Source organism: Metopolophium dirhodum, chromosome 2 (genome assembly GCF_019925205.1).
Source record: "Metopolophium dirhodum isolate CAU chromosome 2, ASM1992520v1, whole genome shotgun sequence".
NCBI lineage: Eukaryota > Metazoa > Arthropoda > Insecta > Hemiptera > Aphididae > Metopolophium > Metopolophium dirhodum.
The window spans coordinates 6486748-6630926 of NC_083561.1; the positions used below are offsets into that span (position 1 = coordinate 6486748).

The 144179-nt window shown below is 28.8% G+C and overlaps 6 protein-coding genes across 15 annotated transcripts; 3 read left to right on the plus strand and 3 right to left on the minus strand.

The window, feature by feature from the left end:
* Positions 1 to 33951: 33951 nt before the first annotated feature.
* Positions 33952 to 35940, plus strand: LOC132939578 (uncharacterized). The gene has a single exon (XM_061006827.1). It carries the CDS (start codon positions 34253 to 34255, stop codon positions 35090 to 35092), a length of 840 nt encoding a protein of 279 aa, XP_060862810.1. The 5' UTR covers positions 33952 to 34252; the 3' UTR covers positions 35093 to 35940.
* A 1119-nt stretch (positions 35941 to 37059) lies between these two features.
* LOC132939516 (uncharacterized) lies at positions 37060 to 48712 on the minus strand. 5 transcript variants are annotated; one of them, XM_061006722.1, is made up of 9 exons: positions 48334 to 48712; positions 42127 to 42216; positions 41841 to 42070; positions 41527 to 41732; positions 41341 to 41461; positions 40976 to 41284; positions 40768 to 40910; positions 39576 to 39790; positions 37760 to 37942 (listed from the first exon to the last, which is right to left on the minus strand). In XM_061006722.1, exons 2-9 carry the CDS (start codon positions 42209 to 42211, stop codon positions 37902 to 37904), a joined length of 1350 nt encoding a protein of 449 aa, XP_060862705.1. In that variant the 5' UTR covers positions 42212 to 42216; positions 48334 to 48712; the 3' UTR covers positions 37760 to 37901. The 5 variants fall into 5 exon arrangements, with proteins under 5 accessions (XP_060862704.1, XP_060862701.1, XP_060862700.1 ...); XM_061006721.1 differs by lacking the exon at positions 39576 to 39790 and having other exon boundaries at positions 37060 to 37942; positions 41841 to 42064; positions 42163 to 42216; positions 48334 to 48705; XM_061006718.1 differs by lacking the exon at positions 39576 to 39790 and having other exon boundaries at positions 37060 to 37942; positions 41841 to 42064; positions 48334 to 48705.
* Positions 45231 to 47178, plus strand: LOC132939226 (succinate-semialdehyde dehydrogenase, mitochondrial). 3 transcript variants are annotated; one of them, XM_061006295.1, is made up of 2 exons: positions 45231 to 45398; positions 45512 to 47178. In XM_061006295.1, exon 2 carries the CDS (start codon positions 45543 to 45545, stop codon positions 47013 to 47015), a length of 1473 nt encoding a protein of 490 aa, XP_060862278.1. In that variant the 5' UTR covers positions 45231 to 45398; positions 45512 to 45542; the 3' UTR covers positions 47016 to 47178. The 3 variants fall into 3 exon arrangements, with proteins under 3 accessions (XP_060862278.1, XP_060862279.1, XP_060862277.1); XM_061006296.1 differs by having other exon boundaries at positions 45231 to 45389; XM_061006294.1 differs by having other exon boundaries at positions 45231 to 47178.
* Positions 48713 to 49617: 905 nt separating the features above from the next.
* Positions 49618 to 64397, plus strand: LOC132938074 (peroxisomal membrane protein PEX14-like). Its single transcript, XM_061004742.1, has 8 exons — positions 49618 to 49813; positions 62708 to 62860; positions 62960 to 63034; positions 63102 to 63152; positions 63221 to 63388; positions 63468 to 63608; positions 63676 to 63887; positions 63946 to 64397. The coding sequence occupies exons 2-8, from the start codon at positions 62777 to 62779 to the stop codon at positions 64295 to 64297; spliced, it is 1083 nt and encodes a 360-aa protein (XP_060860725.1). The 5' UTR covers positions 49618 to 49813; positions 62708 to 62776; the 3' UTR covers positions 64298 to 64397.
* Positions 56005 to 61269, minus strand: LOC132938075 (testis-specific serine/threonine-protein kinase 6-like). Its single transcript, XM_061004744.1, has 3 exons — positions 60250 to 61269; positions 59374 to 59581; positions 56005 to 56719 (listed from the first exon to the last, which is right to left on the minus strand). The coding sequence occupies exons 1-3, from the start codon at positions 60864 to 60866 to the stop codon at positions 56534 to 56536; spliced, it is 1011 nt and encodes a 336-aa protein (XP_060860727.1). The 5' UTR covers positions 60867 to 61269; the 3' UTR covers positions 56005 to 56533.
* A 1344-nt stretch (positions 64398 to 65741) lies between the features above and the next one.
* Positions 65742 to 86229, minus strand: LOC132938072 (RING finger protein nhl-1). 4 transcript variants are annotated; one of them, XM_061004741.1, is made up of 14 exons: positions 86074 to 86229; positions 74081 to 74255; positions 73700 to 73978; positions 72391 to 73629; positions 72150 to 72315; positions 71843 to 72076; positions 69855 to 70119; positions 69714 to 69784; positions 68774 to 69025; positions 68459 to 68631; positions 68239 to 68379; positions 68038 to 68178; positions 66973 to 67190; positions 65742 to 66155 (listed from the first exon to the last, which is right to left on the minus strand). In XM_061004741.1, the coding sequence occupies exons 2-14, from the start codon at positions 74213 to 74215 to the stop codon at positions 65942 to 65944; spliced, it is 3528 nt and encodes a 1175-aa protein (XP_060860724.1). In that variant the 5' UTR covers positions 74216 to 74255; positions 86074 to 86229; the 3' UTR covers positions 65742 to 65941. The 4 variants fall into 4 exon arrangements, with proteins under 4 accessions (XP_060860724.1, XP_060860723.1, XP_060860721.1 ...); XM_061004740.1 differs by having other exon boundaries at positions 68774 to 69022; positions 69396 to 69784; XM_061004738.1 differs by having other exon boundaries at positions 69396 to 69784.
* Between the last annotated feature and the right edge of the window lie 57950 nt (positions 86230 to 144179).

Sequence of the window (144179 nt, forward strand, 5' to 3'; positions counted from 1 at the left end):
TAATATAATCAAAAAATTATTTTATACGGGCTTTAGGTCAGTTAGTGGCTTACTCACCTATACCTAAACTATCACTATATATCGCAGTCACGTATCGAAGCCAAGGTACAATTCATAGGGGTGATGGTGGTCTAACATTTCACACTTAAATGCATATTTCTACAGCCAATGCCTTTCGCGAACAACTCAAGGAATAAATCGTTAAAATGTTTTAAAATAAGTTTGTGGAAAAAGAAAGACGGGAAACTTGCTGACGCAAATCTTTAATTAAGAGAGTTGTTTCGTTTACAGGTTAAGCATATTATGCAACACTGCTGTAGCTATAGTAATAGCAATAAGAAGAGTAAGTTGAGTTTGAACTCAAATAAATAGCACAGGAAACCGCATTTCACAATTCGCAGAAACGCAGAATCCCAGTTAGCAGAAATGCAGAATCCCTATATTCACTATCATATCCCAGGAAACCGTACGATTGCCAAAAGTATCAAAATTGAGTTATATATCATTTCTGATAGTAAAAACCACGCGGAATCGAATTTCGTGGTCAGATTTGGCCAAAACGTACTATTTTCAGTGTATATTTGATCATAAAGTTTCATGATTTCTGCATAACGCACCATTTCCATTGCTAAAATCGTGTCAAAAAGACCTATTTCCAAATTACATCAAAACGTACTATTTCCCATGCTATTTAGTGTAAACTTAATAATTATTGAATCAAAACGTACTATTTCCTAAATTATGTGCAGAACGTACTCTTTCCAGATTGAAGAAAATCGTTATATTTTCCATGTTAAAATGTAGGTATACTAAATCAATTATTTGCAAAACGTACTATTTCCAAGTGTAAAAGATGTTGTTGACATTTCAATTTTAATATTGGTTTTGCTTTAATTATTTAATGGTGATATAATACGGGACTCCGTTATTTTATTTTATTTACTAGTTGGTGCAACTGATAAAATGCAGTATTCGTTTTGGCGCTGAATGTTTAATCACAAACTTTTCACTCCAAAAGTGTGTATGACATTATGATCACTATGATTACTATGATTACTATGATTACCATGATTACTATGATTACTATGATTACTATCATGGTATTATGATAATATACTTCACCTACTATGCGAGACGCGAGTAGGTATACATATATGTATATATATAGTAAAGTTCATTCTTTTAATTACCAATACTATTATGTACAATATTAATGTTTTATTTGCAACAACTTAATTAAAATGTTCAACTCGAGAACCATTAAAATGGCCGCATGTGGTCAAACTAAAAACACAGAAGAAATGGATTATAATGAATCTATTCAAAAAGTGTCAAGGTTAGAGGTATGAAAAATTGAATTTATTGGTTTACAACTTTACTTATAGAAGACTTTTAATTATATTGTTAAATCATTAAATAGTAGATAAATACTATATTATGCCTTTTTATTACTATGATACCTAATAATTTTTAGGAATACCTATTTCAAGAAATAAAATAAAATAATTTTATAATATTTTAATTATTTTTTTAAATTAATTTCATAGTAAATACCTACATAGATAGATATTATGTAAAATAAATGGAAAAATAGATAAATTCATATTAAATGTATGTTGGGTATTACTCCAAATACTTTAATTTGAATAATAAAATTTGTATAATTATGGGACTTCACTTTTAATGAATATAAAATAAGGTTTTATTATTTATAAAGATAATACAAAACATTGTAGCAATTTATCAGTAAAAAAAAAGTATAGAGTATTTATTTTTTCACGAAATGGTTGATTATGGAAAAAAAAATTCTAGTTCGTTTTGTTAAACAAATAATACAGAATAATAATATATCAACCTACCTTTATTCGTTAAATTATGTCAAAATGTACTATTTAATGGAAATAGTACGTTATGATGAAATATGGCTAAAACGTACTATTTCCATTGAATTTTGACAAAACGAACTAAGTGGTGGAAATAGTACATTTTGCCACGATTCACTTTAAAAAATGATGTTTAAATTTACTAAAACTTAAATTGTATAAACAAATATCGTAAGTAAGTTCAGTTGTTTTTTATGCATTTTTTGAATATTTTAGATTTTTACAAATAACAGCATATCTAAATTCATTATTCTCAAATCAGGATAAACGTCGATTTTTATGGAAAAAAATGTGAGGAATTCGATTTTGCAGTCAGAATTAAATCGTACCGATTACTTTTGTGAATAAAATCGATTTTAAAACTGATGTTCAATACATAACGTTATATTGCCACATTTAATGTCAAACCAAAACGTGGTATTATCATGTTCAAGTCAAAACGTATTATTGCCCATGTTATTTGTATTGGGGCATACTTGATATCATTGCAAAACGTGGTATTACTAATATTACATTTTTCTTCAAAACGTGGTTTTGCAGCCGGAAACAATGCGTTTTGCATCAACAGAAATAGGAACTACTTTAAAACGTGCTATTGCCATTATACCTTTTCAAAACCTGCAATACCACGTTCTGGTCCGACACGAAATTTTTAAAGCATTAAAAACAATGTTTACAATTTAGGTAGATTTATTTTGATACTGTCAATCGTTTACTTTTTATTTTTTACATATAAATAAACTTATTTGGAGTGTTTATAATCGTCAGAAAATGTGTTACAGTTTTCCTTGATTTGTGAACATTTTGGTTTTTGGTAATACACTAATACCACCTTTTGGATTTCCACATTTAAATTGTGCTCTTAATAGAAAGTTATACCTATCGAATATTGATGAGTTATGAACTGAACCAGACCACCTAATAATGTTTGCATATAATATCAATATAATATGAATTTATAATAATTAATAGGTGCCAAGTATTTTGTTTCAAATTACCGCTATAACCAAGCCACAATATTCGTAAACTGCAAATTTCTGTTGCATACAGATCATTGATTGAAAAATAACCTTTTCTATTGTGGAATCTTTCTCCAATAATTTTATAGGGGGATTCTATTCTTATGGGTAATTGGAAAAAAAGTCCCGGATAAAAAGTTTAGTGAACCATTTACCGAAATACTTAGGTATTCTTGTACAGTTCTGCAGTTGTACTCTGTTGTACATAATATATTTTTGTAATCTACTATAGGTACCAAATAACTATTGTAACCCGCGTATCTCTTGATTCTATCCTTATTTGATCATAACGGAAGAAGGAAGTGTGATTAAAATATTATACTGTTGATTACATTATTATAATAATTACACATAGGTATACTATTGTATTTATTATTTTAGACATTTTTAATTAATTGACTTTTTCCTAGTTTGCAGGGACCTTTTTTATCGGGACTTTTTTGGCTAGCGTAGGACTTTTTTTCTGGGACATTTTTATTCTTCGATTCGTTCTGATGTGAGTACAATCTATTGCTCCGATGACCATTTTTACATCAAAGAAATGTAGGAGGCTGGAGGGCATTAAATTAATATATGTGAAAATAATCAAATCAAATATTTTATAAACAGGTACATGAATCTCTGTTTAAAATCTGTAGGTGTCAACCAGTGGCGGAATGGGAGAAAAAAACAGACCGGGAAAATCATAATTTTAGAGGCCCTCTGTATACTATCGGCCCTTTTTATAATATAAATATATTTTTTTTGTAAACACAATTAAGCTTTAAATTTTTAAATATTTAAATTAATTGATATAAAACAAAATAAAATAACTATTGTAAATTTGTTAGTTAGAGTATATCTCAAGTAATTGTTATGTATATAATTTAAACTACAATCAATTTGATTTTAATAAGAAAGTTTATCATTTAATAAATCACTTTTAGTTTTTAACATATTAAAAATATCATTTATAATGATGTGTGTTTATTTTTTTTTTGTGTCTGTCATTACTTTTTAGGACAGTAAAAATGGTTGAATTTTCTTCAACAGTAACTTTTCTGATAGGAAAGTGAATCTAGTTGGTACTTTGGAGGGTCAAATTTCCCAGTAGTTTTCAAAAGCGACGTAAAAAACAAAAGAAAAATTAAGGAAAAACGGGAATTTTTACGCAAAATCTGTTTTCGAGAAAATCGATTTTGGTTTTTGGTGCAACTCTAAAACAAAAAACCGTAGGTACATGACATTTTTACTGAATGTTTATAATTGCATTTCCTATACACCATAACATTTTCCAAATATTTTGACTTATTTTGAGCTGTTTACGGACATTCTCAGTTTACATTTTTTTTAGTTTTTTTTTCTATAAATATCAATAAAATTTTATTTGTTTGTTAAAAAAGCTTGAACATTTAATAGAAGGCTCTTAGGTTATTGTTTCAAAGGCAGATGAAAAAAATTAAAAATCCATAGTCACAATTTTTTTTTATAAGCATTTAAAGTTCACATATTTACAAAATACGTAAAAATGACGAAAATTTGCAAATTATTATGAGTTAGAAATTCATAAAAAATTTTCTTTTTAAATCTAAGATTTGAAAATGTAATATAAGATTATCCATAAGTTTGTCTACTTTTATCAAAAAGAAAATGTCTACAAGAAAATCAAATTAAATTTTTATGAGCGTTTGAAATTCATATTTTTACAACATTTGATATTTACTCGATTTCTCATGTAACGATATTCTTATTTTGTAGTAATTAAAAAACGTGTGACTGTAGATACTTGAAAATTTCACTGAATGTTTATATTAGCATTTTCTATATACGATAAAATTTTCAAAATAATTTGACACTTTTTGAGCTGTTTGCGGACATTGTCAGTTTTCAATTTTTAGATTCTGAGCGAAGCGATGAATGTATTGATTCTACAATGATGTGTGTTTTTTTTTAATTTTTTAATTTTTTTTTTTATTTTTGTGTCTGTCATCACCTTTTAGGACAGTAAAAGTGCTTGGATTTTCTTCAATAGTAACTTTTCTGATAGGAAAGTGAATCTAGTTGGTACTTTGGGGGGTCAGTGAAAATTTCCCAGTAGTTTTCACAAGCGACGTGAAAAACAAAAGAAAAATTAAGGAAAAACGGGAATTTTTACGCAAAATCTGTTTTCGAGAAAATCGATTTTGGTTTTTGGTGTAACTCTAAAACAAATGACCGTAGGGACATGAAATTTTGACTGAATGTTTATATTAGCATTTTCTATACACAATAAAATTTTGAAAATATTTTGACTCTTTTTGAGCTGTTTACGCCCATTGTCAGTTTTCAATTTTTTTAGTTTTTTTTTCTATAATTATCAATAAAATTTTATCTGTTGAGTAAAAAAGCTTGAAAATTTAATAGAAGGCTCCTAGGTTATTGTTTCAAAGGCAGATGAAAAAAATTAAAAATCCTTAGTCACAGTTTTTAATTATAAGCATTTAAAGTTCAAATTTTGACAAAATACGGAATAATCACGAAAAATAGCAAATTATTTTGATGAGAATTCATAAAAATTTTTCTTTTTAAATCTAAGATTTGAAAATGTAATATAAGATTACTCATAAGTTTGTCTACCTTTATCAAAAAAAAAAAATGTCTAGAAGAAACTTAATTTAAATTTTTATGAGCGTCTGAAATTTATATTTTTACAACATTTGATATTTACTCGATTTCTCATGTACCTAACAATTTTCTTATTTTATTGCAGTTAAAAAACAAATGACTGTAGATACTTGAAAATTTCACTGAATGTTTATATTTGCATTTTCTATACACCATAAAATGTTGAAAATATTTTGACTCTTTTTGAGCTGTTTACGGGTTTAAGGATCCTGATATATCGTTCTAATAGCAGTTGAAAAATATTAAAAATACATATGCACAATTTTTTTTTATAAGCATTTAAAGTTCAAATTTTGACAACATTTATCAAATTTATAATTTATTAATTATTTTGTGGTTAAAAATTTATAAATTTTATTTTTAACTTTTATGGCTAAGGATTGAAAATTTAAAACAAGGCTCCACGTAAATAGGTTATATATAAATTACTTTATTCACAATAATATCATCAAATATACTTGGTAAAATCATAGGCTGACTGACCGTTTTCGCTCAGAATCGTTTTTCTTATACAATGATATTATATCATTGAATTCAAATTTAACACCATCCATTACAGGGACTTACTTGTCACCTACTGTACAGCAGAGTGACATCCACTTACCTACCTTTTTATGTTTAATATTACATACTTATTACTTTTTAAATTTAGATAATATTCAAATTTATAATTTCATAATAATAATATTAATAAATATATATTTTATACGAGCAGCGGCCCACCAGGAAATTTCCCGGTATCGCGGTCGTCCAGTCCGCCACTGGTATCATTCTGTAAATGGATTTGATTTATTGCGAAAAAAACGTAGTCTCGGTATGACCTGAAGCACTTCAATGATAAAATTATCATCACTTGTTGAATCAGAATCAGATGATGCCATATTTTATGGGTGTGATGGTACATATAAAGTGACATATTCTTTAAATGTGTATTTATATTTTACATTTTAATCGTTAGTTTTAATAATACAAAATGGGTGTCTGATAAGAAATTATATTTCTCATCACTATAATATTATAATATATTTACGGATCTGTAAAAGTTACCGAACCAAAATCGAACCTGTACTTTACAGGTTCAGTAGCCGATAAGGTTCATATAACAGACCTGTTAACGCTACTGAACGATCAAGAAACGCCCAATTCTTTTAATTAGTTCGTTAACGGTTCTATAAATCACTAATGAACGTTTATGCAATCCACCTTAAATATTGGGGGATTGGCAAATTAAATTTTAGCGACCCGGGATGATACCATTTTTTTTTTAAATATACATTGTACCTATAATGTTGTAAAAAAAAAAAAAACCTGGAATTAATTCACTTATATAAAAATATATAATACGTATAGGTAATAATAATAGGATATTAGGAGGTACCTAGGTATATAAAAATAATTGGAAATATTGAAGTATGCAAATAAATAACCTATTAAGGTTACATACAAATATCTGCAGATATAACAAAATACATTTCTATCCTGCTCTACAACTTTTACTATTAAAGGAAAAAAATATGCGAATGCATAAACATCTACCCTTTAATAAAATAACATTTTGTTGTATTTTTTCATAAAAATTGACGGATTAAACATTTAGTTATATTTTTGTGTTTATTCGTGATTCTAATTTAATTTCACTTTTCAACCGTCAAGTTTATAATGTAATATTTTAATATTGCACCTGACTACAACGTTGATTTGGAAACTAAAGAACACAATAATATTTATTGTTATTTAACTATTTCATAATTATTATGATGTAGTTGTAGTATCAAATTATGGGTTAAGGAAATGAACAATTTGGGAAACGACTTATATTCTACGTATAAATTTCAACATGAAGATTACTCCTGTTGATTATTTGTATTCACTTATTATAAATTATTGATATTCAATTTGTGATTTATAAAACAAATATTGTAAGGGGGTTATGACTAAATAATTAGTCCTCTATTTCCAACCACTGAAATGACTAATTAAGTCCCGAACATTTCTTCGCCACATGACCCCAGCTTCAGTTTGGAATAACGCACCTAGTTCAGTAATATCTCATTATTTATGTGCAAAAATGTATTACAGTTGTGAATCAATTATATTCATAATTATCTAAACATATTTTATATTTTAATTATATTTATATTTATATTTATTTATTAACGGACTGAGTAAAATGTAACATGTGTTGTAACATGTACAACAGTTTAATAAGTTGTAATATGTAATTTAAATAATTAATACAAATAACAAAAATAAAATATTTATATAAGATGTTCCAGTAATAATAAGTATATAATAATAACAGTATATAATATATATATATATATATATATATATATAGAGTAACACCTATAATTATAATTGTATCAGTTTTGATAAATGGTGCTCTCATAGGCCAGCCGCATCATGCGATCTAACGGATTATTTCTGCCATAATTGGTAGTGTGCGCTGCAGGAACTACGAGAGGAACATGGTATCTAGTAGTGCGAGAAGGAACTTTGAAATTAACTATTGAAAAATTATGTAGATGTATAGGTATTTACTATTTAGACTTTTGAGTATAAACTGTATAACTACATAATAATGAATATAATAATAGGTGTGTAGTTTTGACATAGGTAAATATCTTTTTTTTATTCGGCTATGATACAATATGATAGTGAATTTGAAGTTTAAACCTAAATGAGCTTTTACCTCTACATATAAAAAATAATAAAATACATTTGTGCATAATGCCATTATGAATTAAATACTTTTTTTTCTCATGATAAAATTGGCATCTATAACAGGAAAAATATTTCGTAATTAATTTTTATTACGTATAATTCTTTCAACGTCGAAATTGCGTTTGTATAATATAATATAACATGTTACTAATATAAAATGTAGATCTACGTATATACAATAATATTGTGGTCTTTGAGAATTAAAATAGAATTATAAATGATTATAATGATTAGCTAGGTATGCATAAAAACACGGCGGCACACGTACCAAATATGAACGAATAATGATTTGAAGATAGCTATTTACCATATATTATTGTATTATAGGTGTAGGTACTTTAGATAATATATTATGGAAATCGGTTTACCTTCTGGCTTCTTTAGTTGTTCGTTTTATTACAACTATTTCAAGGTCAAAATTGTGGTACTAATAACATACAAACCGTTTTTTTTTTTTTTTTAAATGTATTTACTAGTATATTACTATGAAACTTTAATTTTATTGTGTTACAGCTAATAATACGCAATTGTGATTATCTGTTTACTGCTGATTATTACTGTATTATAATTATACCTACAATAATATGTTAAAAAAACACGGCCCTACGCATTGACCGATAACGAACGAACACAATGTTGGTCATTTCGTGTTATGTCCCTGTAATTATAGTAATCTATGTTTATTGTTGGATATCTCGGAATTCGGACGATAATACATTTTGAACGCGACGAAAATATGCAACTAACCGATCTGCGAACAGCGACTGTGGGGTCGCCGGCACGTTCACTCGGGCTGTTATGCGGGTCAGCGACTGGCTTCACAGTGGCATGTGATGGATGGCCAAAGAATGTGTTGTGTTTTGGTTTTGGGGCCCGCATATAGCCACATAATAATAATATAATGTGTTATTTCTATAAAAAGAAATAGAGGTATATAATAATATTATTGTACAAACACGACGTGGGTAAGCCAACAGCTGTGGAGAGCTGTCCGTCACTGTTACGATTTATTTACGCTATAATATAATAATATTATAATATATTATAGTACCTATATATTATTAGTTCGCATATAATAGGTATAGCTGTCATGCAATTTAATGACGACATTACGCTGATTATTTAGCTGTAACGTACTCTGCCCTTTTACCATACAATAATTATAGCTATTACTGTATAATATAGTTAAATCTCCAGTCAAATATAAAATAGTGAACTCCAGAATACCGATAAAATAAATTAATCATACGATTACGACAGATTTGTAAGGCCACAATAACGCAACATCGTAAATCGTAATACATAGCATAATTTTTTGTATAATTCGAAAATTCATCGTTACGATCAAACGTGTTGGCTCACAATTCACATCAATCTGTTTGGATAAATATTCAAATTTATGGATGACGTTTTTATTTATTACAATTTATTTTAGTATAGGTATCTAGTATCTACACATTATATTATGTTCAAAAAGTGGAATTAAATGTACAATATTTTTTTCACGATTTCCAGTTTCTGCAAAAAATGTTAAATGCCTATTTCCGTCATCGATTGTTTCCACCAATACTAAAAAAGGGTTGATTCCTATTTCCACCAATTTACTGTTGTTATCAAAATATTGTGAAACAACTAAAAATCAAACACAATTTATTTTTTCATATATTTATTTATTTAACACAACTCACAAGTTGTATACAATTTTTACAGATTGTATAGATAGGTAGTTATAAACCTAATACAATTATCTATAAATATACTATACATAAATTTAATTTTTTGATATAACTTATTAGTATTTTTTTAGATTCTGAGTGGAGTGATAAACGTATTGATTTTACAATGATGTGTGTTTTTTTATTTTTATTTTTATTTTTGTGTCTGTCATCACCTTTTAGGACAATATAAATGCTTAGATTTTCTTTAACAGTATCTTTTCTGATAGGAAAGTGAATCTATTTGGTACTTTGGAGGGGGTCAAAAGTAAAAATTTCTCAGTAGTATTCAAAAGATATGGAATAATAAAATTAAAATAGTATAAAAAAATCTTAACTGAAATAAAAAGTCTAGTTGAATAAATAATCTATTATAAATAAATATTATATTATAAATATAATTAATAAAAAGTTGAACATTTTATTAATTGTTTTCTTTTTATAATTTTTATTAATTTTAATTATTAATCATTAGCAACGAAAAAATATTTTCTTATAATGATTAATAAGAATAATAAAAAATAATTCCTGTCTCCGTGCTAAATGCGTGTTAAAAGACGGGTAAGTTAAATTTTAGAAATTTGAAAAATTGTATATTGTAAAATTGTATATTAAATTATTATGAACCTACTGCCCTACTATTTCTAGACGTTTACATGTCAATAGTAAAATTGTATTAAACCTATTAGGTACCTAAACGACATTTATTAATATGAAAAATACTTAAAATTTCAAAGGGGACCATCGTTTCTTCACTTTGTTTTTTGGATAGCGCTGGGAGTTTTTGTGCACAAACGTCGGGACTGGGTGCACATTTCTGCACAAACGATGCACAAATGTTTGGCGTGGTCAAAAGTTCAAATTTTGAAAGTGGGGAACTATTGAAATGAACCTTCATGCTATTACAAGTTTAAACAATTATACAATTTTACAAAATACAATGTTGTGTTAGTTGTTCTGACTCGTAGTTGGTTAGGTATAGATAGTTTTAAATAATATAACGAGAAAAGGAAAAGAGATAAGATATATTAATAGATGATAGCTGTACATAATAGTGTGTACATTTTAATTAGAATTATCTGGTCGATAAGACTGATGAGATAAGGGGACTAATTAGAGAGTGTAAATTTGATATACAATTTGAGAGAATGTCGGTGATTTTGTACCTCTAGAACCCGCCCTTTAGACTTATATTAATCTATAGGACCTGTAGACATCTCAACTGACCTTATCTTCTGCCTCAAGGAAACCGGACTGAACAAGCAAAATGTATAAATAATATTTTTCTTATGTACGCATAGTTTATAGGTAAATATATTTTTAAAAAAATATAATCTAATGAATAATGATAATATGGGCATATCATATAATAAACTTTGTATAAACGTCCATTTATCCTAGACTACGGTCTCTGATAGCAACAACTCAAAAATGTTATCAAAAAAAAAACTTCAATAATCACGGTAACGAACGGTGATTAACTATACTAATACGTTATACACGTTATAGGATTTTAAAGCATATTAAATAACAAAAAAAAGCACAAAATTTTTTTAAAAAAGCAAAAGTGAAGCATATTTATTTTAAAAAAAAACAAAAAAAAAAGTATGACCAAAAATTAACATAAATTAGTTATAAAACTGAATAAAAATTGAAAAATTAATTTAAATTAAAAAAAAGAATTCACTACCATGTATCTGACAAGATTTTCGTGTCTTTTAACAGCTTGCACATGTTATATATTATTTTCATATGACACTTTTATTTCACAAAGTTTGAAATATAAAATCCATCTGTTTTAAAAAAATTCTCATCAACTTCTAACACTATTTTTTTTAAAAATGAATTTGTTTTAACTTTAGGTATTTTTATAAATTACAACACTATAAAACTTAAATTTTGAACTGGTCGATAACGATGTTATTTATATACTAAGCGTAGGTTGTACAGGCTATATGCAATAGCCGATAAGCTATCGACCTGTCTGTAAATCGATTATCTACAATAAAATCTATATTTCTATTATACATAGATATAAAGTCAAGCCTATAACAAAAACTATAATAATTCAATACAACCATTTAGTCCGCGCGTATTCCGGGTTTTCACATTTCTTATTAATTAAAAAAACATTTTTTGAAGTGAAAACTCTCATTTCGAATTCCACAGTTAGAATAACTGAAAAAAGCAATAAAAAAGCAAAAAAAGCATTTACACAAAATAAGCCAAAAAAAGCAAAAATAAAATCGTTTATTTGGAATCAGAAATACATGAAACAAATGTATGTATAAAAATTAGATTTCTATTTTATGTATATAAAAAGAAGCATTTGCTTTAAAATCTGAGCCCTAGTAATAACCAATCTTAATAACTATTTGTTGCACGGTTCTAAGTTATGGATGAATGATAAATGATAATATTAATGTCATATGACAAAGAATAACAATACAGAAATACAGGATACGGAATGCTTAATGTTTAAAAATGTTAAGGTATTCCAGTACATATTTTTACTATTTTTACAGGGTATACGCTAATTAACCAATAATCAGTGGTGTACTCACGGTGGGGAAGGGGGCTCATGGGGTTTTTTTTCACTATTTCATATGTGCATTACAATATCATATTTTTTTTTATCAACAATATCACGATTATTGATTAAGTAATTAAATTAATATAATAAATAAAAATAAATAAATGCATTGATTTTACAATTATGTGTTTTTTTTTATAAATTTATTTTTGTATGTATACACGATAAGTAGTCGAAATAATGCTTCGATTTTCAACTCAGTATTTATTGTTCGATGCAAAGTGAATTTAGTTGATGCATTGGGGAGGTCAAAATCCCATACTCCCATTAGTATTTAAAAGCGCCGAGAAAAACAAAAATAAAAATAAGGAAAACCTGAAATTTTTACGCTAAATCGGTTTTCGACAAAATCGATTTTGGTTTTTGGTGTAACTCTAAAACAAATGACCGTAGTCCGTAGATACTTGAAATGTTCATTGGTTATTTATATTATTATCATTTTCTATACACTATAAAATGTATTATTAATATTATTTGGATTTATTTTGAACTATTCACGGACCTTTTCGGTTTCCAATTTTGTTTGTTTTTTAGATTCTGAGCGAAACGATGAATGTATTGATTTTACAATGATGTGTGTTTTTTTTTTTATTTTTTTTTTTATTTTTTTTTTATTTTTGTGTCTGTGTACACGATAAGTAGTCGAAATAATGCTTCGATTTTCGACTTCAGTATCTTGTTCGATGGGAAAGTGAATATCGTTGGTGCATTGGGGAGGTCAAAATTTTAATTTCCCAGTAGTTTTCAAAAGCGATGTGAAAAACAAAAGAAAAATTAAGGAAAAACGGGAATTTTTACGCAAAATCGATTTTTAACAAAATCGATTTTGGTTATTGGTGTAACTCTAAAACAAATGACCGTAGATGCATGAAATTTTCACTGGTTGTTTATATTTGCATTTTCTATACACAATACAATTTTGAAAATATTTTGACTCTTTTTGAGCTGTTTACGGCCATTGTCAGTTTTCAATTTTTTTAGTTTTTTTTTCTATAAATATCAATAAAATTTTATCTGTTGAGTAAAAAAGCTTGAAAATTTAATAGAAGGCTCCTAGGTTATTGTTTCAAAGGCAGATGAAAAAAATTAAAAATCCTTAGTCACAGTTTTTAATTATAAGCATTTAAAGTTCAAATTTTGACAAAATACGGAAAAATCACGAAAAATAGCAAATTATTTTGAGTTGAAATTCATAAAAATTTTTCTTTTTAAATCTAAGATTTGAAAATGTAATATAAGATTACTCATAAGTTTGTCTACCTTTATCAAAAAAAAAATGTCTAGAAGAAAGTCAAATTAAATTTTTATGAGCGTTTTAAATTCATATTTTTACAACATTAGATATTTACTCGATTTCTCATGTACCGATTTCCTTATTTTCTTGTAATTCAAAAACGAATAACTGTAGATACATGAAAATTTCACTGAATGTTTATATTAGCATTTCCTATACACCATACAATTTTGAAAATATTTTGACACTTTTTGAGCTGTTTACGGGCATTTTTAGTTTTCAATTTTTTTAGTTTTTTTTTCTATAAATATCAATAAAGTTTTATCTGTTGGGCCAAAAAGTGTAAAAATTTAATACAAGACTCCTGATATATTTTTACAATAGCAGTTGAAAAATATTGAAAATACATAGGCACAGTTTTTTTTTATAAGCATTTAAAGATCAAATTTGGACAGAATTTATCAAATTTATAATTTAATAATTATTTTGTAGTTAAAAATTTATAAAATGTTCAACTTTTATAGCTAAGGATTGAAAATTGAAAACAAGGCTCCACGTAAATAGGTTATTTATAAATTACTTTATTCACAATAATATCATCAAATATACTTGGTAATATCATAGGCTGACTGACCGTTTTCGCTCAGAATCGTTTTTCTTATACAATGATATTACATCATTGAATTCAAATTTAACACCATCCATTACAGTGACCCACTTGTAACCTACTATACAGCAGAGCGACATCCACTTATCCACCTTTTTTTCTATGAATGTCAATAAAATTGTATTTGTTCTGTAAAAAGGCTTGAAAATTTAATACAAGGCTCTTAATATATTGTTACAATGACATTTGAAAAATATTAAAAATCCATAGGCACAATTTATCATATGTTTATTTTATCAATTCCTATATACAGCTATACTTGATAAAATTTTCAAAATATTTTGACTTGTTTAGAGCTGTTTACGGACAATTTCATATTTCAAATTTTTTAGTTTTTTTTTCTATAAAAATCAATAAAATGTTATTTGTACCTAGTCCAAAAAGCAAGGCTGGGTTTAACGAGTTATTAAGTTAAAGTTAGGTTAAAAAGTTAAGTTACTTTTAACTAAGTTAATTAACGAGTTACTTTTTTTTCTTATGTTATTCAGTAACTTACGAGTTAATTAATTTTATTGCCACGTTAAGTTAATTTTTTGCCTACGCCACAAGTTTAAAATAAATTCAATTTTGTAAAAATTAATTAATAAAAAAAAAAATTCGAAATATTAAATATATTAATTAGTAAATAATAATTTATTATAGTAGTTATTATATTGCATATTCACAAAAAATATTATATAACTATGTTATAAACGAAAATGTTATAAGGGTTACTGTTAGAATTACTTTCTTACAATATTGTATCGTACCTATTGTTTGAAATTTTGAATAAAAATATAGATAACTAGTAACTATTAACTTAGCTAATAGTGACACATCTCATTCAAAATGGAGTCATTTAAATATTTTAAAGAAACCGTTTCGCGGGTTGCGAAAACAGGCCGCGGGCCCGTATACAGATAAGTCTATATTATAAGTATAACAAGTAAATACAAATAAAAAAGGGGATTAATGGATGTCGCTCTGCTGTACAGTAGGTTAATGGTATAATGGATTGTATTAAACTTGAATTCAATGATATAATATCATTGTATAAGAAAAACATTTCTGAGCGGAGACGGTTTGCCAGTCTGGATATTTTATATTATTATTATTTATTATATCATGTAAGTTGAATTAATATTATAATATTATTATTTTTATTCGTTTCTATGGTGATAAACAAAGCGTTATAGAAATTAAAATCCCATTTTTAGCGGTTTTTCGTAAGTTTTTGGTGATTTTTCCCGTGGCATCAAATAACTATTGATAAAATCGAAAAATGACATCTCTAAAGTACCATTTTGATCCAATTTGCTAAAAGATAAGGTACTATATGTTGAAATCGAAGCACTCCTACTAGTAAAAATTTTTCTACAGAATATAAAAGAAAAAAAAATAATAAACACCATTGTAAAACCACTAGCTTCCTCGCTCCGCTCAGAATCTAAAATGTACAGGTTAATAAAAAATTAAATTAAAAAAAAAAAGATTTATTCTTGTTGGCAATGCACAATATCCTATAATTTGTCCAGTTACAGAAGTAGTTAGTAGTGTAAAACGGTAAAGAGAATGGATGGAGATCATCGACTGAAACTTGAAAGTAGTGTTTTGAAATGTTTCGTAAATTATTATGGTTTTATAATGATTATTAAAGTATGAATGTTGAAAAGCTTAGTTTTTGGTTGCATTATTTTATTTTCGATATTCATATGATATACCAAATGCAGCTAGGTACTGTCTCCTAAAATGGTAAAATACATAAATACAAAATAACACAAAATTTGTAAATATTATGACTACGGATTGTGGGGGAGAACCCCCCACTACTGAATTCTTGTAAATTTTCAGAACTCACCCAAGAGAAAATTCCTGAGAACGCCACTATCAATAATGGTAAGAGGTACCCTCAAAAACAACCCTGGACTCTTATGTATGGATAATTGTGCTGAGACTGTCACTGTGCGGCAATGTGTCCGTTCTTGCAATGCTCTTGAAATTGTATATAACATAGCAAAATATGGAAATAATAAAATCTTATAATTTTTCTTAGTCTAATTTGGTATCTTAATCTTAACATATTATAAAACAAAGTCCATTTTTCTCTGTGTATGCTTAGATCTTTAAAACTACGCAACGGATTTTGATGCGGTTTTTTTTAATTGATAGAGTAATTCAAGAAGAATGTTTATATGTATATATAACATGCATAATATATTAGAGAAACACTACCCCTTTTTTGTGTGTACGAGCACATCTCGAAAAGAACTCTACTTATTTTAATACGGTTTTAACTATTAAATCTGTCGAGTTACGGGGAAGGTTTTAATGTACAATAATTTTCCTAGGTGAAATTAATCGGGTGGCCAAAAATAATAACAATATATGCCTATATATATAAAAATACATGTTTGTCTATATATGTCGTTGAACTCCTCCTAAACCACTGGACATTTTTTGTGTGTTTTTGAGTGAGTCTCTGAATGGTTTAGATTCACAATTAGACCCAGTTGGTTCAACCCGGAGAGGTGCTCAAACAGGTATTTTGAGATTTACGATAGAAATTTTTGTTAATAAATGGTTGCTATTAGTTATAGGAGAAATAATTAATAAGAATAAGTATTTTAAATGTTTGGCATTAGTTACTCTGGCAGATGAAGTAAAAGCATCCATCAAATCGTCGCACACTTATGGTTTCGAATAAAGAAATTATATCTTAAAACAAATATGAGAGTTGAATGTATATTTCTACAAAGCTATTATATAGGTTCTCAAAAATTACTTGACCGATTTTGTGAAAACTACGAATTGTTCTTGGAGATATCAGGAACGTTTAAAGAGAAGTTTGAACCACGTTCGATTTATACCAAGTGCTATACCCAATCCAACTAAAAAATAAATAAATAATTGTTCACCTTGGTCGATTTAGTTCGCAAAGCTACCCAAATTTATCTGTGAACTGAGGTACCTATAGGTATAGTTACACTAAACCCAAGATACATTTATATAATCTAAATTTTTTTTTTAATTTTTGGGTGGTGGAATCGGGTTATAGGTACAACAAATATTGGATGTTGGTCTATCCGAAGTTAATAGCATCAAAAAATGACTAGACCGTTTCCAATAAAAGTTATTTCTATAGATTATTACTTGAAAATTGGAGGGTGTATACAGCTTGATTTTTCAACTCATATATAAATTTTTGTTTGTCAATCTAAATGGTTGCAATATTTGTTACATATTATATTAATGTAATAATTAGAAGAAATACGGTATAATATACATTTTGTCCAAATATATTTATTAAAAATACAAATCTTTGGCCTGGACAACGCCGGGTGGGACAGCTAGTATAATAATATAATATTATCAAGGACCAATGAAAAGCCGAGGAATACTCTCACTCCTATTTCAGATAATAGAGATATAATGCGTATCCATAGATGTATAGAATAACTAGATAGCCGACTACTATACAACTGTCATGCAATGTGTAGAGGTTGTGTCGCCATTTGTCTAAACGGCAATGTTTATATTTTATCATATTTAAAATATATATATATTGATCATTGTCATCATATAAAGGTGTAAACATTGCCGTTTAGGCATAGAGCGGACGGGATGGGGACGCGGCTTCGATAACAAATTATAGTCGGCTATCTAGTTGTTCTACATGTCTATGTGCGTATCACAAAATTGTGATAATACCTTGTTATTTCGTCATGATCTTAACAAAAACCTAACGGTGAAAAATATCGATTAGTCCCAGATCCACTCCCAAAACAGTCTGCTATCAAATTAGTGATATCTACACATTGCGATCAAGTGAGTTATTTTTAGTCAATAACTCGAATACACAAATCACATCCATGTACAACAATTTATTTTTAAATGTATCACTTGCCTAGTTTCTGATTTTGTCTCTTTGGCATTGTCAACGGCTTAAAATAGATATCAATCACCCACTGGTTATTTTTTTTTGAAACTGGACAAGGGATATGTAATACAGTTAAAAGAGATTTGTTGCCATGCATGTATTTACATGTGTTTTTAGGTTTATTGACTAAGAGCAAACTTAGCCGCAATGTAGATATGACTACTTAAATAGGCAGATTTTTTTGGGAGGTGATCTGAGACTTGGCCTTTTTCACGATTAGGTTTTTGCTGGCTTCAGGATATAGTGGGCGTCGAATTGGGCTCAATCATTATAATATAATATGCAGTATAGCTGACAAGTGACAACCAATTTTTACTACACGTCTTGGTCGTCGATTCAATATCACTTGATGCATTTACTACTACCCTTCCTATACTGGCACTAATTTTGAGAACATTTTAATTTTTCAAATTTCAAAAGCCATTCTTGAAAGGGAGCAGAGATATGAGGGTTAAAAACCCGGCTGAAGCCGTTCGTGTATAGATACACTGGCATTGCTGGAAGTTGGGCGGCGCACTACCGTGAGCTCATATATATATATTTTAAAGATAGGTACAATACAGTGCCGCAATAACCGGGTGTGTTGCGTGTATTGAACACACGGGCCCAGGGCCCCAACCCTTAATGTGGGGACCCAATGATAAAAATTTAAAAATATATAGAAAAAATTAAACCATTTTGTTATAATAATAATTATCAATAAAGATTAGATAAGATTGAACAATAGATCGGTTTTGTTTTGTACACAACATTATCATACATCAACGTTTCTTTTGCGGACTTTGTAACCGAAATCAAAAAAGTTGGTTGCAATTGATTAAAGTGCGTCATACGAAGGAACGCCCATTTTGACCGGTTTAGTGTGAGTATGTTAACGCGTTTCAATTATTGGTGCCTAATTTTGTTATGCGAGAAAAACGTATTGTATATTGCACGTTCAAAAGGCGGGTCTTCTATACGGTCGGTGTTTTGTAGTCGGTCAATAAGCTATCCATTTTGATAACGTATGTGAAAACTTAGTTGCGATATTTATTTGAATAATTAAATTTATAAAATAATAAATAAATGACAGCCATGATTTTTAAAGTGAGTACAGTATTTATTTTTGAGTTTCTAATTGACTGTTAATGTATGGTGTATGTTCAATTTATTTGTTATTTGATAATTATTTATATTTAATATGAATAAAAAAGACTACAAATTATTACATTTATTTATTTGTAAATACATAGGTACCCTATACGCGTTTTAATTATGTTAACCTTATTTTGTATGAGTAAAAACTCAAAATTCAAAAGTATGTTTTCAAATTTGGAAAAATTAATATTTTACAATAGTCGATAGACTAATTTTTCAGTTTTCAAAAGTAAGGGAGGGGGGCCCATTCATTTTATTTACACACAGGCCCAAATTGGCGTAGTTGCGGCACTGGACTACAATACCTACTTATTTATCAAATTAATTATTTATAATATATAGGGAAAACATATTAGTCGCCCGTGTAAAGACATTAAAAGGACGCTGCACCCGCACGCGTTGTCTACGTCTTACACAAATGTACAACATTGTTTTCGAGAGAAACTATGGTCCCTCTGTATTTACAGTAGAATTACAAAAATTCCACAACGATTAGAGAATAACTTTATCTGTGTCGTAGCGTTTTTATTATTCGTATAACATAAATACAATTAAAGTTATCAGTTTGAGAACATTGAGTTTTTTCATTTAGTTATTAAAAATTATTGGTAAGCGCCATAAAAAAAAAACTAAAATGCATATAATTTTATAAAGTTACCTTCTTATAAAGTTCTTGCCTATGCGTTGTGGAATTTTGGTAATTGTACTATGAATACAGAATGAGCAAAGTTGTCCCGCTCAAAATAGTTTTTCCCATGTTGTACATAATATTTTGTAAGACTGAGACAACACAACGAAATTTTTTTTTAAAATTAAATTATAATATTATATTAAATGTCATATCTTGTTATTATAAACCCGTTATCTCGGTCATATAATTTATATAGAATATAATTTATAGAACTCATAGAATATAAAAGTTTATAATCATAATCGCGATTCGCACCTTGAACAAATATGCAGTATAGTTGCTACAAGTTACAACCGGGGTTGATACACTCCTTGAGAGATAACAATTATTATTGATAATAATTCCCGACTATATTTCTGATAATATATTTCACATTTATGTCATTTGGTATCAGTCAACAGAATTTAATATTCTTTCAATATTAATCTTTTTTTGTTTTGTTTAATTGACAATTCTATAGTTCAGACGTTTAGACTCGTGCCGTTGTGACTTGTGTTTCAATTTATTAATTATTTATATAGTATTATAATATTTATTATTTATGTATTATTTTGTTTGAAGTAAAGACAATAAAGTTTGTAATAATTTCTTATTCTGAACGATAACAAACGGAAAAATAGTGGTTCGATTCTAGCATGGCTAGAAAAACTATCCAAGCCAAATAGGTATGAATGATCCGATTCCAATATTGCTGTATATTCTGTAGGGGGACAGAGTGGCCGAGCGGAATATGGCGTCGGTTGCGACGCACACCGGCGCAGGTTCGAACCCGACCGCGGGTGGCATTTTTCTTCGTGCAATTCTCGGTGTCCGGAAAGAAGTGCCACCATCCCCCAACCGGGCAGATACCTACGGGTGCCCACTAAAAAATCTGCCAAACCAAAAACACACGTGTTTACTCACCTACAATTTCCTCCCCTTCAAACAAAAACAAACAGCTAATGGCCATAGTTGCCGGGCTCCATGATTAATAAATAAATAAATGTATACTTTGTAACACGTCCAGATGAACATTTTTCTCAAGATCTTATTTTTTATTAAAAATATATTTAATTACAATCGATACAACATCTGTACAGTAAGTAATTTTGATTTAAGATAATATTTACATAGCGAGACAGATAAGGGAGGGAACTCAGTAGTTTTATTTATAAAAATGAATAACCACTAAATGAACGTTCTATAACTCATTTTTCGACGACTATCGAATTAAGTAATGATATTGGTGATTATTTAAAAAAAGGTAGTCAAACTGACCATGTAAAACCAAGGTTCTTAAAAACACCTAATGTTCCTGATAATAATTTTCTGTACCCTTTTAGTTTGCTTAATAAATAAGGTGCACAAGAAAAAAGAGATCATTTTATTCAGTAAGATTTGCTTGTATATTCACAAAAAAAGGTGGTGTTTTTCTGCAATAATTGTGTTTTTTTTTTTTTGCAAATAAATGAGAAAAAAATAAAAATGTAATTTTAAGAAATCTGGTTACTGTACCTCTAGATAAATATGCCAAAATATTGTGTGAAACTGGTGATTTGAGGAAACACAGTAAAAACTTATACCATATAAATGCAACAAATAAGCGTTCAATGGTTTTTTTGTTTGGTATAAAAATCAAGCAACAGAAATTATTATTAATACTAGATTGAAGCAAGTTATTGAAAATCGAGCCAGAATAAAACCCATTATTGTCGAATCAGTGATTTCAGTAACACAAATATTTCGTAGGGGAGACTAAATTACAAAAGATGAAAAGGAATGGTTATATACTCTGTATCTGAATCCCATGTAAATTAATATTAGTATTAATTTGTCTTTACAAATGGTACCTACCCACCTACTAGTCCAGTGTTGGGAAAGATTACCAAAAAATCATCTGGATAAGATAACTGATAATTCATTCAAAATTTATCTAGATAAGATAAAATGTAACATCATTTTTTTTATCTAGATAAAGATAAAATACACATACATTTATCTAAATAAAAAAATAGATAATTTTTTTAAAATTATATTATAAATAATGTAATATTTATTAGTAATTACTAATTAGATAATATTTATTAATTAATAAATCCTTAATTTCATTTCTCAACAAAAATAATATACAATTTAAATTTTTAATACAACTTGAATAAAAATAAAATAACAAAATAAAACTGACAATATTTCAGTAAACATTTCTTTTTAGATTCTGAGCGGAGCGATGAATGTGTTGATTTTACAATGAAGTGAGTTTTTTCTTTTTCTTTTATTTTTTTTATTTTTGTGTCTGTGTACACGATTAGCAGTCGAAATAATGCTTCGATTTTCAACGTCAGTATCTTGTCTGATGGGAAAGTGAATCTAGTTGGTACTTTTAGTAGGTCAAAATTTAAAATTCCCAATAGTTTTCAAAAGCACCCGGAAAAACAAAATAAAAATTAAAGAAAAACGGGAACTTTTACACAAAATCGAATTTTAGTTTTTGGTGTAACTTTAAAACAAATGAACGTGTATACATGAATTTTTCATTAGTTGTTTATATTATTATTTTCTATATACGATACAATTTTCAAAATATTTTTTATTTGTTTTGAACTGTTAGAGACATTTTTTGGTTTCCAGTTTTATTAGTCTTTTATTCTATGAATGTCAATAAAACTTTATTTGTTGTGTAAAAAAGCGTGAAAATTTAATGCTGGATTCCTGATATATTGTTACAATAGCAGTTGAAAAATATTAAAAATACATAGGCACAATATTTTTTTATAAGCATTTAAAGTTAAAATTTTTCAAATTTAAATTTTAATAATTACCTATTATGTAGTTAAGAATGTATAAAATGATCAACTTTTGTAGCTAAGGATTAAAAATTTAATACAAGGTTCCACGTAAATAGGTTATATATAAATTACTTTATTCACAATAATATCATTAAATATACTTGGTAATATCATAGGCTGACTGACCGTTTTCGCTCAGAATCGTTTTTCTTATACAATGATATAATATCATTGAATTCAAATTTAACACCATCCATTACAGTGACCCATTTGTAACCTACTGTACAGCAGAGCGACATACACTTACCCACATTTTTTAACTATAATAATATTGGAATTAGGAATCACTACTCGGTTCTCGTAAATTAATGGCTATTTCAGTATTTAAAAATATTCTTATTATTATATATTATTTATCTAGATAAATTACCACGGATAACTATTACATTTATCTAGATGAGATAATTAGATGATTTAATTATTTTTATCTAGATAAGATAAATAAAGAAATAATTTTATCTAGATAAAATTATCTAGATGACTCCCAACACTGCCTGCTACCAATATTGGTGTACGCAGGAGAACGCAGATAATTCAGTATGGCAGTCGCCATTCTTGGGTATAGGCACTGGTTTTAACTATAAAAGATATATTTATAGTTCGTAGAATACGCCTATTTATGGCTTTTGGGTATATTTGATTATTAGCAGTGAATATAGAAGTTTTTTTTATAATTTTTATTAATGTTTCAGTTATTTCAGTTATTAAATTATGAATGTGAAATAACACAGTATTAGTACATAAAAACGCAATATCATAGTTAAGAATTATTAGTATATTTAGTACGTATTATAATTTAAAGTGGATGGCCGGACGATTACACTCCAGACTGCGGCGGGGCGATTTAAAATTGTACGCGACCGTTCGGGGCGATTTAAAATTGTACGCGACCGGTCGGGGCGATATCAAACCTGTATCGAATATTCGAGTGATATTATTATTTGTATACTTATAGTATTTTTTTTTGATTATGGAAAAATATTTCATATTTTTATTCAATGGGAGTATGGAACTATTTAACTACAATTGATTTTAAAATAAAGTACCTATTTTTTTCATATTATACCTATTGGTATATCCATATTATTATACTATCTTCAGATGTTATTCATATCATTGCTAATCAATTGAATACTGCTCTCAACAATTATATTTATATACCTACGTAGACGATTCTTTTAATTCGGAGCATACACGAGATTTACAGAATACCTATTTAGTTCCTTTCTTAAATATAATAGGTATATATTGCAATATTTTGTAAACTGTGAGAAAAAAATAATTATATATTAGATTCTGAGTGGAGCGAGGAAGCTAGTGGTTTTACAATGGTGTTTATTTTTTATTTTTTTTTATCTAGTATACAAAATTTCTACCAGAAGGAGTGCTTCGATTACAACATATAGTACCTTATCTTATAGTAAATTGGATAAACATGGTACTTTAGTAAGGTCATTTTTCGATTTTATCAATATACTATATTCAAAATATCAAAATATTAAATAACTATATTGAATATAGTTATTTAATATTTTGATGCCACGGGAAAAATCACCAAAAAATCACCAAAAAATCACGAAGAACCGCTAAAAATGGGATTTTAATTTCTAACGCTTTGTTTATCACCATAGAAACGAATAAATAATAATAATATTATAATATTAATTCAACTTGCATGATATAATAAATAATAACAATATAAAATATCCAGACTGACAAACCGTCTCCGCTCAGAATCGTTTTTCTTGTACAATGATATTATATCATTGAATCCAAGTTTAATACATTGACCTACTTGTAACCTACTGTACAGCAGAGCGACAACTACTTACCTGCTTTTTTAAAATGATTTTATCTCGGACCCTACTTCTAAATTATTTACCTATACTGCCTAATAGCTACCTATATACATTTCCTCTATATTACCCGATTTCGCAATAGAAAAGTTGAATAATTCTAAAATATTATGAGGCTTGGCGTATTCAGGTTTGAGTATTGTAGCTAAGTTCACGAGTATGTATGTGTTGGGTGTAGGTATCCCGGTGAAGATACTTCACAAAACTGCATATACGCATAACACGGAGTTATTAAAAAAGTTATTGCAATATATACACTCTATATCAGCTTTAAAAATATAATGGCTCAAACTCTCAACCAAAGTTAAATCTTAACCTATCTTTGGCCAACACCCGACCACGTACAACAAGAAACCGTGAGACCTCTGTATTAACCTGCAGAATAGGAACCACCTCACATACAAACCAAAAAGTACTTAATAAAAAGAGAATATTCTCCCATATTTATCAGCTTTAGCTCCCCTCATTTTTAAACTCATCTTTACCATCTTTACTGAACGTACAAGGAGCTGAGGAGGAGTGAATTGGAAATTTTCAACTCCATTTTAGAATAAGGATCTAAATCGGGAACCAAGAAACATCCTTAAACACTTGGAGACTCAAGAACTAACTTCATCAGTCAATTAATATAATATAATGCGTATGTACTTTATGTAATTAATTTTTGTTAATCAATTAATATACAAAGAAGTTCAGTGATATACTACATTATATTGTTATTCAGGGTGACACCTATAGAGAATACCAATCTCCTCTGGATTTAACGTTGTAAATACTATTATATAATGTAACCTAATTTTAATCAAGAATGTGACAAATGTAGGTATTAGGTAAGAAATGACAATAAAGAAATCTACGTAAGAAATGTTTCCTTTTTTATACCGCTATTTGATGGTAAATTAATGTTTACCACTAAATACTAATAATACAATTGATTATAAGTTTATAACGAATTAAATAATTTATTTTATTTTTTGTTGTTGTTATGTCATATATAAAACTGACGTTTGACAAAAAAAATAATGTTTTATAATACATTTTTATTACGCATAATTGTTTCATCGTATCTACAAATATGTTGAACGTTTGTAAGTCAAAATCAGGAAAATAAAACATGCTGGTGTATTGGGTCATCTAATTATGAACTCATGAGACATGAGAGTTAAAAATTGAACTCACATTAATAATGGAATAATGCTGAAAATGTTTTTCAAGTTCGAAAAACACAAACAATAATGGTTTTTGAAACAGTAAGAACTTTTTTTGTATAAGTGAAAGTTCTCTTTTTTATGTGGTGAAAATCTCGTTTCTTAGTAATGACTAATGACTGTAGCCTTCTCCGTTCTTTCCCGCGCAAAACAGTTTTTTGCTATGTTGTACATTTGTAAGACTGAGGCAACGCACGTGGGTGTAGCGTCCTCTTAGCGTGTTTATAATGTTCATTAGACTTCAGCCAAATTAACCATTCATGGATTTTACTTTTATTATAGTTAAATAGTCTTTGTTAGGAATCGTAGAATTATTTTTTAATAGCATATTTACTTCTATTTCGAGTTGTTCACTAACACATTGAAAAGTTTTCGATAGACAATATAGGTCCGTTTGCGATGCATCCAAATTAGTGAATTATCAATTGCATTTATAGCTTGTATAGTGTCTTACAGTGCTAAACCGTTCATCAATACTATGAACCATCAAGTCTATCATGGAATAAAAGGCCGATATTCTTAGTTCTGATTCTTTAGTTTCTTGAAAAAAAAATGTTTTTTGTTACCGTCTATGTGAGAAGAGGATTTTCTTTTCTTAATCACGATTTAAGATAGTATGGTTGCCCGACGACCTATGATAAGATCGTTTTAAACAGGTAACCAAATTAAATAACCAGAACAGTTGGAATATTCACTACTAGCGCTTGCAACATGATGTGTGCCGATATAGAAGCAGAATTTACAGGCTTATAGCCAATGCGGTATGAAGCCATTACTACATACAAGCGCTAGTTTTGAATTTTCCAGCTGATTTTCATAGTGATTTCGGTAGACACTTTATCATGATTCGTTGGGCAACCATCATACTATCTTAAATCGTGTTCTTAATTATTGGATAGACAATCTTCTATGGGCCCGTAATATGCTAGCGCAATGTCGCCAATATGACAAAACGACAGTGGTTTATTTACAAAAATCAATTTTCCGATAGTTCTGTGAAAAGCATATTATTGATATTGCAATATTTAAAATGCAACCTCTACATTTTTGCTCAACTTAAATTAAAGCAGCCTTCGGGGCGATTTGGGCATGCAGCTGCATATCCTGCACGCCCTGTGCCTCTGCTTATGGTTCAAACTATACTCCCTAAACTGTCCTGATATCTCTAAGAACAATTTTTGAAATTGTCGACAAAATTGGTCGATTAGTTTTTGAGTTTATAAGCTACGCACATTACCTTTATTTATATTTAAATAACAATTAATTAATTAAATATTATTTTCTTTTATTAAAAATAGATATTTATATATAGGTACCTATATAGCAACACATTGCGGGTTAACTGATCATTAAGATTGGAATTTGTCTTATGTAGATATGTGTAGTACGTTTCCATGAAAAATATGCCCCGACTCCAGAATTAAGAAAGAAAAACATAAAAAATAAACATATTGTACCTAATTGTGTTAGTACATATTTGATTTTAAGATATGTTTTTTAATTGAATATTATTGTAAAAATGTTACATGCCATATTTCTTCTAATTAATAATTATAAATTATAATAGTAACTGTCTAGCGGAATTACAAGGCGTTGCCAGGAAAATAAATTCTGATTGTTCAACTTCTTATTTTGGGTGTAACACGTTGTGGAAGTGTAAATAATATTATATTTGTATAATCTTTAATCTATCTCTGGGCCTAACTAACTATATAAATACACAGACAATAACTATACAGACTAAACTCTGGAACTACGTATCAGATCTTATATATATAAAAGATAATAATACAAATCAACAAATATGCCCAATTAACCGATAGCCACCAATATAATTATACACCAGTGGATTTTCCTAAAATTTTCTTTCATATAAACCTTCTCCGTGAAATACTCTTTCGTTTGAAAAAAAATCAAGAAGATCTGATGAGTAGTTCCAGAGTTTAGCATGTACAGAGATTTTCATTTCACTTTTAGATTCTGAGCGAAGCGATGAATGTATTGATTTTACAATGATGTGTGTTTTTTTTTTTTTATTTTTGTGTCTGTCATCACCTTTTAGGACAGTGAAAGTGCTTGGATTTTCTTCAATAGTAACTTTTCTGATAGGAAAGTGAATCTAGTTGGTACTTTAGGGGGTCAAAAGTAAAAATTTCTCAGTAGTTTTCAAAAGCGACGTGAAAAACAAAAGAAAAATTAAGGAAAAACGGGAATTTTTACGCAAAATCTAGGCTAAAACAAGGCTTCACGTAAATAGGTTATATATAAATTACTTACAGCAGAGCGACATACACTTACCCACCTTTATTATTATTATTATTATTATTATTATTATTATATAGCTTAAAAACCCATCATTGCTCATAGACGCATAATAATAATACTGATTGAATATTATGTATTATGTACAATAACAAATTGTCGATGTATAATATATAATAAATGGTTTGTTTGTTCTCGTGGAACGAATTAAAACGATTCACTATAATTCTGTATTGAAATTTCTATAACGAATCATTTTATACGACGTCACTCATGGCGATCAATTATAAACAAAAATTTCCATCTGAAATCTCAAAATTCCCGTTTTAGCACCTCCCCGGGATCCTCCTCTCTCTTTTAAAATTAGCCTATCTTTTAAGTTCGGCCAAATTACACACATTGTAAAAATTTCATCAAGATCGATCCATAGTCTCGGAGTTTATTCCGGACAAAGACGTGACACGGGATTTTTATATATGAAATAGATTTAATCTGTAGTCAATATAGCAACTACTTAAATAATGAAAACAGTATTCATTTTCGTGAGCCAAAACTAAATTCATTATGTGTGAGCCACGCTTTAGCGACCTATAGGGGTTGAAAAATTAAGCTATAAACAGAGTATCCTAAACTTAAGCGTCCAATTATAGTTCTTGAGTCTATATATAGATGACAAACAATAAAAAACATCCATTTTTATATTTATTATAAAATATAGAAGACGGAAGATTATCACCGAAATAATATTGTACCATCATACATTCATACACCACCTATATCATAGCCACCTATACTGCCTACTACTATATATAGTATATTTATACTATACATTATAGTTGTAGTTACTGTATATACACTACCAAGACCCAACCCGTATAATAAATGATTTTATTGTTCAATGTTCATGCTCTTTAAACTACCTACCGTTGAGGCGGCGATAACGGTTTCTGTAGATAATAGAATTATTTGTTTTAGTTTTTAGTAAGTTATAATAACCACTATTATAATTCATAACGATTACCAATATAGATAGGTACACCGTACACACACTTAATATTATATTTAAGTATATACCTATATTTTAATATTTTTTTTTTACAGCAAAGTGGAAAGAACACCGCAATTTCGTTTGTATTTTGTTCGAAGTGTTTGGCGTTCAAACAGAAAAATGATAGGTATATGGTAATAATTATAGAGCGCATGGAGTTTCATGCATTTGCATATATTTTCTGGTTAACTTTATCGTATGCTTAGTAACAGTAAGCACACAATACATTTCACAACGTTCTTGATACAATACTCAACGTTTGCATATTTTATAATAATTTATCGAAGATCAAGCACTTTGGTAAATATTTTTCATGAATCAAGGACAACGATTATATTAAATTTGAATGAAGAATGAGATCTGTATTTGGCTGTTTTATTGGTTTTTTATACATACATGTATAGGTACATAGAAAATTGAATTAAGTACCTAGAATTATTAAAATTGATTCAAAAAAATGTAATTTTTTAGTGTAATATGGGCGAGTAAGTTTTTTTAGAGCATACTCTACCGCATGTTTGTAATTTTTTGATGTGCACTTAAGTCCTTGCTGTATTATCGTAATAAATAATTACAATATTACAATAATTTATAGCACGCCACAATCACTCATAGGCGGAGCGACTGTAATGATCGTATTATGATCGTAATATAGCCGTCGCATCGTCCTCGGTTCAAGCGGTTACGAACTCTCCCCGCCATGTGCCAAATCGCATGGTGCACTCGTGCCAGTATAGAAACACCAATGCGGTGAATACAACCACGTCGCAGCACAGGACACAAACACGACACGTGTTGCGTTCGAAAATGTGAGATGAACACTTGGCGCTCGCGCACGGCGCTCCGCCCATGTCGGTTACGATTTGCCGCGCTACAACCGTAACGTTAACGTTTTACATTTTTCTCTCGCCGCACGACCGGCCCGTCCCGTCATGACGAAACAACTGCGACTCTTCGGTGGTCCGGTCCGCCTCGTCGGTATAATCGTGTCGCATCATACAAACGGATGGTTAGAGTGACTCTAGGTAATTATAATTACCTTTGGTGTAACTATATCGCCACCAACTGATATGCCCGTTCAATAATACGTCAGTACGTTACGAATCACGACCGTCGGTTAATATATTGCAATTCCGAATTCACAAGTAGTAGGTACGTCCGACCTATCACACGGGCACGGCCCATACCTTGAGCTTCATTGATGGCGCGCTTCATGGTGGGGGAAATAATAAGATGAATGCGCCCTCGAGGCAACCCTGGCATAATCACGATATAATCATCCGGCGGCGGTTCGATTCCAATTATTCCAATATCTCGTCGACGGGAGCGAAAAAATTAATTTTATTTTTATTTTCGTTATTCGACGCAAACTGTCCGCGGCGTCAGCAGCTGCCGTGGTCATCGGACGTAACACTACATTACTCGATTGCTCAATTGATGATGATAACAATTTTTGACATTTTTGAAGTAGATGTATAATATCTAACAAATAATGAAAAACAATAAAATATAGTAGATAGTTATGATAGGCATCGGCGTAATTAGGGGGGGGGGGGCGGCTGAGCCCTCCCGTATTAGTATTTAGCCCCCCTAAAAGGTTTTACTTTTCAGCGCCTCCTTACAGGCTCGTAGTTAAAACCCAAATCCTTACAAATAAAAATAAAAATGTTTAAAATAATTAATAGGTAATGATTATTATACTATTATAATAATATAAAATATAATATAATATACTTGGATGTACCAAGTACGAATTTATCGTAATATTGGTCATAGTTTTCGGGAAAGAAATGTGCGTGTTGTGTATAGCTTATCTGCTTATTGCATATAAACTTCAAGTTTATAATATACCGCCCCTATGGGCTATGGCCCATCATAATATTATATATTATTTTATTATATTTATATAGGTACCCTTATTGGCATACCTACCTATTCTTATAATATAATTGTAATAGTTGCATCGTACTGTGTGATCAATAGTAAAAAGGTAGGTAAGTGGATGTCGCTCTGCTGTACAGTATGTCACAAGTGGGTCACTGTAATGGATGGTGTTAAATTTGAATTCAATAATATAAAAGGTGGATAAGTGGATGTCGCTCTGCTGTACAGTAGGTTACAAGTGGGTCACTGTAATGGATGGTGTTAAATTTGAATTCAATGATATAATATCATTGTACAAGAAAAACGATTCTGAGCGAAAACGGTCAGTCAGCCTATGGTATTACCAAGTATATTTGATGATATTATTGTGAATAAAGTAATTTATATATAACCTATTTACGTGGAGCCTTGTTTTAAATTTTCAATCCTTAGCCATAAAAGTTAAACATTTTATACAGTTTTAACTACAAAATAATTAATAAATTATAAATTTGATAAATGTTGTCAAAATTTGAACTTTAAATGCTTATAAAAAAAAATTGTGCCTATGTATTTTTAATATTTTTCAACTGCTATTAGAACGATATATCAGGAGCCTTATATTAAATTTTCACGCTTTTTTACCCAACAAATAAAAATTTATTGATATTTATAGAAAAAAAAACTAAAAAAATTAAAAACTGACAATGTCCATAAACAGCTCAAAAAGAGTCAAAATATTTTGTATATTTTATGGTGTATAGAAAATGCTAATATAAACATTCAGTGAAATTTTCAAGTATCTACAGTCATTCGTTTTTTAATTACAATAAAATAAGAAAATTGTTACATGAGAAATCGAGTAAATATCAAATGTTGTAAAATATAAATTTCAGACGCTCATAAAAATTTAATTTAAGTTTCTTCTAGACATTTTTTTTTTTTGATAAAGGTAGACAAACTTATGAGTAATCTTATATTACATTTTCAAATCTTAGATTTAAAAAGAAAAATTTTTATGAATTCTCAACTTTAAATAATTTACTAATTTTCGTGATTTTTCCGTATTTTGTCAAAATATGAACTATAAATGCTAATAAATAAAAACTGTGACTAAGGATTTTTAATTTTTTTCATCTGCCTTTGAAACAATAACCTAGGAGCCTTCTATTAAATTTTCAAGCTTTTTTACTCAACAGATAAAATTGTATTGTTATTTATAGAAAAAAAAACTAAAAAAATTGAAAACTGACAATGTCTGTAAACAGATCAAAAAGAGTCAAAATATGTTGTAAATTTTATGGTGTATAGAAAATGCTAATATAAACATTCAGTCAAAATTTCATGTCCCTACGGTCATTTGTTTTAGAATTACACCAAAAACCAAAATCGATTTTCTCGAAAACAGATTTTGCGTAAAAATTCCCGTTTTTCCTTAATTTTTCTTTTGTTTTTCACGTCGCTTGTGAAAACTACTGAGAAATTGTTGCTTTTGACCCCCTAAAATACCAACTAGATTCACTTTCCTATCAGAAAAGTTACTATTGAAGAAAATCCAAGCACTTTCACTGTCCTAAAAGGTGATGACAGACACAAAAAAAAAACACACATCATTGTAAAATCAATACATTCATCGCTTCGCTCAGAATCTAAAAAAAACACACATCATTGTAAAATCAAAACATTTATCGCTTTACTCAGAATCTAAAATTCTCAGAAGTTTTCAAAAGTACCTTTAAAATAAATTAAGGAAAAACGGCAATTTTTACACAAATTCGATAATGGCTGTAGAATGAAGTACATGAAATTTTCACTGAATGTTTATACCTTTAGCATTGTATTAGCAATTTCCTTACACGAGACAATTTTCAAAATGTTTAACTTATTGTTTTGTGCTGTTTACAGATATTTTTTAGTTTTCAATTTTTTCTATAAATATCAATAAAATGTTGTTAGTTAAAAACATAATACAAGGCTCCTATTATATTGTTACAATAGCAGTTGAAAAATATTAAAAATACATAAGTCACAATTTTCTTTTTTTATAAGCATTTAAAGTTCGTATTTTGACACAATACGTAAAAATGACGAAAATGTGAAAATTATTTTAAGTTATAAATTCATAAAAATTGTTCTTTTTAAATCTAAGATTTGAAAATTTAATACAAGATTGGTCATAAGTTTGTATTCCTTTATCAAAAAAAAATGTCTACAAGAAAGTCAAATTAAATTGTTGTGAGTGTTTGAAGTATAGATACTTGATTTTAGCAAAGTTTTTGTGACTATTAAATTTCAGTGACGCTGATTAGGGGGGTGTGGAGGGGGGCTTTGCCACTCTACGGTGTATTTTACACTTAGGTTTTCGAGGACTCATTTATTAGTAACTATTCAATCCTAGTTACGCCCATGATTATAAGTCTTGATATTATATAGCTATAATATATGCAGGAACGGCTGAACGCTTTACGATTTATTGACGAGTTGAGTTTTTGATAGGAACTTTGAAGTGTTATTAGGTTCAGAGTTGAGTATTTCGGCTGGGTCGATGATTAATAAGCTTATCGGATAATAAGAAATACAGAACTAAATTATATTGCTTTCTCGTCAGTCGATTGAGCGATAAGAGCCGTTATCATATTCGGGTAGCGGTCCCTTGCGTTCGCCGCCGCGATGTTAGGGTGTATGGGCTACGCACCCGCACCCACCATGCAACCCTGCTAGACTACCACGGTTTACGACCAATAACCGTCCGCGGCCCACATTGATAGTGCGATCTGATCTTGCGCTCATCAATCGAGTCCTTCTCGCTACTCGGTACGTCCTGCCCCCTTAGCTACGACGCAAAAACCAGGCTCAGACAACAAACGCACAGTGACTCGTCGTGACCCGTGGACCGTCGTTACTGGCCTTTTCCGTTCGGTTTGATAATTCACAAGAGAAGAAACCGCTTCGCCGTTTGGTTCCTAGGATGACTATTCTAACGTTTCCGTCGTTCAGCGGCAAGTCGGACAAAGCGCCGTTGATCGGTGACGAAGTCCACCATGGTCAGACCCAGCCTCCGCCGCCGTATCACCCTAAGTTCTTGGAGACTGGCGACGGTGGTTTGCCGAACACCAAAAACAACAATAATGGCAGTGGCAGCGGCAGCGGCAGCGGAAACGGCAAGTCGGTCGGCACATGCATCCACCAGACGGTCGAGTACAAACGGTTGGTGCACAAGATGGCCAAGATCACAGCGATCATGTTGGTGTTCTTACTGGTCCTCTATTTCGCCATCGACACGCTGTGCAAGGCTTACGTTCAGGACATACAACAGAAGCAACAGGATACCGAGGACGACGCCGCAGTGCCTTGCAAATCTTACTCGTCGTATGCAGATGCTGAGAGCGATATGCTTTTATTGCCAGACTCTCCACCGCCGAGTTCCAAAAACATGGTCATCTCTATGGTCATCAACCCGGTGGAGGGAGTCATTAGAAAGGCGCCACAGATCACCATAAACAAATCGGCCCGCTTCTTGCATGACTTTAGCGTCAACATTACCGGCATCGTTGACTTTGAGAGTCAACGCTGTTACGTTATGCCGCTGCTTCGCAATTCTGTTGAGCCACCCGAGTCCCTGTACGATATGTTGCTTAAAATGTCAACAGGATACTATTCTGTGGACATTAACAAAATTCTCAGTAACTTTCACATGGTCAAACCGGCCATCACCAATCTTTCTGACTACGGCATGTACATTTCTAAAGACTGTGCTGACTATCCCACTTTCAAACTGGAAAAAGACATTATGACCGATTCCCCGTGAGAAGTCTACTGATTTTCACGTTCATCGAGGCACATTAACAACCAAATATAACACTACATTTAATACAATACTACAATTCTTCTTTTTACATTTAAAATATACAGTTGTGCACGTTGACCACTCAGCTGTGGACCATTAATTCTGTTACCAATTTTGACTAAGTTCCTTAGCTGTGTTGTTCCTATTATTTTGTGTTCTCAATCTTCAGTTGTCAAAAGTGCGTACATTTTTTCACAGCTAGTGATTAAGACAAGGTCGATTATAATTTTTTTTTACAACTGGATGTACCTAATTATGTTTTATTTTTTGTACACAATCCTGGCTATCCAGATTGGGCGATTTTAAAACGTTTATCAGCATCCATTTAATGACAAAACTATTATATTGTATTTTACTTTACTATCCTGTCAACATTTATAGTATTTAATAGTGTTTTAACATATTATAGATAATATATTTATGTATAGTTTATACATTAAGATTGTAGATTCATTTTTTCAGTCTTTGTTTGCGTGACTATAAAACCATCATTTTCTTATTGAGTTAACAAATGTTAATTATGCTGCAATTATCAATGATAATAATATTAAAGTAAAAATATAGTTATAGTGATTTTATCTGTACTTGCCGCAACTGATGTGCGATAAATCATAGATTTTTTTGGCTGTATATTAATATTATTGTGTGTTAATCATACATTTTTACAAATATCTTTATTATGTTTAGCACTATATTATTTAAGCTTTAGTAATGGTAACATTAATCTCTATACCATGACACTAAAAAATGTGTAGTATTTGAATACTTAAATAATAAATATCAGATTTTTAATTATAAATATAATTTAAAACATAAGTTTTCAAAAATAAAAATTGAAAAATTAACAATATTGTTTATTTTGTAAAATGTTATTCAACAATTATTTTAGTGGGTATCCAAGAAGTACTAAGTAAAATATTTTACAAAATTTAATTTCCTTGAATTATCAAAAATTTTATCTTAAAAATGGTAAAATTATTGAAAATAAAAAGGTGTGTTTAAAAGTCAATAAATATTAAATAGTACGTTCACAAGAAAGTAGCACATCAATTTAAGCTTTGAAAAATTTGGAAAAAATAAACATTAGAAAAGAATGTGTACGATACCATTTCTTCAGTTATTTAACAGCAAAATATAAGGCAGTATATTATAGTTTGGTGATGTCATATTTTATATATAAAACGTCAGAGATATTTCAAATAATAACATTGTGATATTATGGTCATTGTGAAGAATTGACAGTAGTTGGAACTTGTAGATTATTTTTGAGTCATCTTTGAAAAATCTTCTAATTATTTTCACATTTCCATGAAATCGAATAAAGTAATAAACATGTAAGTTCATGTTTAAAATAAAAAGTAAATTGTGAAGAAAATAATTACAATCATAATATTTCAGTCATCAATTATGTAAAGACAGAAAAACATTTGAAAATACAATAGTCAAAATAGATTGCATGTTGCATGCCATTAAGAGGACGTCGTACCCACATGCATGTCACTGTTTTAATAACGCATAACATACCAACATTTAATTTCATTAATTCCAATTTTCTTTTGTTAGCTAGAGTGTAAAATATGCAAATTCAAAAATTCTATTAACTTGCCTAAAAATTAAAATATTGTATAAAGACCAATGAGACAACATAGATAATGTTTTTACCAGTAGGTTTGATAATAGGTCTATTCTCTCTAATAATAAATCTAAACAAAATTGGAACTGCTGAAAACAAATTTGTTATGCTCTCCATGTGTAAGACAGAGACAACACATGCAGGTGTGACATTGTCTTAATTGTTTCCCAGGATCAAATGTACGGCAAAATATTTTAAATATATCAATAAGTATTTTATTTTGTATTTTTGGTGCTATTTATAATGCATATTTTAAAGTTAACAACTTTTGGGGCTTAGATAAACTAATAACAAATAACTAAAGAACCAATGTAATATTTTATTCAGTACATAGGTATCATTCGTCTTTAAAATTAAAATAATAAAATCAAATGAAAAATAATTCTATAAAAATAATGACTGGAAGAATTTATTAAAAATTAAATCAAAGTTTATACAGACAAGTTTACGAGGTAGAAAAAAAAACTAACAAAAAATTTTCTTATAATAATGTTAACAAAATAATGATAAATGTTAACAGTCCTTATACATTAAGAACACTTATAAGTTCACATATTTAAGAAACAACAATAGCAGTGTTACAGTTAATATTTACAAAATAATGTCCAGTTCATTATATTAAGATAAAAATTTAAATCTAATCTCACTTTTGTTTCATGTAGTCTTTAATGTCGTGCAACAAGTAACATTGCAGAGCGAGTAATATAACTCCAGGAATTGAGTACATCAACATCTTTGGCCAATCTGAAGTATGCTGTATGTTTGAAGTGTTTGACGAATGTGATAAGTTCAAAGGACTATTTTGGTGGTGTGGCAGAGCATAATATGTGTACGGTGAAACTGGCTGGTGACACATTGGTGAATACTGTGGTCTAAAACTGTGTTGAGAGTAAATGCTCTGCGTATCGAAATCATAATCGTCTTTCACAGAATATGACGAATAATACCCAGGAGAAGACTCAGCATACCCTACAAACTTGTCACGTTTACCAGGCATTAAAAACTTTGGTGGTCGAAGTATATTATTTTTAAAACCACGGTTTTCATTGAGTTTCATCCCTTGGAACAGATTATCGACAGTCTTATTCAATATCTTTTGTCGACTTTTAGGTAACTCCCCAATATGATCAATGTCCATCATTTCTGATTCATCACTGTCTTTATTTGATCCATTTGCACTGAATAAACAAATTACAAATTAATTAATTGTTAAGCTACTTATTGTTTTAAATTAATAATAAGGTTTTTAACATGTTTGAAGTGACTATTTTGTATCCAATTAAACTATTGAGTTTATAATAGACATATAATAAGATAGTTATATTAGTAAATAACATTCAATATGGCAGTAAGTCAATAAAATTGAGTTATGAGTAGATGTTTTTCTTATATAATTGTCTATATTGTGTATACATTTGAATATATTTGCGCAGTATATTCATCAAACTTTAAAGAAAAATCTACAAATTAGTTACAACAAATGATAATTTATAATAAAGTTAAAAATTCTCATATATTAATTTATCACTTAATATCATATCTAAATAAAATCTACAATGCCATAATAATTTACATGACGATAAAATGAACATGTTCTTATAGATAATAAATCAAAAGATCTTTTTATGTAAATTTGTTGCTTCTATAGTATTCAAAACATAGGCGTGCACAGACCTCTGAGTCAGGTATGGCTAAATTCAATTTGATCTCCCACCCTCTTGTCATGGTCACATAAGAAAAAAATTATCATTATTTCACACATACAAAATTCATCAATATTGATTTAAAATTTTAACCAAATATAATCTAATAAAACAATTTATTCAAAAACGTTCAAAATATAATATATAATATTAACAATTGTCAATAAACATTAATATGTATTTATTATTATAAATTATTCATGGGAAATCGACTTTGGGGCTATTAGTTTATGAGATATAAATATTTAAAGTTTTGTTGAGTGGAGTAGTGGACATACATTCCGCAAGGTAACCCCGTACCACTCCATTCTGCTCATCAAAACTTTAAATACTTATAACGCATAAATTACTCACACTAAATTTGATTTGTATGTATCGAAATACTTAGAAAAATATTCTGCTTTGGAATATGAAATTAAAACTCTATGTTGTCATTAAATAAATTAAAAAAATTAAAAATGTTGGAAGGACAAAAAATTATTTAAAAATATAATTTTATAATAACAAAGTTGTTTTATAAACGACTAGAAATTATGTAAAAAATATTTTCAAAAACAATTTCACTTTTTGAAATAATGTGTGTTCAATTTTAAATGAATAGTCTGTATGGTCCCTCTGGTAAATACAAATGTTTAAAAACTAAAAGGGCTATACCTAATTTTAGTCATATCTTCATAAAGTAACAACCCACCCACATATAAAAAAATCTCAGGTTGAGCTAAAGCCCAATCAGCCCACCTATGAAATATAAAAATGAGAATAGTGAAACATTCCTTGTAAACAATTATATTTATCACTAAAACTAGTCTTCAATGCAATGATAACTAATAACCCATTTAATTTCAACTAATTATTTTGAAGGAAATATATTTATATTATATTATGTCAATTCTAAGGTGCTACAATTTTTATTATTATAGCTTATATATTATATATATATATAAAACTAACGAGTCTAGCCATTGAAAAGTTAGTATATGATAACTTAGATATTTATGATTTAAGACATTATTGATACTGTTTGAACTAAGAATATATCAACAACTAAAGGCCCATAAGTAAGGAAAGATACAGACATTTGACTTCTAACAGGCAGTAAATAACATACCATTTTGTCGAGAGGTCATATATCGTGCGTCTATGTCGTAATCATACTCGTCTCTTGTTGTATATTGAATGGACTTAGGAATGGCTTCAAGAAAGATTTTTTCATTAAGTATTCGAGCGACTTTGAATTTTGGGAGGCGCACGATGAACTGATTACTTGACCCAGGCAGAAAATGAGTTTCCCGTAATTGTGTTTTTGGTGACATACAATTCTTACTAAAATAATTATTAAATTATAATAAACTGGCAACTGGCTAAATACTAAATGGGGAACTTAAATAAATATATAAGTACTAACAAGGTTTGTTTCACTATGTCCTTAAACTTTTCATTAGGTAGGTGTAAAACATTTTATTTTCTTCAAAAATTTTAATTAAATATTAACACAAAAAATACATACAATTATTACAGCCAAGCCTCTATTTAACGTATTTGATGGTTCTTTGAAAAGAATTTGTCAAATAGAAATAGCCTTTCTAAGAAATATCAATTTTTGTTACACTTAAAATACTTGATTTTATGGTACGAAATTAATATATATATATATATATATATATATATGTAATATTATGTACCTTGAAAAAAATGTTTATTCTCTGTTAAATTCAAAGAATTTTCTGATTTGCTTCTCAACTATTTTCTTACCATTGTGCGAGTATAGAATACTCGACAATGACAATACAAGTTAATGAGGTATGATTTAATGAACTAACAATTGAGACAGTGTTTGTAAAAAAGGGCACAAGTCAGTTTTTAAAAATTAAATATCATAGTTTTGAATTGAAAATAATTTTATGCTGGATTGAGTGGTGGCACTATCTCATTCTCAATGATATTATCTATCGAGATAGCTAAATATCAGTGCCACCAGCGATCAGCGTATCAGTCAATCCAGCGTAAAATTATTTTTAAAACGAAAATATGATACTTAATTTTTAAAAACTGACTTGTGCTCTTTTTCACCAACACCGTCCAATTGTGTGTAGGATTTATAAATTTGTATAATTGTGTACGAGTAATGAGAATAGTTACAAATTGAAATTTTAATAATGATACAAAATTAGTTTGTTAAATAGAAGTGTTTTTAAATGAAAATTCCACGGTTCCCAAACATAATTTGTTATATAGAACCTTGTTAAATAGAGTTTTGATTGTAAATAGCATACAAAATACAGAGCCCTTATGAATATTACCTAGTATCATAATAATTTGTATTATTGATTCTGCATTTTTCATCCTCCAGTTTTATACTTGTTTGTTCAATTTTATGTTTTTTTGTCAAATTTCTGAGTACAGATACAGACGATAGGAATAGTATAATTGCAGAAATGAGAAGCTAGAAAACATTAAATAATAGCAAGGTAAAGTTAATATTTTTAGAATGTATTTGTTATAAATTACTTTAGGTTTCAAATGTTCAAAATGTTCAAAATTATTGATAACGCATAATAATGACCATAGGAACATAGTTATGGCACTCAATTTGTCCAATGTACTCAAACAGTGATAAACTTGGCATGATGTACCACCTAGGCTAATCATTCCAATTGAGCGCGTTAGTGTTACAGCACTATTTTGGGATATCAATGGATCTAAATGTTGTGCTGCCCAATCACCCAAATAATTCTCAACACCAGAAGAGAGTACAAATACAATAAATGATAAAGACAGTGAAAATATATCAGGCCAGACACCAACATAATGCATACCCTATAATACAAAATAATATTAATATTGAATAAAAATAAAATTTAAATATAAATCACTTTTTGATTATTATTTATTTTAGTTGATCTCAAGTTGTAACGTTGTTCTTGCAGTGATAGAACTTTTTGAGTGTATTGATTGCATTTGGAACATAACTTTAATGTTGCTTCCAAGTTTTCCCTATAAATAATTGCAAAGGAGGATTAAACAAAATTTTATATTTTAGAAAATCTTTTTAATATTACTTGAACTTTTCAATTTCTCTATCAAAGTTTCTTTCCCTAGTAGGAACGAAACAAGCTAACTGTTTCACTTTCATTTCTTGAATAATATTGCATTTATGACACAAACCATTTTTATTTTCCTTAACATCTTCTTGGATAACAGAAAAAACTGCCCTGTTGTACCTTTGATCATGTTGCTCAGGAATTGATTTGCTATAGCTTCCATCCTGAAAAAAAATAAATGTATTTTTATAAGTTTATAAAAATTGATCAAACTAAATTAAAATATATGTATATTATATATATATAGACATAAATATTTATACAATACTTGCCTCTTTAAAACCATTAAATTGTCCACATTCAATGCATGAAAATTCAAATCGGTCCTCAAAAGCAACTTTAAAATTGGCATTGCAAAACCAACAGTTTACATAGATTGGATAAAATTTTCTTACATAAATGTAGACATAGTAACAGAAAAGAGTTATTGTTATAGGTGCCAGGACTGAAGGTACTGGTTTTTCATTGATATAATTAAAATAATTTGTGACATAATCTGAAACTAAAAACATAATAATATACAAAATATACAAATATATTAGACATAGGTAATATTACCTATACAACTATAATTTTTACATTGAATGTATTTACCGAAAGGAAATAAAGAATCGTTATTGAAATATTTCTTGAGCAGATCCATAATATCTAGAAAAAAAAATTTATATTTCGTATTACCTATACGTCTGAAACTCTTATTCATAATTTTTTTTATACTCATTAAACTTGTACTGGGTAATACAAAAAACAATTTAAGAATACAATTTTAAAATATAAAGTACCTAGAGTGTCTTTAAAATTTAGAATTGAAAAATGTTATAGTTTTATGTATGATTTGTACGTTTGTCCAGTAAAAATTGTAACTTTTTAATTTTAATAAATAATTTCTTTTCATCTTATCCAATGACAACATGGTCTTTTTTCTTTGTACTTTACCAAAACATTATAAGTTGATATATGTTTGTATTTTAATTAAAAATCCTAACTATTTATATTTTTTAAAAATGGAATGTTCATCATATTATTAAAACATTAGTCAATCACAATGATTTCTTATAAATTAGAATATATTATTAAATTTTATTATGTATATTTAAGCCTCTGTCAAACAGAAAGCGTTATTACAATGTCGCGTTATTCACGCGCGTGAAAGCACCATGCCGATGAGCCATTTACCGCTTTAACGCGTTCTGTTTGATAAAGCCTAAGTTCATAATAGGCGCATTATTATTTTCTTTGATATTAAGACTCTAAATATAATGGACAGAATACTGAGATCTAGACAAAGACAATAATTATTTAATGTTTAATATTAGCCTTTGTACAGTTTTTACTTAGTTTATTAGTTATTAGTATTCTTGACTATACAGTGCTGACATTTTTTTTAGATTAACAAGGTATTGAGGCTGGTAAAGAGTTATATGTCACACCTATTTTAAAATAACATAAAATGAAAAGTTTAATCAATACTTATTGGACATCCTGTATATATATGTCACCCAGTGAAAATACATTACAAATAGTGGGACTTATTTCATATAATTCAAATTTTTTATTACCAAAAGTAATGTATTATAATTATAATACTAAGCTATTAATCTTTCAACATACAACACTATTGTCCAACGATAATAAAATATTTCATTGAACAAATATGAATTATTTAAGTGGCTAATGTTTTTTTATAATTCTTTTTATCTCTTAAATAGCTAACACCTCACTAAAAACACAAACTTGTTGAGAAATCCTTAAAAAATAAAATATTTACTATTTATGGTAAAATTAATATTAGAAATTTACAACAAAATTAAAATTGGATAGTTTGAATGCATCAATTGGGAGGTTCTTACTTTTTATAAATATTTAAAAATGTTGTCGAAACACTTGATTATATTTGGTGTATAATGAATTTATTTTCAGTTTTAAAAGACCATTGACGCAAAATAGAATTAATCATTATGAGCTTACACACCATAATACAAGGGAAAGTAGCCCCTCTTTCAATCAAATACATAAATGGAATATTTCCCTTTTTCTGCTTACTGCTTAGTCATTATTAAGCCTAAAATAATTAAAAGATAAACAGAATGTTTTTTAATTAGTAACAAGCTTTTGGTATTTAAAATAATGTTATTCAAATAATTCAAATAATCAGACTATTGGATAATCTGTAATGTTAATTCTTAATATTCTAAATATTTGATATTTTAATGACATTTAATTTAAATGGTTATCTAAGAAAACATAGAAATAAGTCATATTGGATTATCAAAGTACAATATAGACAATATATTGATTGATAATTACATGAGAATCTATTCTCCCATTGGTGACATTTTCAACACAGAATGAAATACATATATACTTTTTAGTATAAAAGATCGTAGCACCAGCGTCTTCTAAGGCGGCAGGTGGGATTTTGGGCATGGTAACTACAACAATAGCTAGATAAACAAATAATCATCTTAAAAAATCAATATTTCCTGTAAAGACAACTCTGATTTTAATAAAAAGATAGCTATATTTTTTTATTGAAACAAAACATACATCCAATTCAATACAATCAATAAGCATAGGTAGGGAAGCTTGTTCTGGAACCTAAAAAAACATGAAAATTAAAGATATACTTTGAACCCTAAGACAATAAGAACTCTTTTAGCATGTATAAACCACAGACTAGAGTGATCATAATTTTCCTTTTCAAACAGGAATACTATTTTTTAATTTTTTTAATTATTACTGATATCCATTCGATAAAATTATAAAATGCTTACTACAATTATACATTACTTAATTTTACTTTTATAATAAGTATATATGAATTAATATTTAATAGTGAAACAAATAACATTTGAATGCTAGTTTTTATAAAACATATTATATATATATATGATATTATGATGGATTTATAATATATAATAATTGTTATATATAATTGATGATTGAATAGGTCAATGCCTCAATAGTTTTAATTGTAATATTATAACAACGGACCACAGGTAATAAAACTTTGTTGAGTTTGTTAATTGAACCAATAATTATCTTTGAAACTAGTATGAAACATAACTCACATCGATATTATGTATTTATGTAAGTATAGACAGTATAGTATAGCTATACGCATAGCACATTGAACTACCTAAAAGGCTATAAACCTAACCTCGTATGCAAAAACTATTTAGGTGTCTATATTAAATTACACACTCAAGTCTCAAATCAGTTAAATTTAACAAGGAAGTGTGTGAAATTAATAATAATAAAGAACAAAAAGGGGTCAGATTGAATGTCACGAGGGCCAGTAAAACGTATTTATTTGTTACGTTATTCGCCAACAAAATAATCGAATCGACAGTTTTATTTTAGTAAAACAAAATAATGGACATAATCAATGCATTCCTCTAAGCCGCATGAAACCAAGTCTGTAATAATATTATGCCGACTAGACATTTATGGATGTAATATTCTAAAATGGTAAATAATAGTATTGTAGGCACCGTAATAAAATTGTAATTTTCAAAAACAGATAACAATGAATGACGTTCGAATAGTTTAATAATTATGGCATGTGTATTGTGTTGGTAACACCACCCAGCAGTCGATGGCGAGGTGAAGGGTGACCACCATCCACTTTCCCGCCGTAGCGTTGCGATTATTGATAAAACTTAAAACTACTTCAAAACGCCGATTGACGACCGACTAGACCGAGGATTACGATTTAGTCGAATTACGATTATATCAAACATACACACAATTCGCACTTGAAATTGGTATAGTTTAACGACCGGTTTCTAAAACGTTCAACCAAAGATCAATGTATCAAAGTAATTAAAGTAAATTAAATTTTTATACCACATACCCAATTTAATTTAATTTGCTTATTAAATATTTGTAATAAATTGTTTAAAATTATTTAAATACATTTTCATTTCAACATGTTGCTTAGATCCTCGCAAGGCATTACCAGATCAATAATAATGTGTGCACAACGTTACTCAACAATGTGGCCTACCAAAGCCTATGTAAACGGCGAATGGTGTGATGCAAAATCTGGAAAGACTTTTGACGTTGTCAATCCGGCTACAGGAAAGACTATTGCTACTGTACCAGATTTGGATGCTTTGGATGTACAAGTGGCTATAAATGCTGCAAATGATGCGTTCAACACATGGAAAAAGACTACGGCTAAAGAAAGAAGTGATCTATTGAGAAATTGGTATGATATTTTGGTTAAAAATAAAGATTATTTAGCAGACGTTGTAACATCAGAGGCTGGAAAACCATTAGCGGAATCATTGGGTGAAGTAGCTTATGGAAATTCATTTGTTGAATGGTTTTCGGAAGAAGCTCGACGAACTTATGGGGAACATGTTCCTAGTCCAAATAAAACCAAAGAAATTTTAATGATTCGTCAACCACTAGGACCAGTTGGTCTTATTACACCCTGGAACTTTCCAATTGCCATGATAACTAGAAAAGCTGGAGCTGCTTTAGCAGCAGGATGTACATGTGTCATTAAACCGGCAGAAAATACTCCAATCACAGCATTAGTTTTAGCAAAGTTTGCTGAAGACGCCGGCATTCCCAAAGGTGTAATTAACATTGTAACTACATCAAGAGAAAATACTCCAGAAATTGGTAAACTGTTATGTGAAAGTCCAGACATTTACGGTATATCATTTACTGGATCTACTGAGGTTGGAAAATTACTGTACAAACAATGCAGCAGCACAGTAAAACGTGTTGGTTTAGAATTGGGAGGAAATGCGCCATTTGTAGTATTCAATGAAGCAGACATCGACAAAGCAGTAGCTGGAGCAATGGCTTCAAAGTTTAGAAATTGTGGGCAGACATGTGTAAGTGCTAATAGATTTATTATTCAAAAAAATGTATTTACAGAATTTGTTGATAAATTGAAAGTAGAAATGGATAAATTAGTCATGGGCGATGGTAAGACTTGCGGTGTGAACTTGGGACCATTGATCAATTTTGCTCAGGCAGATAAGGTAGATAGAATAGTAAATGATGCTAAGAATAAAGGAGCAAAAATCATAACTGGTGGAAAACGAGCATTAAGTGTTGGCGAACGATTCTATGAACCAACATTAATTACAAATGTTACTAAAGACATGGCCTGTTACGTGGAAGAGATTTTTGGACCTGTTGCAGTATGTATTGAGTTTGATACAGAACAAGAAGGATTGGAGATTGCAAATAGTACAAACAGAGGGTTAGCTGGTTACTTTTACTCAAATGATTTGTCTCAAGTTTGGAGAGTAGCAAAGGCTCTAGAAGTTGGAATGGTCGGTGTAAATGAAGGTATCATATCAGCCACAGAAGCAGCATTTGGAGGTGTCAAAGAATCTGGTCTCGGAAGAGAAGGTTCTCGTCATGGTATGGACGAATATACAGAAATAAAATATATTTGTTTTGGAAACCTAGAATACTAATTAGTAATTTATTATTATCATATATTATGATTTATAATATTGTAAGTGAAATAGGTACTGAATATTAATGTCTTCCATAAAAATAAACTTGTCTTCCAAAAGTAATTTATTATTAAGTTGTTAAAATTGTTTAATATATATTAATTATAAATAATTCATATTATTATTGTCTTGGCTTATTTTTCGAAGGATTGTTAATAATGATTATTCATTGAGTAGTATTCATTGAATAGTATTTGAAAAAAGCTAGGTAAGCACTAGTTATGTGTAGTAACTTAACAACATTTTTAATACAAAGCATGTGTTTAAAAAAGCAACAAGGATTATCAACCTACTAGTTGACAGCTGTTATAAATAATATTACACATTTTATTGTTTTTTGTTTAAGTGCCTAGCGCAGATGTAGTGTTTAAGGGGGGAATAGGGGTCATGACCCCCCTAGACATTGTTAACTACCTATAAATAATATTTTTTTTCCAGAAATGTGTATAGATGTTCCGGGCTTATAAATTATAATCACAGCCTACAAATTGTATTATTGCCTATTGGATACATGTTTTCCCTCTGTATAGATCTAAGTTGGTAAAAAGTTAAAAGTAGAATTTTTGCACCAAAAAGATTTCCCCCCCTCCCCTTAGAAAACTAATCAAATCCGATACTAACTCAGAGTATAGTGATTTCATAATAGATACCTACATACCTAATATAATATACTCTTATTAAGTACCAAGTCCGGAATCATATAATAAATAAGCTGTAGTTATAAAGTACGGATCACATTTTATAGATTATACTTTACAAAATGTACATTTCCAGACTGAATTGAGTTGTATAAGTACCTACTAAAAATAAATTAAGTAATGCAATGATTTAGTGTTATAAAATAACTGTTGTTTAATTTGAATATATACTTTACTGGACAATTATTTGACTAGAAAAATTAAATCTTTTTAAAATATCAGCTAAACCATTAACATTTTTACAAGTTATGCAACTTTTAAGGAATCACAAACAAATAAGAATTAGGTATCCATGTAATAATAATTTGTACGTAGGTACAATTTATAATTACCTAGTAAATATTTGTACCTGTTAAGACTGAGTCAATATGATAAGCAAGAAACAAAATTAATTAATACTTCACAATATTGTTTAAACAATGACATCGATGTACCAGAGTAGTTTTCAATATTTATGTATGAACAAAACTACAAAATAGTATAGAAAGAACTATTCATAACCCACGTCCGAACGTGTTGCATAACTTAGGTATAGATTATAGTAATTAATAATATTATGTTGAACCATAATACCATACCTCGAGGCTCGAATTGAATGGGTTGACGACTGTTGTGAATGTACTCAATAGTCTATTACTTCATATTAACGGTTCTCGGCGACTGGTAAGTAAATTAAAAACGAAACAATCGAAAATTCAAAACTAGTAAAAAATAATAATTACGAGTCTACTAATTAAAGACGGTAATATTGTAAATTGTGATTCAGTAGTTTTGCCCGGTTTTGGACTTCGTTGTTATCACTTTTGAAACGATTTGTAATCTGTTCGTTTAGGTTAAGTTTCGTAAAATAAAAAATAAAAGCAAATTAAAAAACGCCGATCGACACGACGTTACGTCACAACGACTGAATATCAATTTTTCAGCGACCGTCATAGGACCTACCGCGTCGTTGTAACATAACGTACGTGATATTTTATTATTTAACCAACTTTACGTCGTGAATAAAATTGTCATACATTAATTGGACGAAATATTTTACTCCATGATGGTGGGTATTATAATTGTATAATTGTATAATATATTAAAATAATCAGTTAATTTATTCATTACGACATGAGCATTGTGTGTGACTGGGTATTTTACGATATAATAATTATTAATTTTACATCGTGGTTCGGTGTTTGCATATAGTAAAATATTATATTAATGCACCATGAGTTTAGTGTTAATAGTTGGTAGCACGAACTATGATATCTTCGTTCGTGGTCGGTAGTAAGTTGTTAATTATACAAATTTATGGTTCTATGGGTGACGTATCACCTAGATCCCCGACCTACAAGTTACAACTACGATACCTTAGGTATATCTTAAATCGTAGTTACAACCTACTCTTGAACTCTATCACCATCGTTATCTACTATCTACTATCTAGTCATATTCTAGATCCCGTGTGATACGTTGTTACCTTGGGGTGAAAATCGAAAATATCCCTCGACTTGTTATGCAAAACCACATTAGTGGCAATTACGGAGATATCTTAAGATTATAGTACTTTAAAATATATCTTAATCCATGGTGGCAACTATAATAGTTCTTGTTGTGTCATTTGGATCACGGGGTTCTAGGAACTGAACTGGATACAGTTCAGTGATTCTAGGTGGCCGTTCACCGGTTCTACAATCTATGCTATCTTGGTCTTATGTTAGAAATTGTCTACTTAAGGCTAAATATATCAGTAATCAGTATAATCATGGAACAATTTATAGTTGGGACTTTCGCGTGCTTCCGAATCACATAATGTAATCACAGATTTTATGATAACGAGTTATCATACCGCAAGAACCATGATAGTACATAGTTTATATTGTATTGGAATTTGTAATGTAAACTGTAAACTCACTAAAGTCATACATTTTATTTTTGAAATAACACAATAGTTATGTACCTATATAGACTGCGTATTATTTACTATAGTTCCAAAATTGTTGAGTTATAAATCTTACTATCTTAGTTAATCTACATTTTACAAACCGATCGTCGACTGACATAAATTTTAAGGTAAATTGTTAGAAATTATACCTATTCATTTAAGAATTAACCTTATATCGTTTAAAATGAGCTATGAGGTTATATAATATTTTTAAGTCTTCTTTGAATTTATTAATAGTTATTTCATTTTTAGATGTATAAAATGCATCTTAAAAAAATACTTTTTATAAATGAAGTAGGTACTTAAGTACTTTATGCTGAGGTTCAATAGAATTTCAGAAAATAATATAACATGTATAACTATAAAAGGTTTTTAGTTATTATATTTATGATAACTCTTTATATATTCCATTTATTATGATTTGTGTTACATCTTTGATGTTTAGTTAGAAATTGTCTTTATAATAGTTTAGTAATACGATTGATTTTTTAAATTTTATAATAACATAACAAAAATAATCATACCAAATGACAAACGTGGAATGCTACTAGATATGTTCCACTTTGAATAAAATGTATGAACTATAAATATGTATTAATATGTAACTATTAATTGTACATGTAGGTACCTAGTGGGAATTAGGTAATTTGTTTCTATGGTGATTAACAAAGCTTAATGAAAAATTGGTTAAAAAATATAAATATCTGTACCCATCCCAAAAACATATTTATGTTAAAACAAAAAAAAAAAAAATGAAAAACTGTCATATAAAGAACTAAACATTTAAATCATAAGCGTACATAGTATCTACTATGTAAATAATATGCATTCAATATGTAATATTACATAAAAATGCATTATTATTTATTTTTATTGATTATACCAAAAGCCTGTACCAGCAATAAGAATGTAGTTTAAGTTTCTATGGTGATAAGTGATAACTTTGAACACTGTTCAATAAATTATTTTTCATAATATGTAGGTATGTTAAATTTATAAATTTGATATAAAATACAAATACATTTTCTAAAAGTATTTCTTATTTAAATCTGAAAATATCCATTTTAAATGTTTAATTCATGTGAACATAAATAATGTTCTTTTGGTTTAATCGAGATGGTCGAAATGCTCGTAATACTAAACTTCCAAAGGTGCAACCAAAATTCATTAATAAACAGTTATCAAATAATCAAAAACGTGTAACATTTTCTGAAAAAAACAAAACGGTTGTGTACCCAAGATATTCACCGGTAAATTTGCCAGCAATCAATTCAAAGTATCCTTACAGAATGTTGGAAAGACAAAGAACATACATTGTTTCAAATCCTATTTTTGTGAAACCTTCAAAATCACAAAAACAACAAAAAAAACCAAAGACATTTAGTGATTTTAAAAAGAACTTAAAAAAAAGAAATAAAAATAACAAGGATGAAAATGGAATGATATGGATTGATTTATAAATTAGAATAAGATTTTTCGGAATACTTGCATTGTTAGCTGTAAGTAAAATTAATTTTTAGAAGTATGTATTAAACTTTGACATGTCTTCCTGTTTGCTAATATAATTTATCAAACAGATGTTAATTACCCTTGTACATTTCATTCTTAATGTTTCAAATGTTAAATAAATGTCATAATTTATGGAATTTTTAATCCTCGTTATATGGTAAATTTTTATCCCAATCCATGAGACATGGTTTAATATTTTTATCAAAAAATACTGTAATACAGATTATGACTAGGGTGCGGATTTAAATGTTCTAAAAATCAAGAAAAATATAATTTAATGTACTTCTGATAATAGTTAAAAAATGACCTAAAATTATTTTAAACATTGAAAAAAGAACTTATTGTTAGGTATACAAATTTTTAATGATTAATGAATATTCTTCTTTTTCTATTATCTTATTTCTACCCTTATAGACGAAACTATACACAAATGCAAATAGTGCAATACGACTACATTATGACTTCGCTAAATAGCTTATCGTTTTCTTTATTACTGCCGGTATCGTATTTATCTGGTACAATCGGTAAATCCATAATACATTTTAAAAATAGACATGCATTTTTTTATTTAGGAGGAAATCAAAATAAATTGTATCAAATTTTCTAATAATATTATGAAGTGTGTAAACATGAGAAAAAATGTCCCTATGCATAAAAATCTAAAATGCATTTAAAATATGAAAAAATGCTTTAAAAATAAAAAATGCAAAACAATGCAAAATAAAAGTTACTTTTAAATTCCTTGATAGATAAAATTAATTTTGTAGTTGGAAATCATTGTTTTTAGTAATTTAGAAAAAAATGCAATTTTTATTGTAATCCGCTCCCTAATTATGACCAAATATATTTAATGTTTGTAATTCAACATATTTAAACTCAAATTTTGTGGCTTCATTTCAATGTTCATAATAATATTAATTTGAATCTAATCCAATCATTCCAATCTACTATCATGTCTTATCTGGCTGATATGTTGTATCAATATTACTTGTAGTTTTTCAATATGTTATATAGTCTGTTGTTCACCTCCTATTCTCAATAAACTAGCTCATTTCTGCCTATAAGATCGTCTCTTACTGTATGTTCATTGCTCATCCATCATTATTGTGGTGCATAATGAAATCAGTTTCAATGCTATTTCATTAGATTACAACTTTTTGTGTTGGTTAAGTTTATTTTTAATCTTTCTATCATTTTATTTATGTTTATAATACATGTAACCTATACAGTTTACATGGTAATAATTGTATATTACCCCTAGAAATAATATTATTAATATTTAATATTATATAAACAGTAGGTATGTATAAATATTTTATTATAATTTGCTCTTTAAGAATGTATCTAATATTATTTTTTGATTAAAATTACTTATCTATCTAGGATATACATTTAGTAACAAAATTGTTATTTTTTTTAAAATGTATTAAGTAATTATTTAAATAAAAACAGATAATAAAGTTTTATAATAATGTATAAAAATGAGATAAACTAGATAAAAGAAGAATATATCGGTATTCTTATATACTTTTGATGAATAATATTTATATTTTTATCTATGCCATATTATATGAGTTTGATTTCCAGTAGCAGTGTTAAAACTGTTAACTTACATAGGTCAGTAGCATCTAACTAATTTTAATAATAGAGAATTATCATTTTTAATATTTAGTATTTTTACAATTTACTAACTTAAATCTAAAACATTTGAGAACAAATATTGTATTTGTAGAAGCTTATTGTAATAGACATTTTTTTTTATTATTGTACTTCGTCATTATTACTAGTATACAAACAATATTTTTTAAAACTAAAGAATAATTACCATTAATTTCTACCATAACTGCCATGACTCCTATATTAAGAGGACGTGATATTGGAATGTGTTGTCTGCGTCTTACAAGAGCGTAACATATCAAATTTTACACTAAGCAGAACACGCTCCGTTAATTTAAAAATTAGAGTGAATCGACCTCTTATAAAATCTAAAGGAAGATTATTATCTAGGTAACCTCATGGGCTTTTTATCATATTCTAATTTTAAAACGAGTTATGAGTATTTTAAAATTGTAAATTGTTTGTACATGTTAAAATACTCAAAACTTGCTTTAAAATTGAAATATATTAAAAAGCCCTCAAGGTTGCCTAGATAATAATCTTACCTTTAGATTTTATAATAGGTAGATTCGCTCTATTTTTTAAATTAACGGAGCTACACGTGTTCTGCTGAGTGTACAATTTGTTATGTTACGCACTTGTAAGACGGAGACAACACATACGCGTATCATGTCCTTTTAATCATTACTCATTATAATATTACACATCTAAGACCTAAGTATTAAATATAATTTCTGTATCCTGTTCAATTTCTTTAATACGTAACGTACGGTATTTGATATATTATCAATTTATTTCTAACCCATTATTATTATAATGTAAAGATGCTTAATTAATTATTTTGACATGTTTTTATCTCCTGTATAAAAATAAAGTTTCTTATATTATTGAACCTATTAAAATATAGAAATACCCGTTATTGACTATATTAGTTTTGGTTTTATAAATATGAATGTATAATATATTGATTAAATTTATTTAAAAATGTTTAAATTTACTTATTTACAAAGTAATCTATTTAATAAAAATGAAATGTTGTCCATTGGTAATCGCATCACACAACTGTATTGATTTGGAAAGAAATTGGAAAGTTGCCCAGAAAGAAACGGCTCACACCATAGATAATGTATGTACCTATGTTCTATACTATGGCTCGCACAAGGATTTTGAGATTTACGATGGAAATCAAAAACTTTTAACTGTTTATAAATGGTTTCCATTGGTTACATCTTACAAATTATAATAATAATAGTAGAAATTAGTATTTATTTGTATATAAGTGGATGCCATTGGTTACTCGGGCAGATGAGGTAAAAGCATGCGTCAAATCGTATGTGTCCTCGAATAAAGAAATTAAAACAAATATAATAGAGTTGAACGCTTGTTTGTAGCTTATATATATTATATATATATGCTCAAAAATTACCTGATTGATTTTCTGAATATTTGAAATTGTTTTAAGAAATATCAGGAAAGTTCAGAGAGTAGTTTGAACCCTGTTCGATTTATACCAAGATATCTTATCAGACTTATCTACCACAGACGAATTGTCTATTTCAGTCGATTTAGTTTACAAAGCAAGGTACACCGATGCTAATTTCCCCGTGAATTGAGGTACGCTAACACGTACACTAAAACCAAGAATACCAATATAGCGCCTATATTTTATATTTTTCATTTTTTAAGCATGAAGTTCCCCCAACTTCCCCCAATTATGTAGCAATACAGCTAAAAATGGATGTTGTTTTATCCAAAATAAATAGACTCAAAAACTACTCAACAGTTATCAATACAAGTTATATCAATAGATTCCTTGAGACATGAGGCGTGTTTATAATATAGCTTATTTGTTCAACTGCTATAGACTATAGCCATATAGGTAGCTAAAGTGTAGCTTACATATTCATTTTTTTCAACTCACGTAGAAAGAATATTTTTTTTTGTTTTTTTAAATTGTTGTCATTGGATACATATCATATTAGTACCTATTGTAGTTAGTAGAAATATGGTATAATATACATTTTTTTACAAATATATTTATAAACGTTTATAAACAAAAACAAATCATTGGTATGGGCAACGCCGGACGTCACAGCAAGTATAAATATATGAATATATTTTAGCAGTTTTTTTTTGTGGCAAATCCATCCTATATATATAATAAATAATAATATACACATTACCTATAGGTGTATCTCGATTTGAGTGTGTCTCAGTTTTAGTTTGGTACCTCAATTCACGGACAAATCGCCCTCAGTCTACCTAGCTTTGCCGTGAAATAATTTGACCTAGATGGGCACCCCAAGTCGCGGATCGAAAAATAGCATTTGGTATATTTTTTAACGTGGCTTAAACTACTTGCTCTCTAAACTTTTTAGATTATAATCTACAACCAACGACAACCATTTATCAAAAATACATATACCTAATATATTTTATTTTTGGAAAAATTTTTTTCTATAACATAATATAAGGCAAAATCGACTCAAATATTTAAGTTTATTTTAAAAAATTTACATTATGATACCTATAAATTTAATATTGTATTAGGACCTCTTGGACATTGACATTGTATATGGGGATAAGTGCTTGTTTTTACTTGTGTTTGATTTTAAATATTTAATTTTAAAGAATTTGAATTTCACTATGAAATTTAATTAAGTACCTACTTCCCGAGTTCTGGCCTTTTATAGTTCTATTTCAATATATTTATGGAACGTAGAACTTCTGAATTCTTTTGGTAGTTTAATGAGTATGATACGGATTTTGTTGTTTAACCCATGGATGATGTTTTACTTGATGCATGGTTGCTCTTTTACTAACGTCTGGCTCTAAAATAATCCTGTAATAAAAATATAGTTTGGATATACAACAATTACTATTGTTACTACGTTTTAACCCCCCCCCCCCCCTCCCTCTCGTGTCTATAAATACTATATATATATATATATATATTATATATCCCCGTAATAATTTGTTAAATATTAACATCCCAAAACGAGTATTTATTCTAAATTTGTTTATAAAACTTAAGCCCCTCGAAAAACAATATTACAAGTGAAGTACCTTATTATCCCCCCAAAACATATTTATGATTCGTATAGATTTTCCTTGTAAAAGAAAAATATCAAGTATAGCGTGCTACGTTTTTGTTGATGCATCCATTAAAACTAATTTGTTCATATTACATCACGTGTGTACGGCCGAGGAGCTTTGAATAAAGCCCTAAAAAGCACATAATATGTCAGCACTTAAGCGCTTAAAGGTCCTATAATATGCTCTAAATAGTTACTAGTGTCTAGTGGTTTAATTAATAAATACTCAATCCAACCTCAGGCCCTGCGTGAAGGATTTCAAATAACCAAAAGGCTTAAGTATAAAAACTTCTTGTCGTTATGATAAATTTTTACTTACTGTCGACTGAAAATTGTTTTCTCAGTAAAAAAACTTGAAAAATTAATACTAGGTTCCACTAAGTTGTTGTTAGTAGAAATTAAAAAAAAAGTTTAGCGTAAATACACAATAATTTTTTATGGGCGTTTGAAGTTAAATGTTTGAATACATTTGGCGCCCCTTTATAGAACTTGGAATTTGGCGTCTTGGGAATTTCCCCCCTGAGCCCTCCTTTAAATACACTACTACTGCCATGGTGTCAAGTGTACCTATATAACTGTATTGTACAATGGAAAAATTATAATAATTATATCAAAAATACACGATATTTACGAGATAAGTTTCAACGCTTCTCGGGACACTGGTTTCTTGGGTTTGGAGAACTTTTTAGCTATCTGATTGGCCACGATCTGCTGTCGGTTAGAGTGTGGAAATGGCATAGCGTCGGATAGCATCACGTATAGCACAACTCCCAGTGCCCACATGTCGTAGGAAGTAGGGTCATACGGTATGCCCTTAAAACAAAAAAACAAAAAAATCAAAAAGTGAACTATGTGACTGCGGGGTTTAAGTTTATACAATAATTTTAATATTATCACATCTGGTTCATTGCGTGTACTTCGCGGATTTCTGGTAATAGTTTAGCATAATTATTACTAAAGGCACATATTTTCTAACATACGTACCTACAATTTTTCTAATAAAAATATAAAAAGTATTTATTATTTTGTATATAATAAAACTAGCTAATCTTGTATACAACGTTGGCAGTGACGAATTAAATAGCCGTGGATTTACCTTTTCTTAAACTCTGTTAAATGTAAGCTGCACAGATTCTGTATTACTATACATAGAAGTGCCATTGAGTCTACTAGTATATCGCTTTGATATAATAACAATTATTATTAAAACCAATAGCAACCATCGTATAAATCTTAAAATCACTGTTTGAGCACCTCCCCGGGTTGAACCTCCAATTTACCCTTATGTTACTCAAGGATAATGTAGCATTCTATAATGGTGAAAGAACTTTTGAAATCGGTCCAATAGTTTTTGAGTTTATTCGTTATAGACATCCAAATCTTTCTTCTTTATAATATTAGTACCTATAGATTATATAGATATAGATAATATATATTATTGGCATTTCGAATCAAATTTGACTGAAACAAAATTGACTATTTATTTTATATTTATATATTATAGCTGATCTTGTGCACTTCGAAGTTTGTTCAACGATCGTTGCCCGTAAAAATTACAATTCTCAAAAAAATTGTGATTGTTCAACTCATTTTGGGCGTCACTCGCGACTGCATTAAAATGCAACTCAGGTGCGATAATTCGATCGATCAAATATGCGATAATTCGATTTCATATGCATGCCTGATCTGACCGAATAAACAATGGCTACCACTAATAAATAAATACTAATTTCTACTAATTATTTCTCCTTTAACCAATAGCAACCATTTACAAACCAATATTTCCACCGTAAATTTAAAAATCCCTGTTTGAGCACCTCCCCGGGTTTTAACTTACACATTTTAAATTAGCCTATGTTACTCAGGGATAATGCAGCATTCTAATGACAATAAAATTTTTGAAATCGGTCCAGTAGTTTTAAGTTTATTCGTTACAAACATCCGAACCTTTCCTCTTTATAATATTAGTATAGATAAAAAATTTTTTCGCAAAGTATTAAAAAAGTGTTATAAGATAGAAAAAATTATTTTAGATCAATACTTATACAAATGAAATTAGTGGTGATCAATATACCCAGTTACACATTTAAATCTTATTTCTACTGGTTATACAAACTGTGTATAGGTATTATATTTTCCTAGTGTTAAATTATAAAATAAGAATTAATTCGATTTTAAAATGTACACTCATGTCTCCATTGGCCATTTGTTACTTATTAATTATTATCAGTATCAATTTATTTTATTTTATTTCTAATGTAATATTTCAACAAACAGAAGATAATTAAAATTAACTCATCAGATATAAAGTCAAAACTGCATTTTTCGTTCGAATTATTCGGCCGACACTTCAATCGACCGCCGACGACCCTTCCTCTCCCTCCCATACAACAATATTAATAATAATCAATATTATCGCATGACTATAGGTATACCGCGCATCACACTCAATAATAATAATACTAATAATATCATATGTATCGTAGACAGGTTTTTTTTTTCGTTGCGATTCATTATAATCGCGTCGTGTGGGACGTCGACGACTGATCGCTGATTCGCATGTTTTTGTATTTCATTACGAAAACCATAGAGTGTAATAAACTATAATATTGTATATTTATATTATTATACTTAAATACTTAGTTTAAGTTGTATAATGAAAACAAGTTCGAGTATGTTTAGGGGGGACTGGACCAGTAAAGGCCTATATACTGTCATAGAATCATAGAAATCCCCACATTTTTCCATAGGAGCCTTTGCTTTAAATCACCCCCACCCACACACTCTTTAGTTATAATTTAATCTAATTTTTTTTTTCAAAAATCTTAATCTAAAACTAGAACGTTCATACTTTTGTTATGACAGTCATAGGTTCTTATAGTTAATTTATTTATCGGACTATCATATAAGGCATAGGTGTAGACGTATAGTTCATGGTTATAAATATTTGTATATTATATTTTTTTTGTTAATATTCACAAATTTTACTCCATCGATAATAACTTCGATAACTTCTGTAAATGTCGCATACCTATACCTACCGCATGACAATGTTTATATAATTTTTTGGAATATGCATATTTGGATTACTTGAATATTGAATTAAAACACATTTTATAAACGGTATATAGATAATATTATTTATACAAACATATATTAATACTATATTGCTATTTGTAAATACTAGATGCTACACTTATTCTATGAAGGTGTATTGATGTTACACTATATTATTCAATTAACTGTTAAAGTTGGTAAGGTTATTCAATGAAAGTCAATATCAATCCCCAAGACTTTACTATATGATAGTAATCTTATAACCAAAGTCTCCACGGCCTCATATCAAAAGAGGACTCCGAGCAGTACGAAAGACTACTGGTCTAGGTACTGTAGGACAATATGGCCAGTGGGTCAATTTGCCCCCGAGTGTTAAATGCACACCATAATCGGCGGCATATTATACGCACTTGTAGCACTTCTGGTGCAGCATATGACGAACTGCCGCAGTACGTCTGGCTCATTAGTCTTTGGCCACGCTCATCCGCACACAATCTGGCGAACCCGAAATCTGTCAACTTGACAGTCCGCATGCTTTCCAATAGTACGTTTTCGCATTTTATGTCCCGGTGCGTGATGTTTTTTCGGTGCAGATAATCCACGGCTTCGCATAACTGCCTGCGGTGGCCATGGCGCGTTCGACCGTGAAAAAATCGAGAGCACACAACATAATAATGTATCAGTGGTGTCACTGGTGTATATATAGGAGAGGGTCCCTATAAGCCATGGCCCATAATGAAATTTTGATTTCAATTGAAATATATAATGTCATATGTATGTATACAATGTATATATTATCATAATAACTATAACCCCCGGCCCTATAACTTTCGGTGCGAAATACGACCGTTGTAATTAATTGTTTTATGCCGCCACGACGTCCATAAATTATTTTTTTTCAATTTATAGAAGGGAGCGTAAGATTTTTAAAAATTTACAAAGGGGGCGTAGAATAGTAGAGGTTGGGAACCACTGATCTATAATGATGAGTATTTAAAGTTTTGGTAGAGTTGGTTAGTGGAGTAAGCAAGCGGTAAGCTGCGAAATCTGTGGTTTACTCTGTTTGTCAAAACTCACAAGTGCTAATTAATAAAAGATACATTTAAAAAAAAAAACCCAAGTCCATCCAGTAGTATTCGATACGCTGTCTAGAGTCGATATGACGACGATGCATCAAAGTACCTATCAAACACAGTCCGAAATAATAAAATAAATGATTTAAATATCATAAATGTTGGAAAAATGAAACGAGTGAGGCGGCAAACGTTCTTGGAAACAGCACTGACCTGAAGAACGTGTGCGCTTGCCACTGCGGTATGGTCTTGACGTGCTGCATGTGGCTGAGCAGGTCGCCAATCTCGCAGTAGTCCATGAACACGTGCACGGTGTACGGCGTCACGTATATCCGGTGCGTTCTGACCACGTTCGGGTGCCGGACCGTGCGCAGCACTTCCAGTTCTCTGGGCAAGAACTTTCGCACGTACGACGAAGTGCCGGGGTCGCGCCGTTTGTTGATCACCTTGCACGCCACCCGAGCCGTGGCCGACGACGACGACGCCGGCGCCGGCGCCGCCCAGAACGCTATCCGGACTTTGCTGTACGACCCGTGGCCGACGGTCGAGCCCAACCGGTAACCGTCGGCGGTCAACGCCGCCGAGAGCGCGTCCTCATTGGCGAGATGCACGATTCGTGGTCGGTATTTCGGCGGCGGCGACCGCTGTGTAGGAAGAATCACAGGATTGGGCGATACTCCTTCGGGGGTGGGGGCTGGTGGAAGTCGGCAGCACTGTTGTGGGAGACGTCGCTGTCGCTGCTCCAGGAGTCGCCGGTGCTGCTCCAGTAGCCGCTGCCGCTGGTGGTGGTGCTGCTGCTGCTGGTGCTGGTACTGCTGGTGACCGTTCATGGAACTTCCGGGGCGGTTTCAATGGTATCCGTTCACCGCCAAAATTATTTTCAATTTTTAATTTTTAAAAATTTTTCACCGAGCATACTAAAAAATTGCAGTACGCGAACGACGATAGTAAAATATTTTCGTGTTTGGAAAAACGAGTCGGCGTTGCTATACACGCGAAACTTTCACGCCTTCATTACGTATACAGTAGCTAGTATACACTATATATTAATATGTATTATAATATTATTATGTTTTCTGTAAGTACTTCCTCATATATTATACAGTGAAACCTACCTTAACGGACACGTCAAAACATCGGATGTTTTTTTGGAAACACACTACAAAATGTCTACACTAACTGAACCCTCTGAATTGCGGACACTTCTGAATAGTGGACAAAATTTCGGTAACCGAGAGTGTCCGGAATTTGGAGGTTTCACTGTATACTCAAAAGCAGGATTAAGACCTTTATGTTCATAATTCAATAAAGCTCTATGTTCACACAACAAAGTCCTAAAGATATTTCACGCCTTATAAAAATATTATGTAAAAAAACAAATAATTGTCCGTAGTAATATTTATAATTTTTTGATAAATAAAAATATAATTCAATTTGTATGGCTTTTAAAAATATTTATTACAATGTTTATATTCGTGTTTCGTATTTCGTAATTATGTAATTTGTTTATATTTATTATGATAAAAAAGATGACATCAGAATGCATTCTTTGTTTTTTTTTTTGAGACAAAGATACAAAACAAAATAATTTATGTATGTAGTATATTTTGCCCCACCTTTAATCAAATCCAGTATTATCTGCAGTAAACTTAATATTATTAAAGGAGCACACAATATAATTTTGAAAGTAGGCACGTCCATTCCAAGACAAAATATTTGCCGGATCTTTTTGATAAGCCTGCCTACTAATAATCTCACATTTAACATTAACACTCACATTAAAAATTTTGAGAAAAAATAATGTTTTGTGTGCTTATCTTTAATACGTGTGTACTAAGTACTAACTATTAAATAGTTATGTTTCGATGTTTTCGTAGCATATATTTTCTTTCTCGAAGAATAAACAACCGTTAATTAATGATATAGTGACATATTGACATGTATTATAGGTATCTACTCAGTAACCGCGATTCAAATCGAAATCATTAATTTATCATAAATTGGGGCCAAGAGCATGAGTCAACTTATAGGGCTTTAGTCTATTCATCAACATTTTAATGTACCTAAATCTGTTGACTGTTTATCAAAGTATCTCGTGATCAAAAATGTTCCCACTATTGTAGAGGAATCATTTTTTAATAATTCTTATACGGTCAATAGTACTGTTTCGTTTATTTGAAAAAGTTGATATCGCCCTAACTATGACTGATATTTTTATAATACAGTCCCAAAATATGTTCTATAGTCACAGGCGGTAAAACAATCATTATTATTTATTGCCTATAATGGTCTATTGAATAAAAAAAATTAATATAGGTATTTTTAAAGACATTTTTTTTTATTCATATGGATATTTTTAAAACTGTATTATATGTGTTTGTCGTATAAGGAAATATGGGTATCTCTCATTTTTAGAACTAAGTGCATTTCTGTAGTGTAAATCTGGGCCTGTATATTATGTGGGTGTAATATACAACTACCTACGCCGTAAACTCGTAACAGTAATTTTTCGTTAAAACTTTTGAGCAATAATTATTAGTCGCCGAGGGGTGAGCCCAACGGAGTATATATTTTGTAAACTTCGTTGTCAAATACAAAGCGTTTTAATTTGATTATGAATTTTTGGCTTGATGTGTACTTATAAGAGAGCCATGCATTTTATTTGTTTCAGGGTTTTCTGGAAACTAATTTCATAAAGTAACCATCTAGAAGTTCATTGCGTGTTGCACCGTGCTACATAATGTCGCGCAACGATGATAAAGTCAACAGTGACGATAATTCAGTTGCTGTTAATGCAGTTGTGAACTCCGGTGACTGCAGCACCGTGAGTATATTTATATATAACATTATTATTATATAGACATATTTTTGAATTCATTTAAATTGTGTTGTTTGATATTTACTTTATACATTTATTGTATAGATGAATAATCCAAATACAAAAACAGCTAACATGGCGAAAAGTACTCCCAACAATTTGGAAAGAAATATTATGGTAGTAAGTATATACAATTTTTATACCATAGCTGTAATGTTTTTAACTGTCCTTATATTATTTTATTCAGGCGAATAATTCAAAAATGCCCGAATCCAAACCTACAGTCCGCAAAAGTGTGGTAAGATGATATAGAACTCAACAATAATGTTCAAAGTTATTATTAATAAGCACATTGTTGTTTTATAGGTAGCGAAAGCAATAGAGTTTTTGGTACTCGAATCAGTACAAAAAATGCCTGCTGAAAGAAAAATTAACTTCTTAAGTAAAAAAGGATTAACTGATGTTGAGATCCAGTATTCAATTCAGAGAGCAGCGATGATCTGTTATGATAATCAAAGTCTTAATAAACAAAATGTAACTAGGACTTTCTATAAGCCATAATTAATAATGTTTATAATTTAATTAACTTAACTCAAATTATTTTTGTGTATAGCCACCATACGTTTATAACAATTCATCAAATTCTCCTGGTACTATACAAACATCATTTGAATCGCAGAGCTGGTACAGTCGTCTTTTTGGACCAATAGCTTTTGCTGCCGCGGTAGTATACATTGGCTATAAGTTGTATAAAGTATGAACGAATCCTTTAAATATTTAAGCCTGACTACCTATTAAATATATCGTCTCTTTTGTTCTAGAAATATATAGAAAGCTGGCTCTTTGGAGCTCAAAAATCTCCATTAGAAAATCGTTTGGAAACAATAGAACTGTCAGTCCAAAGGTGTATAATGATGTTAGAAGAAAAAGACAATTTACTCAAATCATCAAATACATATGCCGATCGGCAAAAAGAATTCAATATTCAAGTTCGTGCTGAACTAAAGTCTATTAAAAGTTTACTCCTCAATAGGTATTTATTGAAACGTGGTTAATTTATTTTGATATATACTATTATTTTTATGGTTTAGATTCCAATTTCCTCCAGCTCCTGCATCTTCCAGTATACCTGAATGGCAACTATTAAAAAATACTAAATCACAAGTAGAACAGCAAGATAAGATCAACAACAGTGACGTACCAAATTCATTACAAACGAGTGAAAAGAATATACTTAATGAGACTCAAAAAAACCCAGTAGTTGGTTTTCAATTAAATGGTCTTATTGGTAGTGATAACGATAAGGATTGCATAATAATTAACTCTACGTCCAATGAAACACCATTACCAACAAATTCTAATCAAAATCTAATTACACCTAAAGATATGGATGATGAAAATGATAATGAACATATTGAGAATAATGAAGGTATAAATAAATGACGTGAAATGTTTGAATGTGAAAAATATATTTTTCAACTTATTTTCAACTTTAAAGTATGAAAATCATTATAAATCAGATTATTAAAAAAGATTCTTGATACTTGTGCATTTTTTAACATATTTATGTAAATATTAGTCGGGTTTCCTATGGTTATGTGTATTTGAGATCTAAATAAAAATAAAATAAGATCTCTCTGTATTTTTTTGTGATAGCAATTCTGAATTAATTTTGTTTTCCTTGAAACATTTTAAAATATAATAAATTAACTGATATATTTTATCTTTATCTTTATTTTTCATTTAATGATGGAATAATCAATATAGTAATAAATATGTTAGGTATGATAAATAAGCAATTTTAAATGTTAAAATTTAATTAATAGTTTATTTTTACTAAACACATTATTTTTATATTGGTCAGTATTCAATTCACAATAAAAAGTAATTTAAAAAAATATTATTTATTAATTTTTTTAATATATTCAAATTTCAATTTTCAAATACTTAAAAATGGAAAACTCAATGTTTTGGTACATTTAAAATAATAAAATAATATACGTATGAACAATTTTTTAATCTAAAATGTAATATAAAAATATATAAAAAAATGTATTGTTATAATGAGTAGGTAAATAGCAATTTACTTATATGAAATTTATTTATTTAATTTCATTAAAAATATTTTGAAACTTGAAAATGTTATTATTCACTGTTTATTACCTACTTTACTTTATAGTGCTCCGATAATTTATACAAAATATAGTATTTTAATTAGATTTCTCCATAAAAACTTAAAATTGTTTATATTAGTAAACATTTTTTTGCACTGATTTGGGCTTTGTGAAATTGTAAAGGAAAAATAACTTAAAAACATGCATTTAATATTTAAATTGTACTAAGATATTGTTGCATATTTTTTAAATGAAATAACATCATAACTTGGATATAGTTTAAATTAAAATATTGATATAACGTGATTCAAATAATTGACTTTTCATTTTTTTCACTATAAATTAAATATTGGTTTTAATTTTTAATTGGTTAAATAGATAGAGATCTGTGGTGTTTCTTTTTTTAAACTTCAGATATCTGATTTGGTTGTGAAAAAATATTTTGTTATTAGTATAAAACCATTTCAAATATTAAAATTGATAGATGTAGATAGTATGTACCTTAAATTATATCAAACTTATATAAGTATTCTTTCATATAATACATTAATACCTATTATTATTTTTATTTTTATTTTTATTTTATTAAAATAAAAATACAATATTTCTATAAAATAATTTTGTTAATTGGTCGATATATTATTTGGCATACATTATTTGGTACATATTTGTAACAAATATAATTCACGTTTCATATCCATTGGATAGGTTTGGATTTTGATGTTACCTTTTTAAATTTGAATATTATTATTCATAGAATAATTAATTCACAATTTTGTAAGTTATGATATTATTATATTGTAAAAATTTATTTTGATATATATATGTGTATATAATAAAATTAAAAAAAAACATTAAAATTCTTCAAATATTAATTTTTAAAGCCATATGAAGAAGTTATAATCTAATGTCAATACTATAATTATATACATGATTCGCACTACTTTTACTATGAAGTCAGTAACGCGTGAAATTAGAAAACTTGAACCCTATGATTCTCTCGGTCACAGACTAATATATTTCCATTGGACATAACAGCGATGCCTTCAAGTCCTTTGAACTCTCCATCACCAGATCCCCAGCAACCAAAAGCCCTCAGGAACGTTGAGTCAGGATGAAAAATTTGTATGCGATTGTTACCGGAATCTGCTACCAATATGTATCCTTGGTCGTCCACAGCTACACCTCTGAAAAGTTACATTTCATTATTAACATTAGATCATAGTAAACTATTTACTGAACGGTATACTTCTGGGAAAAATATATTATACATAGTATCTACCTATAATTTTATACATTACATAATATTATATATTTTTTTATAATATAAATTATATGTGTAAGTTAGTTGGGTATTTTATAATTGTAATAATTTATTTTTTGATGTCAAAATTGTATTAATATGAGGTTAATAACTATCATGTCTAATAAAAATTGTAATTTGTGGTTGGGCAAGGACAAAAAGTTTTAGATAAGGGTGGTCCTTTACCTAGTGAATGCCACAGTTAAATGTATAGAGGTACCTAAGTACTGTGCTTTAATATTATTTAATATACCTATAAATAATTGTTTGATGTTAGTTAAATGTTTTTATAGACTATATTGTATAGGTAGTTATGATTTATGTTAATAATGTTTTAGGAAGTAGGTAATTTATGATTTAAAAATGTGTTTAACATCAAGAGTCCAGTAGTAACTATAGGTAGGTACCTACCTACTTAATGGTAATGTGATACCTATCTAGTATCTACAAATACATTCAGATTCAGTGTGTCAAACCCACTGAACTAAATACATTATTTAGTTCAGTAGTAAAACCTAGGTACATTGTGGTGTTGAAATTGCTTTACATTATTGAAAATACTACAATAGTAATAGAATTGTACAGTAACTTATTAGGTAACCTACCTACTATTGTAGTATTTTCTATTAGACAGGTGCCTATATGGATCTAGGGGAGTCTACATAGGTATAATAATTAAAAGGAAGAGAAATATTACGTACTTGGGGAATTTAAATTGACCATTTTCTGATCCTTCTGTGCCAAATGAACTGATCACTCTTCCGTTAACATCAAAAATCTGAATACGATGGTTGTTGCAGTCAGAAACGATTACTCTGTTTGTATTCGATACCGCAATGTAATGTGGATGTTCCAGTTGTCCGATTTTATTCCCGTTCGATCCAAATTTACCTACAAATGTTCCGTCTGACTGGAACACCTGTTGAATAAAAATATATTTTAGGTACCTACTATTATTCTACGTAGAATAATAATGATTTCTTTGTTACAAAACTGGACTAAATATAATAACTATTTACATTTTACTCTAGAAGAATAAATTTTAATTATAATAAATATTTTTGTTAATTATTACAATATTTATACCTACCTAATTGTTATTAAAGAAAAAAACAGAATTTTTTAACCAACATTACCTACACATATTATTATGTTTCATTTCAACTAATTAGTTGGGTAACTTCTTAATAAATAGTATTGAGTAAGTAAAAAAGTTACTTTTAAAATGTAACTTTATTAACTAAGTTTTTGATACTTAGGTATAGAATAAAAAAATGTAGTAAAAATATGCGTGTATATTATATTACCTTCCTACGGGCTATGTTACCGTTACATTTATTATAATATATAATGCGTTTAAAGTTACCTACTTTTTCTTTTTAGAAATTGTATATCTATTATTGTTTTTGATAATTATTCTAGATTTATGTACATTGACGATCTTGGTTTGAAATTATTGGTACCTATACCTAATATAATATAGGTGCTTAAAACAGTTTCTATAAGACGTGGGCTATTGTTGTGGATGTAATTTATTAAACTTGACGTAAATATAAAATAAATAATAACTAATTTTAATTCTATAATAATATAGTAGGTACCTATCTAACTAACTAGTAAGTATACAGTAAAAGGGAGAAAATTCAATCGAAAGATTTAAATTTATTATGAATGTGTATGCGGCCGCCTTTAGTAAAAATGTTTATTCAATAGAACCAGTCATCAGTTAGCATTTTCCAATAAAGTTATCTTAATTTTTTGTTTACCTGGATTCTGTGATTTTCTTTGTCACAAACGTATATGAACCCAAGGGCATCGGTAGTAATTCCCCAAGGATAATTGAAACGACCGTCACTAGAACCTTGACTTCCAAACGACCTTAGAAATCTTCCAGATGGGTCTAACACCTAAAAAAAAAAATCAATTAGAAAAGTAATGATAACTTCGATTTAAATCATTAAAATTACTTGTATTCTATGGTTGTACCGATCCGCAATGATATATTGGCCAATACGATTGACGGCTACTCCGGCCAAACAGTCGAATTCGCCTTCACTATTTCCATAGGACCCAAAGTCTTTTAATATTTTCCCGCTGTTATCAAATACCTATATATACATAAAATGTCCGTGTAAATTCAGTTTTTATTTTATATAATATCAAATAATTGGTATATAATATTCGTACTTGGATTCTGTGGTTCGATGAATCGGCTACAACAATTAGATTGTCTGGACCAACGGCGACGCCTCTGGGCCATGTAAAATATCCGGGCTCGCTCCCCCTACCACCGATCTTAAACAACAACTGTCGCTTTTGTAGGTACTGAACTCTAGGGGTAGAACCTACGCCCTGCATACCTAAAATACACACGATAATTTTGATATTTAATTGTTTTAGACGGTCCATATTATGATAATATATTGTTTTCTATAAAATATCTACTCCGACTATTATCGGTAACAATAATATTATATACGTATCAATATGACTATGACACACCTGCTTCGATAATTGTATGGGAGGTGGGGGAGCTTTGCATGTTTTTTTGGTCGTCATCTGAACTGTCAACGTGAGTGGAATTGGAACGTAGTGGTAATCCTAGCGAAAGTCGCCGAGAAGACGAGCTTGACGCTGAACTGGCAGCCGCGGCGTTATCTTTGGCTGCATTTTCTTTACCGCGATTTCCATATTTGTTTTTCAGATACCTAGCCCATGAGCTTAAAGCCGCACCGTCTTTTTCTCCTGTTCCTGCTAGCATAGTAAAAACGTTTTGTCGTAAAAAATAAAAAGTATCCGTTTTCTCTACGTAAAATATTGTATGTGAATGTGTTATTGATTTCTGTAGGGATCATATGGTTCATAATTCTCTATATATTATATATAGCTCTCTAGGTAGGTAACGTTCTACTAAAATGTCCACGGGTGTGGACTAACGTTCTAGTTGAGGCGTGAGTTATGTTTGTATTCTAAATCATTGTGTGTATATTAGGGCTGTTACACCATATCTAGGTACATTATAATATTATTATATTTATAGTAGGACTACGTTGCGATTAGCATGATTGTCAGTTATCTGCACGCATGTTTTATATGTGTATTTTTGTTGTTCGGTCAGTAATACCTGAAGCATTTGTTACAGGCCTATCGGGTGAGGTTTCCCGAGATTTTAAAGCATGGCTGGATCGACTTCTGGACAAATCCGAACCATAATGATTTTTAGAATATGGCGAGTATGCAGATGTGTTAGTGTCATCCGGAAGGTCTTCTTCTAGGTTAGCGCTGGTTCTACTCCGTGATAACCCGCCCTTGTCTGATGTGTATTTGTTGTCACTGTTGTAACTCGGTTTGCTAGGATTTTCTTCTTGGATACTTTTAGTTTTTAGAAATCTGCTAGTGAACCGCGGGGCAGGTTCGGTTCGAGAATTGTTCAGGTACTTACTACCACTCGCTGACGTATCGGCTTCTCTGGGGCTCTGATACGACGGTGATTTGTAGCCACTGGTTCCGTATCTGAATATAAAATTAAACCAATACAATTTTATCATAAACTCGTAACTCGTTAACAACTTTGTTTACTTACCGTGATCTAGTATAAGATTCATCTTGGCTAGCTCTCCTTGAGCTACTGTTACTGCCGCTACCATTATCTCTAGCTTGAGCACTTCTAGCCAACAATGGACCAATATCCGTTTTTTCCATAGCTTTTGGCACAGGGGTTTTTGGTTTAGCATCCTCGGAATCTTCGTCTGTATCAGTTTCAGATGATTCGGACGAAGTTTCCGTTTCTTCTTCTTCTTCTTCTTCATCTTCGATTTCTTCTTTTTTTGAAGTACTTTCACTGCTACCTAGCATTTGGTATGCATAGAAAAAAATTAATATATTTTAAAAATTAACAAACCATTCTAATAGGTCTTCTTTAAAATCGCTGGTCACAGTTTATTTGATTGGTACGTTTTTTAAAATTAAAATTAAAAATATTTTTTATTAAGAAAGTACCTACAATAGTTTAAATAAAGATAATATATTTATATTTTCTATATAATATAATGTGTTAGGAATAATATAGTTACTTAAGTACCTATTCTAAAAGTGAACTCCGACATAATTTAATAAGATTCACCTAACTTAGGTATGTCATTTTCTTATAATGTATTTAATATTGTGTTATTTTAAATCAAATGTTTTAGGTAGGTAGGTAGGTAGGTAGGTAGGTAACTAGGTGCCTATATTCTTTTTGAACATACTAAATGAACGGCTTGGAAATTATACATCTAAAATGTAATGATATTTGCGCCACAATAATATGACCTACAAAATATTAAAATATGTGCTTTAACTTGCCCTAAACCCGAGAAAATAAAATAATTTTAAAAATTTTTTATTAGTTATTTGTATTAAAAATCGTAAAGTAGTTTAAATAGGTATATTAATTATTATATAATGAATTAATAAAATTAAGTAAAATGTACTTGAATCTAGACATCGGTTTAATATAATGATAAGTGGGTATTTTTTCTTGTCTACTCAAATAAATTTTATTTCAGTTTTTTTTATTGAAATTACGAGATTTATGAATAACAAAAAATAAATCAAATTTAATGCATATGACTGTATCTATACTGTATTAAGTATCTATATCAATAACAAAATTAAAAAAACAGTACCAAAAATTGTGAAAATAGCACTAAGAATCTAAATTGCTTAAAATATACAAAAATGTGCAATGTAACATTTTATAAATGGAATCTTTAATGCTAAATACATTTCAAGTTTAGCTTACTATTTTAGTTTTATCTGTATTCTATAGTAATTGGCTATAAAATCTAAAGCTGGTAATATGTGGTTATATTGACAATAAATTAAAGATTATCTAAGTTATGTTACCTATCTTTATTTTTGAACTTGATATTTAATGTTAAAATTATAATAGTTCAATTGATTTTGGTGAGAACCAATTAAACTTTTTTTAAATTTAAAAATGTAAAAATTCATTTTCAGATAGTCATAGTTTAAAATGGATCAAAAAGTGAGCACTTAGAGTAAGGGATATAAATAGTATTCTAATCCATGTAATTAATTTGAATTTGTACACCGATGCAATTAGTATTCAGTGGGACATAGTTTTAGATTCATCTGTTCAAAATTAAAACACAATAAATTAAAATTAAAAATATTATTTTAAAACAAAGTATCAAACATATATTTACATTATAAATCTAACTATCATAATTAAGTAAATTTAATAATAAAAAAAAGCTGGTTATGGAATACTTTAAGCTACACACAATATTATATCTACATTTATAGACATACATTAATAACAATATAATAATTATTCGAATAGGTAGTTCATAAGGTATATAATTTTGAACATTGTTGTAGTGTAAATTTAGATAAATTTATTCTAAATTGATTAATGTTATACTATTATGAGTTAAGAATTAATAATAAAGCAATTTTTAAATGATACATTAATACTTGTTGCATTATATATACACTATGTATGAGATTTCCATAAGTAAATAAATACACAAATAATCGTAATTGTAAAATATTTAAATGCATTACCCGTAACATTGTAACTTCGAGAGTTTGTTGGTGTTGCTGAATCTCTTTTTGAAGAAACTGAAGAAAATCTAGCTCGTGGAGTTGTACTTCCAGAGCTCGAACTAACTGGCGATTGTTTTACTTCTTCAGATGGGTACGTACTTCCGGCGTTTCTTCGTACCGGCGTCCCGGGAGTTTCTGAGGAGCACGTACTTTCAATACTGTCTGATCTAGTCGATTTGAGTCTGGCACTTCCTAAGACCAATAAAAATACTTGCTGAATTAGACGATTTAAAGCGAATTGCAATTATTTTTAAATTTATTTTACCTTTTGATCCTAAGTTATCGGATGCAGTGGAAGATCGTCTCGAATCTGCCGTTGTAGCCGAGGTGGATGGAGGAAATGTAGTTTTGGCGGGTGTAGGTTTTCTCGGCTCAACTACTTCAACTGAATCTTCTTCAGACTCACTTTCAGATGATTCTTGGGTATCCGTCTATAAAGTATATTAAAATATTTTTAAGAAACATTGTTAGATAAATGTTATTTTGTATTTTTTTTTTTATCTTACCGGTATTGGTTCAGGTACTACAGATGTCTTTCGAGTGCTTTCTGCTGGTGTATTAGATGTTGATCTATTGGAATCTCTCGAGTCATCCCTCTTAATTGAACCAACTCTATCTCTTCGTTCTGTATCAGACGATGTAGACGCAGTTTTGTTCTGTCGTTTTATTCTTGCTATTTCATCGTCTTCGCTTAGTTGTCTCTGTGGTGTTGGTTGTGGAGTAATTTTTTTTGGCTGCTGAACTGCAGGTTGTGGTTGGGGCTTAGGTGCGTCTTCAGCTTTTTTATCTTTGTTCTCGCTTTCTAACAGCCTTTTCATAACTCTAGGAGAATCATATAATCTAGTGATACCACTTAAGGGACCTTTAGCTACGTCCTCGGTGTCTAAAACACGTTCTCGTTCACGGTGCACAGTATTATTTGTTTCGGAGAAACGCACTGATCTTGAATCCGTATCAGAGTCTGTATTTTCATTCAAGCCATGTCTTCCTAGTCTAGACCTAATCCTAGATCTGGCTGAACTTCTATTTTCGTTATCGTGCGTCGTGTCTGCATCGTAATCATTTCTATCTCCACGTGTATACCTACTTGGATATCTTTCGCCGAATTTCCTCCCACCTAATGGTGAGACTCTTCCACCAATTTCACCACCTGTTTCGTATGCATTTCTCTCATCCTGCCGGTATTGTGAAGCAAGTCTATGATCACTTTTAGATCGCATAAGGCCTGGACTTGGAGCCTGAAGAGAATTTGAACTGGCATTAAATGCTTGGTGTGGTGCATGAATAGTAAGCTCACCATAACTGGCAACATGCATAACCAATTGATTTGGGTCGTGAGCCATTAAAAATTTCGCTCTTCTGCTGTAATCGCCTATTTCTGTTTCAAAATTTCTAATAAATTCTACAGTTTTCAAAAATATTTCTTTGGCATCCATAAGTTCACTGTCTTCCCATTCTACATCATCCGATTGCATATGTTTATCCGCTAAATCACAATTACTTTGTATATTTGATATTTCAATATCTAAATTTTCTTTAAGATTGCATAAATTTTTTAATTCAGTTGTTAAGTATCGATCGATTTCTCCTCTAAGATGGTCAGTACGATCTTTTAAGGCTTTAGCCAATCTGCGATAAATTTCATCTACTTCTTCAGTTACCGAAGTGCAATTTTGTTGCAATGTCAACATATTCTTTTCTACACCAGCAAGCATATCAGATAACCTATGTAACGCCCGCCTAACCTGTAAATTATTATGTTTGAAACCCAGAAATTTATATTATAAACACTAATAATTTAAATTAAATTTTTACCTGGTTATTAATTCGGGCTATTTCTCTTCTTAAAATATCCATATGAGCACCTTTGCAGTCCGAACATACATCTTTTTCGCAATGAACGCATGGTGTCACGTATGCTTTTTCTGAACACACACCACACCGTTTCATTATTTGTCCACTTGTTGGATCTGGTAACTCTCCAGTAATTTCTATATGTAGTTCTAAGAAACGCTGTAAAGTTACATTTGTTGGATAGCCTTGAACACCGTTGTATGGTATTCGATGTTCTGCTCGACATTCCGGACATTTTACCTGTAATAAAATATTAAATTATTGTTAATATTAAACATATTTGATATTGATACAATTAATGTATCATAAAAATAATTATAATAAAATAATATATCTAGTTACTTGTCTCCGGACATAGTCCACCAAACCATCCATACATGGTTCCATACAAAACGAATGCTGGCATGGTAGTAATTTTGGATTTCTGTACCTATCCAAACATATTGCGCATGTCAGCAGTTGCTCGAATTGTTCCATTTTGTCTTATCCTTTGAGTTGAGTTTTTTTAACTTTTGCACTGCAACAATACAAAATTGAACGTGAATTAAGCATTTTTAATTTATATAATACAACCAAAACTGCTTGTTTAAACAAAATATTAAATACCACTATACCAGATATAAGTATAATGTTAATACATATAGGCTCATATATATAATATTTTTGTTTTGATTTTTGCCGCTTCAATGCATGTAACAACAACAATAATAAAACGCAGAGTATCTACTATTGTATTTACAAAAATAGTTTTTAATAAATATATTTTATAATCATACGGAGTTTAATCGCCATTTCTTCAATAAAATAATATACTTTAGACTATACAATACCATAATGATTTTTCCGTATGCGGAATGGCCACAAATTACCTTGTAATACTCCAATTTCCAGTGTGCAATATTATGATAAAAAGCTTCCGATACAGTTGTTGGTCATCGTATTTTTAGCGTAGCACACGGTACGGTAGCAAATCAGTGACTGAGACTAAGAACATAAAATATTCTGTAGATACGGTTACGAAGTCTCTATAAATAGACATGTTTGCCGAGTGAATCCGATCCTAGCGTTCACCTTGTCGCATCCCGTCGTTAATCAGCATAAGTTCGTTTACGTGGGCGTTTATTTCAAGACGGAAAAAGCATTAAATGTCTTGCGCAACTTATATTTTTTTAAATTCGGATGAACTTGAAGTCTATTTGGAAATTCTATATCTAATATCTATCACAGAGTACTTGGTCATGTTGACTATTGACGACGACGCGCTAGCTGCAGTGTGAACGCTGCCGATTGCAGTATTTTTGGCATCCATGTGCCGTGTGGGTTATATATATATATATTATTTTCTTAACTTACTCGTATTCGAAAAATTTAAATAATACTGTTGTGTCATTTGAAACTACCAAGGTTTTATGCATGAAAATGAAATAATTTCGTATCCACTGTATCAAATGTATTAGTTTGTAATGCAATAATAATGATAAAGATGAATTATTGATGGTGATGAAAAAAACCATATTTCAAATGGACCAAAAAATATAATAAAAAGGCAGTACAAAGATTTGAAATTAAAAAAAAGAACCGTTTTTGCTCGAAGAATGCATTAGTAATATTTAATAATTTGTTTAGTTGATGAGTCTGTGGGAACTGTTGCAGCTGTCTGTTTGCTTCCAACCCTAGGGGTTTTATTATTGACAACGTCACACCCTGTGTTGCTTTTGTCCTGTTTCGAGTATCATTCTACTTTTTTTCTAGACGTAATCTTTTAAATTACTATTTACTACCAATAGCGAAAAAGATATGCCACTAATACATACTTAAAACGAACGTACATTTTGATGTGTAGTGTGTAAACGTGATAACCTCTGAGTCGCTTTAAACATGATACATTACATTATAAGGTATCATAGGTACCTATACGAGTCTGTAGTTGTATTTTATTTACTATGCTTATCTGGTCACTTAAAATATGTGACTAATTATTTTGCTGTTTAAAGAAAATCTACTAAATAATTTAAAAAAAAAAAATAATATTAAATTTTATTTCAAGGAATAAAAATAAGAAAACCAATTTAAAATATCGATTTTAAATAGCACTCTTTAAAACGTTGAAATTCATCGAGTGTACTATTTTTATTCTTAACATAGTATAAGAAAATACTGATTTAAAAAACATTGCACTTTATGGGCGATTTAAAAAGTTTCAAATAAAGTTTAACTTATATGTATATTATGTTCTGAATAAAACTGTTAAATAGATGGACAAAATTATACTAAAATATTTGGAATTCCGAGTACCGATTTTTATTTGCTCAGTAATCTCCTGAAAACAAACAATACTAATATTATGGAGTTTCGAGTTTTATTTTCTTTTTAACATGCGACGATTATATTATTCAAAGTTTTGTTAACACATCACTAATGTAGAATTCACGAAAAAGATATTTATTCATTTCATGAATTTTAATATTAAAGTGTTGTTGAACTGTATACGTAGTAAGGCCAAGAACATTCTTACGGTTACTTACTTTGACAAAAAAAACACATTATTCTTGGAAGCAATATTAAAATAAAAATAAAGATCAATGCTCTACAACATATATATTATATTGTTACTGTGCGCATAAAGTATAAAAAGTCAGATGCGTATATATAGTTCATTAGCTTTAATACAATACACATGCGGTATTCATATTTCACGTGTATCGATACTTACGACATATGGCTACACATAATAATAATATATTAAAATATGTTTATTGTATATAGACATAATATTATTATTATAGTACTTGATAATAAAAAATTGGCATTAATAATATGAATTCGTTTTTTTACATAATTATGATTTACATGACGTTTCGTGTATGATAATTATTATAATAATACCTATTTTTACGTTTCGTTGTCGTGCATTTCTCTTTTCGCTAACGAATAAATCCGATTATTGAGTAAATACTAAGTATAATATATTATGTACACGAACCACTACATACATACATTTATTTTTATCTCGTAAATAAAATGACATTTTAACGATACCGTTCGATAAGACGGCGAAAATGTGCTCTTGGGAAAACAAGTGAATCGCAAACACGTGTACGACCGTCGACCTTTTTAGCGAATCTAAACTTTTTCTTGGGTATCCACATTATTCTCTAATTCTAAGCATGTGTCGTACTTCGGTTTTCCGTAAAGTATACACCGAATATCTTCTGCACCTGTGTTCGTTTCTCACATAAGATACACTGTTTGGATTTGGTGTAAAATACGAAACGTTCCAGTCACGTGGAATTCAAATCGCGTCTTCAAATTCAGCGTATACAATACACATAGAGGTACCTACCTATAGTAGTATAGCATTTTTCGTTTTTGCAGTCGCGACGTTTACAAATCATTCGCAGAGAAGTATACTTATCCACACCTTTATCATACATTCATAATTCATAAAATATACACAACATCCAGTGTGACGTGCATCTTACATTATTATATGCTATACCTAATATAACGGATGCGATAGGTAATAATAGTATTTTAATCGCGTAACGGAAAATAGGTATTTCTTAACTGTAAAAATAACATTTGTGTGTGAATGATATTATAATGTAGTTTTGAGTTAACGCAGGTACCTACGTCATTCGATCGAATATTTATAGAAAAAAAAATAAGTACTTAGACCAACTGTAAAAGTGACTCAATGAAAACAGTTTAAGATTTAGAATTATAATATGGGAAAAATAATCCATATCGATGAAAGTTTTGTTTTTTACTTTTCTGTCATGTTGTAATAACAAATATATTCTTATTGTCTATGATTGATAAGTAACATACAATGACCAGCTATTCGATTTAAAGTCATGCGATGAATTAGTGTGAATAGACCTACCTACTATATTTTATACCTATAGGTACACAGTGGCGTTGTGGACTCGACAATTTTCAAAGCATTGTCTTATATTTCACCCTCCCTGCAGCACCAAAAACCCAATAAAAGCTCATAAATAAATTATCACCTATTGGCCAATACCCTGCACCCACCCCTTGAAAAACTCAGAGGCCTCTGGATTATCCCCTTCGCCACTCTACTGCCTATGCATAGAAGTTTTTACATAGGTACCTACCTACCCATTATATTATTGCATTTTCCATGTTTATTGTCTCAAGGGGATGGCAAACGGACCGTTTTTAAGGAGTTAAAAATAGGAAAATTTCAAACAGTAAGCATGTGGGTCTTGTAAATGTGTGAGTACCTAAGTGATCATTAGTGTGTGCGCATGTATGTAAATAAAATAGTGGAGAGCTCCCTCACGTACACGTACAAGTCACCGTCACCTGCGTTGCGCGCGTGAACGGTTATCAGTTTATGCTCATTGTATGTACTTCTTGTCAATCCCACCGATGGACCTGATAACGCGATAAGACTTCGGAAAACTGATTGGAATATTCGTTAATATGTCTACTGCAGATCAATCAGGCCACATTTTGAGATACTTAATTTAATAATTTTCAAACAACAAACATTTAAAATTTCGTAAATTTTAAATATTCAAACAAAATGTATAAGAGTTTAGGAGCAACATTTTAAAAAAGTGGCCTGATCGATCTCAAGTAGACATATTATCGCATTCAAATCGGTTTCCATAAGTCTTGTCACGTTATCAGGTCCATCGATATGATTGACAAAAGATTGGTACATTTTGGTTGAATTAATAAATTGTCCGTTTGCAATCCCCTTAATACATAATACATTAAAAACATTTTTATTTCTTGTTACAATTGGCTAGCGAATAAAACTTGAACGAGTAATTGTAAAATGCGTATTAAAATTATACATATAAAAAAAAAAACGGAAACTCATACATCACTCTTATAAACGGTTTTATTATCATATACAAAATGTCCCATTTCCCGTTTCAAGTGGATTCAAATTATTTTGTCATTTCTATAGTTCAAAATGGCATTTAAATAATATTTGAGCCGTCATATTCCCAATGGGTCAGTACAGTAGGGGTTCCATTCCGGATACTCCACAAGAGATGGATTTTAGTGGGGCGTTGTATGAGTGGTCAAAATAAATGGGTCACGAGAGTACGCGCTGGTACAACCACGATGACAGCCAAAGAAAATTGGCGTCACAACCGGTACCGGCGTGGTATTCCCAGTGCAATCAATCTCGGGCCTTCGACAAATTGGGAGACATGTTCTGACAGTCACGTGCTACATTACCAGGGTTCAGGGGAAAATAAAAAAAAGAAGCAATTAATAATGAGAAGGGAAATATTATTATTCTTTTATAAAGAATAACAAACACACAACGACATAATGATTTAAAAAATAAAGTTAATTTTTGAGGTAAAAGAAAACCTTTAATAATTATTCGAAAATTCAACATTTCCCCATCAATTATTTTTGCAGTTTATGGTTTTTTTTTCATAAAGAATTCATTGTTTTAAATTTATTGGTAAGTAAATACTAATTAAATATTAATAAATATTTACCTCTTAACACTACTGCTAGAATTTTCTCTAACGAAATCTACTTATATTCCGCCGTTGACTAATTTTAACTAAATAAATGCATTGTAATAATAATTTGAATGTGGTTTTTAAGTTTTAGATGTTTTTTGATAATTTAATATCAAATAATGTTGGTTTTGTAAATACGTACGAATGTTTGCAACGAATTAAGTAAAGCATCTTAATATACTTATATAATTAGGTTAACGTTTTGCTCGCCAGAGTTAAGTGAATACTAACTTATAATTCCAGTCTTTTAGTATTTACTCATTTGAGAATATTTTTGCCACACTCGGTAGTCGGTACTCGGTACCCCTCTCAAACGCAAACATAAGCTAGTAAGTACCTACTCTAAAAAAGATTTATTGTTGATTAATGTACATAAATTTATTGTTTTGTCCGATACCGTTCAGACTACGCCTGTAGGGGCCATGGCCGCAGATCATTTCAATTTGATTATATACACTATACATTACATAAATAAATATCGTATAATGTTCATGAAGCGAACATACACAAATCGTATCAATTATCTTGTCAACCGGGGGCGGGCTCGTTTAGCATTGGAACTAATTATACGACCTAAACGATAATATAGTGTCTTAAATAAGACATAGTTAATTTTCAGTTCAATGTTTTACTTCACTAATCAGTGCTCATTTCAACAAATATAATTATTAACGTTTTAAAACGTAATTGTTTACACTGAGGGATTCAAACCCTCGAAATTCTATGCTACATCAAGTTTATTTACGCAATTGAACCGTTCGAATAGGACGCATTCACTTCGAGTAGGTATATATTCTTCTGAAAATTTGCAATTCACGTTTACTATAATATTTGCACAACAATAATAATTTTGTGATTCGTTCATCGTTAACAAGACGTGTCTTGTATGACATAATATATTATTATCATAATAGTGTATCATAATGTACAACCATAGGTAGGTACCTATAATAATGGACAATCGTTGCATTCGAATAAGATTTGTAAGACGAAATACACTCAGCAAATATATAGCCTATATAGGTGTATATTTAGATAAAAATGTTACTGCGTAGTATTATTAATAAAATTTAGTACCTACCAGTTATTAAGATACCTATAGCTATTGTTAAAAGAGGTTAAGTAGATGAAACTTAGTTATTAAAACTGTGGGTAACCAGCTGAGTTTTAATTTTATCATTACAACAATTAAATAAACTAAACTAAATTTTGATGTTATTATGTCATTATATCTTTTAAAAAAGGACTAAGAAGCTCGATCATAGTTGATATTTAAATATTTAATAAAACTAACAAGTATTAATCCCTAGTAGTACCTATCTAGTATTAAATAAAGTCATACCTACCTAAATTGTTATTAGAACAGATTAAAGTGTTTTAGAAAAATAGACATTATAGAAATGAAAAAGAAATTATGAATGGTTACTATTTATTTATTATTTATACTATTAGGTTAGGCTGTGATGTTGGGCTCATTTATAGTTAAAATAATTTAGTAAGCAAGTTTATTTACTTTTTTAGGTATAGTTACTGCGATTCGATTTAGTTTTTATATGAAAGTTTTATTCCGTGAGAAATTTATAGAAGATACAGAGTATAGTTCGACTCTTCGAGGAATAATAAAGTTGTGTTCACTAAATCAATTATTAAATTAAACGATTAGCTCAAATATTTAATGTTTAAAAAAAATTGATTTTGTTATTTTATATAATCGAAAACAATCGAAAACAAAGATAAAGGTAGATCTTGTATTACCATACATTTTAAGACAATAAAATGTAGTGTATAAATGTATAATATAACAATATAAATATCATTACTCATAAGGATAAAAATTACCAGCGCTTTAATAAATTTTTATTTTTATGTAGGTATAACCAAAATGTAATACATATTAATATATTAATATTATTATGATTTGTTATTTTGAACGATTTGTTAAATCCAATGACTAATTAATTACTTATTCGGTGCTCGATGGAATTATTGAAATATTATGAACTTTGCACGGAGTAGCATTTTTGACCATATTTCAATTGATTAAACGTCTAGTTGAACGAACGTATATGAATGTGAGAATCCATAAAAAACATTAAAATAATAAATTTAATTCATTTTTAAAAATAAAAAAAAATAAAACCGTTTTGGGCTTTCGAATGAACTCATTTTTTTTTTTTGTTCCTCGTGTCAAGTTAACGACATCCTTTTGTATTCGCTTACAAAGGTTCGGAGAAATGCCTTTTCCCAGGTTACATGCAAAAATTCACAGAAAATCTCTTCGCCACACCGCCCGCTCAAACTTGAATTGTTCACCCACCCCTTTCGCATACATAATAATATGCGCTGGTCGGTGTTTTATAATTAGACGCCTAGGGAAGTTTTAGATAGCAGCCGAGGCTCGAGACCTGGATCGGAGCCAGTGTTTATTGTGCGAATTTGGCTTGGACACAAACCGCCTTTGTGTGTACACCGCGCCCGCGACCCTTTAAATATTGTACTGAAAATTGTCTCCATCGCGCCGTATCATTCTTTCTATTTCTTTCTTTTTGGTTTTCGCTATGTCACACTCTCTATAGGTGTGTACAAGTTTCCCTTGATTGTGTCTCTCTTTGTCACATAGTACAAGATACACAGATCCCCGTCCGACCCATCGTCACGCTATAAATACATATTATATAACATATTATTATTGTACGGACGTATCATATATTTTATTTCGAGTTTTCTTTTGTTGTGGAACAAACACAACAGTAAGTTCATTGACGCACACCAACGAGAACTATTCCTGTAAAATAATTGGGTTTTGCGTGTGTGTGTTTTTTTAAATCCATGGTATTTATATAATTATGACTCTTATGTGAGTTAATAAAATTCATCATACCTTGAAATTATGTCATAATTTATTTTTGTATAATAGTATAACAATTAACAGCTGGAAAATAATATGCGGATTTAAAGTTTAAATAATATGTATATTAAATAAGGACATATTATTTTCAATAAGATAACGATGAAAATCAAATATCATGTGACTTTATAGTATCTATACGTAGGTTAAGAAATCGTATTATTAAAACTGCTTACATTGATGATGATTGAAGTATTATCATATTTACCATCCAACCAATATGCAAATACGGCGGTAACTGTATTAATTTACAACCAATATAATCTATAATATTGTATATTTTACTATAGGTATTCTAGTACCTAATCAAAATAAATAAAAATCCCTATTTGATTTTTAAATGTTCAGAATTAGTACCAAGTGTCCAAGTGCCGTGTACAACGGAACCATATATAATATATTAATATTAATGCGTACAAAATGTACCTATAGTCTACACTTTCTCCAAACCCAAATTACGTATATATTACTGCCGATAAGTCTTGTGTAATCGTCAATGTAAAACAATTTAATCTCGTCCCGTCGTCAACAATAATAATCTCGCTGGCCTCCATTGTGCTACTACGGGATACCGTCTATTTTCTTCCTTTTTTCGTCCTTCGATATCGGTCCCTTTCTGCTGGTTTCCAATATGTATGCAGATGAACCACCACCGTTGGACCGTGTTTTAATTATGATTGTTTTTATATTGGTTTTAAATCAGTTTAATAGGAACTCCAGCCCCCCTCGCCCTCTAAACTTTTTGTGTTCTTCTTCATCGCCGCAGCTACACTGCAGTCATAGCCCATAGGATTACCTAACCGGCAAGACACTGTTTTCTTATTAAAAACTCAGTTCAATTAGGCTGAACTTAATGTAAGAGACATCCTTTCCATCTCTTCGCCGTCAGTATGGGTGTTTTCCTCTTTTGCGTTGGATGCGTTTAATGGTGTGTAAAATGTGTAATGGTTTATCCTGTGACCGTGAAGGAATAAGACAGTGTAGAAGGCGATAGTGTTCGTCTAGGATTCCCGAGGACCGATAATGAAAAACAGCCACCCGGTGAAACCCACAAGACAACCTTGCGTTTAAAAATCATGAGGAGTGGAGGAAAACAAAACAACGCTTCCAACATCCAGAATTTTGGTCGCGTACACTAAAAGCACTAACGGTAGGTACCTAACCTACCTTATGTACCTACCGCAACTGCAAAATGCTGATTAATTTTCATTACATGTCCAACTTTTTTTTTAATTTCCAAAAGGCTTTTCGGTAGTTTAATTCGGTGGTCTAATTCGATGGTAGAAAACATTAATGCTATAAACGAAAAAATATAAACATTATAATATTGGTATTAATTTAGTACGCGAGCTTTGTACAATTTGATATTACCTATCACATAATTTTTTTTATACATTAATAGTTTATTAGTTTATTATACTTTATTATTTTATAGAATTTGTCGATAAATTTAAAATAAACATTTACATTTAAATTTACATGAAACATAATTACATAAAATCATGAAAATATGTGAGTACCTAATAATAGTGTGTGAACAAAGTTTTTTTCTTTATCATGGTTTTAAATAATATGAATTGAAAAATAGCAAAAGTGCGTATTTAAATTGAAATACCTATACAAACAAGACTTTTTCATCTAAAGCATCAAGGAAATTTGTAAAGTTTAATAATGGTTTAAATTATTAAAAAGGATATTGCTCTAGAGTATAGGTACCTATATAAGAGTTTAATGTAGTTTGTTTTTCAATTACATTGCAATATTTAAATGTAAAAGTGTAAAACATTATTTAAATTATACTGGTTTTTCACAACAAAAAAGTTTTTGTTGAGTTGGATTAAATAAATTGTTTTTAAATTTTCTTTTCAAAGGATAAATATTAAATTTAACTGTGTATACGTATTTATTGACTTATTGTAATGTTACTTACTTGAATTTTTATAAAATAATCAATACCTACAGACTATAATATTATTATCAATATACAAGTTTTTGTAAAAGATAATATTTTCCTTAGTAAAATAGTTTAAAAATGCGTTCTATAACAACTTAAATCATAAATATAAATATAAAATATAAAATGTTTATATATACCTGTAGGGCGTAGGCTATACTAACATTTTTATTCTAATAATTTATAATAGGTAATTTATGAGTAATAATCTATTGTTGTTGATGAAAAAAATTATTATTTTCATTTTTATGGACAAATTTTTTTTATTATTTAATATTACATTTTTATTTAAAATTAGGAAGAATACTTTCTAAATTGCTTATACAATGTATAGGTATAGTTAGTATGTAGGTATGTACCTACCTACTTCAAATATTAGAAACAATTTTAAAGTTTTTAATCGCTAACAATAAAAACCCTTATTCTTGGACTCCGATAAGGATTTTAGAACACCTTTATTATTTATCAATGAATGATTGTGGGTCAGATAGATTTAATTAAATTATAGAACACTGTAATTCCATCCAAACGATCACAATATTTTGATCGATGCGTTTGCAAAACACTTATGAGTTATGCGCGTTTAATAATGAAGTCTATAATGATCATTCACGAAACAATGAAACGTGTATTGTGATTTTAGATACAAAAACACTTTATTATTTGCACTCAATTTTCTAAGGCTGGCCGTGATAACTGAACCATTTAAGTGCCAAAAAGATTTAGTCACGCCTTTTTTAACATGGAATTTTGGCAAATGTTAATGCGCATAAAACCACTAACTCTTTAACTGACTATATTATAATACTCAGTAAATTAAATTAAAAACTGTTCATCAATTTAATGTGTGTACATGAATATAAATTACAGTACTCTTGGTGTCCAATGTACCATACTTTAAATTTACATTAAAAGCCTTTTCAAGTGACTTTATTATAATTTATTCTTACATAAAAATAAACACACAGGTGATGCTCTTTTTTTAATGAAAATACCTAATGGTGATTATATCTCGAAAAGAAGAATCTGTCATAAATCATAACAGAATAGTTATTATTTAACACATTTATTTATTACATAAGACTATGACGTAACGTCTACTCATATATACAGTTAAATCCAATATTAGATTATGTAAAGCTTGATTTAATTTAACCGGATGGATAAAATGATTATTGTCAATATTTGACGTTGAATAGAATGTAATTAGCGAGATATTAATTATATTTTCTGATGAATATTAGGTACATCACGTTTCCTATTGTATAGTTCGTTCTCGGCAAGTGCTATACGAAAGTTAAAAAATAAAAAGTATACGATTTCATTCTGTTTGCCAAATAAATAAATATAAATTAAAAATAGTACCACCAAAAAATAATACCGGATATATACATACATAAATTTCATTTTTTTTTTTTTACGTGTAACTGTGAACTTTAATCATTTTTTTTAGTGTATTTATATAATATTATGTTCGTCTTACGGAACGGGCGATGATAATATAACGACCCACTCGTTAAGACGCGTTATACGCACCGTTTCTCGGAGCGAATAAAACACGATAATATGTTATTTTTCCGTACGTTTGTTCTTTACATAGCATATAATAATAATAATAATAATATATTGTACGTAATAATATGCGGAGCGTATAGGTACCGTTTCTAAACGTCTGCTGCGGCTGCTACGCGGTTGGTGTGTATAGTTTATTCTATATACATTATAGCGTGTTGGACGATCCACGATGGCTTTTATAACAACAATAATATATATATATTATAATAACGATACGTGTCATATATTATACCTATACAGTGCGATGTATTATAGTCTCAGTGAAAAATCGGGATAGCCCGAAACGTTAATAATACCGTCACGACAATTATATACCTATGATGCACGTCTCGTGCACGAGGTACCCGAGACATACTTATGCGAGACGACTTACCTAGGTGATTTTCGGGTCCATGGCTGCTGCTCAGACGGCGGCCAGGTCGGTCGACGACGGGCCGAATGGAACGCGAACACTGAACGCCATCATGCCGGGGGACCGCGATTTTTGGCCAACCCGAACGGCGGCCCGGGCTATTTGTATCCCGACATCATTGGCAGATATCCACCTTGGTGCACGCGTGTACAAGAGAAAGACAAACGATAATAATGTTATAGCGCAGATACGGCAGTTGCAAATAGTGAATAATATATACACGCAGGTGATGCGCGAGACGACAATAATATTATTATAATATATTATTATTATATCATATCAACGACGGTTATTATTGCAGACCATAATGATGTTATTATCGGCCGTCGTCGTCGTAGTATTGCGTTCCGGTTCGGCCCGGCGGCGTATCGCACTCGTATATTATGATGCAGGCATATTATAGGTACATATTATTTATTTCGTATCATGTTCAGCTCGATTTGGGTAGGTATTAAAAAAATAGCCAAAGTGCGCAGCGCACGCGTGTATAATATACTCCCCGATTAGTTCTACATGATGGGGGGGGGGGGAGGGGGGTCCGTTTTCTCGTCAAGCGTACGGTGTACACCTACTCTACCGTTGCAGAAAAATGAAAACGGAAAACACGACGGCCCACCCTGTATAATATATTATGGCGTTGTGGTAATATTGTTATGATATTACGTGTTATATATTATATTATAAACGCAAATAAATTGAATGCGTACACAATTTTTTTTAATCATACGCCATTGCGAAAAGAACAATACGCTCGTCCCGAAATATAATACAATATAATACACACGAACACGTGTAGCATAATATTATACCTAATAATAATATTCGTCTCGTGGTGCCTACACGCGACGGTTGCGCGTAGGTCATAACCTCCAGGTTATGACCTACGCCGAAATATTTTTAATTCGCTTAATATATCATTAGAAATATTGTGTAATTAATTAATAATGCGTATAGCAAGTATGGAGAGCAACTCTGAGCAAGTAAAAAGGTTTTTTGAGTAAATTTTACACAGTAGCGCAACCAGAAATATCCCTTGTGGGGTCAAAAATTATATTACAACAAATATAAACATTAATAATATAAGTTAATAATAAATGTATTTTTTATTTGTGTTATCTTATTAATAATAAAATGTAATATATGAAATATGAAATAATTAAAATATAAAGTACAAAATACTTAAATACGAATAGTACAGAAATACACAATTTTACGCCAACCGACAACCACCAATTACAGTTTACGACCATAATGTTTAATTAAGATAAAAAAAACAAAATTGTTGTTTGATGATACGGTAGTTGGTAGGTTAAATAATATTATATTTCGATAAGCAATTATCATACACGTTAAAAAGTAAACACGTTTAGGTTAAAATATGTCCATGACCACGGTTAAAATGGATGGCAGCACTATTTTGATTTTTGATTCTCGGGTTATTATAATTTTTCGGATGACTGCTTACCTCTCGGTCTATGGATATCACGGACTAAGATAAGAGAAAATTACAATATGTGATAACTGATAACGGTTTGTTAACAAAATTATTTAGTTAGTAAAGTTAACAAAATTTATTATATAATATACCTTTTATTATATTTCAAAATGAATTAAAAAATGTTCCATTTTAGAAATACTCAAGGGGGAGGGGGTCTGGACCCGGGGACCTTTGGTTGCGCCACTGAATTTTTACCAAAGATTTTAGATTTCGAGCGAAGCGTGAACTGCGCAGTATCATGACCGTTTTATAATGATTTGTTCTTTTGTACACGGATATACACTTTTAGGGTAGAAATAGTTCTCAACTAATATAAGCTCATATAGATTAAAACCATGACTAGATAATACTTTGAACTTTGATTATGTCGTTTATAGATTTCTTCGCAGTTTCTCGTGTAAATGACTTACGATGAACTAAATATTTGAAGAAACCCCAATTAATATTTTACAGTGGTCATCTATAACTTATAAATATTTTTGAAACGTGATGCTTTATCATTGCTTTCAAATTTAACATCTTTATCCTAGGCCGTCAAGCAAGGCGATTACCTATAATAGCCCGGTCATATTGTTTTCTTTTAGGCGTTAAGAAAGCCAAAAAAGTGTCATACACTTTATATCTCCATAAATTGGAAAGTATAAGCGCAAACTGTAGTTTAAAGGAATTAAATATTATTTAAAATTGACCAATATATGTTTTTAAAAAAATTTAAAACCTACACATAATAATACGATGTACCTCATCGTATTTACCTAATGGTGCATTTTCGGGCGAAACGGCTGACTACAAAATCGTTTCCCGGATGCGATATTATTCGGGTTATGCTGTCTCGTTCAATTTTAAGACGATACTAATACAACATTATCTCGTGCCAAGATGAGTAAGACAAACGTTCTAACATATAAATCGCTGACCAAACACGTTTTTTTTTTTTTTTTTTAAAGTGTGTAATTTTATTTTCAACGCAGTTATCATTATGCGTCTTATATTCATGTAGTGATTTATAGATTATATTATAAATCACTAGCTGTTGGTTTGTCCTGCCACGAGTCGGTTGGATAGCAAGTTGTAGTTTTTTAAAAAAAATATTTTGTCACCCCTCTCCGCCCCATCACGAGTTTGCTTTCGTATTTCATCGCTGGTGTGCACACGCCGAAGTACAATGGCATTTACAAATAAAATATAATACACGTACGTCATACACTGAATATACAACTAAAATACTAAACGTAAATATACATTGGTACATTGCCGCATGTGTACACCAATAAAGTTTGAATATTTTATTCTGCGCGTTAATTTAAAGTTCTGTTATTGTTGTTGTGTGATTTATTATTTTATCACCGATTTTCATTATTATTATCATCATCATCATTGTCGATGTCCTCGATGTGGCAACGTCGTCGACATTGGGTCTGCCGTAAAATTACGCTGAAAACAAATACAAGGAGCTGGATATTTATTGGTGTTCTAAACACACACACACACACACACCACACGGAACGTTCGTCGAAGTTTTGCTTCAGATGATTTATTTACATCTTGTGTTATTACAATTTAGATTTGTTTTTTTTAAACCCCGATTTTCATAGTAATGCAGTGTTATGTTTAAATGTGTTTTTTTTTACATACAAAGCTTTTGTCGACAATAATTATTCCTAGTCAATATTGTGTACGTGCGTCACACAATTTAAATTATATATTTTGTCGTTTCACATTTTAATTACTCAGTATGGCCTTGGCTATATTGAGTTATAAAATATCAAGTATATCATATATTTCAGTTTGCACTTGCTTTTTGATGTAATTTTTCAGCACTCAACCCCTTCTTGTTACTTGTACTTCAAAAGATACTAAATTTTCCTAAGTTAGTGTTTTGAATTTCTCATCGGCAAAAATGTCCGAATATTTCTCATAAAACACCTCAAAATGTCGTGTATAACAGTATTTAATAGTATTTCGTTTGTAAAACATAATTATTGTAAGATTTTATTAAAGAATTTACTATTTAGTATTTAGTTGTTAAATGATTATAAAAAATACACATTTACTAAATAACTTTCTATACTTATAAACCTTAAAGGCTTGCGTAGCTGATAGGTAAGTAGGTATATAATACAGTTTGATAATTGCTTTCAAAAATATTAATATAATATATATGATCTAAATTGCGGTACCTGCAGGCTGCATTACATTATAATATTACCTATGACTCCCTATTTGTAGCAAATATTTGTGCATCAATTATAAATGCATGGTATTTTTCAACTTTTCAAATTTAAGTAAGGTGATGGACGATGGTAGATGTCAAAATGTTTAAATAAAAATGTGATACTAGTGAAAACTAATTTTCTGACAATATTTATTATTGATACAATGAATATAATATTATCTATACAGATTACAGGTATATATTTTGTATCACATTTTACACCTAGATATTTAATATTAACTTATATAGCCAAAATTATAAGTAACTTCTAATTAACCTATGCTTACATAGAAGTAAATTAAGTTCAGAGAAAAGTGAAACGTTGCAGAGTCGTTGATTGTGCCAAGAACGTAACATAACAAGATTAGTAGATTTTTAAAATTAAATCACGTTGTCACCATTTTTAGTTTCATTCATAATTAGTCAAAGATATTAATGCATTTTTATTTTATTTAATAATATGGTTTAAAATGGTAAATAATACAACACTGTATTTAATATTATAATAATATATATCTTATTTTATCTACGGTGTAACTGTTTTACTGTAGGTATGTTTAAAAAATAAATATAGGTACTTACCGACACATTCTTAAATTATATATTTTTCGTTTTTATGACGATACGAATTATAGTATGTTAACATCATCATTATTATGCAAGGATATTGTCCTGAATGTTTTATGTTTAATTTTACGCTTGAAAGATATTTCAAAGATATAATTTAATCTGAGAATTTCCCACTCATAAAAAGAAAAGAAATTAGATAGGTACTGTATAGAAGTAACATTTTAATTTTATCTTACATATTTATTATGTCTGTAATTCAAACACGTTTTCATTACCTTTGTACCTAACTACGTATATTTTCGTATAAATCAATAAAGCTACATTGTTTTAATTTTTCAGATATTTTCTAGTGTCATCTACGTATGGAACCTGTTTGTTATAGAATAGCCAATAGGTGTATTTTTAACTAGTAGACTTGACCTAATAATAATCCTAAGAAGTCAATTCCGCAAAACAAATTTAAAAAATGTATCAATCTATTACAAATGTATTACCGACGTAACAATGTAATAAAATTCATGTATAGTTCATATATTTATGTACGTCACAATATAAAACTGCAATTTTTGATTCTCATTATTCTTATTTAACGTCAAACGGAATAAAATACGTTCTGGTGTATAGAAAAATAAAATTTAATTTTAGATCAAACATGATTAAATTATGACATAATAATTGAGATGAAAACGTTTATTATTTATGTAGGTACATTATATTTAAATAAATTGATCACAAATATTATATTCTAACAATGTATGAAGTATTAATTTTTATAGTAGGTATCTATACCCACCTACTTTAATTATTATTTATGGTTTTTATGATACTGAATGAAACACATAGGTACTCTGTTTACAAGCATGTTTTAAAAAAATGTACCTATAAAATATATATCAATACATGATACATCAATTGCAATAGTAAAGTGATTTAAATCACTTGGGAAATGTTTTATTTTATTTTTTAATACATTTATCGACTTTTGTTTTTACTCTGCTGAAGATGTCTTATCAAGTATCACGTACTGGCCGAAAGGAATCCGATTACCTTTAAATTTAAAATGCTGTCGAACGAATAGACACTTTCCTGAAAGTAATCCCAAACACTATACTGTGATTTTTTTTATATGTATTTTTTAAGATTTGAAAACAGAAAATTACTTCTATACTGTTCTCATAAAACAAACGTATAATTTATATATAAATTTATTTTATCACCGTGTAGTTAATATACTACTTCAATTTATTTGTAAATAGTTCTGCATATAAATGAATTCAATACTTCAATAGATAATACAATAAAAGATTATCGTAGTACACATTTATGATAAACACATAATTATTAACTATTGGTAGAAATGCAGAATAGGTATGCTGCTGATTTTATAATTATATCGTTATTTTTTATTTGTTCTGTTACGCATACTGTTCAGGGTGTTTGAATTAAATTTGTTAGTAGTAACTAGTAAATAATGATCATTATAGTATTATAAAAATACTTTAAAACATGAATGTATACCTATCCAAAGCGTCACAGGATTCATTGGGGCGGGGGTTACAACCCCTAAATTTTGATGCTATACCTGATACTGATAATGTATAATATACTGATAACTTAATGTGTTAAATATTATTTTGCGATTTTATTTTCATGAATCAACAATTGTTACATGGTTTTAGGTTTTAAACATAAGTTTATATGGCTATTGTATCCGTTATTCGTCCGTCCATCCGTCCGTTAGTTGTCACTGTTACCAGTAGGTACCTACATAGTTACGATTGTTTGTATTAAGATTTTATAACTGTGGTTATATTCAAAGTAAGTTCATATACAATAAAAAATATTGTAGCCAAAATAAAGAAAAAGGTATCAAAGTATAAAGGCTGACAAATAATTATTTTTTAATTGTATGTGGAATTATAGCTTATTGCGGTGTTACATAAAATAAGTTTAGTAGAAACCTGGAATTTAGCACACTATTGCAGAGTGAGATTTTCTAACTTGTTTGATATTATTATATTGCAATTCGCAGCTTTTTATTTATTGACATTTATTTATACATATTTCTGTGTTATATGAAGTCATATTTTTTTATTTTATAAGGTTAGAGACATATTGGTAGTAGTCACTTATAGATTACTATAGCCATTTACATAATATTTTTAAACCTATGAGTAATATATTCATATAATAATAAATAACAAGCATATTAAGTAGTCATATAGTTTTTGTTATGTGACGATTCGTCTTAATTTTATAAAAATACCTATAAGACAGTATAATGTATCTCCAATACACTCAATTGAAAGTGGCTTACTTTTCTTGAGAAGACGGGTCCAGCGTCTCTGTTTCTTTTTTTATTCGTTGTTTACACAGATATTTTTACCCTAATAATGTGTTTGGTAGATTCTATAGAGTGATTGATTTTTTTTCATTTAAAATATTTAAAATATACAGAATGTGTGCTTTCAATACATCCGATAGAGGGTAACGTGACAAGCTGACATTTATTTCATTGCTGTCCGCCTGTCCCAATGGAGTCTGCAATTTCATATTGTGTGACATTACTTACAAATATGAGTTATTCAAAATTGAGTGTATAGAAAAAGAATTTGAATAGGTACACAGAAACTTGATGTACGATAACCATTAAAATACAATATTATTTTATTTTTAAATTCAATTTATTTATAATAAAAACGAAGTTTTTAAGAATATTATTCTTTTGAAAATTGCAACTAATTCGTTATTTATAAAATGATAGAAATTTAAGGGAGTAAAATACAAACATTGTATGTTTAGGTATTTATGTACCAAAAGGCAGAAATACCAATGGTTATTGTTGGGACTGTTTACTAAAACAAGTAGGTAGGTACTTACTCTGAAAAGTATTACTTTACTTTCAGTAAATGTTTTCAAATTGTATAATACTATTAATCTGCAGAGAGGAGGCCGAAAAATATAATATACAAATTATTCATTAACGATAAACTATAAAGTCATATTATAATTATTAATTTTAATTAAATGTATTCGGAAATTTTTAATCAACATTTGAGTTTTTTATATATGTACATACGTCATACATATTATAAAAATGGTTACCATTTATACCTTAATGGTAAAAATGAGTACTTCAATTGTCTGTAATTTGAGGTAGGTATACCAAAAAAAATTCGGTTTGATTAAAACTATTCAATAAATGATTGTAAGTTTGCTTAGTGTTCGGCGTTCAATTATAGGTAGGGTAATGATTTTATATTCAAATAATTAATTTGTATACGTGTTCTAATGCTTTAAACTTCAACATTTATTTTAAAAATAAATTGAAACTAAATTTACTCTTGTGCTTAAATCCTATGTTTGGATAAATGGATTTTCTATGCAAATAATAATAAAAATGGTTTTAAAACTTTAGAAGGTTGTTCTACAAATACTTACATTCAATCATTTTAAAAATATATATCATAAAACAAATAACAAACAAATCAACCATTTTAATTTCTCAAAGAAAATCATTATTTTTTAATTGAAATTAGATCCTTAATATAATTTTTCTTTTATAATTTGGGTATAATATCATATATATTGTAAAAAAAAAAAATAATAATATTCATAATAAAACCATAGCCGACTTCTTTTTATACATTCAGAAATCAGAATACACGAGTATTTTATTATATTACTAGGTACATCTATACCATGGATAGATACTTCATTACTTTTTTTTATTATAAATTATAAATTATTTTTCAAATTAAATTTAATGAATAATAATAAATACTTCTATTTTATTTTCATTCCATACAAAAAATGACTGTCAATGAAATGTATATATTAATCATATTACTTATTTAGTAGGTATCCTACAGTTTCATAAAAAAAATCAAAATATTTTAAAATATTAAACTTAAAAAGAGTAGGTAATATAGTATACACATTACACATATTTTATACTTAATGCATATTTGTATAAAACCTTATAAATAAAAACAAATGCAGTGGGTAATGGTATTTTTATTATATTGAAAAGTGTATTTAACGTTATATCTTTTTTTAACACAAAATTTATTATTCTGTGGAAATGTTTTTGATGTTTTTAATTTGAGATAACAACTATAATATATATTAACTATATGATTGGGACACGAACTAAAAGCAACTTATTGGGTAATGCCGTAATGAGTCATCTGTATGAAATTTTCTTATTACTTCAGGAGAGGCCTCTAATCACTATAAGTCAAATTTAATGATTTTAACTATGTTTAAAAAGTAAAAACTTAAATTTACATTGTATACCTATGTATTATTAAATATGATAAAAATACATATGGAAATGCCTAGAGGGTAGTCAATAAATAAACACAACCCGGAATCTATTTGTTTATCTTTAACATTATTTATTATTATGTATAGTTAATAGTTATTGGATATTTTAAAACTATATTCATTAACTACCATAATTTATATAAATAAATATAATGTCGTTTCTTGTTGACATCAAGAAAATAATTCATACAAAAACTAAACAGCTATAATAATATTAAGATATTGTAGGTTACGATACAAAAGTAATAATGATTTTTACATTTTTTTAGCTGAAATCTAAATAAGCAATTTACTCGTATAAAAGAAAAATACTATAAATTATCTTTGGAAATAAAAAATCCAATCATGAGGTATCTAATGCGACCTCCTCGATGGCTATAATACTAATATTCCTCTATACCTACGTCTATAATCTATACATACACATTCGCAGACAAACAATCACATATTTTACAAAATATACTCAAATAGTTACTACAAATGGCAAAAATACTGGAAAATCCAAACATCCAAATAAATACAATAAAAAGCAATTCAGAAAATATGTGGTATAACCCAGGTCAAAAAGAAATGATGAAACTACAACGAACAGCTCACGGACACGAGACACATTCCTAATACACGACTAGAGATATCTTATGACAATAAACGAACCACCTATATGTGACTCATTTGGAGTAAATAACACAGTGAAACACATCACCGAATGCCACAAATACGAGGACACAAGAAAAAAAAAACATTCCACAACAGACTAGACGAGTCACAAGTACTGAAGTACCGGTGTCTGGGACCGGATCTCCATTCAAAATTAATTTTCTCAAAATAAAACTGTACTATTTGATTTCTTTCAACCAAGAACAGTTACTGTGAATTTCTAATAATTTTAAATAAATACTAGCTGATCCCGTTCGTTTCCTGTTAAATGTACCATCTCTATATGACTCAAATTTTCTTCAGTTGGTTATTTAATATTCGGTATATGGTGTTCAAAATTTATCTTAACTTTCCTGTTGCCCGGAATAAAAATTCTGATTCACAGCAGTACATTATCAGGTAGACAACCGGACCCCGTGCTGTTAGTACGTAAGTGTATGATTTAACTGTAAAGTATCTAAGTTACACCAAGTTTGTCGTTTTTACTTAATTCTACCTACGGCTGATTTATATAATCAACTAAATATTAATACAAAATTCTATCATAACCTTACCGTACTAAAATCCGATGAATAAAAAAAAACAAATTTAATCCTTTTATTATGTATAAAAAAATATATTTTATTTTTTAGGACGTGTTACGAATGTTATTTTTTAATCAGTGTCTTACGTCAAATGAAGCACTCACTATACTAATACCTCAGCGGACAATGTTTTTTTGATCAATAATAATAAAAAATGTAACAATATTATGAATAATGTAAAAATGATGTAGGTAATCGGATTAAACAGTTGAATACTTCATATTGTTCAATGTTCAATCACACATACTCGTATTTGAACAATCGTAAAATATATAATATGATTTTATGCTGAAAAACGAAAATAACGTCGTTTTATACAACTAACGACAAACACTTCACAAAATGGCATTCATCGGTATTTATTATTTTGTTAAGATTATTTAACTCTAATCTTCATGCACGCGCCACTGGGATGCTGTTATTTCAGTAGATAATTTTTCAGTATTCTTATAGTAACAGTGATATTTAAGCAAAGTTTTTCTTTCTATTATTCCATTCATCTATTCAGTGGTTATTTATTTTATGCGGTTTTATATTATTTTGATATGGTGAATTGGGCGCGTGTACACATAGCTAAATCTAATTTGTGTGTTTTTCATAGGTTTATGACACAGTGCTGCAGTTTATTCGTACATCCATTTAATTTGATTTTATATTCGTTTTTTCCACACATCATTTTTATTCTTATCTTAGATGTTCATCATATTATTTTATTATTTTATCTGCACGGTCGTTCTGACGTCAATGGCTATCGGCCATATCTTTATTACCAAAACATAAAGACAAATGATTATAGCTCGGGATGCCATGCAAAAGCGTACTTGAATATTGTTACAAATATAATGTAACTGTGCTGTGTTCAGTGTGCCAGTTATCTTTGTAATATAGTCTTATCGTCTTATGAGTACATACGCATAATATAAGGAAATATGTCGCTATTGTAAAAATGCTGGGTAACATCAATATATTATGATGTATATACACTTGCCGTCTGCCAATTATCTGTGAAATTCTAAATTTTTTAACTTGTGAACATAAACAGGTATTTATTCTGTGGTACAAATTGAAATTGACAATGTTGGATTATAGTTATATGGAATAATATTATATAATAAGTCAATATGGCGGTGTGAAATTATTTGACTACGCTGTGACAAGGCAATTTTAGAAGCTTAATCTATATATTTATTTCACTCGGTGCTGTAGGGGGTTCTTCCCACACAACATACCTAACATGATTTCATGGCAAATCTATCCTACTGAGAATTCTTATTATACTCCAATAAAAATAATTTATCATAACTATATAAATGACTGCTAGTATTTAAGTTTTAATCATTATCAACAAATAAATTCAAACTGCGGAGCGATGAATGTATTATTGGTTTTACAATGATGTAGTCATACATTGTCTTTATATTTTGGATCAGTTATTTGGAACAGTAATTTACAGCAATAAATTTTGGAGCAGTAATGATTCAATTTTAAACTTTAAACATGATTTCTTTGTAGGAATTTGAATTTTTCATTTCAAAAACTAGTTCAACCTACCATTAAACTAATTTAAAAATAAATAATTATTAATGGAAATATAAAATTGATTTTTTTTTAAATCCACGGTAGCCTCGAAATAATTTTAAAAAACTAATTAAAAAAAAAAAAATTGATTGTTGTGTAACAAGTATAAGTCATTAAATGGGTGTGGTGGAGTGATGGTTGAATAACCTATTTTTAGTGTCAATGGATTTTTTTTAGATTTTATTATACCATTGTAATATTTAGAAAAGTACGGACATGTGACATAAGTGAGAACTGAGATTATAATACCTATAAAGTTATAGTTCCCACAACTATAATATTGTTTTTAGTCATATTTTGTTGAAAAAAATGTCTATATCAATGTCATAGGTACAACTTTTTTTATAGATTTTTTATAGATATTCCAAGCAACACGTTTTTCCAAAAATTAACTACTGTAATAACAAAAGATATTAACATCAAATTATGGTAAATTTTCTGATTTATTACTAAATTGTAGTACACAGAAATACAGAATATCATTTAGGTATAGTATAAATTATTATATTATCTAATTTAGAAGTTTTCGTAATTTTGAATTTTCTAAACAAACAATGAAAAGTGTATAAGTATTAACAGTCTATCTTAAATTTCATATCGTCTAAACTTCCACGTGAAAAAAAATAAAAGTTTAAATTACGATTCAACAGAAAAAAATAGCATTGAGTTATCAAATAATCTGTATAATTAAAAATGTATACTCAGTAGGTAAATATTAAATAATGTGTGTAGTATAAAAATAGGCATATAGAGGGCTAGGATTATGATAAAATAGCTCCTATACGGCCACTCTATTCCTGTGTACATAATATAATATGTTTGTTACCAGAAATATTGACAGTTAAATAACGATGACAGTTTCTAAGAAATTATGTCAATATATTATAATACGGTAAGGAAATTATATCATTACAAAGTAGTTACTTGTTATCATTTCATATCGATAGCAGGTGATGGCCGTAGAATAATTTTTTTACTATAAATATTTGTTTAGGCAAATTAGGGATTTTTGGACTTTTTCTGCGAAAGCTATAGCTACTTCCTTCAATCAATTCCTATCATATGCTGTATCCCATTCCACTACAATTTCTTCTAACAACTTCCTTTACCCTACCTTTCCATCTTACCTGCTGTCTTTCTCTTGGTATTTTTTCCATCATTATGTCTGCCATTGTTATTTTCATCATACTCCCGTCATCCCGATGTACGTGGCTAACCCATTCAGGGGCGGATCCGGGAGGGGCTAGGGGCCCAGGCCCCCCAGACATATTATTTCTCCAATTTTCATAAAAATTTACCTAATATTGACTGTTTTGGAAAAAGCGATAATATGAAGAGACGTTTGGATTTTGTTATTTAATATATTATTTGATTTATTATACATTAAGATTATACTAATATTGGGAAAAAATTTTAAATTAAGAAAACAGTGTATATTAGATTCTGAGCGAAGGGATGAATGTATTGATTTTACAATGATGTGTGTTTTTTTTTTATTTTTTTATATTTGTGTCTGTCATCATCTTTAAGGGCAGTAAAAATGCTTGTATTTTCTTCAACAGTAACTTTTCTGATAGGAAAGTGAATCTAGTTGGTACTATGGGGGATCAAAAGTAAAAGTTGTTTTCAAAAGCGACGCGAAAAACAAAAGAAAAATTAAGGAAAAACGGGAATTTTTACGCTAAATCTGTTTTTGAAAAAATCGATTTTGGTTTTTGGTGCAACTCTAAAACAAATGATAGTAAGTACATGAAATTTTGACTGAATGTTTATATTAGCATTTTCTATACACCATAACATTTTCCAAATATTTTGATTTATTTTGAGCTATTTACTGACATTTTCAGTTTCCATTTTTATAGTTTTTTTTTTATAAATATCGATACAATTTTATTTGTTGGTTAAATAAGCTTGAAAATTTAATAGACGACTCCTAGTATATTGTTACAATGAAATTTAAAAAATATTAAAAATCCATTGTCACAATTTTTTTTTATAAGCATTTAAAGTTCAAATCTTGACAAAATATGGAAAAATCACGAAAATTAGCAAATTATTTTGAGTTGAGAATTCATAAAAATTTTTCTTTTTAAATCTAAGATTTGAAAATGCAATACAAGATTATCCATAAGTTTGTCTACTTTTATCGAAAAAAAAATGTCTACAAGAAAGTCAAATTAAATTTTTATGAGCGTTTGAAATTCATATTTTTACAACATTTGATATTCACTCGATTTCTCATGTAACGATTTTCTTATTTTGTTGTAAATAAAAAACGTATGACTGTAGATACTTGAGAATTTCACTGAATGTTTATATTAGCATTTTCTATACACGATAAAGTTTTAAAATAATTTGACTCTTTTTGAGCTGTTTACGGACATAGGCAGTTTTCAATTTTTTTAGTTTTATAACTAGTTATAAACTTAGATAACTTAGTTTTTTTGGTTTTCTATAAATATCAATAAAATTTTATTTTGTTGGGTAAAAAAGCGTGAAAATTTAATAAATTGATATAATATTACAATAGCAGTTGAAAATATTAAAAATACATACATAGGCACAATTTTTTTTATAAACATTTAAATTTCGAATTTCGACAAAATTTATCAAATTTAAAATTGAATAATTATTTTGTAGTTGAAAATTTATAAAATGTTCAACTTTTATAGCTAAGGATTGAAAATTTAAAACAAGGTTCCACGTAAATAGGTTATATATATAAATTACTTTATTCACAATAATATCATCAAATATACTTGGTAATATCATAGGCTGACTGACAGTTTTCACTCAGAATCGTTTTTCTTATACAATGATATTATATCATTGAATTCAAATTTAACACCATCCTTTATAGTGACCCACGTGTAACCTACTGTACAGCAGAGCGACATCCACTTACCCACCTTTTGTAATTGGTAATTGTATTTGTGCTGTAAAAAAATTGTTGGGGCCCCCAGATCTTTGCTTGGATCTGTGCCTGAACCCATTCTAGCCATAATTTTTTTTCATCACTTATTGTCGTTGCCCACGTATTGCTGATAAGTAAGCAAATATAAATCTTTGAAAAATAGGGGTTTTAACATTTTCCTCATTACGCACTTATATTGCTACTGTGTAAACACAGTGAAATACTGAAATGTTCAGAATATATTTTAGACTAATTTTTAACTAATTATACCATTATACTGTAAGTTTGTAATTGGTATTCATTATTAATAGTAATTAACAATATTGTATAATAAAATGTTTGTTATTATGAGGTAATAAATAAAAACTAGAAGTTTTCTTAACAATTGGGTAAAACTACAAAAAAAAAAAAAACCGTGAGAAAACGGGAATATGCAACTGCCCTAGTTTTCGACATAATTGATTTTTTTTTTTGGTATTCTGAATGGAATAACTGTTAATATTTATATTGAATATGTATTCACCAAATATTTATTTTCACATTTCTTAGAAATGGTATAGGTAATTTAAAAATATATTTTGTGGTATTCAATTTAAAATGTTAAATTTGTATTCCATTAATATTGATAAAAAAATTATTTGTATGTCAAAAAACTTGAAAACGTAATTCAAGATTCGTATATTTTTACTGTCTATAGGTACATATTATAATGACTTTTCCAAAATATTTATGAGTAAGTACTTACTAATTTCTACAGTACGTTGGTATTGAATTTTGAGTGAATAACAATATATTATAATATCTAATATAAAATGTTAATAATGAACCAAATTTATAAAAATGTATTAATGATTTTATAAATACGTATGAGTTCTGTGCTTAATGAGTTATGTGTTTTATTATATTAGGAGCTTTTTTTTAGTGTAAGTTCCAATTTTATTTTATTTCTTATTTTAATAATTATATTGTAGATCTAATTAAATTAAAATTAAATGAAATACTCAGACTCATAACTAATGATTCTTTAGTTTTAAAATGATATAGCCTCCACAATGATCTTAACATTTCTTAGGTCACAGAACTAGCCAAATTACACAACCTACTCCTACTTTGGCTCCTGAAGTTGGCTTCAGAAGTATTCTTCAAAATCATATCATAATCTCATATATAAATATGTTTAAAACTAACTATCCATCTCCGTCCTCAGAAATCTTCCCAGATGGAGCACCTGTAATATCCACGAGACCTTATTATTCAATTCATTTAACACTTACCATAACCTCTTAAAAAGGGCCCTCTTGTCAAAATCTAAGGGGTAACAAATCAATTTATAAGCAAAAAAAAACTAATTAAGAACCAGTAAAATTAGATAAGATTTTGATAGTTGAATATTTAAATCACTTATGGGTATACTTACTTGTTACCTAATACGTAGTATAACTACCTAGTAGTTATAGTATTATTATCAGTAAAATGAAATTATTATATATATCCAAAAAAGAAAATAAAAACATATGAAAATGTACATCTTTCAGGGGTGCAGTGGGGTGCACCCCTTAATATGTACGCTTGACCCCTTAATAAATTCATACTGAAGTGCATTTATTGTATGGCTCTTCCTGCACACCCTGTTTCTTATATCCCTTAAGCTCATTGTATTGCATATATTTTGCATGTATAAATTATAAAAAAAAAAAATTATATCCATGTTTAGATTTTTGTGGCAGATAGGTAAAATGTATAAGATGTAAACGTCTTATTTCACTGTTCTTAATAAATTCTGCTTGGATATTTTAGTATAATCTATCTTTTCAATCATCGATGTATCATTATTGTTTTATTTCTTGTGTATCAAAACTATTTGTAGAATAAATTCCATGCAAGAAAAAAAATGTACAATAAAATTATTGAACAAAACAAAGATAAATCTTATCAGGCATGTCATGTAGCTTATATTCGTGTTATAGGTATGTACGGTGACTGTGGATGACACAGTTGTATTCAAAAAAGGGTACGTAACGATAGAAGTGACAAGTGTCACATTTTTATCTTTAAATGCAGTTAACATAATACAAAGTACCTATAACGACTATAACACTTATTAGAGAATTAAAATATATCAACCCAAGAACTAAAAATACAGGTACCTACTGCGTGATATAATTGTCTATTAGCTTGTTGAACCTATTATATTACCCATGACCTATCTATGTAGTAGTGGCATAAGTAATAACTAACGATGTACTTTGGAGCTCAATTTAATATTTTTAAACTGTATCTATAGGTAATTCAAGATCGAATATATTTTACAATCAGCCAAAACACATACACAATACATTTCTATATATATAATTTCAATTTCAAATTAACATATTTTGAGGTGAATTTTAATTATTTGTACTTTTTAGTAATATTTTCCTTGGTTTATTAGTGTATCCTACACATGTACAAAACAAATTGTTTTTAATTACCTCATATTGTTTTGCGCATATGTATATGATTATTCAAAAATTCAAATTAACAAAATTAATTCGTATAAAATAGTTTTACGTTATTTTTTTCAACTTGAAAATTATTTATAATATGTGTTTGAACCGAAAGCTTACAAAAAAAATCAGTGTTAGTAAATTACTTTATTTATATTATTTTGGTCTATAATTAACACGTTTATATTTTAGTGTTATAAATTTATACATTACTACGTCACTCACGACAGACATCAAAAATAATTACCTAATTCTGAAGAGCTTGCCAATACTAAGTTTTTTTCTGTTCCGTATAAATGCGAAGTTCAAAATATTAATGTAGGTCATAGCCAGTCATAGGTACATACCTATTAGGTTTTGTGTTGTTGAACATTTATAATTTACAATTTGTAATATTTCTATAATAATAAAAGTAATAATAATAATTTAGTATAGTTTACTATACCACTTATAATAATTTTAAACATTTACTTTGTACCTTACCTAAAATGATTATAAGTAATTTCTTATTAATATACATTTATGAGGTAGGTAGTAGGTACCAAACAGATATTAAATTATTTACTATATTTATTATTTTGTAAAACTAATTGATCATGAAATTTCTTATGACCTTAATAATAAAAAGAGTCATTAATATTGATGAATATTATTATAGTTATTTTCAGTCTTGCATCTCATGCAATTTAGTACCAATAAATATGTACCTTTATAAATACTATAGTCACAGTTTAGTAGGGATAATAATATGTTTACACTATTAATAGATTGGATTTAAACACTATCCAGAATATTGTTAAACATATATTACGTGTCAGTATATTACCTATTATATACTCAAATACGTTGATATATCTACCTATTTGGTTATAGGTTCCTACATAAATAAAATATTTGTTATAATAGATCACATACATCTAGTACATTTTAATTTTAAAATGTTACCAATAAATGATTTTGTGATGAACTTACAGAAAAATGTCAGTTTATTTTTATGTACTTTTCCCAAACGATTTAGATTTTTATTTCGATTCAAACAAACTTTGAGTAACATCTGTGTCAAATTCCCAATCTATAGACATGCTATATATATAAGGCTTTCAAGCATTTTACTGCCCAAAAAGTGCTATCCGGAAAAAAATCACATAATAATTGAAAAACCAATAATTCCTTTGTTTTATTTTGAAATCCAAAAATAAGAACATTATGTTATGTATTAATATTAAAAAAAAAGCGTTTCAGTTGCACATATTATATTATATTAATGATTAATAAGTAATATGTTTACCTAAACGATTTAAAAATGTTTTAGTTTTTAAATATTGTAGGATTTATATTATTGGTATTTGTAAAAGTTTTCTTTACCAAATGTAAAGAATGATAATATAACTCCAACAAAGTGACTATATAGTATATATGTTCAATATATTGTTTATACTACAATTTATATTAGGTGGCCAGGTAGATTAGTAGTTGTATGCACATAGTCGATAATATTAATATCAACTGATGTTTACCAAACACTATGATAAATATAGGTAATTGTATTTGTTTAAAATTTAGAAAATCAATTAATTTGGAATATTCCTATTAAAAAAGTTAAGAGTAGTTAATACAATGTTTTTTTTAAGACACTCAGCTTGTGTTGCTGTTCAATAGTTTTACACTGTACATCATTAGAGTCAAAAATCATTACAGACTGTGCTTTAAATAGGTAATTTTCAAGATTTATATTAGTTTTCTTACAATTTAATTGATAATTCTTTTTTTAAATAAAATTAAAAAATATTATGAAATATTTGTTTAATAATAATGACTATGTATTTATAAGCATAATAGTTAAATTGTATGTGCCTAAAATGTATTAATAGCAGTACCCCTACTTAATTTTCGTTATTTTTGAAGACCAATCAAAATAGAAATAATTTTGATGTATAATCTCATGGTCCGGCTTATGACCGCATATCCGCTGAGTGTTGACAGTCTCCGTTGATTGTTAACATTTACCAGACATTTTAGTAAATGTTGGCATTTTTACGAATACTACAATAATTACTATAACAATAAATTAAGTTTGGTTAGTATGTCTGCAAATTGTTTCTTTGTATTAATATATTCAACATCAAACAATCCTTTTTCACATTTTTTTATTTTTAAGTGATATCTTATGTAATATAATGACACAACGACAACAGTGATAATGTTTGTATAATTGTATTACTAATAGATAGTAGGTAGTATAAATAAATAACAGTAATTATAATGGTGTCAAAGACAAGTTTTCGACCACTAATATACAGGAGGGAGTGACATTGTTTTTTTTTTTATTGTGTATCTAGTGTACCTACAGATTGTCAAACAAACCTTTTGTACTGGATATACTTATAGATATACTAAGACTAGCTGATCCCGCTGGCACTTCGTTGCCTGTTAAATGTACCAATTCTATATGACTCAGACTTTGTTCAATTTGTTATTTAATATTCGGTGTATGGTGTATGGGGTTCAAAATTTATCTTAACTTTTCTGTTACCCGGAATAAAAATTCTGATTCGCAGCAGTATATTATCAGGTAGGCAATCTATCTGCGGTAGTTCGCGGACCCCATGCTGTTTGTACGTAAGTGTATGATTTAATTCTAAAGTATCAAAATTGCACAAAGTTTGTCATTTTTACTTAATTCCACCTTCGAAGGATTAGTATGATCAATTGATACAAAAGCCTAACGCAACCGTACTAAAATCCGATGAATAAAAAAAAAACAAATTTAACACTTTTTAAATTAGGCTATCTTCTTCCCAGAGGTCTAATCTACACACAGATATTCATTTTTATCTATACTATAAAATGATAGCGTTTGTTTGTATGTTCGGGATAAACTCCGAAACTACTGAACCGATTTCGAAAATTCTTTCACCAATACAAAGCCACATTCTTTGTGAGTGTCATAGGCTAATTTAAAAAGGGAAGTGATCACCCCCGGTAGGTGCTCAAACAGGAATTTTGAGATTTACGATAGAAATTTTATCACGTATTGGCAGTGAATAATTATAATCGTTAATTACTCCACTAAAACGCAACATTTTTGAAAATCCTTTCTTATTGCGCGGTGAAAATATGAGAAGAACCTCTATTCCAAATTTCAAGTCCGTACATTATCGGACTTTATTTATGCCTAAAACCTGCTCCGTGATATCCTCTTTCAATTCAAAAAAACTGCATGACAATTGGATAAGAAGTTTCGAAGCCAAACCGTAACAAAGATTTCCTCTTTTGCTTGATTTCAGTTTTATATAAGTATATAGAAGATTTGAGCTCAGGCCAATAGGATTAAAAAATAATTGACTCCAAAATTATAATGTATTTTATAAGCAATTAAAAAATAATAATGTTTCCAATATAATACGTATATTACCTATAACTCCCGTTAGCCCCTCACACAAAACTCTGAACGTGCTCAGTCTATATTATTGTATGCCATTTTATAATATACACCGTATAATACTCGTTATCCTTTAATTTAACATTATTATTATTATTATTATAATACGGACGTGGTTGACGACACTCAAATAATATTTACCCGTAACCCGTCCCGATTTTGCGGGAACGATCCCCTTTTGAATAATGCCTTTTGTTATCGTAAAAACAAACGCACATCGTCTCGATTCATCGTTCACTGTCATTTGAGTTCTCTTGACCGTGCGTATAATATCATAAGGCACCGTAATAATATCATAAACCTACTATTCGAGACTTCTGCGCACTGCGGGATGATAAAGATAATAATATTAATAACAACAGAAAACATAAGACCGGCGCACAGTAAAATATGTTATAATATTATATTATTATGCGAGTGTAACGCCGTCCGGGGTCGCGTCTTATGCGGTCCGCTGGATCCACGGGCCACGATGATCCAATGATTGTTCATGCAGACATTATTCGTCTACCACTGTATTATGTCTGTATGTTTATTACAATATTACTTGTACAATAGGTATCACGACAGAAGTCGTTGGTTTCAAGACGCCCCGCGTGTACCTACGTTGTTCGTTGTAAGTTGAACAACTCTTATATACCTACGGGAAAACTGAAAATTATATAATATTACGGATATAATACCTATATTATGTACAATACTACGCATTGGTATTCAATTTTATGTCGAATTTTTTTTGATCGACTCGAACGTATATGTTGTAAGATCGAATCCGTCACAGAACAATTATTTATTATTTCAGCGCTATCTTCGTCTTTTTTTTGTTTTTTATATATTATTTTTGTTTGTTTTGAAACTTGATCATTCTCCGGGATGATTATTGTATATAATATTTTATAGTTGTTTTTATAAAACTCATCGTTGTCCCGTTAAAAAAAATTATCTTAAACAATACGAGTATACCACGATCAGTACAAAACAAAAAAACCAATTATTCACCACGTCCAGTTCTACAGACCACAAGAATGTTGCGCTTTTGTTGTAAAACGTTTTCTTTTATTTTTTTAAATGAGTAATTGTTTGAGATAATGGTTTTTTAATTATAGATAAAAAAAAAAATGAAAGACATTTGCCATTAGCTAATAAATTATTCATGGCCATATTATCGTAAATATCAATGGTTAAAACCTTTTCAGTGTCTGAACAACTTTTCACGAGGTGGGGGGTTGAATGACAGTGAGAGAGGGAGAGAGAATATATATTATCTGGACGGCAAAATATATTGGACTAAACCGTTTGCCAGCTTTTAGGTTTGGAGAATTTACCGAGCAATTGAGAACCTTTCATCGTCGGTGGTTTTTTCTAAAAACAAATTACCTAGGTGGACTACACCTAGGTGTATAGTTGATTTTTTTTTTTTTTTTTGTCAACAGCTTTGTGTTAACATGGCATTAGCACAATGCAATCATCGTGCAGGTATCGAGGCGGTGTCGTATATAAACCTACAGTAAATACGACGATTATTTCGAACGCAGCGAGTTTTAGTTTCAGTTGGCTGATGGGGGGGGGGGGGTGTATATTATGGAACGAACAATGTGGACGAAAAAAGTGAATAAACGACGTACGATAAATAATATTATGAATACACAAACAATCGTACAATTTCACTATTTTATGCATATTATAATATATATATATACTATACGCATATACAGTCGCATACATCTCTCTTTCTCTCCACTCTTGGCGCGAGCGTTTATCATAATATTAAATATCATAACGATGTAGATCGGTTGGTTGGTCCCGTGCGTATGTTTTTCGGCGATCGTCATAATATTATACGTAATAATATATATATATATATATAATGTGTGTCATACATGTGTGTGTGTGTGTGCGTGCGTGCGTGTGCCTGAAGGCGGCCTCTATAATATAGTAATGTGATATATTGGTGACGGCGGCAACACATATCGGAGCAGGAAAAGCAGCGCTGCACACGCTACACAATAATAGTAATATAAAATATTACACACGCGCACACACACACACACACACACACACACACAAAACACACACACGCCTCAACAACAGTCACTCAGACCCGTTGATGCTGTACTTCATGCTATATACTACTGTAGTAAAAGTATACAGGACCGATCGTCCTCTGATTTATCACCATCCTGCGCACCGGTCATAATAAAACAATTCGTTTTGACAACATGTACGCCTATTGACCTTTCCTCCCTTCCCGCTCTATATATAGCTCTCTTTTTGAAAAAAAAAAAAAAAAGAATATAATATATATATATATATATGTATTACTATATAGTTCCGATGCTGTGTGCGACGTGCACCGTTTGCTGTCATTTTTGTTTTATTTATTTTGAAAAAATTAAACGTTCCCGGTTGCTTGGAACTTTTTATCCGTAACGTGCTGCAGGCAATCGTTTCTATTTTTAAAACGGTATGGATTATATTAACTTATAACTTATTTTACGCTGGTCCGGATTAAGACCTACGGTTGCCGTGGGCTTTGGACAATTTGGTTTCTCTATATATTTTTACTATCTCATTGTTAAAACATTATTTTAATATTTAATTTGTGATCACCTACAAATTTATTGTACAAACGTTTTACATTTTTTCAATCAACATACGATATCCCATCATTATTCAACTTGAATAAATAATTATAAAATTAAATGTTCAACTTGTTGGACAAAAAGTGTACTGAACAACAAAAATTAAATAAAAATATTATATGGGATTCATTTTATTTTAAATACTTACGTATCATGTATAAAGTAAATATAAAATTTTACTTAATATTATGTTCCACCATGTTAGTGTCAGGGGTGGTACCAGTGACATGGTTTGGGCGGAGGGGGGGGGGGGCAAGTCATAATTTCCAGAAAACTTTTGATATTATAATATGTTTTTTTTATAATTTTGTTTTTAACAATATACATTTTTTTTAAAATACACTCATGAGGGGGCGTGGCCTCTAGAGCCCCCTATGGAGCGGCCCCTGGCTGTGGTTCGACTGATAATAAGTAATTTAAGTAACATGGTCTAGTACGATAACTACACAATTTTAGATTAGAATACAAACTTATCTATCACTTTATCAGTACCATAAACTCCTGTTGTTACTAAATCAAAAAAAAAAAATCAATTGATTATATTACCTATGTGTTTTGTATCGAAAACAATTATCTAAAAAATATCGTGAATGGTGCTTCTAAATACGTGGACCATCACGGTTCAACAGGCTTAATCTGGGCCTGGGTTTTAAGAGTATTCGTCAAGCGTTCTGAACCAACCGAAACTTTTGAGGGTGTGTACGGCCTTTACGGGACACAGACAATATTACGACGCTGCTGCCACCACGTTGTTTTCGTATAATAGTATTTAGACACCACTTTTGAAAGCTCTTCGGGATTCCGAAAACTCGAGTTTAATAGAAAACACTGACACCATTTCCAATAAAAACGTCTTTGTAACGTTAAAAGTTGAATTTTTAAAATATTAATATTTAATACCATTTCGTATGTAGGTACTAAGTACCGCCGTAGACGTTGTACATTCCAGACACTAAGTCCGTAAGTGACATAATTATAGTTTAGTAATTGGAATGTCTTTTTTGGATTGTTTCAAGTCTTTTTTTAATAAATAAAACATATTTTTAAACCTATAAAGACAATGATGTGTTACACTTTGTATGCCCTTAAAAGTCTTCAGATTTCTTTTTTTGTAACTACTTAAAACTAACTATTAGAAAATAGGAAACTGCTTTTAAAAATAATCAGGCAATTCTATTAGTATTATATTGCAGCAATGACCATTTAAGACTTTGAAATAACATTCAGTTAAGTTAACATTCTATAAGAAATCATTATTATTTATTAATTTGTTTAAATTATAACCTTTGTAAGGGAATATTGTGCACAAAGTATATAGGTAATAATAATATTGATTATAGCAGAAATGTACGAAATAAGTACATCGCTATTTGGAATTGCTATGTTATTAATTATTAAATAATTATTAGATAGGTTATATTGTGTTCTACCATCCATGCACGCAATAAGCTTATGATAAAATTGTACTGTGAAAATAATTATAATATTGTAATCAAGTACTCCGTAATAATTTTACGTAAAAAAAAGAAAATATTTCCCTCGATAATTGGTATTAATAAATCGATTTCTTCGTAAAAGTTGGCTTGAAAACACTAAACATTTAACATCTACCAATCAGTATTAATAATAATGAATTCCGTTAATATAACATAATAACGTTATACAAGATGTGATGATAATGATATTAGTTTGAAACGGAAATACATGGGGGGAGTCATCGTATAATAATATATATTTAGCTAAATTCCAGCAAGCACGACCGAGTGCGAGGTTGGATAATGTTTTCATATTATTGTATACGAAATGAGTATAAACGCGATCTTAGCGTTGGATGATAATGGTCAATGGATTACGCACTGCGAACACGCTTAATGTGTTCCGGAAACAGAGTGTCCCGAGGGTCGTTCCGGTCGGAACTGTCCTACGGGCACACAGAAAATCATTGTGAGAATAATTAATGAGAGTAATCTGTTTATATGTGTAATAGTTTTTAATTCCAATACCCTTAGGCTGTATATTCTTCAAGGGACCACACACCACAGATGTTGATACTCTTTCAATATTCCTACACAGCATCAGACACCGAGGTCGATTTTTTTTCGTGGGAGATGCTTCAACAAAATATTACTACAGATATTTCTGGGATTTACCACTTTTTGGAGTATTATTCACCCACACAAACACCTATTAATATTATCTTGGCATTACATTTACTTTATTATATTTACGGGGTTAATACATTAAAAGAGACATCAGCAGCAGTTTTATTATTATTATTATTATCATTGAATTAATACATTTTATTGAGTATAAAGCCACAGTTTTTAATAATAATAATTAATTAGGCACCTACCAATTTTTCGTTTAAAATAGTACATTAAAAGACAGTGATATTTTTAATTACACGAAGTAAAATGTACGATGGATATTGGACATTAATATAATTACGTGCAGAACAACAATTTAGTAATTAGTAGCACTGATTTCATTTATAATATTACCTATTTTATGAAACTTGTTAAAAATTTATTTTTAAACTATAATCAAGTTTTTCAAATGAAACGTACATACTCTGTTTATCAATGGAAACTATTTGTTTGATCCCTGATAAATTATGTGGATGCAGTAGGAATATCAAATAAAACGGTACAATGGAAGTAAGTCTATTTACAATTACTTGCATTATTATTTTGTGCATGTTTACAATCTGAAAATAGTAACAGTAAATGAAAATAATGATTTTTAATATAAAATAAAATATTAGCCACAAAATACAAAATTCACAACTGTGACCATAGAAAAATAATAGCTTTTTAATAAGAATATTTCGAAAGAAAACAAAGAAGTATAATAATGTACCTACACAGAATTTATTATTTAACTAGTTGTGAACCATAATATAAAAAAAACTAATTACGTAAAGATAGATTTTCAAAAACATTTCATTTATTAGTTAAATTATTGAAATTGTTAATACTATGCAATAAAGTTTTTTTTTGAAATTATCATTATGAGTTTTTAACAAATAGCTCAACAATTATAGCCTATAGCGTAAAGATAATATAAAATATATAATATACATAAAAACTATAATAATGAATCATACTAATTAAAACGAGATAAATAAAATAAGTGTTATTGGTATAAAAATATGAATTTGAGGCATTAAATTAATAGGAAGCACATTCTAATGATATTGTTTGACGTTATTATAATAATTTAAAGAAATGAGACAGAAATAGAAATAACTATGGAATCCGTTTTAAGGATGGGTAGGATGGATTAATTAATGTAATAAGGTTTGAAAGGAATTTAGATAACGATAATATATAGTTAATTTAATTATTAGGTAGGTAATATTATGGTATTGTTGAGTCGGCCACGAAGGCATAAGGAGATGGCTTAGGCTGAAGAGGGGGGAGAGTTGAGAAAGATGACGTGTGTATTTTCATTAGATATGTGATGGTTTAAATAATTGGTTTTGTGACGTTTGAGGAGAAATTTGTACGTTGGATATCCCTGGTAATTATTGGAAGTATGACTTATGATCACCATAGGGCACACTTGGCAAAGTTGATTTTGCATTAAAAAAATTGTCGTCTGAGGTGTGATTTTTTCCACACTTGAAGCAACGGGAACAGTTGTGATACTGGCGGACTAGTCGGACTACTCTTGGTTTTATGAAGTGTTATTTCTACTTTGGTTTTGGTGTACAGTAGTTAGTAGGTAATGAAGATACATTGAGAATGTCTTTACGTTCTGTGGTTTTCGGGCTAGAGATCTACAAAAATTAGATGAAACGGAATTCCATTTTTTTGACGGCTGCGTCCATGGAATGATATCAAGTTTCCCTAGAGCCTCAGATACGACAAAGATGAAGGTTGTATGATGTTAGTTACTGATAATTACCGTGTATGGCCGTTTCTCTGGTAGCAGGTAGTTGACGTTTGGGTCGGCAAGGTTATCCACGATTGCATTATAATTTAAGCATTTTAAGCTTCCTCAAAGGCTGATAGATAGAAATGAAGATGAAGACTTATACACAAGAAACCGTTAGTACTGCGGAGAGTTGTACTAACGTGTTTTTGGATGCGAAGTAGTTATTTTATTTTTAACATAAATTGGTGGAGTCTGGCAGTTGACAGTTTGCTCGTTCGGTATAGATTGATCTAGCTTATAGAATAAATTACACGAGGTGTCGAGTTCAGCTGGGTACACAAGTACGACGAAGCGTTATTGGGTGAGCAGAATTATTATTTTTTTTTTCCCATTGTGAATTGGCCAGTTAGGTTAAGATGGTAGCATCCGTTTGTGTTCGGTGATTTAATGCCAAGGAGAAACCGACGTGAATTGAGGCGAACGGCTTTTGTTGTTACTGTGCAGAGTGTTATATATTACTCATGACGAAAATAATAACGCACTGATGCAAGTGAGTTATACAAATCATTTTTAATTACATAGGATAATAATTAGGATATAGATCAACGTTGAACATGTTTATTGTGCTTATGCTTATTATGTACCTACTACACACGAATATAATTTACGTTTTCTAAATTTAATATAAAATAATCAAATATTACTGAACAAAGTAAACTGGTGGATATTATTTTTATTATTTGAATGGCTTAAACAATATTGTAATGATATGCCCATTATTATTCTTTATATGTTTTGAATTACAAATAATAAATTAGGTATTTAGTATATATTTATTTGTTAGGTTTTGTTGAATAAATGCCTAGGTATGTATAATGTATAACACTATAACAGTATAACCCTGAGCTATTAGTATTCAATTCATTCGACAATTTTTTTATAGTATAAGATACAAAATATTATAAATTTAATATTGTACAATTAGTATATAACAATGTACTTTTATATACTTATTTTTATATTTTATTATAAAAAGATTACCTACCTATTGTAAATATATTATTGTTTAATTCTATTATTATAGCATATATGACTCTTGTTTCATGTTATATTAAGTAAATATGTATAATGGGACATAGGTACCTACAAACATAGGCGCAACTAGACCAATATTTTCAGGGCTGCACAAGTTATAAAGATTTCCTGTATAATTTCCCCTTAACACTGTATATATCTATTAACAATAACTTCAAATGTATATTTATGTACTACCTATATTTTGAATATTTTTGTGAAACAGTATCAGTAAATATTAAATTATTGTGACTAGAACATAATTTTTTGGCCAGTAAATTGTAATTGTTTAAATAACTGCTAGCTCGGATTTCTGGATCACGTCGTCCACCTCTCCTATCTCAATTATACCCTAATCAATAATGCCATTACAATATTTTTTATTCAGTTGAGTAAGTACTTTTTAACTCTGGCTGAAATGAACTAGAATTAGGATAACTTTAAACGGGAAGTCTTAGATCGTTAATCTCTTGTTAAGTAGTTTTTTTTAAATACTACATGTTCTATGGACGTAAATAAGGGCAGCCTTAGTGGAGAACTATACATATTTGGTATTAATTTTTTGTATCGTGTGTTGGCCACAGACACAATATTCAAAACAAACGTACACAAACAAGTTATTCATATTTATTATTATAATAAATAATATATATGCTGGCTCAATATAGTATGCTGCCTAGTTATTCATTTTCTTATTAATGTTATTACCGTTTTAATTGTGTTCAAAATACATTTGTATAATATAATATAATCATCAGTTTTTACTTTCGTTAATAATATATATATTTTTCCGATTACTGTTATAATTTTTATTTTCTATAAGTTTTCCTATATTCTTTTTGACATTTTAAGTTTCTTTTAGTTCGTTAAGTATATCTAGTATATTAAGTTCTTTTTATTTTCAATATAAAACAATAAATTACACTATTTAGATTCATAGACACACGCACATCAACAATGAATGCAATTTTTAACGAAGTATTAAATCACTCAGGCCACAGATCTAAAGACTGACAAGTGAGATGATTTTATGTATTAAGTATTTTGTAAAAATGTAAAATGTATTTATTTAATATTGCCGTCCCCTCACCATTTCATCTCTTCACCAAACACATCATCAACTATCGCCGGCCGGCGTCACACAAAAAATAAACACTTTGTTATAGGACCATAAAAAAATGATTATGAATGAGTTTCACAACATTTAAAACAGGTTGAATAAAGAGGTTCAATAGGAATAGTGCGTGGTAGGAGACTTAGAAATAGGACTTAGGTAATCTCTAAATAATAATAAATACATTTTAATATAATATAATATAACAAAAGGTGGGTAAGTGGATGTCGCTCTGCTGTACAGTAGGTTACAAGTGGGTCACTGTAATGGATGGTGTTAAATTCGAATTCAATGATATAATATCATTGTATAAGAAAAACGATTCTGAGCGATAACGGGCAGGCAGCCTATGATATTACCAAGTATATTTGATGATATTATATTGTGAATAAAGTAATTTATATATAACCTATTTACGGGGTGCCTTGTTTTAAATTTTCAATCCTTAGCCATAAAAGTTAAACATTTTATACATTTTTAACTACAAAATAATTAATAAGTTATAAATTTGATAAATGTTGTCAAAATTTGAACTTTAAATGCTTATAAAAAAAAATTGTGCGTATGTATTTTTAATATTTTTCAACTGCAATTGTAACATTATATCAGGAGCCTTGCATTAAATTTTCACGCTTTTTTACACAACAAATAACATTTTATTGATATTTATAGAAAAAAGTTCAAAAAGAGTCAAATTATTTTCAAAATTTTATGGTGCTAGAAGATGCTAATATAAACATTTAGTGAAATTTTCAAGTACCTATCTACAGTCATTCGTTTTTCAATTACAACAAAATATTATAAATAATAATTAAATAATTTTATAAATGTTTAACTACAAAATAATTATTAAATTATAAATTTGATAGTTAAATAAAATGTCCCCAACCTATTGAAAAATACAATATACATGTTGTGTAAAGCATTTGTTTTCCAGGAAGCAACTTTCCAAGGGGGGTACTATAACACCCTAGCACCCTCCCTCCACCCCTCTGGATCCGCGTCTGCCTACTACTAATTTAAATTTAACAATTTTTATCTGAGATGGAAAACAATTCTCAGAAAATCCCGGTTTAGTATTATATTATACCAACTATCGAGTAATTGATTTCGTGATAATTTTTTCAAATTTAAGAAGAATTCTCTATTTCTCTCACACTTTTACCCAGAGTTTAAAACTGAGACTGGCAACAATATTTGTTTTAATCGCTAGCTGTTTACACACTTCTCTTGGGTTTCTCAGATATTTAATAACTATATAATTTTGTTATTGCTCCTTATATACAATTATTATTTAGTAATTACAATATTGTTTAACTTTATACATTTATTTCTAATTTATTAAACCTCAATGTTGTGTTTACAAAATGTGTATGTAAATTATTATTGTGAAATATCCAAGTACGGTAATACAGAAAAAAACCATATCTTCAAAGTTTAATCCATGTGATATACATAATAATATGTTGAATGTCAAATCAATAGTTACCTACTATAAAAACTTATCGACTATTTTATGATTTGTTTAGAATCCAAAAATGTTTAAAAAATAAAATTTCTCACATAATTGTAAGAGCGACGTACCTATAGGTCAGTAACTTGGTTATGAATCTAAAACTAAATGAGAAATATTTAGGTTTATCAGGTTAATAAATTATTACTGATCCATCTTAGATATCTATTACTTAGTTTACTAAGTTGTGATTTATGTAATGGTTTAAATAAAATTTACAGAAATACATCTTTTTTTTACAAATGTGAATACAAAAACATAATCTCTAATGAGGACATAAACATATTAACCTAATATTATGTATTTTGTATGCATTGGCGCAACTAGGGATATGCACCTTGTGCACCTCCCAGTTTAAAATGTGCACACCCAAAAAATAAAAGACTTTTTCCATTATATATTGCTTCAATGTACCTACTCGGTGTATAGGATGACTGCAGCGTCGCGTAAGTTTCCCCACCACATATGCTTGTTAAACGACTCTATGTAACGTCCATGTTGTTTAAAAGAGGTATAACACGTGCCGCGTTTTTTTTATTGTGGTGTCTTCTGTTGTAGGCCTAATCCACAGAGGGCAAGCAAGCGAGAACACGCGAACGCCGGTCGACTAGAAAAATATTGTATAGATCAAACAGCGAAAACTGCACTACTCGTGTATAACATTTTAGATTCTGAGCGAAGCGATGAATGTATTGATTTTACAATGATGTGTGTTTTTTTTTTTTTTTTGTGTTTGTCATTACCTTTCAGGACAGTAAAAGTGCTTGGATTTCTAACCTAACTTTTCTGATAGGAAAGTGAATCTAGTTGGTACTTTGGGAGGTCAAAAGTAAAAATTTCCCAGTAGTGAAAAACAAAAGAAAAATTAAGGAAAAACGGGAATTTTTACGCAAAATCTGTTTTCGAGAAAATCGATTTTGGGTTTTGGTGTAACTCTAAAACAAATGACCGTAAGGACATGACATTTTGACTGAATGTTTATAATTGCATTTCCTATACACCATAACATTTTACAAATATTTTGACTTATTTTGAGCTGTTTACGGACATTGTCAATTTCCATTTTTTTAGTTTTTTTGTCTATAAATATCAATAAAATGTTATTTGTTGTGTAAAAAAGCGTGAAAATTTAATGCAAGGCTCCTGATATAATGTTACAATTGCAGTTGAAAAATATTAAAAATACATAGGCACAATTTTTTTTTATAAGCATTTAAAGTTCAAATTTTGACAACATTTATCAAATTTATAATTTATTAATTATTTTGTAGTTAAAAATGTATAAAATTTTTAACTTTTATGGCTAAGGATTGAAAATTTAAAACAAGGCACCCCGTAAATAGGTTATATATAAATTACTTTATTCACAATAATATCATCAAATATACTTGGCAATATCATAGGCTGACTGACCGTTTTCGCTCAGAATCGTTTTTCTTATACAATGATATTATATCATTGAATTCAAATTTAACACCATCCATTACAGTGACCCACTTGTAACCTACTGTACAGCAGAGCGACATCCACTTATCCACCTTTTTCGTTATTTATACACCAATAAAAAATATTTTGATATAAATAAATAAATATCGAATTTAACGTTGAATAGGTTATAATTTCAAATTTTAGATTTTGAGAGAAGCGATGAATGTATTGATTTTACAATGATGTGTGTTTTTTTAATTTTTAATTTTTTTTTTGTGTCTGTCATCACCTTTTAGGACAGTAAAAGTACTTGGATTTTCTTCAACAGTAACATTTCTGATAGGCAAGTGAATCTAGTTGGTTCTTTGGGGGATCAAAAGTAAAAATTTCCCAGTAGTTTTCAAAAGCGACGTGAAAAACAAAAGAAAAATTAAGGAAAAACGGGAATTTTTACGCAAAATCTGTTTTCGAGAAAATCGATTTTGGTTTTTGGTGCAACTCTAAAACCGATGCGTACCAAGTCTCGCTAGTAAAACGAGATTGTTGGCCACGCGATGAATATAATTTTACCGGTGATGGCGAGCCTTATAGAGTCACACTGAGGTTTTGATAGAGGTGCTTATAATAACAATAACGTTTCGTATAGAATAAATAATAATATTTTCAAGGCACACAAGAATAATTACATTACGTATACATGGTGTTGGTAATATAACAATAATAATAATAATAACAATGAGCAAATAATAAAATGCAGTAATAATAAATAATAAACAGTAGCGAATACAATAATGAAATAACTACATTGACGATAATTTGGCGTACAGCCTTCGACTCACGACAACCCTTTTGCTTGATGGCCTGGCACTAGCTCCAAAGTGGTTGATCGTTGAGGGGATGAAATGAAATGTTGAAAGTGATGATGATGGACAATGTTGACGGAAAGTATATGGATATGCACACAAGACGTGTAGTACTAATCAATAATTACTTTCACAGGTGACAATGCGCATGGTGGTGAACCACAGAAAAAGAGTATAATATTGACGACCGCGACGTCGCGACAAAGACTGTCCGTGCGACGACTGGTTGTCGTTGCGTACAATCACGGTGACGATGTACGTGCGTTACGTTATGTAACGCCGTCGTGCATATGACTTAACGCAACAAAAACGAATGATAGTAAGTACATGAAGTTTTGACTGAATGTTTATATTAGCATTTTCTATACTCCATAACATTTTCCAAATATTTTGACTTATTTTGAGCAATTTACTGACATTTTCAGTTTTCATTTTTTTTAATTCAAATATTGACGAAATACGTAAAAATGACGAAAATTTGCAAATTATTTTGAGTTAGAAATTCATAAAGATTTAAGACATTTTTTAAAACTACGTAGTTAAGCATGTGAAAACGACGGTGAAGTTAAAATTTGACGGTCAGACTTATATAGTTATACCTAATTTAAATTTATAGTATTTTTATATACACCCAGCGTGGTTACTTGCTCGCTAAGATCACTCGGACAATTAAAATCGAAAATATCCCTCGACTTATTATGTAAAACCACCTTGAATGACTTCAAATAGCTAAAACTTCAGATTAATATAAATATGTATACTACTGATTTCACCATAATTTTTAACGTATTAAAATACCAAAAAAAAAAAATTCGTTATAGGCGCTGGGCTTGACAATAAAGTATACGATGTTGTGCGTATGCGTGCAAAGACGTAAAATCCCAAACTTAGGAATAATATAACTTCAAAAATAATGATTTCCACAATTTATTTTTGCACCATCGTTCTTAACTCGTTGAAATTGTAAGTATGTTTCAAAAAACAAAATGCAGGGCGTAGCTAAAGTGAATTTATGCTATATTAAATAGACAGTGTTGTTTTTAAAGTTGAAATATTAGGCACGTTCATTTTGAGGACTAAAAAAAAGTCTTGCCATCAGTATATATGGAGTATACAGAATACGTGACCTTAACTTTAGCAACCCCCCACCATAAAAAACTCATAGATCCGCCACTGGTAGTAGGTAGGTTAGGCCTACCTAACCTAACCTATCCGTTTAAATGTCTAATCCACTATACAGCTATATGTCAAAGTGAGCTAAAATTGAGACAAATGAATCACTTTTTAAGCATTTAGGTGTAATAATATTTGTGTACGTATATACTATATAAGTAATATGCACCTTTATATAATATATCAAAATATATTAAGATCTTTAATTAATAATCGACTCTCAAAAACAGTTATGTATTTTAAGATATTGTTTTGTATCAAAACTTTCTACCTGAGTGTATGTAAATTTAATTTTTTTTTTATAATAATATTATATTTAACAATTAATAATATATAGGTATAGTCGAAAATATCAGCAAACTGGGTACTATTTAAATTTGGTAATTAATTATTGTTTTAAAAATTATTCAACCGGGAGGAAAGTAATTAAAGATAATTAATTTGTTAAACTTAAGTATCGTAATCGTATAAACATGTTTAATAGTCTTACTTAAAATGTAAATTCCAAAGAATCTATTTATGAATAAAATAAGACAATTGATTATATTATAATTTATAACTTAATTTTAATTACAAAAAATATAAATTAAAATGATGTACCTTCATCACACCAGTACCTTCATATTCTGAATTTTTATACTCAACTTTCACAAGATTTTGTAACAAAATTTAAGCACAATATTTTATTTTGTAACTTAAAAGGGAGTTTAGAGTGAATCGACCTATTATGAAATTTAATGGTAATAACTATTTACCACTGTTCGTATTTCGGTTTTTTATTAGGTACCTACATACAGTTCAGTTGTTAATCAAGTTATGATTATTTTTAAATGGCGTTATTTTATATACCCAAAGTTCGTTAAAAAATCAAATTATCGTAAAAACCACAGAGATTACCATTAAGTTTCATATCAGGTAAATTCATTCATTCTAATTTTTAAACTAACGAAGCTAAACGTGAACAGACTGCTAAGCGTAAGTATTCTATATGTTACGTTAGTAACTTGTAAGAAGAAGACTATAAATGCGGATTCGGCGTCTTATTAACTTTACTATACAAACAGACTTATACATCAGTGATCAGTCGTCATATTGCCTACGGGCCATGACGAAATTATTTATTTATTTCATCATATGACTACTTATATTAAACTTAAAATTGATAGTTATTATTTTGCGAAAAACAAACAAAGTTGGATCTGGCAATATCAATTTAAATTTAAAATTATATAAATATATGAATACCTACACTATATTAAAAAAAAATATTACTACGTAAAAACTATTATAAATGTATAAATTAAAACTTAAAATGTATTTTACACGTCGTGTCATTATACACGCACGTGATATTACGACGTTGGTGTCACCTCAGCATCTGGTATTAAAAATTGGTATATTTTGAACTTCTTTGTAAGTTACAAAAAGGTTAATGTGGTTATACTTCTTTATAAAATATTGTGAAAAATTCAGAATTTTGGGTGCCGGCTTATATAAATGATTTGTCTTCATAGGCATACTCCTGTGAGGCAGCTTGGAGTTCTTATATTTTGTAATTATTTAACTTATATAACAAGTTATGTAGCTATATTGTATGAAACAAATGAGCGATATAATTTATAAGGATAAAGTAAACGTAAGATTTTTATAAATATTGAGATTGCTGTTATTCACAGTTTAGATGTTATATTTCACCAAAAATAGCAATTTTGTAGTTAATTTATGTTTATTGAGTTATCTTAATTTAAATTTTTCTTATATTGGAATCGAAACAGAACGTTTTATATTTTATAAAATATTTATTAACATAGTTATAGCATTGTTATAATCTAAAATTTACCCATTAACATTGGTTTTATGTACTTTAAAACTACCAATATTACTTATCGTTTATGATTTTTGAATTTTAGGAAATAGATAGTTATAAAGTTAGGTTGTTATCATATGAATTTGCATTATTCTAAAGTTTAAAACTGTTATATTTTAATAAGTATAAAATTAATGGTTCTTAGAGTTTATTAAATTGTATTTTATATTCTGAGCGGAGCAGTTACTCGGGTTTTTTTTTATAAATTTTTTATTTTTGTTTAAGTTAAAACCTTTTGGAAAAATAAAAATGCAACTTTTAACTTTCAAAATTTGTATTCTGGTAAGAAAGTAAATCTAGTTACTCTGAGGTGTTAGAAGTAAAAAAATTCAAGTTCCTTCACTTTCTTGTTAATAATTGGGAAAAACAAAAAACAATATTACTCAAAACCGAAATCTACCAAATCGATTATTTTATTATGTTATAATTAAAAACAAATAATTTTAAATACTTCATAAAATGTTTATACTAGCATATTCTTTACATGGAATAATTTTATTAATGTAATTGACTCTTTTTGAGCTATTTATAAATTGTTGATATTTTAAATTTATGATTTTTTCTTTAAATTTCAATAAAATAATTACGTACAGTCAAAATGCTTGAAAATATATTACACGATTTACAAGGTTCCTTATACATTGTATAAACTGTAAATAAAAAACAAGTTGAACGTAAATTTACAATCATTTTGTGTTTGAAGTTTTGAATTTAGAAATTTTACAACATTCATATTAATCATGAAAATTCGCAAACTTTTTTGTATTTAAAAAAGGAACAAAATGTTTAATATTAATAGTGAATATTGATTAACGTAATGTTTTAATATGTAATATAAGTTCCCAAGTATCTATTGATTACAAGGATTTAAAAAATAAGTTGATTTTAATTCCACAAATATTTTTGTAAGCGTCTGAAGTTCTAATTTCGGCGTGAACTTGAACATTTGCTCGTAATATATCGATTTCTCATCAAACGATTTTAGTATGTTTAATGTAATTCAAAGGATAATGTAATCGTAGAAATTTAAAACATTCAACTGTTACTAAAATTATCATTTTCTTTACTCAATGAAATGTATGAAATACTTAGACTATAATTAATCTATTTATAAGTATTTGACATTTTAAGAATTTTTTAAAACGTTGAGTAAAATTTTTAGACTCAGTCAAAAGGCTTGTATATTTATTTCAAGATCCCAAAAAAGTTGGTTTTTTTCAATTTAAAAATACATAGGCATCATTTTTTTTTATTGAAGTTAAAATTTTAACAAAATCATGACAATTTATGAATTATATTTAATTAAAATGTTAAACTTTTTAACATATAAATTAATTTTTATAGCTTAGGCTTGAAAATTGAAAGCAAAGTTTGTCATAAGTACCTACTTCTTACTGAAACCCGAACAATCTAAAAATATATAATCATAATTTTTTTTATACACATTGAAGTTCAAATTTTTACAAAATTTGAAATTTAAACAAAGAATAATAATTTTAGTTATTTTGTTGGAATTCAAAAATATTATTCGTGGGCACTTAACACTTTTACATATATTATTTGGTATATTTGACTATAAGGTATGACATTTAAAAAATATTTAGATACATTTTATGCCATTTCTTATGTACATCGTACACTACCGTAAAACGGATTGGCAAATAAATTACTATAACGGCAATATAAATATTCACTAAAACATACTTAATAATATAGGCTGACAGATTGTCTTTGCTCAGAATCGTTTTTCGCATGCAATGACTTCCATTATAATCATTATCGTGACCAATTCAATGACGAGGTACACTCGACGACTATCAATGGTATACACCAGAATGGTTACTTACTTGGTCACTTTTTTATTCATTTAAATACTATGTTTGGTATCCTCATCACTTCGTAAAATAGTACACAGTTATATAAATTGATTGAGAAGAGTTCCATGATATTTGTATTATTTGTTACAATACATTTATATTCATGGTAGATATTTAATATGCGTTCATCGGAAGAATGCTCATAGTTATTAGCGTTTTGTAATATAATGTATAAGCTGGTTTATAAATATGAATAATACACGACTTAATACTTCTACGAAAAGATAACCCTTTTATATCCGGTGGTATATACCGATATAAAAATTATATTTTGCTGACAGAATATTCCAAACATTATTTCTGAATTCCGGGTCACCCTATATTTGTGTAGCTCGAGTTAAGTTCTCTGAGCATTATCTAAAGATGAGAGGGCGTCTATTCTTATGTAAATGATAATACCCTTTGGTTGAATGTTGGTCATTATATATCGTAAAAAAAGCTCGTTTTTACAATTTGGATAGACATAAATTATATAACTTTGGCATTCAAAGAGGCTAAATACTGAACAATATATATTATAATATTATGATTGAGCGACTGTACGAGTTATTATGTTATTGAAGTGTGTATGGTATTATGTTTTAATGGATTGGTTTACTCATTAGACTGTTAGAGTAATCAATTCTTAATTGAACGATTAATCGTATTTTTTATTTTAAAACTTTTAGATTGGTATTAGAATTTTTTTGAGTATGTTTTTAGATTTGAATGCTTACATATTTTAAAGTTGTTTTATGGTTTTGTTTACAATTAAAAATTAATTTTTGTCATGTTTATTTGGTCATGCAATTACCGCCTTTCATAATAAGTAAAACTCGTCTCGGATTGGTCACTTCTGCAGTATATCTAAGTAGGTATATAATATATGTACTAGGAATGGCGTATGTACCTATATGTATCATGTATTCTGAAATAAAAAACAAAAACGATTAATCATTGCGTTTAAAAAATATGTGTAATACCTGTAACGCTAGCATCGATTCTGAGTGAAACGTGGAATATGCCTATATTGAATCTATAAGACGTATTTTATGATTGTTTTTCAGTTTTGTATATCATCATTTTTTTTTAGTGTAGATGGATTGCTTTGAATGTTATATACTTTGGTCGTGTTTATATATTGGACATTTCACATTGCTGGTACTAGCTACTAACTACTTGAGATGACTTGAGATTTTTACCGATTATTTATTTACCATTATTATATATACCTAGATAGGCAGTATAGTTTAAAAAAGTAATTTTTTTTATAAATCCTTTAGTTATTTACAATATAAATAAAATGTAATTTATAGTTACGCAAAAAAATAAAAAAATGTGATTATTTAAAATGTATTATTGACGAAATCAGTTATAATGTTATAAGTAGTTTATTTGTTGTAATAATATTTTATGTTAATACAATAAATATTTCGGTGCTGAACTGACCATCGCATAAACTTATCGTATACATGGTATCTGCGTTGCAATTTCCGTTTAATAACAGAATTCATATAGCATTGTTTACTCGAATTTGTATAATATATAGATTATTATTAATGGAATAGTTAGCATATTCAAAGGATTTTATAAATAATTGTACAATATTACTTAGTTCATTTTACAGTATTGTAATGTCGATTTACAGAGTATAGAATAATACTAAATTTTAAACTTACCAATATATTGTCATACATAATATATATAGTTTGTTAGAATATTATTTGAATAGGTTTTGGCGACACTGGTTAGTTTGGAGTTCATAAATTATTCCTATAAATATCAGAGTCCCATCCGGTATAACATTCACAAATTTTTAAGAATTAATTATGTTTATGTCACCATTGTAAAATTTAAAGTTGGATTTAAATTAACTTCACATTTTTGTTTTTATTCATTTTATGAATTTGTTGAAAAAGTTTTCAAACATAAATAAATAGACATTTATATCTTAATATAGTACTACGTGTCTTTGTACATTAAAATAATTTGAATGGGATATTTGCATTACCTTATTAATATATAATATTTAATTACAAATATATATAAAAATTAATTGTTAAAAATTCAAAAAAAATTAAATTAAAATTGAAGTTAATGAATGGTTATAGTTATAATGAAAGTTAAGTTAAATATAATAATATATAACATAGGTAAAAAAAAATGTTAAGAAATATAAATTAAAATTTTTTTTTATAAATTCACGTATTAGTTCATATTATGTTGAATCTTTTTTTTTTATAACTTATAACATTTATTTTATTAAAATATGACATGATATTATTAAGTGAGATGGCGCTGAAATGTTGAAAAAAAATTGTAATTTATTACTTATTCACTTTTTTGGAAATTCATAAATAATTTACAAATTGTTTAGAAAAGGTTTAATGTAATACATTGTACCTATGTCCTATATAATGACAGTAGGCATATGTTTTTATTTTTGACAAATTTACTTTCTATAGTAAATTATGGTTCTTAACATATTAAGAACTTTTGTTATTTACAGATTGATTCACCAACAATGCCCGCCCTTAAATTTTTCTTTTATAATACATTTATTCAAATATTGATATTTTAAGCATTTTTAAATAGTAAATACCTTACAATTTTGAATAACTTAGATTTGTTATGCCATTTAAGGATTTTCATGTGTTGATAATATTATTGTCCTTGGAAGATACGTTTCAATAAATACCTAGGTACTTGTTAATTTTAAATCTAAAGATGAATTAACATTTTCAAAACAATTATCTACTTAACAATTTTCAGTAAAAATCGGGAAAGTAGGTAACCGCTCTGCTGTATAGTAGGTTTCAGTGTATCTCATCATTGAGTTGGTAGGTCGCTGCAATGAATGTGTTAAATCATAAGATACGAAAAATGATTCTGAGCAGTACCCTTCTGTCAGTCTATATTATTATAGTATATTATATTTATATTGTGATTAAAGTATTATTTTTTTCTATTAGTAATACGGTGTATTAAATTGATTTATGCCAAAAATAATGCATATATTATATTATTAACTATACCCATTATAATGGTATATAGATATTTATATTTATATTATTGGTATTAACTTACTATTGAATATTGATATTTGATTCATTTATCACTACTGACTTATCACAGAATGGTTTGATTAGGTTCGTAGTATAAATAGCTAATAGCTTAAAACTTATCTAAATATTTTGAAAACTTTATTGAATATTGAAAATGATAATATAAGTAACAGTGGAATGTTTCATGTTTCTACAACCAATATTTTGAGAAAAATACTAAAATTAAAAAAAAATATTATATTAATTATTATTATACACATATTGTTGTAAGGAAAATCAATTTATGACTCTGCTCAGAATCTAAAAGGGTGTGGAATTAGTTCGTACAGGGCACACCTTAAATTATATAAAATAAATTATGTAATTGAAAATATGGCCCGTAGGTATACTTATAATTTTCAAAATTTAGAATTAAAATAAATGCATTAGGTACTAAAGGATTGGAAGGGGTTGAATATGCTTGGCGAATCACTCCGTATAATAGTTATTACTTCACATCCGATAGTTTAACGAAAGAGATTTGAGTCAATTTTAATAAATAGTATTATATTATAGTATTATACTATATTGTATATGGCATGGAAACTTAATTTAATCGATGGGTAGGACAAATATGTTAAGTTTAACATTACAATTTTATTTAAAAACGTATATTATGATACAGTTAGGTGAAAGATAACGTATTTTTCTAAGTTGTTAGCTTTTTAACATAATATTATGGCTCTATAATTAGTAATTACAATTGATGTAATATATATGATTAGGTTTAAAAATTTAATAAAAAAGTGAAGCTTAATTTTTTTTTTATTGAACAAAAATTTATAAACTTACAATTTGTATTTTTATGTTATACAATAAGTAAATTTGATGAGATTTGATTGACGGGAGGGGGAAGTTACCCGTATATTTTGCTTAATTTTAATGATAAAATAATAAAATGTGCGATAGGTAGGTATTATAAATTACCATTATTAATATTATCTACTTACATATTATTAAACAAATTTAACACATTAGGTACCCATGTATTATTATTAGTTTAAAATATAATATTATACAAACATAAAAACAAATTTATTTTTTAATTATAGATTTGACTTATTTCCATTTGGCAAGATTTTGTTACGGGGTAGGGTAAATCCAATTTAGTATTTTGACCCAGTGGTCACTTTTCCGGGATATAGTATTATTTGGCAGTTGACGCATATAGTTTGACGCTAACTAAAATGGCGGCTGATAAAACTTTAACTATTGAACTGTTGAATAATATATATTTTATAAAAAAATTAATTTTGTAGGAATAATATTAAGTTTTGTTCTTAATCGAATTGCCATTATTTATTTTTTAATTATTCACAAAATACATTCAATATGAAATAAAATATATAAACATAAAAAATAGTGTATATTTTATCAAAAGTTTAAATTAAAATATCTTTATTTATTATTGTTTATATTAGAGTGCATATTAATAGTACAAGACAATATTATTTTAAAATTTCGTTTTATCTTTTAAACATAAAATACAGAATTGTAATACTAAAAATAACGACTGTGGCAAAGTTAAAAATACCAACACTAACAATAATATTATATTTAATATTACTTTAAAAGTTCAAACAATTTTAATTTTTAGTAAGAAACCTCGTTTAATTAATTTTTAAGCCATTTAGACAAATGGTATTCAATGTTACTTGTATTTAAATAGTAGTTACACAATTTCAAGCATATTATTCATGTGAATATGTGATCATGTGAATTATATTTTCCATAGAAAAAATATACGACGTTCGCTTATTGGTATTTAGATTATTTTTTAGGTTAATTTTTAATACCAGAAGTGTTTGTAATTCTAACGAGCCGTCGACGAGAGTTATGAATGGCACAATATTGGTATTTTTCCAAGTTGAAATGTTTCATGGTTGATTGTTACCAGATGTCTTCTACAAAATATGTTATTTCTCGGATCAGTTTTTCTACTGCAAGTACCTGTATAGATTGAATCTAACATGTTTTATTAAGTTGAAAGGTAATATTGGAGTTAATCTATAAATATACACAAGAGTGCATAATTTCAACAAACCATTCAATAATAAGATACATGTTGAACGGATTTTGATAAAATATATATATTTATTATATATACATATACATATACATATACATATATACCTCTTATAAAAATAAAATATTGAATAGAGGTAAAATGTCAAAACTCAACGGTTTTATACTTATAAAAGACGGGAGAAACTGGAGTCATTTTCGCTGAGTATCATTTTTTTCATCTTAAAAAGGAAACCGCTACGTATACATCCTTACGCAGATACTGTCAAATAGCAGTTTATACACGAACAATCAGTTTGACGAGGCTCTAATGAAATCCGTAAATCAACTCGTGTGTGTAGTGACGGCAAAAAAAAAACATTTGTAAAGGGGAAAAAACCAAAAGAGGAGTGCGCCGTAGTCCAATAGAATTTATCGAGTGAGAGGAGGTTGTCTACGGAGTGGATGTACCGATTTGATGGTTTATTGTTGAAAAAATAGCGATGGCATAGCATCTAATAAAAATAGGGTCCCTCCCACCGCCAACACACCAGTGTCCTTGTCAAAGGGTACTATTACATTCCGATGACAATCACAGCGACTTCTTATTGTCGCCATAAATCCATCAGCTTTCGACGGTAGGACACAAATTTTATAAGTACGCACGAACAATGTGACGGTGATCAAAATGCTTTGGAGATATTATATTAAATACATTTTCAAAAAACTTCAAATTGAATCAGAAAGATAAAACGGGTTACAAACGTTCATATTTAATGTGCGTCACAAAATAATGGCATATAAAACTGAAGATCCTATTTTAATATTGCTACACGCAGCTTAGGTTAGAATTATTTCTTAGTTTAATATGACTATATAAAACTATAAAAAAAAATATCTGGTTTGGACACAGAGAGTGGATGTGTCCGCTGTCCAACCCGTTTCACTTGGCTCTATGGTACTTGTTACAGTTTGTAGTATATAATATTACTATGGTGTACTGTAATATTAAATGATAAATCAATAATCAATCTTCACATTCAAAAAACAATTACGAATCTGTTGGAGATAAATTATCACCTCGATTTCTGAAATTTCTTCAAAATGATTCGACAATTGTCGGTAATTTTCACCTATGGGGGAAAAACTAATGAGGTGAAATTACGTCTTAAAAGTACCATCTATATTCTAGAACCAATTTCCAATTTATAAAGGTATTAATTGGTGGTTGAAACTTTTGAAGTATTTCTTCTACCCAAACGTGTTCAAAGAGAAAAATAATAATAAAAAAAAAAACATTAGGGTACTGTAAAACTATAATTTAATTTTCACTTAAATAGCATTTAAAACGCTGTAGTAGACACTAAATTTTAGAAATTGAATTTTTAAATTAACTATTTATCAACAAACTATTATGGTTTTAATATTAATAATATTTTACCTTAATTATTTATAATTTAAAATTAATCATAAATATTTTAATGATTAGCATTACAATCGAGTATAGTATTCATGCATAAAAAAAGGAGGGCAAAGAGGCAACCGCTCTGCTATACAGTGGTGTTGAGCGGGTCACTGAAATGAATGTGTTAAATTTGAATTCAATGATTTATCATCATATACGTTTAAAATTTGAAAAAAAATCTAAATGTGATTACTATTTTGTTTATATATATTGCATATAATGTATAATATAAACTGATGCTTATGATTATTTAAAATGTACAGTGACATTGTATAAAACTCTTATAAACTTGCTAGCTATCAGCTATGGAAATGCCAAATACTCAGATCTAAGTAAAATTTAATTTTTCCAAAACCTAGCCTTTGGCCGAATTTATGATGCACTATACTGATCTTAAATTTAAATCCGCACACAAAGAAGAAAAAATATCTTACGGCACACTAGTCTCCCACTCAATCTCCTTATCTAAAATCTATGTACCTACTCTAAATATTTAAAGAAACCCTCCAAGACAATTTAAGCAAGATTGGGGTGTCATGTCATGATCTAACATTTAGAATAATTAAAAAATATAAATTAATTAATGTATAAATATATTAGATAAAATAATTTATATCATAGTTTAATATTAGTGTCATAAGTGAGTGGATTAATTTTTTAATTGTTTATATTTATTTTTATCCGTAATTATTATGCGTATTATGCTTTGATACCTGAAGATTGTATATTTATTAAATTTAAATATAAAATTTAAAATAAACCTTTGCCAGCGCTGTCACATTTCGCATTGAAAAATATACAGCTCTGATATAAAAATGATTTCTTAATATTTTATGAGATTAAATATTTCTGTATACAAATGTCGACACTTCTGAAAATGTCTTTTTCAACAATATATTACGCTATAGTACCCTACACAACTAAACAATTTTATTTTATAGTGTAAGTCACAAGAATTTGTGTCTCTTGAATTTGAAGATTTTTGAATAATTCAGTTTATAGGCTTAGTTAAACTATACATAGACCATCTTATTAAATATGAAATTAATATGATAACATATTAATAATATTGTGCTTTGGAATGAGTAAATGCATGTAATTGATAAAATCAATATGAAAACTCTAGAACATGGTTTTTATCGGTGTAAATAATATATTGCAATGTTTTTGATCATATTTTATAACTTTATTAATTAAAAGTTAACATAATATGACGAACAATCATTTTCGTAATAAGACGTATAAATTATTAGATTTGAATAGGTATCTATTATAATTTAATCTAACACTTCACAAATAATATTGTGGTGATGATTTTAAATATAGAAAAAAAAATAACAAGATAAGTATTTAGGTATACACAAACACATATAACATAGATACGTCATATAGGTATACTTATATGCATGTGATTTTAGAGGTATGGACGTAAATTAAAAATAACAAAGAGATATTGCAATATATGTTTCTACTAGACGACTAGACGATTAGACATGTTCAATAGGTATTGAAATGTATTTTTTTATAAACAGTATAAGTAGTATCTATAAGTATGCAAACATTGCATTTGAAAATGTCATTGTGTGTATAAAATATAATAATATACGTTAAAAGTTTCAAGTATCCATGAATAATATTAGTCGTGTTTTATAAGAAATATAAAACAGTTTATAATCATTGCAATTCTTAAAAGTTTAATGGTATTATCAGAACATATGCTACATCTGTATACCTGTTATATAATAAATTAGTTTTACGCAGGCACTCAGCAGGTTAGTAAAAAAGTTTGATAAAAATAACTAAAATTTGAACATTTGAGTTCTCAATAAATTTTATTTTTATTGGTCAATTTAAGTTTTTATTGTCACTGCTAGAAAAAATGGAATTTAATTTAAACTACAATTATTGGAAATAATAATAGTATTTACTATATAAAAAAAATAGAAGGAAAGAAAGAGAAAAGGAAAAATCGACATGCTGTTCTTGTGTAGGTAATGTTCAATAGAATAGTATTTTCTGAGCATTGGTTTTATTAACACACTTCAATTATTATCAATCTGCTAACAGAATACGAAGGATCAAATGACCGTTAATGCTCAATACAACCGTTTCGATTTACGTTTAATTGATGTAGAAAATGAAAGAACCTACCAGGAAATAATAGTTGTAGGTAAGTTTGCCTACCTACTTGTATTTGGATTAATTAAAAATATTAATGATATCCGATTTTAAATCGTTATCAAATATGTAGGTAATGTGTTGAATTTAATGTATAAAAAGAGGATTTTTTTAAGATATATGAAGTAAAAAAATTTAACAATTTTAACACTGTGTTAATATATTTTATTGAATTTTGGGGAAATATAGAGGATACAAACTCACAACTCTAACGACTTTTAAGGGGTTGTATATAGGCAACTCGAGAAAAATAGTAAGATATTTCAAATTGCATTTGAACAGTGATTTAAGTAATATATTTTATAAAAATTTAAACTAAAAAAATATTTGATTTCATGGAGTTATATTGAATGTCAGTATATATTTTTGATAAACATGTTCAATGTACAGACTTATATATAGAAACATCTTTAATACAATTTAATATAATATCAAATAACAACTTTTTTTTAAGATTTAAATTAATTTTCATACACAATATTGCAGTAAGTACTACAGCTATGTAATTATAAGAAAAAAATAAAATAAAATATTGACGTTAAACCTTATACATTTTCAAAAGAGTCAGCTATTAATTTTATAATAATATATTATTTTTACATTAAATTTGCTTTCTCAGAAAACACATTTCGGGGTAGTAAAAGTTTTCTAAAGTTCTATGTTTTTTAAAGTAGAAATAAAACACTGGTGATACTTACAAAAGAAATTTTTTTGTAATATTTTCTCGGTAATCTAACAAATAAGTGTACGATAATCACAAAATATTATTAAAATAAAAATAACAAAAATGTTTAAAGTTGAAAATGGATTAAAAATTTAACAATCATGTATCATAAAATAACTTTCAATAATTCTTTGATTTTAAATTCTAGTATTTTTACTTTTATCAATTTATTTATTACTTTTGGATTATATTTGAATGTAAAGTTATAATTGTAATGTCTTGACAATATATTTGTTACATTAAATGCATTACATAATATGTAAACAATAATTAGTATGACCATAATACTATTTACCCGTTTATTTCTTACAGCTGCAATGAAATGTATTATACTTTCCTATAGGGCATAATAGGCGATCATTTACCAAATCCATTGCCTAAAGTTCAAATAAAAGTTTAAAATTCGGTATAACTTTTATTCTTTGTTGTTTGTAATCAATGAGCCACGCGCCCAAGTCTTACTTGAAAACATAATGCTTGTTTACATTAATATCCTATTGTTGTACGAATGACGCAGTGAATTGGCTTTGAGCAATTTTACTGACCAATTAGTGATTCAAATATAATATATATAGATGTGGAAGGGTTTTACAGACGAACGATTTCAATTGTAAATTATCATCGGAGTAAGACCAGTTTAAATATGATGACAAAAGATATTATATAGATAAAATGCTTATACTGTAACAGAGACCTTAAATATAGTCTCTTTTGGTATATATTTTTCGGATTTCACCAGCCGAAAGAGGCACTAGAAGAGCTTAACAACAGTTGAAAAAGACGAGGTGCGGTGGTATTTTAAAGTAGGTCACTTCAATCCATCCAGGCTGTTGTAATTAAAGAATTGCTTAGCAGATCAGCTCCAAAACCAAGGTCATTTATACAGTTAAATATAGTTATTCTTCACTACATGTCAAGTTTCCGCTGCTATTCCCCACCCTATCACCGTAATATTTACTCACAATAAACAGCGTAAAATAATAAGTGAAGTACCACAGTCTTCACATCGGCAAACTACACTATAATATTATATGCAAGGGAATTATACGTAAGAATTATGTAATATATTGTATAATATTGGAAGAGGGTGCAAAAGTTAACATGGGAACATTTGATAAAGTTTAATCTTATTGTGTTATCCAAACATGGTCACAATGGTTCAGGTAATTTGAACATTTATAATAGTGAGGTCTTCTACAATTATTAATTTTTTAAACATGTATCAGTTATAAAAAAATAATAATGATCCGATCTATAAAATATCTTTAACTTTTAATCATCAAGCCTTTTGATACTTAACCTCTGCAATTTTTTAAAAAAGAATACCTACGATATAATAATGTAAATACATTTTGATTTTTAGAAGTCAATAATTTACAATATTAGGTATTAGATATTACACAAGGTGATTCTTTTAACAGTAAACAGTCATTTTCTTGAAAACAATAAAAGTTTTTAAAAATATTAATTTGTTTATAGGTACTTCGATATCATTATAACATCAATTTTTTAAAAAAAAAAAAACGATTTTTACTATTTTGTATGGCTCTAAATGTATAATTGTTATTATTTTTTTTTTCGAATGACTTTATTTCATGTTTTGAAGGAGAGTATTTTTTTGGGAATTTTTATACATAAAAATCGACCTTCAAAAAATGTATAAGTACCTACCTACCTACCTATTTAAAGTATAGTCGAACAGAGCAGTGGTAAAAATGTTGGATTACCATAATACCTACTTAGCTCATCAAAACAATAATATATAATATTATAATATAAGAATTATAAATTCTATTATAAAATAGTAATATAGTCAATAGTACCTATAGTTTATAATTATAATTATAATTGTATTATTATATTATTCGTTTGAAAGTATGTTTTAATTTACTTCAATTGTATTAATTTATAAAACAAATTTCAATTTTGTTTTCCTTGAAATTTATTGCAATTGTATTTTCTAAATAAATAAAATATTTATGTTTAGTTTTAACTTAATTAATTTCATAGAATCTTAAAACGATGTTTTTAACTAGGTCGAGTATTTTATAATCACCAACCTAATATAAATATTTCTTTATAAATTCAGTGAAATATTATTTGATACAGTTATAACAGTATAAAGAAGTATAGGTAAACTAATATATAAATTATTATACTGCTATGGTACCACGAGGGATTTGGCACGGGTTTCTCTCCAAAGCTACTTAGCACTGTAGTTTATTTTCATTTTTTTTTGTTTGTTTGTTCTATTGTGTTCTAAAATCCTTAACATTTCTCAAAAATGCTAGTAAATCATAAATGATGTTCACTATGTATTCAATTTAAAATACCAAGGATATATTATTTTGGTTGTTATAAGATAAGTACTAATATAAACATAGTATATATATATTATATATAAATGCGTGTGCGTGATGTATGTGCTTAAGAAAAGATATTTTAAAATATGATTTTTAAGAAAATGAAATAATACTATTGATCAAAAATATACTATGCCAAAAAATTCTTAATATGTATTTAAAATGGTCCAAGAATACTACAACAGCCATTTTTTAATATTAAAATTTAAAATGTAATTATATTGAACTCTAACCATCCCTGTGACTATACAACTCATTACTCAAGTCTTCTTATAATGAAAAAATAGGTAGGCACGCATTGGAACTGTATTAGGTAAATGCATTTACATTCCATATTGTTACTAGTATATGAAATTATATAAAACCATGATAGTATTTTTTTTGTCATTGTAATAGAGAAAATAATAATGTTTGAATGGAAATGTGAGATAGTTCGAAGACTGAAAAGGCATATTTTAAGATTTTTTTTTAAATCAGATTTTTAGGTAGAGGTAACCTAACCTATTATCTATACTATTATACATTTCTTTTTATACGAATGATTTTTCAGTTGAAGAATTCATATAACTTTAAAATACCTTCTGTACTTATACGATATTTAGGAACTGTAGAGGTCGTACCGACAGTCTTAACTTTTGAGAATTCAACCCCTTCCCATTTCGTTGTTGTTCAAGAATTTAATTACATTTTTTAGTTTTTAGAATTAAAGCTATAATTGTATTAGGTACCTATATAATAGCTGGTATATCAGTACGACTTGTAAATAATCTTAATAACACACAATATTCAACACACTATTTTAATATATTGTAACCAATCAACCAATCTGGGTAATACATAATAATACTACTTGTCTACATTCAAAATATTATCCTATATTATCTTCCTTCAAGTATTTTCTTAACCATACAAATTTATTGAAAAGCAATGATTTCCACTAATGAATTTTTTTTCTTAAAATTCGTCAATACATATAAAAATGTGGAATAAATATGCAAAAAATACTTTAAGTATAAATGTATGTATTAAAGAGAAACGATATTAAAAAAAAAATAACAGAATAAAAAAGTTGAAAATACGAGTACTCTTTGCACGTAATGTAGCGGTAGACCTTCCTTTTAAGTTGGCCACTTGGGTGGATGCGCTGTCATTTTAAATTTGAAAGTGACGATAAATCATCATGCTCAAAAAATGATTCAGAGCGAATAGCGATGCTCATTTACTAACTAGTAAATAAATCATACTTTAAAAGCAGACAAAAATAAAAATTCTGAATTCTGACTAACAGTTTTCAGAATATTTTCAGTAGTTAATAAAATAATATAACTTGTAAGCACATACGCGATGGTCAAAATTTCAAAATCAACTTGTACAAAATCATACTGATATAAAATTGTCCAAGTTAATTTAAATATTTGATTTTGTTCAAATGTTGACTAATTGGTTAATAGTTAGTTAACACAGCATGTTCAGATATAATACCAAAATCTAGGTTTTATTTTATTTTTTGCTTTTGAATATGACATTTAAAAATGATAAAAATACTATAAAAGTAAACATTTATTTAATATTTTTTAGTTGTAACTATGGATGTAGGTATAACGTTTTATACTTTTAGAAACATGAATAGTAATTTTATTTGGATAACAGAAATCAACACATTATTATGACGAAGCAATAACTAATAAGTTGATAAATTCGTTAAAATAAAACGTAGTATATTATTATTATACAACTAATAAGTAGTAATATCTATATTATATTATTGAATAGGTACTAATTATGTATGTAATGAAAATTTAATAATTTAAAATTAGTATTTAGTGTTGCCAATTTTATAAATGTATTCAAAGACCTCTCTAAAAAATGTATAAATTATAATATTACTTGATACTTCAGACCTCATAATATTTCCCATCTATGGTTCATTATGTAATGGTTCGTCTTTAATAGTAAGAGTAATATTATAATACCACATACGTGTTCCCCCCCCCTACCAACTTAACAACCTACAAACTAAAAAATAGCTAATGGCCTCAGCTGCCGGGCTCAAGATCAATAAAAAAAAAAAATAAAAAAAAAAAATATTATAATAAATGCGCTAGATTTTAATTTCTATTATGCGATTTTCCGTCATGTACACAATCCCTTAGCCTCCTTGTAATGAATATTGTATTGGTGTATTTACGATTTTTTTTTGTTTTTTTACGAGGGAAGTAGTAGTAAGAATGAAAATAAATATAAAAATAAATGAGCTCCGTTACCCCAGCACTGCCAAGTTTGGAACTAAATATCAAAATCATCCAGTATTATGTACTTTATTTTGTACAATTTTGTACAGCCAAAATAACATTTTGTACACCTCCCCCAACATGAGAAAACGCGATTTCCCCATGTCTGTGCTGTGGTAAAATATGTATTGCTATAGGTATAAGTATTCGCTGGAATCATATTTATTTTTCAAAATGAGTACAATATTAATTAAGTTATAAAATATATTTTAAACTAAATATCAAAAACTTGTTATCATTAGCTTATAAAATGGTTGCTATAAAAATAAATATTATTGGTTATGTTGACATTATTTAAGTGTATATATTACAACTTCGACATTATTTTTATTCGATTTTGGCTGTGTAATATTATATTATTTTAGATCATCATACACTTCTCAATAGTGATTTGCTCTACATGCAAATGCCTTATATTTACCACTTGTCACTCCGAGTCCTGTACGTAAAATGAAATACAATAATTCCCCGGATGTAATAGGTATGGCCATTTATATTTAATGTCTTTGGTATCTCATCCAATGTCCTCATTATTTCTCCAGCGTAATTTTGTTGTGCTTCACGTCTTATCAAAAGTATCACGACCAAGATGATCGTTTATGATATCTGCACTTAAAGTAGAATGATTTTGCTTGTTAAAAATTGCTTGGTACTTTTTAAATACTTTTTTACTGATGGTCCTATACACAAGGTCATTTTCAGCATCTTCAATATCAACTGAAGCAATTAAATTAACTGTGTGTGCAGCACACACTGTAAGTTGGTGTGGGAGTAACAATATTCTCAAGAACTTATCGACGTTAGATGGTTCACCTTCAAGAGTACCTACCTATTAGTTATTTCTATAGAGACTTCATTTTCCTCAGTTACACTAATGCCTTCACGGCTTCATTTAGATCAGAATCATTATCATTACTGTAAACTCTATTAAATAAAAATATTTTTTTTTGCCTAAATTTACCATGGTAAAAGATTGTTTCAATTTGTAATTGATGAATTATAGTGTATATATGTATTTAGTATTCAATAAAAATGTGAGGCATTTCTATATTAATAATTGTTTATTGTTTAAATATTTAATAATTAGTATTAAATATTCTAGGCGATGTTGACGCTCCAGAAACGACTGTCGGGACCCGATACATATACGCCGTTCGACGATACCTAGTCGGATAGTGCAATTATTGCAACCACGCAGAGGACCTACGATAAACGCCACCTGACCAAAATTCGACGACGAAGCCAACCACCGCTTCGAGGACGAGCCTGATATACGCAGCCCGATGGCCTTTGGCACTGTCAACCCCGTCCGTCCAACAGAGTCCGTGCTACCAGGGAATCAACGTGAGTCAAAACTATTTCACCATTGTAAACAAAAAACCTTTAAATATCTGGAGCTTGAAGAAGCACTTGCAAACGAAAAAAAAAATGTAAACTTTATAACTATTTAGTGTGTAATAATAAAGCACCAACTATTCAAAAGAATCTTCCGCGTTGCGTATCATTACACGCTGTAGTCTGTTTCGAGAGAAACCTTAAACGCTGCAGGACATAACACTCGACAAATTCGATCGTCACTGGTAAAATAGTTTGCTACTTTGGAATTTCTATAGCCAAATTATGTCTGCTTTATTTATTACGAGCAACACTTGTTTATTATAACTATAAACTAACCATACACTTTTTTCTCTTAAACTTAAGTATATAATACAATATTACATTGTCATTTCAGTTTTTTATCGGTAATAAAAACCACTTTATAATTTTTGTATTCGAAGCATATGAGGTGGCAAAGAACTACATTAGTATCAACTCCACTTATTAATCATAGGTCATAAATATTCAAAATTCTGTTACGGGAGTTCTGGTCAGATGCACCATCACTTTGTATACATGCCACAAAACTACGTAAGTCACAACTTGGCTAAATAATGCTACATTTAATGATGGTTCGCGTTACTCATATTATGTTGTTACTTGTTACTTGTCACATATTATTACAATTAATTAATTATAATTTTACTTACAATAGAAATTTAATTTTAAAGATCCACCGGTAATAATACCGATTCTATAAAGAAGACCACAAGCAAAAAAAAATTTGAATTAGGTGTATATATATGTATATACTTTACATTACTTACATTTGTTTACATGAATCGAGTAAAAATTTGTAATTTGTAATAATTGATGTGGTAAATTTGTAATTACTATGCCTGGGAATCTATAAACATAACGAAATAGTAGAAACAGCGTAATATATTTTAAAATAAACAGATATCATAATACGTTGAATTAATCTCATTATTCCTTATTTGTTTCTCTTTTAAACATGGTAACTATGGTTGTATTGTGTATTACGGGGTAAGCGATTTCTTTTGAATATTTTTTTACTACGGACATTTATTTTATTTAGACGACCAAATAGTAAATTATAATGTAATAGTGAATATACCTATTATAAAAAAAGTAGATTGCATTTAATATTCTTATCAAATGATTATTATTATTTATTTTCATCGCTTATAATACATTTATAGTAGGTAGATATAAAACTTATTATTTAACGATTTATTATTGTTACCCCCAAAATTTGGACTAAATGCGTATTTACATATTATATGCATACGGTAACTTTTTTTTTTTTGTTAACATCTATTCTTTAAAATCTTACATCATATTCCATTGATTGCGGTCGGTTCGTACGGTCACGTCCTCAATCCTCAATAGTTTTTAAGGCAAATCATGAACGTTTGATTAGTTGCCTCGGTGCATGCTGGCAATACGATTTCGTGACTGAAAATGAAATGTAAAAGAATTTTTCACGTGGACAGAATATATCAGTTTTCATCTAAATCATACCGGTTTTGTAGATTATCCTATAGAAAAATATTTCCTCAAAATGAACGGTTGTGTAATAGATACGTATGTCTGTAGCTATATGTGTATGGGTGTGTGTGTGTGTGTGTGTTCGATTTATTAATATTAACTATTAAAGTAGTAAAACGCGTTTTATTATGCAAACACTGTATTTTTTTTTTATATATATTATAGTACAACTAAGTTTTATTCCATGTAGTATAGCGTTCTGAAGTCAATAAATGTGCGACACTATTAGTAGGTACGGGAAAACGGTCTGAGAATTTTATGCGAGGCAAAAACTTTTCCACGTACGCGCGTGCGCACACACGGGTTCCTGTAGTAGCAGCCAGCGTGGTGCTTTAGTGATGATTCATTACGAAGGCAATATAAGGCTCTTCGTATAGTATAAGTACATCGAAATATCTCCATGTTCTCGGGGAATTTTCCAAAAACTTAAATCCACGGTAAAATACTATTCACGCACAACCCTCGGTTGGTGGGCGGAATTTTATCGGCTCGTTGCACACCTATATCGTCTCCACTCCATCCACACCCGGAATAATAATAATATGTATATCCTACTATTAGGTACACGTCGTACATAATATTATTAGGTATACACTATACAGTATACACCCAGAGCAAGAAGACCGCGAACCCGCACTTGTCGTGTATTCGTGTGTTGCCAGTCACTTAAAACCATTTTTTTTTCAAAATACTCTTGAAATGTATTTCAAATATGAATTGAAATAAATACTTGAATGAACAATCATTTAAATACTATATTCATTCAATGGAAACGCGTGAGTATAAAATGTATAAAAACGTAAGAAAAATATTTCAAATTACCTGCTTGAGAGAATTTTTTAGGACCGGAATACCTATCAGAATATTATTATAGTTTTATTGGTCTTACAATGATGTTTATATTTACTTTTTTTTTGTCGGACGTCACAACGTCGTTTTATATAAAGCTGTCTTCAATCTTCATCATTGATGGAGGTGTATGGTAGCACGTTTGATTTTGTTGGAACTATGAGGTCAAAAATAAAAATAAAATTGATTCTTTTCAATAATCGGGCATGGCACTAACAAAAAAAATAATAAATAACAGTACGAGAATGCGTATATTCAGGTAACACCACTTTTGACAAAATAATATTTTTTTTTTTAATTTTTAAAAGAATAACCGTTAATATAGGTACTTGAAATATTCATCAAATATTTAAATCCACATTACCAAGAACGCATACACGCATATAGTATAAACTTAAATATATTTTGGCACTCTTTGAGATGGTATATTTGAAATAATTGATTGTTTCAATTATTAATTTAATTTATAATAAATATATTAATAAAATGTTTGTTCCCTGGCAAAAACGCGCGGAAATGTCGTAGGACAACTTTTCTATACAGGATTCGTATTTTAATTAAAATATCACAAATTGAATTTGATCTATTTCTAAATCATCTCAGACCTGAAGAATCTCTCGTCCTTATAGTTTTTCCTAAACGTAAATCTTCAAATGTATTTGAAACGCTGAAATACAGAAGTTCGTGTTTGAATACTTAACAAGTATTATGTACTTATGCCTGCAGGAATACGCGCATACATAGGTACCTACATCGCCGCGTAGACACGCTGAAGATTCCCTGCAGATTAATTTCACGAATCACAATTTATAATTAGTTTAGAGTGCAGCACTAGCACCCGTCCGCGCCTCACTGGGGGGGGGGGAGGGTGCGCGTCAAAAGGACGTCATTAAACCGAGGCGACCCGACACGACACCCGAGAAATAATAATACCTATGACCGTGGATATACGGACTTGCGAGCGTTTTTCTCTCGGTCCGTCCGCTGCGCATATCGCGATGTACCTATATTATAGTCCTCGACGCCCAGATATACATACATAAACGCTCGCGCTTGTTATATTATTACTGCGACGATGATAATATTATTGTACAGTGACGCGCATTTACGCCGACGACAATAAATTTAATTAAAAAGAACACGACCGAGTCGACGGTTACTATACTGTACCAACTATAACACGGATCCTACAATGGTAGGGAGAAATTATTTCTATTTGTCCTAATCGTCCCGAATTGACGGTAGTCTTCTGTCGTCACTGTGTCATTATAGCGGAACACGAAACGATATTATTCACACATATTATTATTATCAGCATCAAATTCGTTTCAGTGAGCAACACTGATATCCCCACCTACCTAAGTGTCTATTTCACGTACGATAACAGTTTATACAATGACATAAATTATACTTTCATAATTGGTTACTTATATACCGATAGTAATATATTATTATTAATATTATTATAGGTACTAGATAATTTCCAAATTTCCGTGATTTCGATGAACTCCCGATTATATCGAAAGCTTCTGGGAATGGAGTGATGGATATGTATTGATTTTACAATTATATTGTTGATAATGATGTGTTTTTATTTTGAGTCTACTGTATATGGTAGAAAAATGCCTATAGATTTTCATCTTTAATATATTTTTGGTAGGGAAATAAGTCTAGTTATAATACATTCAGGGTCAAAAGTAAAAAATGTCCAGTATTTTTCTTAATAATTAGAAAAAAATAAAACTGAGAACAACTGTAGGAATAAGTTTTTGACAAAATTGATTTACTTAATTGGTTGTAATTCTAGAACAAATAATCATAGTTACTTGGAATTTTCACCAAAAGTTTATATTTGTAAATTCTATAGATACATGGTGATTTTCAAAATATTGACTCTTTTTGAAATATATAAAAACATTTTTACAGAAACAATGTTAAAATTTGGATGAAATTAAATATTTAAACGAAGAATAACTATTTATGTTACCTATTTTGTTGTAATTCAAAAATAATTTTTATGGTAATTTGAAACTTATTTACGTAGGTACATTATTATATTTTTATACACAATGGTCACAATGACATTTTCAAAACGTTTAGATTAATTTTATGCTTTTGCCTGGTAACATGACTGCACGAACTTATTCTTATTGTTCTACGGTAATAGGTACTATGGCATTGACTCAAAAGTTAATAACATTAGGTAATAAGTATACGATATAAATATTTTTCATATTTTCTTAAAACTTAATTATTTGCTATTCTATTTAATTTAATACAAAACATATTAACCATCTTTACATTCGTTTGACAAGGAAGACAATGGAGTAAATTATAAACATATTATAATTATACAATTATTATATGAATAAAAGTTACTTTTAAATAATTATTAATACTCAGTAGCTAAAAACAGTTGTGAATAAACTAACAGGTACAAATTAATAAAAATCAATATAAAATTAAATTATTACAAATAATTTTAGTCATCGTTAATATAACCATAATAATAATAATT

Coding starts and splice junctions, on each gene's coding strand:
- LOC132939578 (XM_061006827.1), top strand. CDS start 34,253: ATGACTATTCTAACGTTTCCGTCGTTCAGCGGCAAGTCGGACAAAGCG.
- LOC132939516 (XM_061006717.1), bottom strand. CDS start 42,211: ATGGATCTGCTCAAGAAATATTTCAATAACGATTCTTTATTTCCTTTC. Junction 41,285..41,340: donor AAATAAATAATAATCAAAAA/GTGATTTATATT, acceptor TTTGTATTATAG/GGTATGCATTATGTTGGTGT. Junction 40,911..40,975: donor TTGAACATTTGAAACCTAAA/GTAATTTATAAC, acceptor AATGTTTTCTAG/CTTCTCATTTCTGCAATTAT.
- LOC132939226 (XM_061006294.1), top strand. CDS start 45,501: ATGTTGCTTAGATCCTCGCAAGGCATTACCAGATCAATAATAATGTGT.
- LOC132938075 (XM_061004744.1), bottom strand. CDS start 60,866: ATGAACGGTCACCAGCAGTACCAGCACCAGCAGCAGCAGCACCACCAC. Junction 59,582..60,249: donor CAAGCGCACACGTTCTTCAG/GTCAGTGCTGTT, acceptor TGGCCACCGCAG/GCAGTTATGCGAAGCCGTGG. Junction 56,720..59,373: donor CTGCACCAGAAGTGCTACAA/GTGCGTATAATA, acceptor TTTTGTTTTAAG/GGCATACCGTATGACCCTAC.
- LOC132938074 (XM_061004742.1), top strand. CDS start 62,777: ATGTCGCGCAACGATGATAAAGTCAACAGTGACGATAATTCAGTTGCT. Junction 63,153..63,220: donor CTACAGTCCGCAAAAGTGTG/GTAAGATGATAT, acceptor GTTGTTTTATAG/GTAGCGAAAGCAATAGAGTT. Junction 63,888..63,945: donor AAAAGTTTACTCCTCAATAG/GTATTTATTGAA, acceptor TTTATGGTTTAG/ATTCCAATTTCCTCCAGCTC.
- LOC132938072 (XM_061004738.1), bottom strand. CDS start 74,215: ATGGAACAATTCGAGCAACTGCTGACATGCGCAATATGTTTGGATAGG. Junction 72,077..72,149: donor CGATAACTTAGGATCAAAAG/GTAAAATAAATT, acceptor TATTGGTCTTAG/GAAGTGCCAGACTCAAATCG. Junction 70,120..71,842: donor TCGAAGTTACAATGTTACGG/GTAATGCATTTA, acceptor ACCAAATGCTAG/GTAGCAGTGAAAGTACTTCA.